This window comes from Peromyscus eremicus, chromosome X, assembly GCF_949786415.1.
Source record: "Peromyscus eremicus chromosome X, PerEre_H2_v1, whole genome shotgun sequence".
Classification (NCBI taxonomy): domain Eukaryota; kingdom Metazoa; phylum Chordata; class Mammalia; order Rodentia; family Cricetidae; genus Peromyscus; species Peromyscus eremicus.
Genome location: NC_081439.1, coordinates 112613517 through 112738075, shown reverse-complemented (window position 1 = coordinate 112738075; position 124559 = coordinate 112613517). Strand labels below are relative to the sequence as shown.

The 124559-nt window shown below is 42.1% G+C and overlaps 1 protein-coding gene across 1 annotated transcript; it reads left to right on the top strand.

Annotated features, from left to right (window-relative positions):
* Positions 1-3093: 3093 nt before the first annotated feature.
* On the top strand, positions 3094-116695 carry Gpc4 (glypican 4). Its single transcript, XM_059250672.1, has 9 exons — positions 3094-3804; positions 77376-77534; positions 92664-93055; positions 105419-105584; positions 111073-111203; positions 111296-111442; positions 113288-113424; positions 113985-114160; positions 114255-116695. The coding sequence occupies exons 1-9, from the start codon at positions 3645-3647 to the stop codon at positions 114455-114457; spliced, it is 1671 nt and encodes a 556-aa protein (XP_059106655.1). The 5' UTR covers positions 3094-3644; the 3' UTR covers positions 114458-116695.
* Positions 116696-124559: the final 7864 nt, after the last annotated feature.

Here is a 124559-nt window from a genome sequence, read left to right as displayed (position 1 = left end):
TCCCCATCTTTGTATTTGACGGTGTGGGGAGCTGACCAGTTGGTCAAAAGGACCTGATTCAACTTATTCTCTTGGCTTGGAGAATGTGTTCTTCATTTCCTATGCAGGAGATGAGAGACCCCTCACCTGGGAAAACTGTGGTGTGCTATAGGTGCATTCTGTCTAAGATGTCCCCTAGAGACAGGAAGCAGATTTGGTGGCTTTTAGGGGCCAGAGTGGGAAACTGGAGGACTCATGAATATGTGGCTTGCTTTCTGGCTGATGAAAATGTTCTGGAACTAGCTATGGTACATTGTGACTGAGCTGTGTACTTTATTTGTGTGTACATGTGCAGCTGTATGTGTTTGTATGTGTGCAGACGCATATGGAGGTCAGAGGTCAACCTTGGGTGTTAATCCTCAGGAGCCAATCACCTTGCTTTGTGAGACAGGGTCTCTCATTGGGACATAGAGCTCAGAGCACACTGATTTGGCTAACCTGGCTGGCCAATCCTGTTTCACCCTCCCTAGCACTGGGGTTACAAGTGTGTGACTACACTGGGCTTTCGTACACCGCTTCTGGATATTGAACTCTGTTTCTCATACTTGCATGCCAAACGCTTTACCAACTAAGCTAGTTCTCCAGCTCTCAGCTGTATATATTCAAATGGTTAAAATGGTAAATTTCATGTGGTCTTAACCATAACAATATTAAAAAAAAAAGAGTAGAAACCAAATCAAATCGAAGTCGTGTGAAGTCTTCAATTGTACATACAGCCTCCAACACCCTGGTGGCAGAAGACCTACCCATCCCCCCCCACCTCCCACCTCCTGGGGTAGGTGCATCTCCTGCCTGTTGGAAGCTGAGGTGGGGGAGGGGAGAGCAGCAGGCACTAGGGCCATCTGAAAAGCTTCCTTCTGGGTGATACTTGTTTCATAGATTACCAGTTGTTCACCCTGTTTCTGTTTCAATGAAAGGCGGCTTTGAAGTGGGAGCCGCCTCAGAGCAAGGCTTGGGGTTCCTGCCTTCTCTGGTGAAGTTCAGACTTGTCCAGATCTGCCTGGAGCCAGAGGTTACTGTTTCTGGTAGAAAAGGCTAAAGTTTTGGTTAATAACATGCTAAGAGGAAGAGCATCAGTGGCTTGAGGGGACAAAAATGAATTTCTCTTGCTGTGAGAGACAGTGTTCCAACTGCTCCCCTTTATAATGTAGGAGAATCCTTTCTTCTCTTATGGTCACTGAATTTCATTTCATTTCATTTTGAAAGAGGGTCTGGTGTAGCCCAGGCTAGCCTCAAACTCCTTATGTCCCTGAGGCTGTTCTTGAATTCTTGATCTTCCAGCCTACACCTTCTGGGGTTATAGGTGTGTGCACCATATACCCAGTTCAGAGTTTCATTTTACTATTAATGTTGGTTGCATCTTGGATCATATTTCCCTTAGTGAAGAATACCTTTCAGTATTCAAAAGATCATTGAAAATGACAGGAAATTCAATGCAGCTGAGTTTGCACCATTTACATGTGTTGCCAGACCTCAGAAATTGAAAGTCCCAACTGGGTATGTGCTGTATGCCTCTAATCCCAGCACTCAGGAGGCAGAGGCAGGCGGATCTCTGAGTTCCAGGACAGCCAGGGCGGCATGTCTCAAATAAATAAACAAACGAAAGAAATCGAAAGTCGCAGTTACAGACAGGTCACAGTGCGTCTGTTCATGCTACTGGTCCATAAGAGTTAATATAACGAAGAGGAGTCGGCTCCACTGGTTTCTGTGGCTCCTCACGGCCAACCATGTCAACGAGGTTTACAAACAACAGAGCAGGAAGTCTCAACAAACCCTCTGAGGGCGATAATTGTAATGATGGTTCATATCTTCACCCTGTGTAATTTTATGGGAATTGAGAGTCTAGCCAAATAATAAGCTCCAGCCCTTTTCATCTACCCAGTTCCCAGCACACTCCCGAGGTGTCTGAGGCACTTCTCACCCTAACCTCTTAAAGCAGATTGTAACAATAACAACAGTAATGACAAGTTCACAATCTGCACAGTTCCCTTCATTAAAGGAGCCCTGGGAGCTTCAAAAACACTCATTAATGGAATCTGACAAAGCTTGGAAGGTGGGAAGACTCACGCATTCCCAGTTTTTTTTGTGGCTAAATGTAGACTGGGAAGGATTGGAGATCCTGGGCTAACATTCCCAGTGACCAACAGGGCCCCCTATTCAAGAGTCCGGGTTTTGGACCCATTGCCTTTAGGTGAGTGCTAATGACTAGCGTTTCCTTTCTCCCTGCAGTGCCTCAGTTCTAATACCTACACAGGGCAGTGTGGGGCCAAAAGGTCTCCCCAGCAACCTTGAATGAGCTTCATCTCCTCAAGATTCAAATATTTTTCTGGCCAGTTTCCGAGTTTGTTTATATTTATTGCAAAACCTAGGGCATGCGTGGGAATGGAACATTGTGTGGGGATGAGAAAATGATTGCCAGAGTTAGGCACAAGCCTGTGTTAATGGGTGAACACTGTGTGATGGGAAGCTAGTCCAGGGAGGCCAGGTGAGCCTCTCAGGCCAAGTCTCTCCCCTCTTTGGAGCAGAACAACGCCAGCAACGTGAGTGGGTGCCTTCCTTGCCCAGGCGCTGGTTAGGAGAGGCTCTGGATGCCCGGTGGCAGGAGTGAGGCGGGTATTGGGGCTGAAGGGCTGTGTGCTGCTTTGGCCCGCAGGGACAGCCTGTCAGGTGGCTGTGGAGAAAGGCTTGTGGCTCAGACAGGGGCTGAAGGCTCCAAGACCCAGGCCACCAGGATCCCTGGGACTTGGGCCCTCAAGCGGGAAGAAGCTGGCCTTTCCTCTCCTAGCGGGGGGCGGGGGGCAGGTTCCCCGCCTCTTGAGGAGGAGGGTAGGAGGGAGGAGTTCAGCAGGGCGTGTCGCAAGTAGGAGTGCCGGGCGCCCCGTGCGGGGGCCCCCTAGGAAGTGGATTTAGCCCGCTCCGGATCCAACCCAGCTTCCAGGTTTTCTCCCGGCCCGGCCCTGCGTGCTCCCGCCTGTCTCGGGCTCCCCCCCACCCCAGTGCCCGCCCCCTCCCTCCCTAGGGCCGCCCCGCTTGGCCAAGTTTGCGGAGCCTCGCTGCGCGAGCCGGGCCAGTCAATCAGCCGCCGAGCTGAGAAGGGCACAACCGTGCGGCCGAGGGCAGTGAGCTGAGCCGAGCTGGGTGAGCGGAGCAGCGCCGGGTAGCCGGAGCCCCGCGCCAGCGATCACCCGCCGACGCCGCCCACACTCTGCTCTCCTGCGACGCCTGCCACCTTCCCTTCCTACCCTGAGCCCCTCCGCCCCTAGCCAGCTGACCCGGGATCTCTAGCCTTTGGAGCCCCGAGGTCATCGGTCCTCGTCCTAGTTCTCTTGGGTCCCGTGCCCAATCCACGCCTTTTTCCTTGTACCCCACCCTGGCTGGGCGCCTGGCACGGGGGACCGTTGCCTGACGCGAGGCCCAGCTCCACTTTTCGCCCGCTTCTCCTCCTCTTGCCCTCCTCCTCCTTTGCTACCAACTCCAACTCCTCGTTTCTCGCTCCACTCGTGAGTCCTTGACTCCGCGCCTCTCCGCCCGCTCCGCAGCACCGCTTCCCATCCGGTCTCATTCTGTCCCCCAAAGGTGGGAGCGCGTCCGCCCGGGTCCGTACCATGGCACGGTTAGGCTTACTCGCGCTTCTCTGCACCCTGGCCGCGCTCAGTGCCTCGCTGCTGGCTGCGGAGCTCAAGTCGAAAAGTTGCTCGGAAGTGCGACGTCTCTACGTGTCCAAAGGCTTCAACAAGAATGATGCCCCGCTCTATGAGATCAACGGTAGGTGGGAATTCTCCCCCCATTACCGAGCGGTGGGCACCCCGGGAAAGGGACGGCCTCCCACGCCGCACCAGGTAGCCGAGAAGGAGAAACCGGCAGGCGGGAGCCAGCTCCGGCGCGGAGCGGGCACCGCCAGTGGAGGGGCGCCGCCGGTTTGTCCAGTGCCACTCCGGTGCTCTGCTGCTCTCCCCGTCCCTCCCCACCCTACCTCCCCAAGTCTTCTCGGTCCCGGGAAGACACTAAGGACTCTGGCCCTCAAAGTGCGTGGCATGGGCTCTCTTGCCTTTTCCGGGTTGAATTCCTTACTGGGCTCCCCGCTTTGTTGTGTGGGTGACTACGAGGCCGAGTGGGGGCGGGGTGGGGGAACCTCCTGGAGTTTGCAGATTCCTTGGGGCGCAAAACGTGCGACTTGAGAATAAGTGGTTCATTGACGTTCTCCTAAAACCCCTCTCCCCGCCTCTCTTCCACGGCTGACACAGTGCTGCAAGGCTTTAGAAGTCACCTTTAAAAAGCGAACGACCCCCTTTACTCTCCACTCTTCCAAATCCTGACTTGGGAAGTCTCCAGCTTTCCGGAAGGTGTTGGATAAGAAGGGTATTTCCCTCCCTTTTTTCTTTTCTCACCTCATTTTAAGGGTTAATTGCACTTTCAGTTACAGACCTTTGAAAGGACTGATTACAGGAAACCTGAATCTCAGTTTGGAGATGGTTATGCAAATGAAGATGGCTTTGCCTCTGAAAAAGTTCACCGGATTTCAGCGCTGGGGGTGCGTGGGGTATTTGTGGAAGCCCTCCTGGAGCTCTGGGGAGGCAGTACCACGGGTACACCCTCCTCTCCTGGTCGCGAGGTCCGAGGCCCGCCGGTGGCAGTGCCTGGGCGAGCCCTCCTTCCCTGTTGTACTAGATTTTCGCAGCTGCCAACTGTTGCGCACAGCCCTGCGGGTTGGCGCCCGAAGTGGTACAGGTTGCTTGTTCACCCCAGGGGCTCAGAAAGAACCACGAATCTAACGGGCTGTTGGCCAGCTTAACCTAACGGAGGAGTTAGAGATTCAAGCCCCAAAGGCCAAACCTCCATTCCGAACCTTTCATGGAAGTGTGCAGAGTGCGTCTTTGCCTCGCCGCCGCCGTACTGGTTGCCCGGGTGGGGCAGGCAGGGGGCCAGCAGCCAGTAAAGGAAATACTGTAATTTTAACCAGGCGCTTCCAAAGGCTTAGGAAGACTTGGGGGTCATCTTTTGGAAGAGCTATTAATAACCTTGGAGATTAAGTGCAGTCATCAATTACATATAAATTACAAAAGTAATTGAGGGAAGTTGCTGGGCACTTTGAGAGTGTAACCGGCCTCGGTCTAGAAATAGAACTGAAGAAATTGTTGGTAGTAGCCCAGGCGTCCACTGCACCTTGGCAGTTGTCAAGTAACTCACACGCTACTGATGAAAGGCCGTTTGCCCTTCAGCAGCCTGTCTTTTTGGGAGCTCAAGTATGTCGTCCCAGCCTCATGATTTTATTGGTTGTAGCGCTCTGAAAAGCCCCCTTTCTTTTCCCTCTTCCTCCTGCCCTGCCAGTAAAAGAGAACTGAACCAGCAGTCTCCAAAGCTTGGGGGCTCTGCAGGTCAGACCTGGGGTCTTTGTGCCCTGCACAGTTTGGGCCTGGGTGCTTCAGAGATGATTGCCGTGAAGGTTACAGTTGTCATTCCCACGTTCTGAAGGGAGGCATGCAGCTATGCACTTAATGGGAAAGTGACAGGTTTCCATCTGCTCCTGCAGACAATATGTGCCTTTGAGATGGACTAGAGGCATTTCAGGAGTGGGCTAAGAAATCACCCCCCCCCCCCCAGTTTCTTCAGGTTTGTGGTGTGCAGTCTCTAGAGATGTCAGGGCATCTTCCTCAGCCAGCATCTAATGGAAAAGGAAGTTGGAAAGGTGTTCAGGGACACTAGGTGTTCCCTTGGATTGTCTTCAGCTCTGGAAAACACCTGAGGTACATTTTTGCATAAATGTCTATCTGGACCCCCACCCCCCACAAAAAAAGATAGGGGAGTTATTAGTGACCAGCAGCAGGAAATGGAAGCTAATGTGCTCACACCCAAAACATTTTATTCTTTTTGTCTTGTCCTTCATCTCCCTCCCAGGGCTGCTGCTTTTATTTCCCCTTTTGAATGACCTACTGGACCGCATTCTCCTGAGGAACAAAGGAAGTGCCTTTTTAGCTGGAATCCTTGGAAGACCACCAAGGACTTTAGCTCATGCAGTGCAATTTCGCACCACTTTCAACAATAACAAAAATGCATGACTGAATGGCTCAAAAATGTGGAGTGTTAGAGGCATTCATTTGAGTCTAGGACACTGTCACAACACAGACAGACCCAAGCAAATACCTTTAGACGGCCCCCGGTAGAGAATTAGGGTAATCTTTATCATCGCCCTGGCCTCTCCAGAGCACATTAGCCTCATCTTGTGTGGACTATCCTCAGATAATTTTGACCACTTGGGGAGGCAGTTGTGGGGAAGTCAATTTAACGACTTGGGTTCAGCCTAGGTCCAAATGAATTAGATGTCAAGCACTTTATTTGGGAGAACTAGCTATTTTCTTCAAAGCCAGAGATGATTTTATAGGCAAAGTGTTGCAGTGTCTAGGTGACTAGTTCATTGACCGTTGGGCTAATCCAAGTGTAAAGTTTCATTTGGAAAGAATGGTGAGGATTGAATCCAGGGTTTTGTATGTGCTAGGCAAGTGCTCTACCACTGAGATATCATATCCCCCTTCTTGAAATTTTATTCTTGATAGCCTTGCACTTGGCCTTCTAGAGGTCTTGGACAGACTTGGAGAAGAAGAGATGTCCTGAAGGACTCTGAGTTCTAGATCGTAGTTGGGATGATGTGATCTTGATGTGTTCTCAAGGATGTTAGAGAACGAAAGTACAAACCTACCAGGGTTTTCAAGCGAAGTCCTGCATTGCCCATGCTCTTGACTTCCATTCTTTCCATTTAATGGCCAGTCCAGATGCTGTGATCAAAAGCATCTGTAGCAGCTTTCATTGGCCATATCTTTTTGGAGTGCCTGCTATGTGAAGTATTCTGTGCTCAGCATCACAGAGGCAACAAGAAGGGCAGGAGATTCACCCCCCCAAAAAAAACCCCACCTTCCTGGTAGTAAGGAGATAAGCCATTCACACATACTTCAAATGCACTAAGAAGTGTGATAAGTGCCATGTGAGTAAGATGAGAAATGTGAACTTGGGAGTATCTCAGTGGTAAAGCATGTGCTTAGCATGTGCCAGGCCCTATGTTCAACCCCAGCACTAAAATAGAAAAAAACAACAACAAAAAAACAAAACAAACAAACAAAAAACAAGGAGAAGGGGTTGGGACTAGAGTATCAAATAGTTAATGATAGTTTGTTAGTATAAAATAATACGTTATCTAAAATTCTAACTATTTTATTATGATATGCAACAACTAGCATTAATAGCCTGCTGGAATTGTCTTAAAGATTGTGGCATTTGGTTAGAAAGAGTATTGACGTGTAAAAGGTCCTTTTTCACAGTAACATCAATGATACCAAGGAGAACTTTGTGCTGGTCACTGTGATCTTGGAGTCTTTGTTTCCTGCTCCATTTATCTTCATGAGCATGTATCTGGGAGCATGTACCTACACTTGAAAATGCTTGCATGTGTATCTCAAAGGATTCTGGGAATTACTTATGTTATGTTGGGACAGAGTGGGGAAGGGAAGGAGAGAGATACTGAGATTTTACTGTAAATGAGACAAGATTTGTGTTGTCCTCTTTCTGCTGAGTTGGACTTTTGTTGTTTTATTTTGAAACAGGGTCTCATGATGTAGCCCTGGCTGTTCTGGAACTCACTCTGTAGACCAGGCTAGTCTTGAACACACAGAGATCTGCCTGCCTCTGCCTCCCAAGTGCTGGGGTTAAAGGTGTGTGTCACCACTGCCTGGCGTGGGTTGGATTTTGTTACTGAATTTGTGATCTCTTAACCTATCGGCATCATCAGTTTGACTCTGTGTGTTTCATCTGAGAGGGTCTTATTGAGCCCCAGGGCCTGTGTCTTAAGTATTAAAGCAACTATCATCTGGGTGTGCTCAAAAAAGAACTTAGTAGCAGTTCTGGCTTCTGCAGTTGAATCTCTTTTAGAATGTATAAATATAAAATATTTGATTCAGCGTAATTACTATTTTCCTTTTTTATTTGATTCACATCAGGTTGCATGCAATTTCAGGATTAGCTGGAGACTAGATTGAGGAAAGAAAAAGGGAGTTTTCTGTTTTTTGAACATCAATGTTAATCTGAGTTAGTTCAAAGTATCTTTCTCTGGCTCCCCAGTAACATTAGCTGTTTTATGTAGCACAAGGGTTGTTCCTATATATGCTCACTGCATTTTGACCTTATAATAGCTATTGTGTACTTTCTCTTGGCTCAGCCTCCTTCTAAGGACTTAGTCTCATTTAAAGGCCACAACTGTCATATGCTGCCAAAATTATCACCTCTAATTTACTCATAGAAAATGAGATCGGAAGAGCTTAAGAAATACATTCATGGGGCTGGAGAGATGGACAGCTCAGTAGTTAAGAGCATTGGTTGCTCCTGCAGAGGACCTGGGTTCCATTCCAAGCACCCACATAGGGCCTTATTATCATCTGCAACTCTAGTCCCAGGGGATCGGACGCCCTCTTCTGGCCTCTGAGGCACCATGCATGCACATAGTACACAGACATGCAGGCAAAACACATAAAAGTCAGTAAGTAAAAAAGTGATTAAAATAAAAACAAATTTCGGAGTTCTGCAGATAGTGAGTGGCAGAGGTAGGATTTGAACCCAGGTCATCTTTGACCCAGCTTAATATATGCACTATGTTGTGTAGATGATTAGACAGAAAGGTACATTCTCTAGTCCCCTGGGGGTTTTAGATATGTAAGATAGGCAGCATTGCCCGCACACTGCAGTGGAGAGGATCCAGTTACATCTTCAACAGGCAAAGTGTCAAACCCAGACAGAGACAGTATAGAGTGCATAGAAGAAGGGATGAACATTGTTTTCTGGACCATGGGGAGCAGTGAGGGGTCCTAGGGAGGGAAGTGGCATGTCTTAAGTTGTTTTAGAAAGATAATTAATGACACTTTGGAGTTAAGGGTTGGTGAAGCAAGAGATAAAGGTGGGAAGATCTATTAGGAGGCTATTTAAATAGTTAACTGGTCTAGCTTCCACTAGTCATCCCTTTCTGGGCTGACTGTTGTCAGCTGCTTTGAATGGAGTCATGACTCTGCATTGAGAGCGTCAATGGCTCCAGGTATCTTAAATCCCCCTGTTTTGATTGAGTCACTGCTGAACTCTCCAGGGTTCTGTGCCCTCTTCCTCCTAATCCCCCGCTGGAACCAGAACTTTGTGCAGAACTGCTTTGTGCTCTGGTAAACTGCTTGTACAGACACGTATGCATCATCTTTCCTCAACCAGAAGCTGCTCACAGGCAGATACCTCAACTCCACCTGGCATCCTCTGCCCAACAATAATGAGTATGGTACAGAATTAAACAAGTGAGGGGCTCATGCATATGGGTCTATGGCAACAGTGATGTAATGGCATTATACTTCCATAGTATAGAACAGTCCCATTGGTCTGCTGTACTCCCAGGAATCTTGGACCTAAACACTTTGGAAGTGGGAAAACCAGTAAATTCCATGATATGTTGATGGAAACTGGAGAGCATTTTTATGCTTTGAAGGAATAATGCCATTATTAAACAAGCAAGCATTTATAGGCACTTAAAGTTTTTCACATTTGTTTACTTATTTGTGTATGTATGGCAGTAGAAGGGAGTAGGGTTTGGGGTGCCTGTCAGATGTGCCCGTGAGTGTCAGGACCCCTTGGGAGTGTTGGTTCTCTTCTACCTCCATTCAGGTCACAGGATTGAACGCAAATGGTCAGACAGGCACCTATATCTGGTGAGCCATCTCATCGGGGCCCCATTATAGAAAATTTTAGGAACTATTCAGAATTGTGTTTTTCTTCATGCCTTGAGATAATAACTCTTTAAGGAACAGAAAATGGAGGTGGTTATGATTCTACACTCTTAAGAGTACATTACAGTGTACATGAGTTACGTTTTTACCAAAAACTAAACAGAAACCCCTTAAGTTTTGTCTTTACCAAGTATAATAACACAGGCATAAGAGGATCGGACTATTTTATACAAATAAGCAGATACATTAAAATGTGCACAGGTAAGAGCCAGCATCTCCAATTGCACTTGGTGAAACATCTGCTGCTTCCTCGAGAGAACATGAAAGTGCAGAAAATTCATGAAGCGATTCCATCCTGGAGGGAATTTGAAATATTATATTTAAGTTCTGATGCATTTAATTTAGCAATCTGGTGGGAGAGAGAAAAAAATCAAAGAGATCCATCAGCCAGGTATTCGACTTTTGAAAAAGAAACTCTAACAAATGTTCGAAATTAGGGGAAAAATTGAATGGAAGAGTTAAAAACGTCAATAACCTCCAGGAAGCCTGGAAACTATGTAAAAACATCTTATTGGAAGCCCAGATAAATGTGTGCCAGACATCAAAAAGACCAGCTGCTTGGGGGAAGAAAAGAGAGAGAGGGAGAGAGAGAACCCGGCATGACTAACTGGCAGAGTAAAAGAAACTGCTTCAGAGAAAACCGTCTCACAAAATAATCTCGGTCAGAAGTCTACAGGTATGGCGAGGCAGGTACAAACTGGAAATGAAGTGGGACAAAAGGTCATTGAAGGCAAATCTTATGAGGTAGATTGAAAAATTCCTCCATGTTACTATGATGGTGAAAAGAGTAGGTGTAGTTCAACTTTTCAGAGGAAAAGCAGTATGGTTTCTTTAAAGGGATATCATGTCTGATTAATCACCCAGAGTTCCTTGCCAGGAAAAAAATCATGTGAGGGCTGCCTGTGTAGTTCAGCGTCAGAACACATGCTTAGCATGCACGGAGCTCTGGGTTCCATCTTCAGTATTAATCAGTCAAGCAGTTAATCCATCAGTCAATAAAAGCATGTGGACACAGGGAAACACACGTACATAATTTAGGTTTTAAAAAAGTTATGCAATGGGATACTGGGGCCGAGAATACTTAGAAAGTCTATTTACTTTGGGATAGGTAGGGATGGTGGTTTATTAAAGATGGGAAATTAATTGAGGGAGAAAAAGCAAGTCTAGTGCCCTAGGAGAAGTACTTGGAGAGGACCTGCTTTCTTAGAATGAGTAGTTATAGCCTAATTCTGTGACAAATTTGTTCTCTGATACTTTTGATGACGTTTTTCATTCTTTGAAAAGGTGGGCTAGTATTAGAATGTAAAATTTGAATTCAGAATTAGATTAATGGTTGTCAGTTTTCATTGTACTGTAGCATCATTTGGGGGGTGGTTAAAGCATACTGATGCCTGGGTACTACTCAACAACATAATCTTCCATAGTGCAGCTAGGTCATGGCTGGCTGGCTGACTTACCCTCTTTTTCTCTCTCTTTCTCTAGTGTGCTAGGCTGGGTACTCTACTCCTGATGATATCCCCAGCCTTCTTTTTACTTTTTGTTTTGAGACAGGGTCTCACCAAGTTGCCCTGGCTGGTCTTGAACTCACTCTGTAGCTGAAGCAGGCCTTGAACTTTGAGTTCTCCTGCCTCATCAGTAGTAGCAGGAATTTCAGATTTGTGCCAACAGGCCTGGTTGATAGCCTGTGTGTGTGTGTGTGTGTGTGTGTGTGTGTGTGTGTGTGTGTGTGTGGGTGGGTATGTGTGTGGATGGGGCGGAGGGGGGGGAGAATGTGAGTGTGAAGACAGGGTTTCTCTGTGTAGCCCTGCCTGTCCTGGATCTCACTCTGTAGACCAGTCTGACTTCAAACTCACAGAGATGCGCCTGCCTCTGCCTTCTGAGTGCTGGGATGAAAGGCATATACCACTTCGAGGCAACATTTTCTTAATGATTATCTCCAGTTGAAAACCACTGCCATTGATGATGTCTAAGGTCTTTCGCATCTCTGAATTTCTATGATTTTGAGATTCTGGACTTTCTAATGAAATTGGCTCAGATAAAAGCTTTCATTGCAACACTATGCATACTTGCTTTAATTTGGACTAATCTGGGGTTAAGTCAATGCCTATTAAACTTGGGGAAAGATATTTTAAATTCAAGGTACGAGCACAAATCACAACCATTGACTCTTTGCAAGTAGAGGCATAGGGACATTGAAAGGACTTTGGAGAGAATTAGGGTGAATCCAGCCTTCTTTCATATATTGATTAAATGTCAGTATGCTGGTGATATTTCTTCTCTTTCTCTTTATTGGTAAAAGAACCCCAAATCTCTTTATTCCCAACTTTAATGTCCTCTTTGCCATGTGTTTATTCTCTTCATGGATCTTATCAAGGAAGAGAAGTACAGCAAATCCCTGGCCTTCTCCCCGGCACGACCATCCAGACCACAGCTGAGAATGTGGGGAAGAGGTGCACAAAGCAAATGATGGCGAGTGACAGCTGCCGGAAAGCCTATGCATTCTGCCTGGAGAAAAGGCCTTCGGAACTTTTCTCATTAGTGCTCACTGAGCAGAGCACTATGCTAGGTTCTGGGGATTACAAGAGCTGTAAAACTGGAATCAAGCTTTTGAGGTATGTCTGTTAGGTAGACAGATTAGGTAGATAGCATTACAGAGGAGAAGATAAAGGACTTGATTATCTGCTTCCCTATCCTCTAGCTGATGAGTTGTTGCAAGTGTGCTGGCTGGGAAGTAGAGGGTGTCACAGAAAGGGATTTTTGAGAAACCTAAAACTCGACATCTGATTGAAGTGCAGTGATTAGTGTGAAACTGGGTGAGTGGCCAAAAGCTGAACACGGTATACACACAACTGATCTGGGCCCTTTGATGCCTTTTCGGATGGGGTGAATGCCTAGACTGGAAGCACCTTTGTTTGTTTTTAAGATTTATTTTTATTGTTTTAAATTGTGTGTATGTGTGTTCCTGTGAACACTGTGTAGGTTCTTGCTGAGGCCAGAGGTGATGGTTCCCGTGTGGAGCTGGAGTCACAGGTGGCTGTGAGCCACCTGACATGGATGTTGGGAAACAAATTCCTGTCCTTCAAGAGCAGTATGCACTCTTAGCTGCTCAGCTTAACTACTGAGCTGTCTTTTCAGGGACCCCACCACCACCACCACCACACACATCCTTTCCACCTTTGTGGGAGCTAGTGTATTTCAGGACAGGAGCCTTTGTGTCTGTTATGTTCTGAGATGGAAGTTCAGAAAGTACACTTGAGAGCGTTGTGAATGAAAACTCTCAAGGCAGTGGCATGGGAGGGGGAGTTCAGTTCATTAATACTTTTGCCTGTTTAGAATACCCAGTATCGCAGCAGTGCTGAATCAGTGAGGGAACCAACGTGCTCCTTTGTGTCCCTCCCTTCCCCATCTCCCTCTTTCTCTCGCCCCACTTTCCTTCTCCCTTTCTCTCTCAAGCAGGCCTTTTTTATTATAGTTCGGGATGACCTGAACTTGCCATCCTCCTGTCTCAGCTTCCACAGTGCTCCAATTCCAGGTGTGCACACCACCTTGTCTGCTTTAGTGTTTGTATTTTCAAAAGAAAATAGGTGAAAAGAGCAGCTGATAGAGCCCAGGGCAGAGCGCTTGGCCAGCACGTGGAAGGCCCTGGCTTTCATCGCCAGCACCCCACCCCTCAATCGACTTAGAGACTGTGTATTATTAATTTAGTGACTTGCTCACTTGAGAGCTCTTGGCTTATGATTTTCTTCCTCTCCAACTTCTCTTCGAAGCCCTCTAGAACACTCACCTTATATGAATTGCCTGCTGGGCCCAGTTTGGGAAACAGATTCTGACCTAAAGTCACGAGAGGCAAGAAAACCGCTGACTCCCAGTTAGGGATGACAGGTTTAAATATTTGAAGATTGGTTTCTCTCTTAAACATTTACCAAACTTAAGTAAATGGATAATAATAAGAAATGTTGCAAGTTAAGGATACTAGTTTCTTATCCCTGTAGTTATTTGAACCTTTAAAATAGAAAGTCCCCTTTGCCTTGTTAGGCCTGATTCGAGAGACCAGACCCGTGGGCTTGTCATACCAGGTGGCCCAGTGGTAGGTCCTTGAGGAATATTTTGTGGCTTAGAAATTATTAAAATTTTATACTTCTTTTAGGAATACATTTTTTTTGGTGGTCCTGAGGGTGGTACCCCAAGGCCATGTGCATAACTACAAGGCAAAGGCTTTGTATCACTGAGCTCAGCTCTCACTCCGGGAGCTGACATTTCTATTCAACCTGTACCATTGTTTGGAGGGTTTTGTCTTCCCCCAAGTTCATAGGTTGCTATCCTAACACTCCACATGCTCATGGTATCAGAAGGTAGGGCTTTTGGGAGGGAGTTGAGCCTTTTTGAATGGGGTTAGTGTCCCTTTTAAAAGAGGCCTCGGAGAAGTCCCTTGGGCATGTGTTACATGAAATTAATAGTGAGAAACCTGCCATGTGTGAACTAGAAAGTGGACCGTCACGAGACACCAAACATGCCAGCACCTTCATCTTGGATTTCTTAACCTCCTAGTGGTGCGAAATCCTTTTTTTTTTTTTTTTTTTTTTTTTTTTTTTTTTTTTTTTTTTGCTGTTTATAAGCCACCCAGTCTACTTTATTACAGCTACCTAGACCTTGGTGTCTAAACGAAACAGGGCAAAGCCAAGTGTCTTTTTATTCCTCCCCACCTCGAATGTGGTGCTGTTCTTTGGTTTGCTCTGGGGCGAGACAGCACAGCATTGCACGTGGTTTGCTTTAATCCCGGGAGACTTCTCACAGTGTCTGCTCCAGAGCGAGCAGGAACTCCCTGGGCTTGCAGAGGGGCTTTTAGATGCTCCTGTCTTTGCTCCTGCCCACCAGGGCCTCATTGCCCTTCTCCTCCTCAGGCTCACATCTCTCCTTCATCTCAGTCCTGCTCCCCGCTCCTTCTGTCAATTTCGTCTTGTTGCAAGCCTCTTAGAGCCTGCCTTCATTCTGAAGCGCCCAACTTGTGTCTCCAGGAGTGGCTGGAAGTGGTTGCTTTGCACTATAGAGCATCCCTTTGGTCCCCCAAGCCCTTGATGTTGGTCGGCATCCCAGCAAGCATGGACCCCTAGCGTAGTTTTTTTTTCTCCTTTACTTATTGTTTCTCTTCTCTCACCCATTTGTCTCTATTGAGTGTTCAGTCTGGTGTTCAGTTCAGAGACAAAAACAAAGCACTCTGTCCTTGCAAACAGCAGTGTAGAGCATGTGGTTGGTAGCTACCACTTGCAATGGTCCAGTCTGCGTGGGCGTGTCATTTTTCTTGGCAGTCACTTCACAGAAGTCCTTTTTTATTTTTATTTATTTTTTGGTCTGTGCCAGAATAGGCAGTCATTACATTCTTTACAATTTATGGTGGGATTATTATCTACTATTGTCAAATTGCATTAATTATAGACTCTTTCCCTGTGCTAAGACTTTTAAAAAAACAAAACAAGACCCCTTCTCACGAGTGTATCTTTACAAATTGTCCTTCACAGTTGCCCCTTCTTCAGGGAAGTTGGGTTCATGGAAGATGTCTCTTTCGTTGAGGGAGAGGGAGGGATTGAAATGAGTTCATTTTAAACGGAACTTGAGTGAAATGCCCCCCACCCCCAGCTTGCCACATGGTTAATGTTTGGCCTTGTTTACCCTCAGTTTGGTACCAACTGTCTTTGCTCTCTTTGCTGCCTCAGGTCCACTGGGCCTGGATGCCCTTGGGAGAGACTGTTCCCATGGGAGGGAGGTAATTGATCATTAAGCCGTCTGGCACTCTGAGGCCACATTCTCATATTCAGGTGCAGAGGCAAAAGAAAGAAGGAACTTTCCTATGTAAATGTCTGCCTCCGTTTTCTTACGGTCTGAACAGAGATTTCAGTGACTGGCCGGGATGTTTCTCGTGTAGATGGTTCTCTTGTGGTATTTACCATTGGGCCCTGTATTCTAGATGTGTCTTGAACCTACCTTCTTGGAATCTCACGCACTACCACGCTGATCCTGGTGCCTATCACCTCTTGCTTGAATTCATTAGTGGCTTATCACCAATGCCCTCGCTTTCAACACAGAGCCAGTGGGATCCTATTTTTTTACACCTAACCCAGGTCACATGACCTCTCTCTCAAAAGGCTCCAGTGGGAGACAGTGAGATAGCTTGCAGGTAACAGCACTTTTTTTTTTTTTTTTAAACCAAGCCTGATGACTTGAGCCCCATCCCTGGGACCGTATGGTGGAAGGAGAGTAGCAATTCTTGGATGTAGTCCTCTGGCTTCCACGCGTGCACCATGGCATGCACACCAGCATCAAGTACATACCCCAAACAAAATCAAGTCGAGATAAAGGTTCTAGCGGCTCTCCACGCTTTCCACTCATAGGAAAAATCAGAGCTTCAGGAGCCTTATAGGGGCTTCCCATCAGAATTCTCTTGGTTGCCTCTTCTTGCATGTTTCCCTTTCTTCTGTGATGCCCCTGGCTCTACTCTGGTCACACTGTCTTCTCTCTCTCAAGTCCCCAGGCAGAGTTGGGCCTTTGCGTGTCCTACCCTAAGCCCCCACACATGCTAGGTAAGTAATGTACCATAGGTTCCACCCCCAGACTTTGTACTTCTTATTCTCAGTGCCTAGAATAGCCTGTAGCCAGAATACAGCTCACCCCCTCACAAGTTTGAGGGCTTTGATCACTTATTGCTTCGCTAGAGAAGCTTTTCTTGATTTGTATATAAAATAGGAAAGCACCCCCTCTCCTCCCACACACCACAAGCACACATTTTGTCACGCTCCCTCTCTGCTTTCTTCTTTGCGCTATCACCATCGAACCTTGGGGTAGGGAACTTGGCCTCTTTGTTCACTGCCTAGCACTCAGTGTCTTTAATACATTGCCTGGCACTCAGTGTCTGTTGAATGAAGGCATAAATGAGCATTCTTTGCAAATGAACTGCCCAGGAGAAAGCTTGTGGTGGGTATGAGACCATATACAGATCTTAACCTTTTTTTTTTTTTCCTAGAAAGGGTTACTCAGGCTGAGGATTCCATCACTACTGAGTTATCTGTCCACTGGCAGGCACTGAGATTAAAGTAGTGACAAAGAGAGAATTTAGCATGATACCTCACACTCTTGCAGCTCAGAGAAAACACTTGACTTGACTATTTCAGACCCTTGAGTCTCTTCTTATTTTCTAGGAGTCGTGCTTTTACATCATCACAGGCCGCCTGCCACCTCCTCCCGTGTACACAGCCTTTTGTGTTTCTGACAGTGAGTCCTGAGGCCAGTTGTAGAATACTTATCAGAGCAGTGCAGAGTTACAGACCTGTTATCAAGACTCAGAAGGGACACTTTTTTTTCTAGCAATACACTATGGACCTCTTATTAGATGCTTGTTGGATTTGCATGGGTACTAGAAAAGAAAAGTTAACTCTTGGGTCACTTTTCCAATGTGCTCTGGAGAGTAACCAGGGTATAAACACCTCAGCCTTCAAGTGTTTGGGAAAAGGCAGTGTCCACTCTCACACCATGGTAATGAGCGGCTCAGAAGGATGTCCTTTAGTCCAGTAATAATTGTTAGAGTACAGTCCTGGCTCAGCAAAATATGGATGGAATCTTCCTGTCAATTAGTAACTTTCCTCTTTAAGCCTTTTATTAGTGGTGACCTCCTGTGCAGGATGCCTCCCAAGAGGAGAGGAGGCCCCTGGCCCCTGGCCTGGAGAGCAAGTGCAGAGGCTGGTCCCAGAGATTAGGATGGAAACAAACGCAACCCAAGTGATAAGTGTAGCACTTGCCATGACACAATGGGAAGCCTCATGGCCTTGCTCAGACTGGGCTTTTTCTCCATTTCAAGAGGTTTTATTTTTTAATTTTATTTTGTTTTATTTCATTTCTCCTTTTTTTCTATTTCTTCTATTAAGATTAAAGGGCTTCAAGTATGCAAAATAGCTACAACTCCTGCTACATTTTTTCCCAGAAATTTTCGATGAATATTGTGCATAAAAATCCATCCTTAGTTGCCGATTTCTTCAGAAATTCCAAGTCCTAAGGAAATGGTACCATGTATAGAGATACCAGCTTGTGGGCAATTTTCCTTAGAGTCACTCACAGCATTTCCTGGTTACAAGCAAATGTTTTGGGCTAGCTGCTCTTTCCCGACTCTCCTGTTCCCAAGAGCTGACCACAGGGAAATGACAAAGGCTGAGGTCCCAAGCTCTCCAAATGATGCAGAACCCTGCCAGCGTAGTCATAGATTGGATATACCAGTTTGTATTCAGAGGGACAAGTTGTTGCTTCATGATGACAGCTAGAGTATACCCTGATTTCAATACAAATTCAAATGTGATCATTATGGTCTGTGCCCTATTTAAAATACTGCTATTATTTTCAAGATAATTTGTCCAAATCAAAACAGAAGTGTTTTGCTTTTTACAATTGAGTCTTTGAGATGGTTCTTGGGTTATGAAGTAGGGTAAGCTGTGGGAGTTCATGATAGCGCAAAGCAAACCTTATCTAACTTGAGCTAAGGGTAAGGGATTCATTGTGTTTCTTTTGGTTTAGATTTGAAACAGAGTCTCATTATATATCCCTGGCTGGCCTGGAATTCACTATGTACTTGGCTGGCCTCAAACTCAGAGATCCACCTGCTCTGATCCCAAGCACAGGCACTAAAGGTGTGTGCCAGCACACCAGACTTATTTTATTTATTTTTTTTGGATGTTTATGTGTTTGTTCTGAAAAAGAAAACCATTTATGTATTTATTTTTTGGTTTTCAAGACAGGGTTTCTTTGTGTAGCCTCAGCTGTCCTGGACTCACTCTGTAGACCAAGCTGGCCTTGAACTCACAGAGATCCACCTGCCTCTGCCTCCCGAGTGCTGGGATTAAAGGCGTGCACCACCACCGCCCAGCAAAAACCATTTATTTTTAAAGCACACAGCATTTACCACTTTCACCCGTGAACTCTTAGTGTCTGTCATGGAGCCCTGATCATTTTCTTGGTTGCTTCTGAGCTTCAGAGTTGAAAGAAATACAATGGGATTGGAGGGGGAGAACATTTACTATCCCTGTTGCATATGTAACAAGAAGGGTTTGCTAATCAAATGGATGATGTAAATATGATATTAGAGGGTGTTTAATGTCCACAAGGGAGACTTGTTACAAAACACTTCAGAAACCATTGTGCTAATTTCAACAAGTTCTCTGTTTATTTTCCCTTATTTTGTGGTGTGTGTGTGTGTGTGTGTGTGTGTGTGTGTGAGAGAGAGAGAGAGAGAGAGAGAGAGAGACAGACAGACAGACAGACAGACAGACAGACACGTGGAGGCCACAGGATGGTGAGGAATGTGATGCTCCATCACTCTGTCGTAGTCCCTTGAAACAGAGTTTCTCATATCCTGAAACTTTCCGGTTTCAGCTCTGTTGGCTTGCCAGGGAACTGCTTGTTTCTGTTCTCCTCCCCCCAGTGCTCGGCTTATAGGCATGCATAGTGATGCTGCCTTTTTTCTTTTACACTTAGGATTCAAACTCAGGTCCTTACGCTTGCAGAGCAAGTACATTTTCCCACTGAGCCATCTCCCCAACCTCGGTATCTTTGTTTGTAAAAGTAGATCTCTAGTTTACTTGCCATACTTTCTGGAGTCACTGTGTGTGGGAAAGTGGTAAATCTTCATTTCCCTAAAAATACTGTATGGTTCATCCCATATTCATTCCAATTACTCAAATTTATGGCAGGAATTTCTGTAATTGACCATATTAATATGAGAGACTAGTGGTAACTCTGCTGCTAGGACAGGATATTTGTTTTCTTTCTCGAAGTCTCGGCAGCTGTTGCACAGAGGAAAGCAGCAGGGAAAATTGAGACGTGTTTTTAATATGAGGGGACTGTAGTTGATCACTCAGGATAAAAGGAAATGATTGCTTTGGGCACAGTTATTAATTTCAGAAATGTCTTTGAATGCATGCTATATGCTTGAATATTATGCCAATGCTTTGTGGCTTCCTAGGGTGACATTTAAGAAATAGAGATTTAGATCCTGTGTTTTGCCAAATATGAGTTGCCTCAGGTTTTGGAGTATTTTTCTTAATTGATTATAGAGAAGTTTTCATCATTTTCAACAGTTATTAGAAGTATGGTCATTAAGTTATGTCAGCGCTTGTATTTTTATAGTTATATACTTGGTCATGTTAAAGAAAGTATTGCCTAAACTCCAGAAGAGGTACCCAAGGGATCATTAATTTGTCATGATTTTTGTATTTCAAGTATGATAGTCATTTCATGAAATAAAGCATACTTTAAAATTATTTTTATTAGCCGGGCGGTGGTGGCGCACACCTTTAATCCCAGCACTCGGGAGGCAGAGCCAGGCGGATCTCTGTGAGTTCGAGGCCAGCCTGGTCTACAAAGTGAGTTCCAGGAAAGGCGCAAAGCTACACAGAGAAACCCTGTCTCGAAAAACCAAAAAAAAAAAAATTATTTTTATTTATTTTTGTTTGTTGAGACAGGGTTTCTCCGTAGTATAGGCTTGCCTGGAGCTCGATATGTAGCCCAGGCTGGCCTCCAACTTGAATTAGCCTTTCCTTACACAATTTCTCCTTAGTGTGGAGGATACAGTATGAGCCACCATGCCTGGCATACCATTAATTGAATGAAGACAAAGGAGTGGGATATTTAAATTGTAATAAGTGTGCATTGTTGGAGATTTTTCTCCCACACCACCAATCCCTGGGCTAGATTCAGGCCTCTAAGACAGGTGGCTTTGTGCTCAGGGCGCTTTCCAAACTGCTGTAACCTCGACCCGGTGCTTCTCATCTCCGACACCTTGCTTCTCTTCCTTCCTTTCCTAATACTTGTTTTCTTTTAATCAGTCAATATTGAATTTTTTTTCCATTTAAAGAAAAACAAGAAGAGACTAAAATGATTTCATCAGTCTTCTAATTGCTCTGCTAATGGAAATCTGTTAGTTCTTCAAACATCACGGGTGTAGTTTTAAAAGGAGCTGGTTACTGATCCTTGAACCATATGTATTTAATTAAAAAAATTCTTGCAGGACATGAAACTTTAAAAAAAAAAATCACATCTTTACCCTGAGATTTAAAATAATCAATGAAAACCCCACCTGCTTAAAATTATTTTAGTCATATTCAATAGGATTCTTACAATCATAATGAAAATTGTTATTTACGACAATTATTTTGAGTAACAATAGATGGCATTCAATGAGCATTCATTTTAGATCTAATTTGAATACATTATGTGGATTGGATTAATCCATTTAATGCAAATAGAAAATACAAAGAGGGAGAATGGAGGAGAGAATTTCAGATGGAATAGAGAATTTAAAAACCACAGCTATTACAGTAAATGAACCCTGAGTTCCCAGTTAGCTGAGGCAAAATAGGACACCCAACTGCTTATGCTTCCCCCCCCCCTTATCTGATAAAAGGAAACATAACAGTTCTTCACGCAAGATACTTTCTTAGTGTCGCAAATCTAGAAAGAATTTATTATGGTAGGTTCTTTTGTAAAGACATTAGACGGGGTAATAATCAGTGTTGTCAACGTGATTTCACGTGGCCATTTCTTTCACTGATCGCCCATAAAACCCAAAGAAACAACAATCAACTCAACCAGGCTGTCAGGTCTGTGCTGTCGTCATGGATCTTTAGACTAAACAGGCTCTTCCTATCTTTAGTGGTAACTGTGTCCTTTGTGTCTGTGGGTTCATATCTTGTAGTCTAGGAGCCAGAATTTTCCTTCTGAGTAGCTACCGACACTATAAGAAACATAACAGCAACCCTGTGTGATTCCTAGAAACCTGAAAATACTTTGTTTTCTTCTAAATTTTCATCATGAAAATTCAAGAAGCTGTGTGCCATTCATTTATTGCTTTCTTTACAAACAATTTTTTGAGACACAGTTTCTTTGTGTAACAGCTCTGCCTGTCCTGGAACTCTCTCTGTAGACCAGGCTGACCTCGAACTCACAGAGATCCGCCTATCTCTGCCTCTGGAGTGCTGTGCACCACCACCACCGGGCTCAAGAATGTTTTAAATTACTTATACTTAGAGTTTCCTGTATGTTTGTGTGTCTGTGCAATATTCATGTGTGGAAGTCAGAAGACAACTTGGAGGAATTACTTCTTCTACCATATGGGTCCCAGGGACCAGACTCGGGTCATCAGGCTTAGTGTCATGTGCCTTTACCTGCTGAGTCACAATGTCAGTCCTTTCTCTCTTTCTGATTAAAAAGAATCCTTTTAAGGTTAACTCATTAAAAAAAGATTTATTTACTCTTCTCTTATGTGCATAGGTGTTTCATCTGCTTGTGTTTCTGTGCACCACTTGAGTGCCAGATGTTGACAGAGTTACAGACAGATATGTGCCACCATGTGGAAGCTGGAAATCGTACCCCAGTCCTCTGGAAGTGCTCTTAACCACTGAGCCATCTCTCCAGCCCCTAAAACCATTTTTTTTTGCAGTTTTGAAAATGGAACCCAGGGCCTCACGTATGCAGGCCCCTGCTCTGCCACTGCCCCATGAGAGCTAGAAAGTGGAATGAATGTGGGGGAGTCAGACGGCACCTTCCTTTCTTCAGATCTTTGTTTCTTGCCAGTCCTGATTAATAATTATGCTCTCGGGACTTTGTACCTGGCTGCAAATGTTGTCACAGTGCCATTTGGCCTCTCCAGATTATGGTTTATGGCAAGTCACATGTCAGAGGTTTTGCAGTTGGAGATATGCTAGAGGAGCGAGAGCGAGGAGGAGTCACTTTTGTGCCTGTGTCTTTTTGCTATCACAGTCTGGCCCTGTTCACATGCATATGTTTCTCTATGGTTTGAACTGCAGGACAGAACAATCTGGTACATCAGTGTTTTGTTTCGCTTCCCCTTGTGCTAGCAGTTGAACCTTAGGGCCTCACGTGCTAGCCAAGTCCTGTACTACCGGCTACATTTTCAGCTCACTTCTGCTATTTCCAAAGTGAAATTATAAACATGTTTCTTTGGCTACATCCAGGCAAAACTTCCAAATGGCTGAATAATACTCCCTTTTTTTTTTGTGTGTGTGTGTGTGTGTGTCTTGTGAGGGTGCTGGAGGTAGAACCTGGAGCCTTACACATTCTAGGCAAGTGTTCTCCTTCAACTCCACCAAGCTTTTTGCTTTGAAGCTGGGACAGAGCGATAATCACCTTTATTCCTAACTTAAGATTTATGGTCAAGTTCCTTACTTTCAGAAGATGTTAAAGAAGAAAACTTGCCCTGGGCAGAAAGCCTGGTCTACAGAATCCTCTAAGTTCTTCAGAGTGCAGGGAAAGCAAACGGAAGGAAATTTGAGTGTTCACCCAGGGAATGAGTTTCTGAGTTCAGGTGCCCCTCCCCCAGCATTTCCCAGATTGACCTTCCGTCAAACTCTTGCCAGGAACCTGCATCTCCTTTGGTTTCTAAAAAACCAAGTTTAGCAATATTCCCAGAAACAGCTAAGGCATTTACTGCTGGAAAGGCGGCTTAAACCGGCAGGTGGGTATCCCCAGTTGAAGGGGTAGTGCCTTTTCTCTTGATTTTTATCCTTTGATCAGAGAAAGGTTTCCCATATGTCTGAGTGCCTCACTTAAAGACGAAGACTGTGAACAAACAATCAAAACCCTTTCTGCTTACATTTGTCATCTGAACAGAGCTTCTAGAAAATACTGACTGCTAGTGTTTCTTAAAAGAGGGGCTCATCTTAACCTTCTACCTCCCCTCCTACTTCATTACAATGAAGTGATTCTTTGACTATTAGTTGTGAAATGGATTAATTCAGCTTCGTATTCTTTATTGAAAATAAGTCTGCCCAGCCTAGTGTCTGTGTCTGGTCAAAGGGCGTTTCCTGTGTCATGGGCTTCCATGGTCTGTCTGCTTCAAGCTTTGTGATCGAGAGGGTACAGTCTCGCCTTTTAAATCGTCTGCTTCATCTTTCATCTTTCAACAGGTCCCGGGAAGAAGCCATCTAACAGCCTCTTGGCAGCATCAGTTTTTTGAAAGATCCGAGGAGGCTTGTTTTATTTTGACAGGTGGCCAGTGAAAGAGGTGCTTACAGGGTGGGGTAAAGGGAGGAGGGGCAGAGAAATGGAAGGAGAGAGAGCGCAAAGGTTAGCTGCTTCCTTGGGGGCAGACTGATATATGGGGAACGAGTTTTATATTCTGCTTTTCCTTAGAAAAAGACCGACTGTGCCCATTGTCAAGGGTATCTGGGCCTTTGCCCTGTAGGCGGGGACATGCCGAATGGAAACTGATTCAGGACATATACAAGATACACCTGTGTAGATTAGTTTTCGTGAGGAACAGGGGTGATGAATCATTCGAAAGGTAAGTGTGTGTATCAGGGGGAGTGGATAAGCTGCACAGCCTGGGACGGGCTGTCAGGTAGTCTCAACCCTGGTGTTCAGAAATCACCTCCCTAGAGCATGGTTTCCCTCAGGCTTGCTTGCTTTTGTCCATCCACCTGCACAGGTAGAAGAATGACTCTTGGCTGCCTGCTGAAGCAGTGATGCATTTCATTGGAGCTGGATGTAAGCTCCCATCTCTTTGAACCTTTGGTGCTTGATATCACGCCTAGATTAGCACTAGTAGGGCTAAGGGGCCTTTGTGAGAATTAGAACCATGGATATATTCCTGTACATGTTATTCTCAGTACCATGCCATCCTCCTGTGTTAGGCTGTTTTTTGTCCCTCAAGTCTCCGTAACTTCTGCTGAGCCTTTGTTCACTTTCTGTCTTAACTGCCTAGAATTATGCAGTGCTGTTCCAGGGGACTTACAGAGAGAGTTTTCATTTCTCTTCTTTATCGTTTCTTTTCTTTTTTTCTTTCTGTTTTTTCGAGGCAGAGTCTCTTTTCTTTTTTCTTTCTGTTTTTTTTTTTTTTTTTTTTTTTTTTTTTTTTTTTTTTTTTTTTTTGAGACAGGTTTTCTCTGTGGAGCCCTGGCTGTCCTGGAACTCACTCTGTAGACCATCAGGCTGGCCTTGAACTCGCAGAGATCTGCCTGCCTCTGTCTCCCAAGTACTGGGATTAAAGACATGTGCCACCACTGCCCTGCTAGAGTTTGCTTGTCTATTCCCATGCCTCCTCTTTGTTCAGGAAGCATTTTTTTTTCATTGTTGACTACATTACATTTAATGGATTATAGCCTGTTAATTAAGAACAATATGTAAGGTTCAACTCCATTTGAAGAATTAACCAGCAGAAACCAAAGAAGCTACAGCAGTATGTAACTAAAGGATGTAGGATCCAGGCAATTTTTAAAGCAAAGCCTCTTTTCTTGTTCTGTCCTAGTCCTGACCTTTCTAAGGATAGAAACAAGGAGCTGAGAGCCATCCACATGGCCTTTTGTAGGAAAACTGTTGTAACAAAGACCTTGAAAAGACAGCCATCTGCTGAGGCAGAGAGAGCAGCACTGTGTGTGAAGGGAGGTTTTTGTGTGTGCCATTTTTCAGAATTCACTGTAATGTATACAGCACTCATTAGGAAAGGTGTTTTAAGATGCAAAGTGAAGACACATGTCAACAATAATCATAAGAAGAATCGATCAGATTAGAGATGAGTTTCTAGAAACTTGACAGTGTATATAGCATTTAATCCTTGCTATTGAAAAAATGTGGAAGTTTCTTTTTTGTGTGAATGTGTGTTTTGCCCCACTTGTGTGTCTCTGTACTCCAAGGAGTGCAGTGCCCGGAGAGGCCAGAAGAGGGCATTAGATCAGGAATTACTGACATTTTTGAGCCACTATAGTGGGTGTTGGAAATCAAACCTGGGTCCTCTGGAAGAGCAGCTAGTGCTGAGCCATCTCCTCAGCCCCAACTAGGACAATTTTTAAAAAATTATGTTTTATTTTGTATGAGGGAGTATATGTATATGTATATGTATAGGTGCACATATGCCATGGAGCATGTGGAGATCAGAGGAGAACGTTCAGGAGTCAGTTTTCTTTTTCCACCATGTGTGTCTGGGGGATTGAAGTCAAGTCTTCAGGCTTGTTGGCGAACATCTTTCCCGGCTGAGCTGTCTCACCTGTCCCTTTTCTGTGCTCTGGGCCCAACTTCATACTGCTTTTCGTGAACCTTCTGTGAAATGGCCTCTTCTGACATATGTATACTACCTGTCAGCACCCTCCCTAGTCTATAAGTACTTTCTTGCCTCTTCTCACCCCCACTTGTCTTTATAACTTATCGTAGCAGTTACAACGTATACTGTAACAGACACACATCAGGATATCACAATACAGGAGGAAGAGTCTTGGCCTGGGAATTGAAGATGAAGTGCTTGCCCCCTGGCCACTAACCAGCTGGAGGAAGGACATGCAGCATGTCTTCCTACCAGACCTTGTTCCTGGTGTTCGTGAAATGCGGGCATTGGGCTCAGGTATTAGGAATATCCTGTCCAGTTCTACTGTTCTTTGTCTCACCGACAAGTGTGCTGAGAGCTGATGAGATGATCTGGAGAGAGAGGGGGACTAGGAGGAAAACCCCTTCCTCATTGCATATGTATTCTTGAATACAATCAAACCTTGAAATGAGCAGTTCTGGCTAACTGGGCTTTCTGAATGGTTTTTGTCTCCTTCCCTGCTGTCAGCTGTCATTCTGGGCTGGCTTTTAGCAATTTCTGTCCCCCCTCCTCCTTGGCTGCATCCCTTGTGGTCTTTGGAACCATAACGTTAAGCTTATCAAAACTCTGTGTCATGTATGCGCATATACATTGTGCGGTGAGGGCTGCTTCTGTTTCTCCAGCCCATGGATTTTGGCTGATTGGAGCCTTTGGGGACTCGTTTTTAGTTTCAGATAGGTAGTGTGCTATAGGTTAGCCATTAGTATTGTTAATACAGTAATTGAATAAAATCAGAGGGGAATTCATAAAGACAAGTGGGGTGTGAGAAGCAGCACTTAGACTAGGGAGAGGCTGATGGGTAGTATACGTATGTCAGGAGAGGCCTTCTTTCATGAAAGATCAAAAAGGCAGTAGGAAGAACTGGGCTCAGAGCTTTTGGAGACAGCTGGAGTCCATTCTGTAGTTTGGATTCTAATAAGCAGACTGGCTGGGCTGTGCCTCTCTGCTCAAAGTTGCTCTCAGCCGGTGTGCTCGTCTGGCTGAGCCCTGGGATGTTGGATAAGAACTTCCGAATGGCCATGGAGATCCTGCTCTTTCTTTATTTAGTACCTCACCTCAGGGTGAATTTGAACTTGTCTACTCTTTAAAATGGTTGAATGTTAAGGCGTTAACATCCAGAAAGGCTCTTCCTATACAAAATTGAATGCCAGTCACAGTCATTATTTCCAGAACAGTCTTTCAGATCAAAAATCCAATAGGTGTATGTACGCCTAATCTGTGGACCTGGCCACATATGTCTTCTGTGGCCATAATAGTGAGTTTGTGTAGAGATCATGGGCTACTTTTCCCACCATGCTCCCGTTACTATCCTCTTTCCACGCCAGAACAATGGGGACTGTTCCCCTTTTCCTTGGGTCTTTGCACACTAGTTTCACCTTCTGCTGAAGTTTGTCCCTCCCTCCTGTCTTTGTCCCTCTCTTCCTGTCTCTTGTGGCCCTCAGGAGGGAATCCAGGGAGTTGGACATGGCTAGGTAAGGGCTCTACTACTGAGTCCTGTCCCTAGCACTGCCCCTTGCTGCTTGTGTTGGTGAGAAATTCTACTCATCAGCCATGAACCTTTGCATATGTTAGCTCAGATACTCATGCTTAAAAAACTCTTTATGCCCTGAAGCCGGGTGGTGGTGGCGCACGCCTTTAATCCCAGTACTCGGGAGGCAGAGGCAGGCGGATCTCTGTGAGTTCGAGGCCAGCCTGGTTTACAGAGTGAGATCCAGGAAAGGCACAAAGCTACACAGAGAAACCCTGTCTCGAAAAACCAAAAAAACCAAAAAAACCAAAAACAAAAAACTCTTTATGCCCTGTATCTTTTTTTCTATGGAAGAATAAATGATTTGATTACTGAATTGCTCATCCATTTCCCATATAAACATGCATTAAACATCTTCTACAGGCCCAGCCTACTAAGTGCCAATTACTAGGATTTCAAGATGAGTAAGGTAGACACAGTCCTAGTCCTTAAGGCAATAAATATTATCATATTTAAAATTGGCTGTTGTGTCAGGCGTGGTGTCTCAAACCCATGTTCCCAACACTGAGGAGGATGAGTAGGAAGGTCAGGAGTTCAAGGTGATCCTTCACTACAAAGTGAGTTCTAAACTAGCCTGGGCTACAAGAGATTCCTGGTTCAAAAAGGTGTGTGTGTGTGTGTGTGTGTGTGTGTGTGTGTGTGTGTGTGTGAAGACTGTTGTTATTTTTTAATTGCTTCTGTAGGAGCCCCTTGAAGTCAGGCATCATGTCTTACTCAGTTTTACAGTCCCCTATCATGCCTTGCATATAAAATCAGGGATTAAATAAATCTTCATTATCTTGATTTGAAAACTCATTTTTTTGTGCCCCCCATCCTAAAAATTCATTTTCTTTCCCATTAGGAAAAAATATATAAAAGGAGTACGTCTGTATGACCAAAGCATCATCTTGACTTTTGTGCTTTGATCTTAGAACAACAGGGCCATTAGGCTTTGAAGCGTGTCTTTCTCTCGACATCAAATGGACTAAAACCACAGAGGCCAAAGACCTATCACTGGTGGGTAAAGAAAAGGTCTTTTCCCTGTGAAGTCTCCAAAGTAGGGACTTCTGGGGCCATTTGTGCTCCCTGGTTAAGTGCACATTGTAGTTCTTCACCTACCTTCTGGTGGCTAGCATTGCTTCTACAATAAGCTTGCATGTTGACTGGAAACATTCAGTGTTGTTGCTGTCACAGAGGAGCCCAGCAGAAAGACGACTTGTCTGAAGAAGAATCACGCTGTCGAGAGCACCCGTAACTGTTGAGGAAAATGGCTACTGATCATCTGGTTTTCAAGTTTCCATCTAGCATGAAAACAGTTTAGCTAGGAGTGGACGTGGATGCTCTACATCACGGCTTGGAGAGGTGACCACAGAGCTCGGTTCAAGTCTTGGAGGCTTTGTGCATGACAGTGCTGACCTAGAATTAGGAGCTCAAGAACCTGCAGCTTTATAGGTGGGATGTTCTATGTGATTAATAATCAGCAAACATGTAGAAGTCTGATTATAAAATTAAATCCTGTTCTTGTTTACAGGAATTCCTGCTTCTAGTACAAATTCTAGACATATCAGGCTTATCTGGCAATGCCTGTCTGTTAGTGCTATGTAATCATTCCTACAGCTTTCAGGAAATAATATTTAATATTTTAATCCTCAAAGATAGAATTCACTAACAAGGTGGAAGTCTCATTTAGATCTCTCTGTGTGTCTCTATCATTTTTTTTGAGACTGGGTTTTTCATGTATTCCAAACTGGCCTGAAACTCCTTATGTAGCTGAGAATGACCTTGAATTCCTGATCCTTCTACGTAAGCCTTCCCAGGGCTGGGCTTATAGGTGCACACCGTGACTGGAGAGATGGCTCAGGAGCTAAAAGCATCTACTGCTCTTACATAGGACAGGAGTGCATTTTCAGCATCCAATTTGGGCAGCTCACAACCGCATGTAGTAGCTCCAGATACAGGGGATCTGATTCCCTCTTCTGGCCTCTGAGGGCATGTGTACACATGTGTACAAAGTCCCCCATAATTAAATATAAAAACATCTTTAAAAAAATGAATATTTGCTTACCAGAACCACTTGTACTTCTGTACAATTTCTATCCGGACAGACAATTGGAAATGAGAAGGAATGAATAGGGCTAGAGATACAGCCCAGCACAAAGCCCTGTGTTTCATTCCTAGCACCTTCTAAGGCAGTTGCACTGGCCCAGTGCCTAAATTTCAATCCCCAGGAGGTGGAGACAGGAGGCCCAGAAGTTCAAGATCATCCTTAGCTACATAAGGAGTTATAGTCTAGCCTAGGCTATATGGAATTCTATCTCGGGGGGGGGGGGAGAAGGGGGAGAAAAAGAAAACACAAGAAATGAATGTCCTCATGAGGACTGTCAGTGCACGTAATTGAAAGCCACTTCTGTTTTCACCCAACATCACTGTGGTGAAAGGACATACTGGGAGAGCATCAGCCTAGCCCGAGGATAAGTGCCAGGCTTGAGCCATAGCCAGCCTTGTCCATACAATCACTTTGTGCTTATGAATCAAGGCTAATGTCCTATGGCCAAGTAAGATTTAGTGGCCATATGTGAAAGCAGAATCCTGTCAGTACACAGCAGATCCTAAGTCAGGGCCGACTCCAGCACCTGCTCGTGAGTAGTGCAGCCATCCCCCCTTCAGTAGAGATTCCAGCCTCTGCCTGCACCAGCATGTCAGATGGCATGGAATTCCCTGATCTCACCCTCAGAGAGAGGGACTCAGTGCCTGGCTGCGGCCTTTTTCAACTATGACAGACAGAATCTGGTCTCTGATGGCTGCAAGAATTAGCTCGAAGTCCAAAAACACCAGGTGGATTAACATGTGGACTTTTTTTTTTTCCTCCCTAAAATCTAATTCTGTATAAAATTGGCCGTTGTCTCAAAAAGCATAAACTTAACAGACTAGAAACCGGGGGTGGAATGGGACTCCTTTGTCCTGGGAGAATAGGTACTTTTACTTCAAGTGTATCAGAGCAAATTAGAACTATTATTAGTGCTTGAACAGCACTGCTAGTGATTGAGCAGGCTCTTAAAACAAGGGAGGCCAGGGCTTCTGAATAGACAGATCTCTGACTTAATAGCCATCTCTCAGGTTGTTCTTTAGTCTCTGAGAATATGCACCTGCCTCTCATATCCATTAATGTCATTAGGGACTGCGTGTCACATGCTACACAGGATCATCAGGGTCTTTATTCCTATTCTTTGAAAGGGAATAAAATCACATCCCTTTCATTCTCCCGGAGACATGTGTTAAAATGAAGAGCCCATGTGCTGTGCCCACTTACTTTCCAGATAAAGTTTCCTGAGAGTGTGGCAAGCCTAGTTTTAATTGAAACAAGCAAATCCATGTCCTTTGTTTAAACATTTTCCTATTTCATTTGGGTCCCTGGTAGAATCATCTTAAAAGACAGCTTAGAGTTTGGAAGTAAAAAAGAGGTAAATGGACTCCAGTGATGTGGCTGCTGTTGAAGAAGCTCCTCCTAGTTGAGCCTCCACATTGGACAGCTACTCCACAAGGACGTTAATGGCTGGACCAAATCACAGTCCTAGTTCCTGCCAAAGTACTGTTTTGGAAAAGTCCTTTCATTTTTGCATTAGCCTAATAATATATACACATTTAGTATGGTCATGTGGTAAGCTGCATTTTAAGTAGTATCAGGATGTATGGAGATCAGGCCTGGAAACCTGAAGGTTATGATTTAAAAGAAATTATGTATTTACTTTGTGTGATGATTGTGCATGCACACCCAGTCAGAAGACAACTTCCAGTAGTCTGTTCTTTACCTTCACCCTGCAGGACCTGGGATTAAAATTAAGTTGTTGGACTTGGCAACAAGTGATGTAACCCATAGAACCATTTCACTGGCCTTAAACTCTTGATTTTGATGAGTCCTCTACACAGTTTTCATAAAGTGGCATGGAGAGAGTCTGTCTGTCTGTCGTCCCTCCTTACCTCTTTCCCTCTCATCCCCTCATTTCTTTCTTTGAGGATAGAAAGTAGGATGGATATTCACATGCAAGACATTCTATATTACTGAGCTCTATAATTTCCTGGTGGGTAGTGGGGGCCTCTACCAAGTAGTGCTTCAGGTATGGTTAAACACTATGCAAAGAGGGCCTCAGTTTCCAGCAGTGTCCAACATGACCGTTAATACAGATATTATTCTTGTTTATTGTGGGAGATTGTGGCAGGTCAGAAAGGGGGCTCTTGGTTAGTAAGATAGTCATTAGGAGCATGTAGGGGCGAGTAATGCTTTAGATCCAGAATTGGTTTGCAGCTCCTTAGGGTGTCTGTTTACTCTTGGAGTCTTTGATGGCAGTCTTTAGAAGTGATGCATGACCTTTCACGATTCCTTGGTTGTACCTGCAGTTCTATTGCCCATGGCCTTGAAGCCTTCCATGAAGCACGGTCAGTGCTTAGCGTCTGCTTTTGGCTGGGACTTTCACTCCTACTCAGGTAATTGTGCATCCTTGCGTAACCTTTCAAACTGAAGATGGAGACATTTATAGCAGCTCTAAAGTTTCTCTCATCTGTCTCTTTCCTCTTTTAAAGTTTGAACTTTGAGATCCTTGGGGTGTGTGTGTGTGGGGAGAAAACACTTAAAAAAAAGAAATGACTTTAATTTACTGCAGGTTTTAACAACAGGGTATATGGCCTCTCTCCTGTCTGCAACTGAAGGATATGGCCTTGTTCGACAGAGATCCTTGAGACTTATTAACTTCTGAAAATTCAATAGCACCATTCTTTCCAGAAAACAAGAAAAAGAGCATATAAAAAAGGAGTCAGAATTGTCAGAATTAGCTAGGCCTTTTACATTTTTATCTTGTGCATAATTGTTCATTGAAACACATTAAAGTGCATTATCTCTTCATTTTCAGTCCTCTGATGAAAATTCTCATGTTACATTATTACAATAATAAGCATGAATTATTATTAAAGGCCTTTGAATTTTAAGATTTATCTCCCCTCTCATATAGTATACACACACACACACACACTCACACAAACATGTGGGTGTTTTGCCTGCATGTATGTCTTGCACTTGTGCGTGCAGTCCCTGTGGAGGTCAGAAGAGGGTGGCAGATCCCCTGTAACTGGAGTTACAGATGGCTGTAAGTCACCATATTGGTGCTGGGAATCTGAACCCTGGTCCTCTGCCAGAGCAGCAAGTGCTTGTCATCACTGAGCCGTCTTACTAACCCCACCCGTAATATTTTAAAATACTATGTTTTTAGAGCTGTTACAGGATCAAAGCAAAATTGAACAGAAAACACAGAGTTCTCATATCCCTTCCTTGCTATATGTACACAGCCTCCTCCCCTATCATCATCTTGCCCAGACTGGTAATAATTACAGTTATTGGATCTCTACTGACATAGCATTATTGCCCAGAGCCTATGGTATACGTTAAGAGTTTCCTTTTGGTGGCATACATTCTGTGGCTTGGGGCAAATATTTGACATGCACGGACCGTTATGGTATGTTACTATATCATATGGTAGTCTGATAGCATATAGTAATACGATAATATCCTGTAGCAATATGATGATACCATGTAGTAATAACGATGATACCCTGTAGTCTACAACCTTTTCACAGGGGTTTCTTTCCTCTTCGAAATAAACATTTATGGTCCCTTAATGTCTTGCCATGGTTCAATAGCTCACTTCTTTTAGTACTGAGTAATACTCTGGTGTCTGGATATACCACAGTTTATATTTTTTCCTTTTAGCACCTGAGTGACATTTTTGTAGCTTTCACACTTTTTATTTATGATTAAAGCTGCTGTTAACATTCATATGTGAGTTTTTGCATGGCCATGGATTTTCAGCTTCTTTGGGTAAGTGCCAAGGGGTGCGATCTCTGGGTTATATGGTAAGAGTGTGTTTAGTTTTTCAAGAAATAGCCAAAGTGTGTTCCCAGGTGGCTGTGCCATTTTTCATTCATGCAAATGAGCATTCCTATTGCTTTGTAACCTCATCAGTACTTAGTGATGTCCGGACTTAGATTTTGGCTGTTTTAATGCTTATGGAGTGGTATTTTTTTTAAATTGACATTTCTATAAAATTGGAGTTAGGACACAATACTAAAAGACTGTGCTATTGACATATTTATAAAGAGACTGGCAAGAAACACACCCAAGTGCACTTTTCTACATGCTGAGTGGTTAAGAGGCACATAGCTGCTACAATAACTGTGGTCCTTAACCCTAAAAACACCTAGGGTTTGCTTGGGACGTGGGTGGAAGGGTTGTGGTGGCAGTGTAAATGTGAAGTGGTAGAAGGAGGCTTGTCTGAACTTGGATGACAATATCACTGACTGCACATGGAGGTGGCTCATGCTACACAGCAAACAGGGGCCTGGTGAGTGTTCGCTGTGTACAGTTTGTGACTTCTGACATAACTCAGGACAGCTGGTTGCATTTTTCTGCATTCACCTCATGTTTCTTGTTGACAAAATTGTGTGTATAAGTAAACGTGAAATCCCCATTATGCTCAAATTATGCCCTAATATATCAATTGCCTTGAAACAAATTCACATTTTCAAAATGAATGTTACAGCATAATGAGCTCTAATTAAAATTCCATATGTTTGTATCATCCTGATAGGACCTGTTAGTATAACCTCATTTGTGAGTTCTACTCCCAAGTGCTAGTGTTTAGGGTGCACTAGTGAGGTATTCTTTCCTCAACAATAGATTGCCACACCCTGACCCTCCTGTGCTGCTCAGGAGGGCAGTTAGCATGTGAGGCGGGAGTGCATGTCTGGTTTTATATTGAGGAAGGAGTGCTGGCTTGTTAAAAGCTATTGCTTCCTCAAAATTGCTCGTGTGGACAGAGCATTGGCTACCGCTGAGCCTGTCTAACTAGGGCTGGCTCCATAGTTGAACCCTCAAATGGACTGTCTTCCTCAAGTAATGAAGAATATACTGCAAGCAGGTCTTCTTTCTGGGCTCTGGGATGGGGCTGTGTTAGCAGGGCTAGATCCAGCTGTCTCTATCCCTTTTTTGGTGTGTTTTCCACTTTCCAAGGGAAAACACTACCTTAGAGAATAACTGATTTTCAAAAATAGATGCAAAATTCACATCATGTACAAATAGTATAGACAAGTCCTCTGTCAGCAACAGAATGCAGGGAACTCCACAGCACTCTCTCTGTCTCTGTGGCAGTTTCTCCTTCCTTCCCCCTCTCCCTCCCTCCCCTCTTGTATGTACGTGTGTTGTGTATTGTCTCTCTGTGTGTGAGTGTTATGTGTGTGTGTGCTCCTGTAGAGACCAGAGGTCCATCTCGGATGTCATTCCTCAGGAGCCATTGACTTTGTTTTTAGCGACAGGGTTTTCCATAGAGCCTGTAGAGCACCATTTAGGCTAGACGCCCTGGCCAGAGAGCCCCAGGAATCTGCCTGCCTATGTCTCTTACATGCTGGGGGTATAAGCACATACCACCCAACTTTTTCATGTGGGTTTTGGGGATTGGATTTAGGCCTTCAAGGACTTAACCAGCTGAGCTAGCTCCCCAGCCCTTTATGTTAAATTTTAAGTTTTTACATGAATACTTTCATTTTGAAGTGTTTTTTTTTTCTTGACATAAATGATCTGATATATACATGTAGCTCCCTATCCCCTACTATAAAGATGCTTTGTATCCAGAGTGGGTCTCCTATTCTTTGAAAGGTTTTGTTCCCTCTTGAGAGTCAATGGGATATAGATCCTTAATCTTATGTGCTAGTTTTCTGTTGCAGGGACATAATACCTGAGAAAACCAACTCAAAGGAAGAAGAAAATAATTTTGGCTCATACGTTCAAAGGCTTCAAGTTAAGTCATTGGGCCCCATTCCTGTGGACTTTTGTTGAGGCCACATGGAAGAGCAAACCCACTCCCCTTAGGGCAGCCAAGAAGCAGGACAGAAGCAATCATGGGCAAGGTTCAAGGGCATGACCTTATTGGCTGACTTCCTTCAATTTGGCTGACCACCTAGTTTCCACCACCTCCCAATAATGCCATCAAATTATGAATTCATTGTTGTTGATTAGGGCAGAGCTTTCATGATCCAATCACTTTCCCAAAGCTCCACCTCTGGATAATGCATTTGTAACTGAGGCCTAAACACTTACTTTTTTTGGGGGGTGGAGTATTGATTTCATATCCACATCAGACCTTACAGCATCTTGCCATGGATAAGTTGCATGAGATTTATGGGCCTGAGAGGATGATTCTGATAGAATCCTGGATTTAGAATCTGTTACTTTGAAAAACTTTTAGAACAGCTGGGCTGGAGAGGTAGCTTAATGATTAAAGATTTTGCTATGCAAGCATGAGAACCAGGTTCAGATGTCCAGAACATATATAAATACAGAGTAGGTATGGCAGCCTGCCTGTAATTCCAGCCTTGGAAAGGAGATACAGACTCCCCAGCGCAAGCTGACTGGTGAGACTAGCTATAATTGAAAGCCCTGAGTTTCATTTGTTTTATTTTTTCAAACTGGGTCTCACTATGTAACTGACTGGTCTGGAACTCACTATGTAGATCAAATTGGCCTGAAACCTAGAAATTCACCTGTCTCAGTCTCTCAAATACTGGGATTAAAGGTGTGTGCCATTTTGCCTGGTGAGCTCTGGATTTGGTTGACTCTGTCTCCAGCCATAATGTGAATGACAGAAGATGTTTCTTAACATCAACCTCAGGTCTCCACATGCACACACATGTGAAACATGTAGACACGGGGTGGAGGGGTAAAAATAAAATTTAATACACCTAAAATCTGCTTCCAAGCAGTCTAGGTTTCATAGATTTCTTGGTTATTGAGTCATTTAGTACCACTGATGTTCATGGAAACATTACTGTGTCTAATGGCTATAAGATAGTCCATTTTAGGGCTCAGTGGTTAAGAGCACTGGCTACCTCTTCCAGAGGTCCAAGGTGTGAGTCCCAGCACCCACATGATGGGTCACAACTGTCTATAAGCCAGTCCCAGGGAATTTGATGCCCTCTTCTGGCTTCCATGGGTGTCAGGTACACATATGGTACATAGATAATATACAAGCAAAACATCCAAACATAAAAAACAAAATTTAAGAATAATTTTAAGATAGCCAGTCATCCTGCTTAAATAGCCAGGGTAGTGGTTTTCATTCTTGATTCAGTGATTTCTTTTTTTCCCCTTTTTTGATCTTTCTTTTCCACTTCTTCTGTGCTAACGCTCTGACTTTTATGGGTCCTTGCCTAACTCACAAAACCTTGTAAAATGACTCACTGTCTACCCCTCTTCCCCTGCCACTTTATTCTCCCCATAAGGGAGTGGAGACTAGCTTTCATCACTTTCACAAGGTGAATCAATATGTGATTTGAATCCAGGGCTTTAAACTATTATTTTTTCAATTGAAGTTAGCTTGGTATCCAGCCTAAAGTGAAGAATTCAGTGTCAGGTAGTAATCATAGCGGATTCAGTGTATTCATAGAGTTGTTTAACAACCCTGTCAGGTCAAGTATCCATTAGATACTTCAGTCCTTTCAGTTCCTGGCAATAATTTTTTTTGTCTCTGAATTTCCCTATTTTGATTATTTGACGCAAATGTATGACTGTTGTGTTTGAAGGCTCATCCTCATCATTTCATCTTTTAGTCTTTCTCCTTTTCATAGCTGATTTATATTCCATTGTATGGACATAATACAATTTGATCATCCATTTGGTGGATATTTAGGTTGTCTTTACCTTCCCATGCCTGTGATTAATGCTTCTAATATTTGTTTACATGTTCTGTGATCTATTTTCAATTTCTAGGTTATAGTTCTAGGAGAAGAATGAATGAGTATGTAGCAGTTTGACACTTAACCTTTTGAGGAAATGCCAGAGTTTTTTCCATGATGACTACACAATTTTGCATTCCCAGTCTGTGAGGTGAAACCAGGTCTTTGTGACTCCAGAGACCATGCTCATTTTCTCAGGCCAGACCATATATCCTAAGAACTCCCTAAAGGCTCCTGCAACCCCCTGCCAAGCCTCACCTTCAGCCAAAAAAAAAAAAAAAAGTCATGTCCCACATGTATCTCACATTGCAAGGGGAAGTTGTTGGTAATAGGACTCTTGGCTTGGGGAAGGAACAGGTGTTAGAGATGTGTCAATATTGGACAAGCTCCTCTTCCCATGTGACAGGTTCAGAGAGGAAGTTCATGAACTGAATTTTGTAGGACTCCAATTCTAATTCCATGAAACATCCATGGTGAGCAAAACCATGGAGATAGAAATTAGAATCACAGAGGCTGTCTAGGATGTCAGGAGTGATGGTGAAGGTGTAGAATTTGGATTGGTGTAATGAAAATGTTACAATATTGCTTTTGGTGGTAACTGGGTGTCTCTGAGTACACCGGACGCCATCTCATAGTATACTGAACATGGACAAATGTGTATGGTTAGTGAATAGCCCTCTAACAGCTCACTCTGAATATGGACGTGTTTCCAAGTGACTCCACTCCAGTATTTACGTGTCCAGTAGTGGTGGGGGAGGGGGATTGGTTCTGCCTACCTCACAGAGCCACGACGCTGAATGGAGCGAAGATAGAAAACATAGCACTTGGCGTGACGCCTGGCCCATTACAAGCACTCATTGCTGGCTACTAAATATTAACATTAGCATCATAACATATTTTTGAAGTTCCAGTTGATAGATGGTATTTATGATAGGGCAATGAAGACAGGAAATAGCTAGAATTATTCTTAAAATTGAACTTCTTCATCCAACCATGCTGCCAAGGGGGAAATGAGCAATACAGTACATGGTAATGAGGCCATAATTTGAGTGGTAGCAGGAGATGAAATCATATGGGAAGAGGTGCTGGGTACTTGTAAGGGCTAGGAAAAGAATATTGGTGCTGAGGCAGGAGATAAAATTGTATTTAAAAGGCTGCTTAGCCCTTACAGCAGATATTGGCAAGTCCTAGGCTCTGAGCTCAAGGGTCTCTGACCACCTTGAAATTCTCTCTGGTTCTTCCAGAGGTTATCCCACAGATGTTGAGACCCTGGCACAGATCAGCTCCTTGAGTGTGTCGTCTTCTTTCTTTCTTTGATGCCTCCCATCTCCGGTGGCTGTAGGGGTAGGTAGGTGTTTACGATAATACAGAAAGCAGAGGGAAAAGCTCAGATGGGAGGGACCGCTTAGAGAGACATGGTATGAAAGAATAACAAGACATAGCAGCCATTCCCCCCTTGGCCCATGCTCTCAGATGAGAGGCCTCTTGGAAAAGCAGCCCCAGGGTTATCTGTGCCTTTATGTACAGGCTCCTGGCTGTGAGTAACTGCCTGGTGCCTCCCAGTCTTCCATAGGAAGGGGAGAGCAAAGCAGGATATCAAGGTTCTTGAGGAGACAGAATTCAAAGGAAACACTGGAAGGGGCCAAAGGCTTCTTCTGTAGAGCAAGCTTGCAGGCACAACTGGATGGTGGTAGACTGTGCAAAGCGTTCAGGCACTCTGGTTCACTGTGTCTTTTCAGAATGCTTTGCTGTCATCTCCATAACTCCTTTCAGTAATCTGGCGCAGTGCTCCGTGCACAGACCAATTGTGTTTTACAGCTCGGAGAACCCTGAGCTTCCCACATACCGTCATCTGCCACCAAGAGCATCTCTCTACATGAATGTCTGCTTCTGCGAGGGTGTTAGTGCTGGATTCCATCATGGAGGTAGGAATGCTTATGTCAGCTGAAGGAAGCCACACGTGCACACATGAGCACACACATGCCCAGACAGTCATGTCACATAGACTAATTAGAAAACGTCTGGGGGTGTGAAATGCCATGGACTAGGAGACGGCCATCCTGTAACTCAGAAGAGGGGCTTTTCTGCACATGTGCTATTCACCTCCTCCCCACCCTGCTTCTTGGCTCACTGTCTGTCCTTCAGCTATGCTACGCAAGGCCACTGGCCTGAGCGCTTGGACTCTTCTTGGCTTTGAGCCAGTGGCAAGCTAGGAGCCTGTGACTTTGAGACTCAGCCCTTTTCAGTTCTCTTTGTTCAGAAGAAAGTTTTATCCCGGCTCTCCTCAGTGGCCGCTGAGGATTAGGAGAAACCCGGGGAGACTTGGCTATGGGACAGCTCACAAAGCTGAGCTGGGCAATTTGAAGAGGGCCAGGGCCGCCTTCTCTCGGACTGATTTCAAGTTACATTCTTCCTCCCTTCCAAAATGAGTTTGTACTGCTGCGGACACTGCGGTGTGATCTCCTAGTATACTTTTGTGATTCCACTGCTACCTCGGGAATCACACAGGTATCTAGACCAATAAGATCTTTGAAAATATATGAAAGACGATTGACAGCAGATGTTGTGAAAGAAGGCCCGCATCTCTGATACTTGCTTTTAGTGGTGATCAACAGACTCAGACACTACTTGCTTCTCTGGGCTAGTGTTTCTCACTCTTCAAACAGGGAAGGAAAGAAAGAAAGAAAACAGAAAACAGGTTTGCTTTTCAGTGGCTGGAAAGAGGGAAGCATGGCTCTTCGGAGAGGAGCAGACCCTGAGAATTGGTTCACTAAATAGCCAAAGGCTGTGGTATTCCTATGTGTATGTACTGTGCTGTTTTTTTGTTTGTTTGTTTTTGGCAAATGTGTGACTGTGTGAAGCTTTTCTATTTTGACATTATTAACAAGTGAAAATTGCCACAATTGAGTTGTAAGTTTTCTTTTTTGGGAGAGTGTGTATGTGAGGCACCTAGGGGTGGTGTTGCTTGACCAGTGTATGCCCTGGGTTCAATTCCTCACCCCTCAAAAAATTCTGTTCCTATAAGTAGGTTTTTTTCCCCTTTAAATAGGCATTCCATGCTTATGAGTAGATTGCTTTTGAAAACCTGTTTCCATCACAATAAAATTTTACGTTTTCCATAAATTGTGGTTTTTTTTGGTGTAAATTTACAAAAATACCTTTCTCCATCTTGTTACTGTGTTTCTCTTGCTACTTGGAGAGAATTAAGTTGTGCACTGCTTTAATTTCTAATTCCATTAGAATTATTTCCCTGAGGACATATTAACAAATCAAAAAGCGTAGACTCCTGTGATACACATACCAGGGATGCTCAGTTCAATTCCTGCAATCCCTTAATACACAAATGTTGGCTGAGTTCCAGTGATTGTACTAGTCCTATGCCATACTCTGTTGTGTGTGATAGATGACATTTACAAATTGAGGACTGAAATGATGAGAAACTTCAAGAGTGCTGTGTTCGTTAGGCACCGTGCACACATGGAAGTGTTTATGCTGTTTGTTGTCATCTACATTGACCAAGCAGGAAGCAAAACCTGCCTAACCTTACACCACACTGCACTGATGTCAGTGCCCACCAGAAAGGTCATCCAGCGTTTGGCCAGGGTCTCAGAGCCCTCTGGATATTTGGAGAGTTTGCAAGTTGTGTGTGAAAGACTAGTCAGTCCAATGACATGATCAGTGACATGCAAGCTCAGTGCCTTTTTTCATGGATCTTTGAGTTGGGAATCGAAATGGAATTTGATAGATCTGCTTCAAGGAGCTTCTGTTTCTTGGAGAGGGCTACATACTTGATTAATCAGAGAGGATTTGAGCATCATACTGTGTTTGATGACTGGGAAGTGGAGAGCCCAGGCAGGGTCTGTGAACTTTTATCAAGGTCATGGAGTGTGTTTGGCTCAACCGAGGTCCCATTTCCTTCCAGCATGTGTGACTATAGGCTCTGCCCTGCTCCCAGCTGAACACTTCGAAGCCTTTAAAGATTTCCACAATGACACAAGTTCTTGGTTCACCCTGCTTCAACTCTTTCATAACTTAACACGGTTTCCTTTTCTTCCACCTCCTACTTTCCATCTTTAGTCTGCTGGGATTCTCTAGTCCTTTTATTTTTGTTGCCCTTTTCTAGAACTTTCCTTCATAGTGCCCGTGAGTTTCACAGTAGGGTGTGTACCTATGTGTACATTTACATAAAGAATAGGGCTTGCTTTATTCCTTTGGTGACTGCCAAGAGAGTTTTATCTTGGTTCTAAAACTCCTTCCCATGATGCTGAGTAGTTGAAGCTATGGAAGTATTACAATGTGAGATTTACTCTCCAGCTTGATTGAGGTACAGCTCATGTACTGTAATTCCCTCTTGTTAAAGGCTATGATTTTAGTATATTCAGAACTGCACAACTATCACCATAATAATCTGTTTCAGAACATTTTTGTCACTCTCCCCAATAAACACATACTCTTGAGCAGTTACTCATGCTCCCTCTCATCCTGATTCTGATCATTTGAGACAATGCTCACAGTATAGTGCAGGCTGGCCTGAAACTCTCCAGGTACTATTGGCTGGCCTCAAATTCACAACAGTGCTTCTGTGTCAGCTTCCTGGGTACTGGTGTTAGTGTGCCACACCCATCTGCTTTTTCTTTGCACATGGATGTGCGAAGGCCTACTCCCCACTCAGTTTCCATCAATAGGAGTGAGTAGTCATGACCTACTCTCTTGCTCCCTTGATAGCTTTCCTTCAATTGTGCCCATTTCCTCCATTAGCTGCATTTAGCTGTTTCCTCCATAGGTCCACTGACTAGAGGCCTAAAGTTGGTGATGGATTTATTCTGCACATTCATTCCTATTCTGGAGACCCCAGAATGGGACTGTGGACAACCTATAAATGAATGCCATTCTGAAGTCTGTTTTTGTTTTTTCCAACCCCATTTTTTACCAGGTGCGTGCCTACCCTTTCCCTGTAGGCCCTGAGGGACAAAAGTGTAGCCTATTCACTGTCTCAGGGGAGAGCTTTTGGAGTTCACCCCACCATTGAGTGCAGTACTCACCTGTCCTCTAGACCTGTAATAGTCATCGAATAAGTGACCTTATGCATTAATTAGTGAAAATTTCTTCAGCCTCCCTTGGTACACTCCAGTCACTGGGAACTAAACTAGTGAACTAGTGAACAGTCTGTGCATCTGTTCGTGTGTGTGTGTGTGTGTGTGTGTGTGTGTGTGTGTGTGTGAGTGAATGATTGAACTGTGGGATTGATTGTTTTAAAATAGATAAGATCCAGGTGTGGTGCCACCGTCTGTAATCTTAACACTTTGAAGGCTGGGAGAAGAGTGACAGTTTGAGTCTACATAGTGACTTGCAGTCCAGCCAGGGTTATATAGGAAGACTCTGCTCATCCCACCTCCGTCCTTGCAAAGAAAAGAAAAACAACAGATAATATCAGAGTGAATTCCTGGCATATCTCATTTTGTATTCTTAGCCAATGGGTGCTTTTATTGCCTGCCATTTATTTCTGGTCAAAAGAATTCATAAAGTGCACGTCCTATGCAGAAGAAAGCAACATGATGTTTTAAGTTTCAAAAGTGTATGTGGCAGGGAGTAGAATGCTCAAGGAACATTACTTCTTTTTAGATTTGTTTTGATTTTAAGTGTGTGCTTGTTTTGCTTGTGTCTGTGGATCTGTGTCACATGCATGTCTGGTGCCTGAGTCAGGAGAGAGCATCAGGTCTCCTGAAACTGGATTGTGGATCATTGTGAGCTGCCATGTGGGTGCTGGGAATCAAACCCAGGTCCTTTGGAAGAGCAGCTGGTGTTGCTAATTCTTTCCTGCTAATGCCATAGAAATCAGTACTCTGAATCAAGCACAGCAGTCTATGCCTAGCACTTGCCTATAACTCCAGCACTAGAAGGACCAGGAGGTCAAAATCATTTTCTCCTTGGCGGTAAGTTTGAGAACTGCCTGACTACATGTTTACAAAAAAAAAAAAAAAAAAAAAGTGGTGAGGGGAAGAGAACTCAGAGAGGTTGTTTATGGTTTTCCTGCTCTTTAATTTCCTTCTTTGTGTGGTATGCATGCTAAGCATGTGCTTTACCGCTGAGTTATACCTTTAGTCTTAGTTCTTAAGTTCTTTAGTTAAGGATGAACATTCGATAAGGAATCCCTTTACTTGTAATGCAGTGTACACCTCTGATGCAGTCAGGAAATCCATGCAAAGTCCTAACTTGTAGCTGATGTAGACGGTTCAGGAGTGTCAGTAAGTGGTAAAGGAGATACTCAAGGAGTTCAGGACATTTTGATGTCTAGCACATGTTCACATCACTCTGGTATCAGCCAAAATTCAAAAGTGCAACCTGTAGGGTGATTCAGCTCTAATGTTTTCCAACAGTTCAATATTAAAAGCCACACAGTAAGGAAGAGAATTTTGAAAATTGCTTTGAACTTTCAAAGCTTGCTATCTAGAATATCCCTGGGACTTTCAAGACGTGATAAGCAGGAAGGGCAGAGGTTCATAAGCCATGTTGCTTGCTTTTAAGCAAGGCCTAAAATGCTCCTAATTTGTACCAGAGACTTTATCAAAGGGCTTTTGCAAAACTTCCAGTTTGGCAATTAGGAGCGTTCGTTTAGCTTAACCTCCGAGTCCCAGGGTAGGTAGTGGAGACTTCTCATTTGATTGTCAGCCATCAAAGCAGGTGAAGCCTTTCATGAGCAGATGGGGGGTGATCGAAAGAGGGATGGAGTTTGAACAGGCACCTCCATTTGGAGTTTGCTGACGGCCCTGCCAAGAGCACGTGACTGTGGAGGTGAGCTCTCAAGTGCAGTAAACACATTAGCCCCATCTGTGAACTGCTCCATTTAGCTCCTGTGAGGCAAGTCTTCTCTTTAAAAAAGGAAAAAAAGGGAAATTTTGCACTGTTAATGTGTTTATTTACTTTTAAATATTATTCGTGTCTGTGAGAGTGTGTATACATATTTGTGTGCACACATCCATGTGGGGGTATGTGTTCCTGTGTGTGTGTGTGTTTATGTGCTTGCAGAAGCCGGAGATAATTGCTTTCCACTTGAATTTTTGAGACAGAGTCTCTCGCTGAATCTGGAGATCACTGAATAAGCTAGACTGGTTGGTCAGCAAGCCACGGGGTTTTTTTCTGCCTCCACCTCTCTAGAGCTGAGGCTACAGGCCCAGTTGCACCTGGCTTTTTATGTGGGTTTTAGGGATCTGAATACAGGTCCTCATGCTTGTGTGGCAAGCACTTTACTGACTGAATCGTTTCCCCAGCTCTTCATCATTAATTTTTATCAAAGATTTTTTTTGGGGGTACATTCTAAGGATGGACCTGAGGGCCATGCACATGTTAAGCATGCAGTGTTGGTAAGCCCCTCCTTACTAGTGATTTTTCATGATACAAAAAGGAAACTGATTTTTTAGGAATAAATGAATGTGTGAGAGCTTTTAATAAAAATCCTTTTTCATAGAAATAAGATCTATGTTTCTCAAAGAGAAGCTTTTAAGTAGAATGTTACAGACACAAGAAGCACATGCCTTTGGAAACACTGTCTCCAATCAGCACCTCGAAACCATGCAAGCTTCCTCACCAAAGGTAAGGAAATCACCTGCTTTCTTCATCAGTAAATGGGAGGACATAGCTGCTTTCTCCAAATCAGGATAAGGGAGTATCTTGGACTGTATTTTGGCATTTTGGAAAAAAAAAAACCTATGAAAGGGAGTAGGGTGGGGAGGGAAGGGAGAACATCCCTCTTAATGCCAGGGTCTCAGTTGATCCATAATTGTTTTCAGAAAATGTAAGACCCTGTAAGAACAAGTAAGATCTCAGCGAATCAAGAGACTGCAGAGTAGTGGTTACAGGGGGTAACCTTGAAGTTGGTTGGCTCAGGAGTTCTTGGTCCTAAGGGGATGTAGATGAGTCTAGAGAGAGTGCCTAGTGGTGAGCTTAAAGGTTTGCTCAGGAGATTGAGGTTTTGAGAAGACAAACAGTAGCACATTATGGTTACAAGTTGTTTATATCCTTGGGGACTCTTTACAAAAGAAAAAATGATTGTGTGTGTGTGTGTGTGTGTGTGTGTGTGTGTGTGTGTGTGTGTGTGTGTGTTTGTGGTTATTTTCAGACATGTGTTGTGTAGCTCATACTGGCCTTCAAATTGGTGTGTAACCAAGACTTGCCTTCAACCTTTGCTTATCTGGACTTTTCCTCATGAGTGTTGTGATTTCACGTGTGAACTACCTGAATATGGTATTTGAAAACGAAATGAATATTTTCATTTTTTCCTGCCTGCTTGCTTGCCTTCTTCCTTCCTTCCTTCCTTCCTTTCTTCCTTCCTTCCTCCCTCCCTCCCTCCCTCCCTCCCTCCCTCCCTCCCTCCCTCCCTTCCTTCCTTCTTTCCTTCCTTTATGTCTGTCTGTCTGTCTTTCTTTGATACAGGGTCTCACTATATAGCTCTTGACTGTCCGGGATCTCACTGTGTAGACCAAGCTGGCCTCCAACTCAAAAGGTCCTCCTGCTTCTGCCTCCCAAGTGCTGGGATTAAAGGTATGCACCACTATGCCCATCTTATCTCAGATTTTTGAAAATTATATTAAAAAATTGATGTTATGTAATCTTGAGGCTGCTGACTCAGGGCCAGAGTAGAATCACGTGGTATTTAGGTTAGGTGTTGAAGGAGTGAAGGCACTCTTTTAAGATTGCACCAGCACTCGTTTTTATGCCATCACCTTCAGCCCTGGGATAGGTTATAATGTGTCATTAGAATGTTCTAGAAAGTAAATTGCTTCTCTTGGGGTGCCACTTTCTGTTGAGCAAGTTTATTGCTTTTCCTTATGAGAAATAAAGAAACTGGTATAATAACCCAAGGTTAAGGTTTATTATATTTACTAATCTATATTTTTTAGTTACATTTATTTGAGTGTGTATGCTTGCGTGTGTGCATGTGTATGTGTATGTGTGTTCAAGTGAACGCATGCATGTGTGTGCTATGGCACTGGTGTGACAAGTCAGAGGACAATTTGTGTGTGGCGGAGTAGGCTCATTTTACCATATGATTCCTGGGGATGAAACTCCAATCATCAGGCTTGGAAGCATGTGCCTTAACCCTGTTGCTAGAGTTTTTCTCTCCAGCTCCCACCACCAAGTCCCGCCAGTCTCAGAGCCCACTTATAAAATAAACACACAGACTCTTACATTATTTAAACTGCTTGGCCATTAGCTCAGGCCTGTTATTGTCTAGCTCTTACTCTTATATTTAGCCCATTTCTATTAATCTTTACTTTGCCACATGGCTCATGGCTTACTGGTACCTTACATCTTCCTTGTCCTGATGGCGGCTGGCAGTGTCTCTCTCTCAGCCTTCCACTTCCCAGAATTCTTTTCCTTGTCCCGCCTATACTTCCTGCCTAGCCAATGGCCAATCAGTGATTTATTTACTGACCAATCAGCAACACACTTGACATACAGACCATCCCACAGCATAACCCACTGAACACTGTTGCTGGCCCTCTTAACTAGTTGTTAAAAGAGTTCATTCAATTGAAGCACTTTGTTTTTCTGTTAAAGAAATGGTATACCTGTTAAAGATAAATGTTATGTATAAAGAGGGCTTTCATTATATTAAGCTTTTATTTGATGTGTGTTCCAATTCCAGAACCCAATCCCTGAAAAGCAACTTTGACTTAAGCAAAGTTAAAAGACTTCATACTTACAGATGTATATGTGACTTTTTACGTTCTGAAAACAGAAAGTAATTTAAAATAATGAACATCAGGATTCAAAGGATTGTATATTTGCCTTAGTACAAAGAAGCTAATCTCAGCACTCAGCAGGCAGAGGCAGGTGTATCTCTGTCATCAGGACAGCCTGGTCTACATAATGAGTTCCAGGACAGTCAGGACTACATAGAGAGATGCTGCCTAACCCCCCCCCCCCACCAAAAAATAACAATAAAAAGAAAGAAGGAATGCAGATGAGAACAAATTGCTTCTTTGTAATATGTAGTTGTCCCCCAACTCAAAATTGTATTTATTCCACTGCTCATGATAAACTCCAAGAGAACTAGCAAGGCAAGTGATCCTAGAAGTCAGAATTAATTAAGCAACAGATTTAAACTTTGCTCTGGTTTCAGATGATGTTTATATTTGAACAAGAAGGACTTTTTTGCTCATGTAACACACTGAATGGGAATTTGTTCAGAGACAAATTTTACATGTGCTGATACCACACACATGCAGAGCCACACCCACGCAGAGCCACTGAAGAAATGAATGGGGGAAGCCACAGTCTGATGCATTTTTCAAATATTTTAGCAAAGGTTCCAGAGCACTCCTGAAACAAAGCATTAAATATTGCTTGTCATAGCTAATAAAGTTTGCTTGGATCTCACATAATTATTCTGCTTCACTTCACAAAGTAATTGAAACTTCCTTTTTGCTTGGAGCTCAAACACCTCCATCCCAAGAGCTACATTCTTAAAAGAACATCTCTTTTGGTTAGCATGCCTGTGAATTTTTTTGTACCCCCAAATATAGAACTAGTAGGAAAATAGTTATTCAGCTAGTGTTCATTCAGACCTTGGAAGGGAAGTCAGCTCAATCTGCAAGTGGCTTCTGAAGACTGAAGAATATCCAAAGAGAAAAAAAAAAAAAACCAAGAAAGATACGAAGAGAAAAGGCTCATTACAACCGGAACATTTCAAGCATCGCTGTAGAAGCCCAGAAATGGGATTCAGGTTGAAAAGTCCAGATGATGGAACGGTCCCGCTGGGACCATGATGGTATGAAAAAGCAAGATTCAATCTCCAACACATACAAACACCCTGCCCTCCAGGAGCTGTCAGTCTCCTTAGCTGAAACGGAACTTGTTTTCAGTGCTCGTGGTCCTGTCATTTTGCTTGTTTCTCTAGAAAATTGCTTTTCCCTGTCGAATAAAATACCCACTCCCAAAATAACCGTAAACTGCTTCTTGCAAAAGAGCACCCACCTCCTTCACGTCCAGCCAGGTTCTGGAACAGCGAAAGACAAAACAGATTGTTGACTGTATCAGAAATTTGGGGGACAGACTTTGCCGTTGTTGCTTCTGACGTTGAACAAAACCTCAGATTGCATATCTTCTATTTTCAGGACAAAAAACAAAACAAAAAAAGAAAAAAGAAAACCCAAAAAACGAAACTCTTATTTTTGGAGCACTGTGGGTGGGTTTTAAGGAGTTCTTCTGTTTTTGTTTTAAAACATTTGGTAAGAAGACGCTTGACTTTGAAATTTTATTTTCCTGTGTACCATCTTGAGAGAGCTGACCTCCCGCCTCCATTCACTCTACCTTGTCAACTTCCATTTTTAACTAAGTAATCAACTAGTTGACATAACTTTCTTATTTTAAAAGCAATCATATGGGAGTAATTTAGCCTTCTCTCTCTCTTTCTTTCTTTCTTTCTTTTTTTTTTTATCAGGTTGAGTGTTAATTATTTTGATCTGCCTCTTGAATGGTGGCTCCATAATAGTAATATTAGTCACAGCTGCTCTGTGGGTGCTCAACTCCAGATTCCTTGGTTCAGTGTTTCGTAGGTCTCGAAGCATTTTTCTGAGTAAAATGATTTATTTAAATTCTAATTTTTGAACTATTACGTCCTCCAATCCCTTAGGATAATTAAATCCTCAGTACTATACCCTTAACTAGTGACATGCTGTTCAAGAATTGTCATCTAAACAATTGTGTTGTGTGCAGAAATAATTACTTATTCTGCAAAGCAGGCTGTGCAGATTCTGCAGCCTTTAATGTAGTGAAATTCATTTTGAAGAGAACAGTGCCGTGAGTTGAATGGTTGTGTTATAATTCACTGTGCAAAGAAGTATTTGAAAACTATTTTGACATCCTTGACTAGGTTTTCATGTCATTCTTCATCAAATGCATCACGATACTATGGAGGCCTTTCTGCTTAGCTCCCATTGTCTAGTAGGAAAAAGTACAGCATCATTTAAGACAGGTTCTCGTTAGCTCATTAAAGTGACAGTGGTTCTGTGAGAACCGTAACTTAACAGAAATATAAGAAAAACAGGACCCAGGGTCAAAAGGCCCACAGGGTATAGAAAGGTCCTCACCTCTCGTAGAGAAGCAAATGTAACTGACACTGGTTTTTAGGGGCATTTGATTGCGTGAAGGAATGCAGCAACAGGGTTTCAAGCAAGCGTACAGCACTAACAAGGAAGGATTCAGTTTTGTGCCTCACTGTGAGGAGATTCAAGGAATGGCTTTACACGGCATTATTTTAGGAAGAATGAAATTAATTTCTGAGTTTTGTCGAATGGCGAGGACTATGATTTGTGGCGCCTGCTATGATTACTATGTTCAAGGTGCTATCTACACTTAGAGATGTGAGCAAGGTTAAGAAGCCAGGACAGAATATGAAAATGTTAGGTACCCAGTATATTGAAATACTTCATCTGTATTTTCCTAGACAGTAAAATTATCTATCATGCTTTTAAAAATCCTAAGAGTGAAAATGAACCAACCAAAGCTTTTAGCTGTGGAGACAAGGTCAGTTTGATTCCTGCCTATTGGAGCAGTGCTAGAGATGGAGCCAGGACCTGGGTTGTGCTTGGCACATGTTCTACAACTGGGCCACATTCCCGGCCCAACAAGGATTTCACAAGTTGAATACAGGACTTTAGATCTGAATGTAGAAGATAAGAACGACTTACATAGAGTGTGGACACTTGGGACAGTGAGAGCCACTCTATGGAGCTATAGCTTCAGGGTTTCTTGATCAGGGAGGCTATTACCCTTCGTGAAGGGCCTTGATTGTGCTATTCAAATAATCAAGATTGAGTTGTTTTTGTATGCTGCCAGGAAAAAGAAATCCGACTAATTTCCAATACCCTTTCTAGATGATTCATTTGAAGAGAAGATAGTGTGGAATTTAATAGGCTTTATCCTTTTATTCCATAGAATCTCAGGTAATCCAGGCTGGCCTCAGACTCACTATGTAGCTAAGGATGACCTTGAACTTTTCTGATTCTCTGATATTAAAAGTGTAAGCTGTGCCACATCTTGTCTATTTGGTGCAGAGGATGGATCCCAGGACTTAATGCATGGCGGATATAGCCACGGCCTCCAACATCACTCTTGCTAGTACCTTCTTGCAGTGTGTCCTGGCTTGAACTGTACTTTATGGTCATATTAAGACTATAAATGAAATGGTCAAAAATATTTTTCTTAAGTGCTTAGGGGAAAAGATTATACGAACTTTATATTATATAACATAGCCTATTTGAAGAAGGAGATATCATTAATTTGGTTGATTCCCTGACTCAACAGGGTGTATACATTGTAGGAGAGCAGGGGCAAAGAAGTTATACAGGTTGAGCATCCCTAGTCTGAAATTTTCAAAGCTTCCAAAGTCTGAAACTTTTTGAGCACTGGCATGATGCCACAAGTGGAAAACACCACACCTGGTCTCATATGACAGCTGGGTCACAGTCAGAATGCAAGCCGACTAAAATTACTATATAAAAACCACTTCCAGGATTGTGTATAGTAAGGTGTACACAAAATAAACGGGCTTGTGTTTAGACTTGGGTCTCATCCTCAAGATGTCTGACATGTATGCAAATATACCAAAATCTGAAAATCTCCAAAATCTGAAGGACTGTTAGTCCAGATAAGACATACTCAGCTTGTGCTGCATAACAAGATGGATGGGTAGATGGAAGGATGGATATAGACAGATAATTGATGATAGGTAGGTAGGTAGGTAGATAGATAAACCACACAAGATGGATAGGTAGGTAGGTAGGTAGGTAGGGAGGGAGGGAGGGAGGGAGGGAGGGAGGGAGGGAGAGAGAGAGAGAGAGAGAGAGAGAGAGAGAGAGAGAGAGAGAGAGAGAGAGAGAGAGAGATATTAACCACACAGAATAGAATGGTGTCTGTCTGGTTCTGATGACATGTTATCAGCATGAGCATCTCTTAGTCCTGTCCTGGCTACACATGTAGATGAAGTAAAACAGAGGATCTGTACTCCAGAAGGAATTTGGTGGATGAAGTCCCAAAGACCTGCCTCCCTCCATACTTTGCTTCTGCATGGAAATTCAACATAGAATATGCAGCTGCATCCCTCCAAGACCTGTCAGTATTTCTGCATTTGATATAACAGATAAAGTGAATATTTTCTTTGTGAGTCTCTTGCCAGGGAGCCACAAAGCTGCAAAGAAGCACTCTGTTTCATTGGTGCTTTTTGTTTGTTTTTTTAAAAAACTGGATGAAGTACTGTAGGCTAAACTATGAATTATGGTTTTGAGTGCAATGATCGAAGATTGCCTAGGGATCACCACAATACCCAGCTGTACAGAAATGTCCAAACTCTGTAAAATAGGTATCCTGGAATCAGATTTATGTGTTTACAATTACAGCATGTGGCTCAGTGGACTAGGAGCTGTAAGACTAATTCCTGGACTGTGCTGGATAACCTTGAATCAATCCTTTAATTTGTCTGTGTCCCCACGTCCCTTTTCAACTTTCTGAGGCTTACCGAGGCTCAGAGTTTGGGTTAAGAAAGTCAGTTGTTTCCTTTCTGGAGATGCAATCACTTGCCTTCCTTTGTGTGTTACTAGATAAAGCAGAGAGGCCATGACGGCTTTAAAGTGCGTGAAGTTCCACCTTTGCCTGGAGCATGAGACTCTGGATGAAGAGTGAGTTCTTTGGCAAGAGTGTACAACCTAAGGCTACCCCGGGTTAAGAAGACATGTTTTTGCTGCCTGAACCTGGCTAGACTGCAGGCCTGCAAGGGTTATTTTTAGTTCCAGGGCACTAGGGTGGGTCAGCTTCTTTCCCAGGGCAGTGTTGTAAACTGGAGCCTTGAGTGGCAGGGCCCTCTGGGCAAGCTTTGAGTCAGGGCAGGATGAGGTCTCGGGCCAGCCCTGGCTGAGTGTAGGGAAACTTAGATATTTGGGTACCAGCAGCTAGGAAAGTTAAAATTGCTTACTTATCACTAGGATAGAATTGTCCAGATAGCTAGCTGCATTAGGGAGTAGCAGTTTGTAACTACACATTGAGCAGCCTGGTTTTGGGTGACACTGATATGTGCAATGCAAGGAGCAAGAATGGATCTGATCATAGATTTCAGTTAGAAAATACCTGAGCTTATAAAGTCCCGATTTGGGAGCTGGAATTTTCTGGGCCACTGAAGAATGTCCCTGTATTTAAGGATGTGGAGCCCCAACTGGAGATTTGGACAGTAATGGGAACAGATTCTGTTAATCTTTCTGACTTCCCTGCCATTGGTTATCTGAACATTCAGTAGAATTGCATTTCCTTCATCAATTACAACTGGTTTCTTCAGAACTAGAGTCTTTTAAAAGGAAAATGTTGGTGTGCCTTTTAGCTGGAAATCAGGAAAGGTGGCATACCGTGTGTGGAGTTCCAGTTACTCAGGAAACTCTGAGGCAGGAGGATTCCCTTCAGATTGGAAATACGTTAGCCTGAACAACATAGTGAGATCCATAACTTTTTATAAAAGTACAATAGAGCGTAAAGTAGTCCATAGGACATCTGGTTTGATGGGGAAACAGCCCCCCATCTTAAGAGATAAGAGATTTAGTTATAATTTGTGGAGTTGGTCCTGCCTGTGGACCCACTTGTTGAGCCTGTGTTCACTATTATTTTGGAAATAGCTCTACCATCCATAGGCTGGTAACCATGGACCTGAACCATTAAAAACATATGTCTATGCTTTCCTAAAACAACACTTGGAATTTGGTCTGGACCTTGACTGTGATCTAGAATGGTTTCCTGCTTTGTCCTCATCCCAGTACGTACCTTGCTTGTGCTGTCACTGTACTCTCTTGACCTCTGAGACCTGCGGAGCTAGCTGATAAGGGCTTGAGATAGCCATCTCGGTAGTGTGCACACACTTGGAGGGCAGATGACTGTCCTGCTGCCCTCAGGTCCTTTCTCTTCCACCCCTGAGGGCTTGCTTATTAAGTTCACTGTCCAGTCATTTGTCAATTCGGAACCCATTGCCCTCTAACCTGTCAACTGCTGTGGGTTATTGCTCCATCTTTCTGTGGAGAAATGCAAGCGAGACAGCTGCAGCCGTTTAGGAAAGATGAGTAATATGGAAAATAGTACATATTCGCAAGTTTTAACAGGCTTGTTTCCTTGGATGTGGTCTCTCCCCCTCCCCCCATCAGTCGGTAGGTTTTGAAGGTTTTTTTTTTTTTTGAAAATAGAGTAATTGTAGCTTTGGCTTATGTAAGGGAGGTGGAGATTCCTAAGACATTAGTGTTCCCGAGACTTTTCCCTGTCACTGCATGTATCCAGCATCTAAGTAAAATCAAACCAAGTTGAGTATGGTGGGGATGTTAGAGGGCCTTCCCCGGGGCAGGGACAGTCAAACTAGCCAGATTTCAAACCTGGCTGCTCCTGGGGCAGGTCATCTCAACTCCAGCTTCAGCTTGGGAAGGTATTGCCAAGACAGGGGTGGAGCTAGCCGGGGGTGGGTTTGCACAAAGAGCCACACTAGACTCAGCTTCTCAAGAGCAGAGCATGGGCATTTTTCTCTTTGGCGTTTAACACCGTGCCTCACTTAATTTAAACAAATGCTTGTTGACTGACTAGAGACGGAGAGAGGGAAACATGGAAAGATGGGAAAACAAGCATGATCGTGGTGGGAGATGGAAGCTGTGATAAAAAGTTGAAGTTTTAACAGTTACGTTCAAACCATGGGATAGCCACCAAAACTACAGCTGAAAGACAAGAAAATACTAAGGAAAAGAGAAATGCTGGAAGTTAAAAAAAAATCCTTTCTTGGTGATGGGGCTGAAATTCCACAGCTATAATCAGGGGAAATACTCTGCCCAGCAGCTGGAGTAATGAATAAAACTAATTTTCAGGGTGAAAAGAAATCAACAAGTTCTATGACTTTCTTCAGAAAGGCCAATTACTGCCTCCCACCATCTTTTGAAAGGACATGCAACCCACCCATGCCAGTCTCCTAAAATAGCCTGATCATGTTTGCACTCACTGTACTACCAGAGTGTCTTGATACAGCCTGAGACTGTCTTGAATTGCTTAGTGACTTAAGAAGCCCATTTTTTAGTGTGTTCGGAACACTGGGTATTCTTAGATTTTTCAGCTGCATTCATGTCTAGATATCTTGGGGATAATTTGTTGTGTTCTGATCCCGAGCGTTGATTATGTGTTCCTTTTACCATTTTTGAAAGATGTAATTCACATGAAAGTTGCCAAGGGGGAGGGTCTGCTTCTTACTGTTTCATTCTACTTTTACAATGATGTGTGTGTGTGTGTGGTGAAAACAGGAAGTAGTGACTAAATTTAAGGATGTTTTCTTACTTGAGAGATTAAAACCCTTGTTTTGGAGTGCTTTGTGTTTTGGTCCTCATTCCCAATTTAAATGGCGTTGTTGTTTCTGGTCCCCTGAGTAGTAGGAATGTCAGCTTGTGGAGATCAGTGTCAAGTTTCTGTCATTTGCCCATGTCTGTGGATAGCAGTTTCTTAGAGAGGATCGATGGTTCATACAACCCTGCCACCTACTCGCAGATAGATGCCTGAGAAGACTGGAACCCTGTCATAGCAGTGAGGTACTTGTCATAGCTTTGGAGACTCTTATGGTTTCAGTGTTTTAAAGAAGTTACTAACATTTTATCCTACATCAGAATAAAAATAAAATAATACATAACATAAACATGTTTGAAAGAAAGGGAAGGCTTTTTTAAGGGGACACATGTTCATAGCCACCTTAGGCCCACGCAAATATGAGCTACTTGGCTATCAACCAATGAATGTCTTAACAAAACGATATACTCATGCAACAGAATATTAGATAGCCACAAAAAAAGGAATACAGTACTGATACATGGTATGACTTGGATGAACATTTAAAATAGTATGCTTTGTGGGGGGAAAGGTCAGTTCAGGATGACTGCAGTGTGTATGATTCCTTTTAATGAGCTATATAGAGAAAGGATAGGCAAACCCATAGCGGCAGAAAATTGGCAAGTACTTGTTTAAGGCAAGTGTAGATAGATAGGTGTGTGGAGGGCAAGATGGCTGCTAATAGTACGGTGCTTCTGTTGCTGGTGATAGAAATGGTTTGAGCCTGGTGATAGACGGCCTTGTGAGTAAACTCAAAGTCACAGAACTGTACACTGACAATGAACAAATTGTGAGTTACATTTTAATTTGAAAACTGTCAGATGTGGCAAGCAAGCAGCATACCCATAACACATTAATTACTCTTATCCTTTTGATTGGCAGTACTCCAATGTCCAGTATCAGCTAATGTGAGCCAATAAAAAGTTACATGAAGTGCCTCAGTGGTTAAGAGCACTGGCTAGTACCCACGTGGCAGACCACAGCTGTCTGTAACTCCGGTTCCAGGGGAATCCCACCCCTTCTTTTGCTGGTCACAGGTTGGAGGACAGGAGACCAGGGTGCTCATCCTGGCTGAATATGCTAACATTGTCAACTTTGGATAAGTTTACTTCCACTTGCCTTTACACCTTTGTAAGGAAGTTCATTTTAAGGTCTTCAGCTCCATCTGCGTCTCAGTGGTCTGAACCCCAGAGAGCAGTCATTCACATAAGGCAGTTTCCCTGTTGGCATCTCCAGAGCATAGAGGGAGAGGTAAGAAGTGAGGGAAAAGGGAAAGATGTCCTTTTTCATTGAACAAAGGTTGAATATTTAGGGGAGAGAGAGAGAGAGAGAGAATGGAAATATGTCCTTCAAAACAAAAATCAAAGCTGCCCCTCAGTGTAGTGTAGTTCAAACGGGCAGCATTTCCAGCTCCCACCACCGTTGGTCTCCTCCTCTGCCGCTCGGCTGCCTCTTGTGTCTGACTCACCTATTTTCTGTGGTAGGAGCAGCTGTAGAGTGGTGGGAGCTTGAGAGGAGGCAGGAAGCCTTGAGGACCACAGCAGCGCTCATTCTTCCCTCGTAGAGGAAACAAGGAGTTTCCAAGCATTCACTGAAAAGTCAGCATTGTGCGACTTCTCATGAAATAAATACTGTGTGCCATCCCAGAAGGCTGTTTTCAGGACAGCCTTCACAGAGGATGTTTGTTCCTTCCAGAAATGCTGGCAGGCTTGTAAGCTTTTCATCCCTCCTGTAGCGAGGCATTACTCTGGAGCTTTTAGTGTCTGACCCTGCTAAGAAGTAGGAAATGTTAAGGGGGCATTGTTCTCAAGAAGTGATCTCCAAATATCAGCACTGAGTGCTATATATGACCACACACATACATCCATTTATGAAATGCCTTCTGAGATTGGGAGTGGTGATGGGTTAAGCCCAAGTTTGGTCTTATGTTAAGGCCATTTAAAACTAGTCATAACTCACTCATTCTCATATAGAACATTTGTATCGTGTCTGTGTTTTATATAGGTTCCAGATAGGGCATGGGACAATTAGTATATTGGCATTTTTAGATTGTAAAAGAGTGACTCACTGTTTTCTTTCCATCCCTTCCCTTGCCAATCCACATTCTTGAAGGTCTTTGCTTCTATCATATGGAATTTAGAATCCCCAGTGTTTAACATCACCTTTTTTCCTTGACCTTGGGGGCTTTCCCATGTGCAAGAATGTGATTAATTAATATAATTTATACAGCTTCTTTTTATTTGAGGAACTGTTATTTAGGCCTTAATGTCACCTGGGCACTGTTTATTTCATTCCCTGGAGCACTTGGTCCATTTCCCAATGACCCAGGGCTGTGCTGTCCTGCTGTGGGCATGTAGTTTAGGAGCTGGCTCAGTCTTCTCAAGCACTATTCTCTTGTTCTGTTCCTCATGTTTAGGTTCTCCATCCACCATGGCCAAGTTGCCTCAAGAGAAATGCATTTAGCAGATGTGAGTGTGTTCAGCAGATTTTTCTCTACCCACTTGGGAAATTTTGTGTTTGAAGAGATAATTTGGACCTATCCAGAGAAATAAACTTTATTTTCATGTTCACTTAACTCCTTGTCTAACTCTCTGAGGATTAATATTTGTTTTTGTCAGTATGAACAGGAAAGCCATTTGATGTACCTAGGAGGGAGTAACAATCTTGCTCTACCAGTCAGTCCTCAAGTGTTGTGTCTCTGGCAAGGATAAAATGTATGTAGCTATACATTTTATACCTATTCCTGAGTAGGTGGAAGGATCATGAATGTCCCTCCTTGGAACAGTTCATAGATTACAAATGTACAAGCAAACCAGTTTTCCTTACAAAATCCTCCCATATAGTTTTCTCCAAACATATTTAGAACTTTCGTGCAACTCTTAGAAGTCACAGCCTGTATCATGTGTTGATCTTAGGCTTGCAGCTTTAAATTATGTCTTGGGGGCAGGGTTGCTCAGTGGTTAAAGTCCTTTACCACCAAGCCCGATGACCTGAATTTGATTCCTAGGACCCACATGGTGGAAGCAGAGAACTTGCCCCTTCAAGTTTTCCTCTGACCTCCAAGGGCATTTGTGTCCACACAGAGTAAATAAATATAATTATACTGAATAAACAAAGCGTTGCCTTATGGGGATGAAAAGATGGTTCAGTCAATAAGGGCGCTTGCTGCCAGGCCTGACCATGTGAGTTCAGTCCTGGGAACCTGTATGTTGGAAAGAGAGAACCAGTTCCAGCAAGATGTTCTCTGACTCACATGTACATGTACACTGGGGCATGCATGCACGTGAACGTGAATGTGCACACACATAAAAGAAACAAATACATTGAAAAGAGTGGTGTCTTAGCAGCATAGAGATGTTTTCCTGTGATGCTGGTACTTGGGAGGTGGGTCCAGGACGGGTCAGGATCAGGTGAGACCCTGTCTCACCTTCTTTTTAAAAACAAGCCGGACAGTGGTGGCACAGTCCTTTAATCACAGCCCTCGGGAGGCAGAGGCAGTTGGAGCTCTGTGAGTTTGAGACCAACTTGGTTGACAGAAGCTCCAGGACAGCCAGGGTGGTTACACAGAGAAACCCTGTCTCGAAAAATCAAAAACAAACAAACAAACAAAAACAACAATAAAACACACCAAAAAAACAGCCCCAAACCAGAAACTCTCTTTGCACCTTTCCTGGGGATATCGGGATATAGGCTCAGTGCAGAGCACCAAGAAAGCTGTGTCAAGCCCTGAGTTTATCTCCAGTGCTATTAAAATAAAGTAAAATTTTAAATTCTTTTTCTTTCTCTGAAAAAAAAAATGCTTTGTGTAAGCTTTTTTTAATTTGAGAAAATTACCCTTTATGTATCAAATTATCTTTCAAAAGGTCTTAAACATTTTCCATTAAAATGTTTCTAAAGTATTTGTTCTCCCACCTTATTAAAAACATAGAAAGCACAATCTATTAAAGAAGACTTGAGGTCATCATTAGGAAAATCAGCTAACAAATGCTGTTGTAATGCGGTAATGGCCTTAGGGCTCTTTGAAGTATGAGGAACTATGTGCCCCTAAGTTAAGTGGCCCAGACTGTTCTGCTGCTGTCCCTTCTGCCTTCCTTTTCAGCTGTCACTTCTGCTGTCATTGATTTGGGTTCACTCTTTGTCCCTTTTAAACCCAGGGCAGAACTGAATGTCTAGAAATCAGATGGCAGAGTTGGTTAAATATGCAACTGGAGTATTTGTGTGCAAAATAAAAAGCTGTGTCCCGGAGGGTGGCTTCAGTCTTCTACAGTAAATTTCACAGGCGGGCTGAATGTTTCTTTGGCCCCTTTTCCTCTGGGGAGGGGTGGGTTTTTTTTGGGGGGGGGTGAGACCAAGGCTTGCTTTGTGTGTTGGTTTGATGCTAAGTGGGTCATTGATATAGTTCCTGGGTTGTTTTTGAAGTATCTTTAACATTGCAGGAGAGGAGGTGAAGAACACCTTACTTAATCAAGAGTTCATATTATTATTTTCCCATAGTGAGCCTTAGTTTCTCACTGTGTGCCCTTTTGAGCTTCTTTAAAGGAAATCAGCACTGGCCTGGTCTTGTTCTTGAACCTCTGAATTTTCCTTATCTTGTTTTTATTGCATGCTTTAAGGAAGACAATACACAGCAACCTGTGCCAGCGCCTTCTATTGGGTGTTTAGCATTCTTCATCAACTGTCCTTAATCTGTATACTCTCTCTGCTCCCCCCCCCCGTTCCAATAGCTCAGGGTTACTAAGTGAGCATGAGTTGTCACTTTGCTAAAATACTGAATTCCCTAAGCTTTCGTTTTGCAAGTGTGCAGTGGTTACAACTTTCTTGTAAAGTTCACCAGCCTGCTTGATATGGAAATGAGTCTTACTGGTTTCTACTTCCCAGGATCCCTCCTGGAACCCTTCTTATGAATAGGAATCACATTGACAAGCACCAGTCTCTTGGGCACAGTAGCAGTTTGTAAAGACAGCCTACACATGTTGGCCAAAACAATTTCACTCTTGAGTTACCTCAAAACTGGCTGGTGGATACCATCTGGTCCTGGTGATTTATCAACTCCTGGTTGGGTAACTCGATGCAGAGCATCGTGTTTACCACTGTTTGATCCAGTACCTCTGACCTGCTCAGTTCAGTGTTCTGGTTGGAGATTTTGAATCCCCTTACAAGACAAAGAAGTCATTCAGTCTCTTGACCATCTCCTTTCTAGACTCATGACTGTGATGAAGTGGTTCCTCTAAATGGCTTCCTCCCTTTGATGAGGGAGGGGTGGCAGAGACAGAGAGACACACAGAGAGACATCAGATGCATACACTCTTATATTGGCTTTGGAATCTCTGTAGAAGTTGCTCCTGTCTAGTTTTGATTTTGTGTTTGACCTGCTAGGCCTTCTGAGGATTTTTTCTATTCCTAATCTGAAGTGGCTTTTTATTTAAAAATACCATAACTGCTTCTGTCTTTTTCTAGAAAAGAATTTTAACATTTATTTAGTGTGTGTGTGTGTGTGTGTGTGTGTGTGTGTGTGTGTGTGTACACATACATGTTGAGGTCAAAGGATAGTTTGCTGGCATAGGTTCTCTTTCTACCATGTGGGGCTCAGACAGTTAACTCAAGTTGTCAGGCTTGGCAGCAAATACCTTTATCTGAGCCACATCTTTGGCCTGTCTTCTTCTTTTTAAACACATTGAAAGTCCTTTTCTCTTTGCAGCTTATTCCCTCAAAACCTATATACTTGAGAACCTTTAAATTCAAGGCCTTGCGTGTGCATCCACACTCCATTATTCTTTTTTGAAGACTTATTTTTATTATTTTTAAATTACGTGTAAATGTGTGTAGAGTGGGTTGTGTGCACATGGGAATCCCGAAGAGGGTGTAGATTCCCCTGGGGATTATACTTTGCTCCTGTTATATTATTGAATTTAACAATGCTGTAATCATCATTATACACTTGTTTATCCAGTTTCTTGGTGCCCTAAATCCTATAAACTGAGATCAAGGCCAGGGTATTTCTGAGGCCACCTGCCCTTGTATACACCTATAAATGGGAGAGGGTAATGGAAGGGAAATCTATAGTACCAGTCTAAAACTAGAAGAAAACCTACTGGACAGAGATATTTAAGACGAAAAGAGACTATAAGGAAGTGATCAGGCGATAAGCTGACAGATGCTCTGAGGTCCATAAACTCTCATCAGCAACATCAAAACAACAACAACAACAACAACCAAAGGCGGCTGAACAAAAGTGCTTAAATGCTTCCCAATTGTGCAGAGAGCTGCCATTTCTCTCTTTGTTCTGCCTTCCTTTGATGTGATGAGGAACAAACTCCCTTCATCTCAGGGGGGTTATTTATTTATAGTTTTAGTTTTTATCTGACATACATTTATCCTTAATAGACAGTCTGAATTTCTGAATGACCTGCTTTTTTGCTTCATAGAACAGAGTGTTCTTTCAACAAAATGATTGCTATTAGGAGGAAACTGATCATTTGTCAGGACAGAGCAAGAGAAACATTTTTTTGCATGCAAATTTTAAAAGGTCATGTGCATATTTAAATAAAATAAGAGGAGTATCCTTTTTCATTCTCTTTAATTTTATTTATGAGTAAGAATATGCTAGGATGCAAATGAAAAGTATGTAGATATACTTGGATATTGACACAAAGTTTATTCCCTAATATATTAGGTCAGACTATGAAATTGCCAATATGAGTTGACTTTTTTGTTTGTTTTTTCAAGTCAGGATTTCTCTATGTAACTGCCCTAGCTGTCTTGAAACTCGCTTTGTAGACTAGGCTGTCCTCGAACTCACAGAGACCCACCTGCCTCTTCCTCCTGAGTGTTGGGATTAAAGGCCACCACCCAGCATGAGTTGACTTTTAATACTTTCTCATTTAATCTTAAACTATATAACAGTCTGTTTTAAAACTAAAGATTCTATAGCATGTATTCCCAAAACAGTATTACAGGGACAGTTTTGTTTTTGGATAGAGTAAAATTATTGGTCAGGCTGTCATTATTAAAAATAATGGACTGGAGAGGTAGCTCAGTGGTTAAAAGTGTATATTGCTCTTGCGGAGGACCCATATTCAATTCCTAGCACCCACATCAGGCAGCTCATAACTGCCTGTAACTCTAGCTCCAGGGGTATTTGACATCTCTGGCCTCTGGGAAATACACACACTCTTACAATTAAAAGTAGTAAAAACAGAGCCGGGCGGTGGTGGCGCACGCCTTTAATCCCAGCACTCGGGAGGCAGAGCCAGGCGGATCTCTGTGAGTTCGAGGCCAGCCTGGGCTACCAAGTGAGTTCCAGGAAAGGTGCAAAGCTACACAGAGAAACCCTGTCTCGAAAAACCAAAAAAAAAAAAAAAAAAAAAAAAGTAGTAAAAACAAGGCCAGGCGGCGGTGGCGCACATCTTTAATCCCAGCACTCAGGAGACAGAGGCAGGCAGATCTCTGTGAGTTTGAGGCCAGCCTGGTCTACAGAGTGAGTTCCGGGAAAGGCGCAAAGCTACACAGAGGAACCCTGTCTCAAAAAACCAAAAAAAAAAAAAGTAGTAAAAACAAATGTTTAAAAATAAATGCTTTTAAGGCTACTTAAAATGCAAACACACTTTCATCAATAAAATTAAGAACCCAGAAGCATAAAAGCAGAAGCCTACAGTATCTTTTAATATTGCTGTTCATAATAATAACTATTGTTTTCTTAGAGTAGTAAAGGGTAGTAGCAGGGTTTTGTGCCTGCTAGGTAGTTCTTCTGTCCTGGGGCTACAGCAGCCCATAGATACTGTTGACTGAGACACTGTAAACCTTCAGTGCTCCAACAACTCTCCATAAGTAGGCTGGTCTTCTCCCAGAGTCATAAGCAACAGAACAAAGTTTACTCTCAAGTCTTTATGCTTCTCATAAAACATGGTGTCTTCTGGCTTAAAGAATATAATCACAGAATTGGCTATTTTTTTTTTTTTACTTCATTCTAACATGTGTACTGTATGTAGTTAGTTACCTTAAAGTTGCTCTTCCTGGACTACTGATAATGTTAATGTTGGTTGGTGAGATAGCTGGGAAAGGTGAGTAAGAGTCTTGAGTTCAATCTCCAGAATCCACAGGGTGGAAGGAGAGAACCAACACCCTCAAGTTGTTCTCTGACCACTGAAGGTGTGCTTTGGCATACTCACATCCATATACATATGCACACAGCCATTAAATAAATAAATAATAAATGTAAAAAAGTTAGCATATGCGTTAGAAGACTTTCAATAGTAAGCAAAAATGCATTCTGTTTCACTTCTGGGGATAGAACTCCGGGCCTCACATATGCTAAGCATGTATTCTGTTCCTGCTTTGCCTTGCTCTGGGCTCATTATAAAGACTTTTTTTTTTACCTTTTTTTTTTTTTTTTTAGACAGGGTCTCTATGTAGTCTTGGCTGTCTTGGAACTCTTTGTAGACCCGTATGGCCTCGAACTCACAGAGATCCACTTGCCTCTTCCTGGGATCAAAGGCATGCACCACTGCACTTTTTTGTTGTTGTTACTTTCCTCACTGTTGTGGCAAAAATACTTACCAACCCTCTTAAGGAAGGGATTATTTTGGCCAACAGTTTGGCAGTAGCCATCATGGAGGAGAAGGCATTATGGCAGGAACATGAAGGTAGCTGGTCACATTGCATCCGCAGTGAGGAAGCAGAGAAGGAAAATGAGATGAGTGCTAGCCCTCAGCTTGCATTCTCATTTGTATTCAGTCTGAAACCGCAGCCCCTGGGATGGTGCCACCTGTATTTCCTTCTTCTTTAACCTTTCTGGAAATTCTCATGAACACACCCACAAGTATGTTTCCATGGTGATTATAAACTTAGTCAAGCTGACAATGAAGATTAGGCATCATAGATGTGAAATAATTTGTTATATTTGTAGCCAAAAAATATGGAGTCGGGCTGGAGAGATGGCTCAGAGGTTAAGAGCAGTGACTGCTCTTCCAGAGATCCTGAGTTCAATTCCCAGCACCCACATGGTGGCTCACAACCATGTAATGAGATCAGGCGCCCTTTTTTGTATACAAAATAAATAAATAAATCTTAAAAAAAACAACAAAACTATGGAGTCACCAAGATTCATAGCATAATAATGAAACAATGAAATCTTACAAGACTCTACCCTTTATCTTACTGACAGACAGGTCATTCAGCTAAGTGGAAACTTAGACTTTGTGCTACCAAGCTGTAGCTAGAGTTTTCCTGCCTGGCCCACAGTCAGGACAAATCTCTCTCACCTGCCAGTCCCACAGCCACTCAGACCTAACCAAGTAAACACAGAGAGTTATATTGCTTACAAACTGTATGGCCGTGGCAGGCTTCTTGCTAACTGTTCTTACAGCTTAAATTAATCCATTTCCATAAATCTGTACCTTACCACGTGGCTCATGGCTTACCGGCATCTTCACATGCTATTTCTCATCGTGGTGGCTGGCAGTGTCTCTCTCAGCCTTCCACTTCCCAGCTTTATTCTCCTCCTTGTCCTGCCTATACTTCCTGCCTGGCCACTGACCAATCAGTGATTTATTTATTGACCAGTCAGCAACACACTTGACATACAGACCATCCCACAGCACCAAGAAGCTTTCCTGGTCTCTATATGCATATACATCAAGATTGAACTACAGTTAATTTCTTTGTGTGTGTACCTGTTGCTGTTTACACGTGTGTGGAGACCAGAGGTCAATGTCATGTATCTTCTTCCTTTATTATGTTCTACCTTATAATTTTCTTTGAAACAAGGGGCTCTCATTGAACCTGGAACTCAATAATTCAGCAAAACTAGCTGGCCAGAAAGCCCTAGGCATCTTACTGTCTCCACCCTTTTAGCCCCAGGGTTATAAATACACAGAGGCTAGGGATACTTGTGCAGCAAGCACTTGAGAGACTGACCTAACTCCCTGGGCATCCAAGTAATGGTTCATTTCTAAGCTCATCTGTTTACATGGCTGTACTATTAAGCCAGTAGAATATTTGTCAAAAACCACCTGCTCACCAATTTTCATTGTTATAATGAAATCTCTGAGGCAGACTAGCTTGATAAAGCAAAGAAGGTTCTGGAGATTGATGGCATGGTGCTGATCTCAGCTTGCCTCTGCCCAAGACCTCTGCAGATGGTGTCACGGAGTGAGGAGCTTGTGCAGGAGGAAGAACTTGTTTCACACACAGGAAGTTGGAGAGTCTGGGCTTCCACTAGGCTCCTCTTCTTACAGGTCCACCTCAACTGTGCCACAGTAGCAAGCAAGTGTCTAACATCTGAGCCCTGTGAGACAACCTCAAACCATTTTCAGACCATAACAGCTAATTGCTGTTTGTAGTGGGTTACGTTCATTGTCATATATTTAGAACCAAAAGCATAAACATATTTTCTACATAGTGTAGTTGAACTCATTCTGTTTATTGCAGTCAATTTGCAAAAATTAAGGCTTATAATACTGGACATAGATAGTTTGGTCTTAGCTTTTGAAATGGTCTTCACTGTCCTACATTGAAACTGAGTAAATTGGATATAGTAAATCTATATGATACTGCAGCACTGCTTATAATTTAGGACTGTGCTATTTGACTCACTATTTGAACACAAGGTCAGATGGATTCAAATGTGACATGGGCTAGTTTATCCTGTTCTTTTATATTTCTAGTTAGTGTTTCTTTTAAAACTCTGCTGCAGTGTTTGCACATTCAAGCAGATAATTACAGCATTGACAAATGTTAGCATTAAGACAAGGCCAGTGTTTAGTTCAGTTGTTATTTATTCTCATCCTTGAAGGCAGATTCTAAAAATTATTCCTCCTTGGTTACCATGGGATCAGAGGAACTACACAGAGGAGGTCACTTTATTTTTGATTTTCCTTTGAAGTACTTTTAAGTATACTCTTAAAATATATCTTGAATGACACACCATTATTCATTTCCACATAGTATAAAACATATTCAAGGAGAGGAAGCAAAAACAAGTATATTAAATGACTTACTCTTTTCTGGCAGAAGGTCCTGGTACAAAAGTCGGTCCTTGAATTTTCCGAATGAGGCTGTATTTATTGCCCTTCTTCTCTAAGAAGGGTCATTTTAATAATTTTTGCTATCACATCAAAGACTCTTCATGATAATTATATTCAATAATTGCAGTAGTTATGCTGTGTGCCATCTGCAGGCTCTGTGTAATGGAAACTAGGGAGAAAAACAGATCTCTGTGCTTAGTGGGATGTTTGAGTTACCATGGAACCCAAGGCTTTGGTACCAGGTCATCATTTACATCAGTTTGAGGGGACTTACCTATTACTGGGTAGTGCTGGGTCATGTACTTTCCTTTTCTTTTTCTCTCCTTTGGTACATTTCAGCCATTTCTTTCTCTCTCACTCTTGTCTCTTAGTTGCTATAGTACTGAATCACCCACCCTCTGTGATCACGGCCCATCCTAAATTGACAAAAGGCCAGCCACACTCTGGGAGTGGTAGGTAATTGGAATGTTTTTTGGGTCCAAATGATGATGACAATAGTTGCTTTATGGATTAATAGTTGGCACATGACCTTCAATTTATGGCAGCCTCGTCAGTAGCTTTGAGTATTGCTACCATCACACACTCAACCAGTTGTTCCAAGCCAAAGAAAATGGACTGATAGTCTGAATATGTGAGCAGCAGGTTTCAAGTTTGTCTATTGGTCAGATTTCTCAAATGCCTTTGTCTCCACTAGATCCTATTCTACAGCAACTCCAGTTTCAGCTTTTCTCTCTTCATCCCTGCCCAAAGCAGAAATGGAAGCATGTAGTCCTTCATTCTTGGTTATCTGACAGTTCTATAGTAAAGAGAACAAGGCCAATCCAATGTACTGTCTATATATCTGCACTGGTTCCATGGTGTTGTAGTGACTGAGCAGCCCCAGTCTGGTATGTGTGTATCCGAAGATTGCCAGAAACTGAACAGATCTGTAGAGACTTGAATGTATAGTAAATGAGTGTTTGTCTTTCTTCTCTATAATTTCTGTTTTGTTAGAAAATTATTATTATTTTTATTATTATTAATATTGTGCTAGGTGTGGAACCCAAGGCCATACACACACACACACACACACACACACACACACACACACACACACACACCACACACACACACGGAAAGTGCCCTAACACTAAACTACATCCCTAGCTGATGTGAATTCAGTTTTCCATGTCATGAGTAAGTAAACACATTAAGACCTTTTCCTTTTCTTGAGACAGGATCTCACTATGCAGCCCTGGCTGGCCTGGAACTCACTATGTAGACCAAACTGGCCTAAAATTCAACCGTGATAGGCCTGCCTCTGCCTCTCAAGTGCTAGAATTAAAGGCATGCACCATGTCTATCTATTTTTGTTTGCATGGGACTTAGGAAACTGAGAGAAATGGTAGGTGGTGGCCATTATCTCCTTGCAGACGAATTGGATAATACATACCTTGCATTTGTCTTAAAATATCCTTTTATTGGAGTGTTAAAGATCTTAGGAAAAAACAAAAACAAAAACAAAAAAACAAGGATCATTCCTGGTAGGTTAGAGAGGGTATTGTAAGCAAGTTATATTACAAACAGAAGGTGGACATATTCGTGTCTTTTCTGCAGTGTCAACATTGATTGAATAATAAGTGCACAAACTGTATCAATTTCATTGGCTTTACTCCACTCAATAGTCTTAGTTTCCAAATTTCATTTGCTACTCATGGATATAGACAATCTTAATAAATCAGATTACATATTGCACATCACACAATTATGTATGTAAATAATATATCCACATACATGTTACAGAAAAGGTGAAAGTGACAACAGGTTTCAAGGGACAGGGTGGCTGTACTGAAGGTAGAGGCAGAGAGCTGATACACATGTAAAGTAAGGTCTCTGGAGTGTACAGAGCTAGCAGATGCAGATCCAAGGGTCAGGCAGTTTCAACTGTTAGTTTACTTTGTTCTGACTTGGTTTTAGTTATTGTTGGAGACAAGGTCCCATGTAGCCAGTCTAGCTGCTAACTCTGTGTAGTTGAAACTGGCCTAAATTCTTGGTCATCTGTCTTCTGGACACTGGTATTATTTATAGGTGTATACTAGCACATCTGGATTTCAAGTTTCAGTTCTGAGTGGGTTTTATGTCATGGAGAAAGAAACTGTACTTGAGTTACATGTAACCTGAGAACAGAAATGGAGGTGCTTCTGTGCCAATTTTCCTAGGGTAGGTTCATGACAAATGATCAGGCAATGGGTCACTGTGCCCAGGTCTCAGTAGCTCAGGCCATAGTCTTGGAGTGCTCCTACTTGTATAGTCCTAGGTCAGGGGTCTAGTACATCATATATCTGGTGTGATTGACAAGCCCATGTCTCTGATGTTTCTGATAAAATTATTTAATATTCACAGATTTATTCATTGCGTCAGTAAATTACATAATGTTTCATGGTACCCTGACAAGTGATGGTTCTTAACTTACATCAGCAAGATGTAGAGCCATTTTACCTTGGCCATTATACTTTAAGTGGAGTAACTGGGGTCAAGGCTGTTGGTTTACAAAATGTAGTAACTCAAGGCTAGGCATAGGCTGAAAGCTGTTGCTCTGGACAACATGGAGTAACCTAGAACACAGTATCCTGCCTCCCTCAGAGAGAATGGATGGCAGTCAGCCTTCTTTGGGGAGGGAAGGCCTATCTGCTGTGTTTTGCTTTCACTGAGGTCATATATAATTGCACAGGAGATCCATATGGGTGCCAAGAAAGACCAAGTCAGTAACGACCAGACTTCCCTGATGTGAATCTCCTTGACACTTTCAGGCTAGTCCTATCACCTGTCAGAAATGGACCTACCGAGACCGTAGTCTAGTATGATTGATAAGCCCATGTCTCTGGTGTTTCTGCAGCCATGACTCATGGCTTGGAGATGACAGTTGAGATACACTATTGAGCAACAAAGAAAAAAAGTCCTAGCCAAGGGTGTTTCCTCTTTGGGCCTCTTTGTGTTTATAGTTGAGGCTATAAGAGATGTGAGTCAGTGTTTGTGTTGTCTTTCACTCATCCTCTATGCAAGAATATCTTGGAGATTGGGATGGAGGGCGAAGAAGAAAAAATTTGTAAGAAAAACAAGATTTGGAGAAAGTAGTGAGAAGCTTGATTTCATAGGCACTTGTAACAAGCATCCTTAGATAGAACCTTTGTATGTATACTTCTTAAAGGATTTCAAGATCACATGAAGCTCTTTCAGAACATTATATGGTCCTAAAATTCATCTAAAATCCATAGATGAATTTGGAATTGTATTTCCCCAGACGTTCTGTTCAATGAATATAGTAAAAGTCATCAATTGGGATTTGAGTGAGCTTCTCAGTCAGTGCCAACAAAGTATGTGTACCTGTTTCCGAGAATCAGTGTCAGAAAAGGCCTTTCTTTACTTGCCCCTAGTTATCCCTCTGGACCTCCAACATGTTTCCTTGATCTATTTAGTAACATTGTTGAGGCCCTATCTATTGGGGTCTGAGAATTATTGGGGAGCTATGGTGAAATTCTAGTGTTGTTCCTCCTGGGTGTTGATTATTGTTTCTAGCATTGAATCCTAGAGGTAGTGGTTGGAAATGTGCAAAATAGGTGGGGTTGACTCAACTGGGAATAAAGTATTTGACATGCAAGAAATGCAAGAATCTGAAGCTGATGTAGTAGTATACTTCTGTTATTGCAGAGCCTCTGAGATGAGAGCTGAAGTGGACACAAAAGAATTCCAGCAAACAATAAACATCAGACACACACACACACACACACACACACACACACACACACACACACTAAAAACTGCATGAGGGTGGTCTAGATGCTCAGGTAACACAATGCCAGCAAAATACCCCAAATAGGTCAATGAGTGTGCATTGCATTCACTCTGGTTTGGCGTAGGTCACTTTGTAAATCCTTGGTGCTGTTCAAATGGGGATCTAAGATCCTTAGATAATATCTTAAGTTCATAATGAACTTGTCATTTAAGAAGTAATAAGCAGCTTGTTTGGTTTCTATCTGGAATAAAATTTAAAGCTGTTGTAAACTCACCAAAATGGAGGGTGGACTTTTTAAGTAACAGCACTGTCTCTCCCAGCTATGCACATATAAAAGTTATTCTTAGTGAAATATAATAAAGCTGATTGTAGAAATGTGTGTGTTTCTCATTGGCCTTCTCTCTTGTACCTTGCAGGATTAGTAGACCTAAAGATAATTGGCAGTCTTAAGCCTTCCAGAGCTGTATTTTGGCAAGGTTTTTGCAAAATGCTAACTAGCTGTGTTTCTCCTACTGATTGGTAGGTGATCTGAAATCATACATCTGCGTAATGACTGTAATTTATGTGCTTTATTATTGAGGTTTAGGTCAAATGACTTGAGGCTTTCGATGTGCATAGCACATTCTATGCAGTAATTTCACTCCTTTTTGGAAGCAGGGAGGATGGATTAATGTATACGTTCCCCCACCTCCTGGAATTATTAAAAACCTGTGAGATTTGCTTTCTTTGTTTCCATGAAGCAGACCATTGTGTGTTCCTCCCGGGGTTCTTAGGTGGCCTGGAAGGACTGAAGTTGTAGAGCAACCTGTATTTTAGCTTTGTAGCCACATGAGTTCCCATCTAGGGAGTGAACTGAAACTATTTTGGTAATGCCGTAGACCAACAGCAAGGAATTGTTTTATGTTCACAACAAATAAAAATTAGAAAAAGGGTAAGGTAGCAATTGAAAGATTAGGAAAATTACCCCAGCAAATAATAGCTTAATGTAGCTTCCTAATATTAGAATTACATCAAGTGTTGGTTTTTTTTTAAGCATTTTGAAAGTCATCATCATGGTGCCTCTTGCTCCCCCTCTGCTACATGTATTAATCTTTTGTCCTTTTAAAGCCAGCATTTACTTCTTTGAATTTAACTTTTCATTTTAGCAGATAGCACAGAGATTTTTAGATATCCTATTTCCATGTCTCTATTATTAATACCTGTCCTTGGTGTAGTACATTTGTCCCAACTCCTGGGCCGGTATTGATGCATTACTGTCGATTCCGACCTAGACTTCACATGTGTAGTGTCCAGTGCCTTTTAATATGTTGGCAGTTGTACCCCTTTCACCGGAATCAGTTGTAATCACTCTAGAAAGAAACTACACACCTTTTAACCATCAATCCTACTTTCCACTCACCCCCAGCTCTCTTCTTAAATAACTGCTAATGTACTTTCTGTCTCTAGATCTGCTGATGTTAAACATTTCTTACAAATGGAATCATACAGCATAGACTTTTTGACAGACTTCTTTTACTTAGCAGTGTTTTAAGCCTCAGCCAGATTGTAATATATATCCAAATTTTACTTATTCTTATGATTGGATAGCATTCTGTTATACAGATATACCATATTGTGTTGATTCATTCCTCTGTTCATGAAAATTTGGTTATTACCAGTGGTGCTGCTTTGAATATCCACATACAATTTGTGATTTTTCTTAGATTTTTTTCTAGTGTCAGTACAGAATCCCATCTAGGACATTACATTGTTATTGTATGGTGTTTCCTTAGGCTCTTTTTTTGCTATAAATGGGATCTATAGCTCATAGGTGTTCTATACTGGGCTATATATCCAGCCCAAGACTTTGCTTTATTGCTTAAGAGTAAAAAACTTAAAACCTTTTTACGTTGCTGTAAAAATCAATGAATTTCATCATAATGTCTTCACACCTGTAGACCATGTGCTTTCCTTCTATCCATCACCACCAAATTCTCTTAACTCCCCTCCCATTAGTCTGTTTGTCCCTGGTAGTCCTCATTGCAGAACCTAGGTATCTTTAAAACATCTGGATTGTGCATGTAAGGGATTGGCTCTGGCTTAGTTCATTTAACATGATGATCTCCATGTCTGTTCATTTTTCTGAAAATCACATAATTTGTTCTTTGTGGCTGAAGAAAAACTCCATAGTGTCTATTAATCATACTTTCTTCATCCATTTATCTGTGGATGGACACCTAGGTTGGTGCCCTGTCTTGGCTTTTCTTTTGATGGCCTTTAAATGATTGTATTTTATTGCCATCTTTATAGTCATATATATATACACTATTCAACTACTGGGTATGGTTTTTCCTCCACATGTCCACCTCCTGTCAAAAATCACTCCTTTTTCACCTAGTACAAGCTTTCAAAAATATGACTGTCTAGATCTTTGGCTGATTGGGTTTTGCTGGTACATATCTGTAATCTTAGTACTTGAGAGATGGAAACACAAGGATCAGAAGGTCAAGGTCATCCTTGGTGTCACAGTGAAGTAGAGGCCCACTTGGGCTGTATAAGAGCCCTTTCAACACCCGACCCCAACAGCAACAAAACAGGTATTTTTCATTTCCTTTGTGAAGAACCCACTTCATATCTCATGTGAAACAGTCAATGTTTCTTTGAGAAACCACTGCAAACTCATTGCCTCTTAACATTTACAATTAACATTGTCGACAAAGTTCTTCTCAATGGACCCCTCACACATTCCTTTCCCTTAGCATTCAGTTAGTGTCTCTTCTTTCCCAAGTGTGTTTGGGCAAGCCCTTTGCCTAGGTATAGAGAAGTTGTGCCTTCCCAATCACATGGTGTGGGCCAGTCTGGATTCTCCTCCATTTAAGCCCTTTGCCTAGGTATAGAGGAAGTTGTGCCTTCCCAATCACATGGTGTGGGCCAGTCTGGATTCTCCTCCATTTAAGCCCTTTGCCTAGGTATAGAGAAGTTGTGCCTTCCCAGTCACATGGTGTGGGCCAGTCTGGATTCTCCTCCATTTAAGAACCCAGCTACCATTTGCACCATGCTCTATGAGACGTTGAGTTACGAGCATCTGAGAATAAATGAACATTAGCTGCACTCATTTGTGCATTGGAGCCAGTCTTTGGTAAGAAGTCGATGACGGAGAAGCAAGAAAACATACCTCTACAGACTGTTTGCCTCCGAGTGCTGCTACAGGTTGGGAGAGGCTGCTAATGTTCAATGCCTTCTTTTTAAATCACCAATTTCAACTGAAAAACAAAAAAAGGACCAGTAAACACTCGGCAAGATTTCATAGTAACTTATTGTGATTGTCTTTGAAAACTACTGCATTGATATTAAGACCAAAGAGGAATTACATAGAGCTGGTATGATTGAACAAGTTTGGTTCTTTTGAGTGATTTTTTTTAAATGCCATAGAGTTAAGCTTTAAAAGCATGGTTCATTGAATCTCATTCAAGCCTCCTAGGACAGGGCTGGGGGACTTTTTCCCCCCTCTACTGAGGGCCACTGGCCCACAAAAGAAAAAAAGTAATCAAGAGCCATGTACAAAAAGCAGCTTAATTTAGGTGCTTCCTTAGAAAATCATAAAGTATTCAGTTCACCTGTTTTTTAACTGAAGAACAAAGAACTCTGAACAAGTGCTCCAAATAAAAAATCAGCTGCTCTGTTTCCTAAAACATGCAGTTAAATAAGTGGGGTGTGCTGAAGAAAGAACAGTTGGCACCGTGAAGGCGGGTGGAAAGCAGACAGCATAGTAAAGTGATGTATGTACAGATGTATATGCATCTGGAATTGGGGAAGCAGGAGACTGAGTTGGAGAAATGGGAGCCTGTGGGACAAATGACAGCTGGAGCTCCTACCTCCTGTTTCTTGTTGGAGAACTGCCTGAATCCAGAAGCCTGACCATCTATCATTCCTCCTTTTTGGGGGTGGGGGTGGGGTTGGGGGAGCAAAAAGATGCCTTAGTAAGCTTCCTCATAGTTGTTTTGGGAATATATATCCAATGATGATTCTTTTAGAAACTGTAATATTAGATTTATTTCCATTTATATATATTAGTGTTTTGCCTGCATGTATGACTGTGTGCCATGTACATGCCTTAGTACCTGCGGAGGTCAGAAGAGGGTGTCAGATACCTTGGAAGTGGAGTTACAGGCAGTTGTGAATCACCATGTGGGTGCTGGGAAACTGGAATTTGGTCTTCTGCAGGAACAGCAAAAGCTCTTAACCACTGAGCCATCTCTCCAGTCCCCAGTGATGGTTCTTTCTGCAAGGTGTGTAGGAGAATTGCCTGGGATCCTTGTCTATCCAGTGCTATCTCACATTGACTGCTGCCTGTCCCAAATCAGTTCTGTTGTCCCTGTGCTCAGCTCTAGTAGCCTAAAGGAGTATGACACCTTTTTTAACTGAGAGATGTATAGGATGACCAGGTTTAAAAGGGAGTTCTCCAAAAAGAAAAGGCATTTCTCATTGGATAGAGCAAACATGTAGTCAGACTACAATTCAAGCAATATACATGCTCTGCCTTCAAGATAAGGCATTTTGCTGATTAAAGCAGAATTAGTCAGAATTCATTCTCTCTCTCCTTTTTGGTCTTTTTTAAAATTTTCTTCTTTGTGGTGTAGGGAATTGTTCTCAGAGCCTTACACATACCAGGTAAATACTCTACCACTGAGCCAAATCCCTGGCCACAAAATCCTCAAGTTTAGGGGCTAAAACAGTGCCTGATTAGGGGAAGGGATACAGTGAGGGGCACACTGAGAAGAACAAACTGGATACATTTCTTACCTGTAAATGTTAGGCAGGGAATCTGCACTGGCCATTCCAGAGAAACTGACTGCTTCGGAGTTAGGAAGAGAGTTCTTCACAAAGGAAATGAAGATCACCTATTTTGTTGCTGTTTGGGGGAAGGGGTTGAAAGAGGTCTCATACAGCCCAAGCTGGCCTCTAATTCGCTGTGTCACCTCTTCCAGAGGACCTGGTGTGCAATGCCTAACACCTACATGGCAGCTCACAACTGTCTGCAACTCCAGTTCTATGGGATCTAATGCCTTTTTCTCCTCTGCAGGCACCTGTCACACACATGGTACATAGGCATATGTGTAGGCAAACAACTTATACACATTAAAAAGTTCAAAAAGAAGAAGTAACTCAATTTTATAAGCCACGTAAGGGTCTATAAGAAGGTCTAGTGAGTAAAGGTCCTACCAAGTCTCTCCCATTCTAAGACACTAAAGAAATAAAGGTAAAAATTCTTTTGAAAGGAATCTTGTTGCTCAAGTGAGTTCTCAGAGGTTCTTATTGCAGCACAGCTATAATTCAAATGCATGAAACCGTTGCCTTTTTCTTCCTTGCACTTCCCAGCAGCATTAACTGCTCATGTCCACAGTAGCATCAGTATGATTGGAGTTTAATTTACAAGTGTGTATTAGATTATATATTTCTCTTGGCCAAAATGTGAAATCAACTTTTCAAGGGAGTGCTTTGTATAAATGGAGACAGAGTAAGTAGTGTGCTGAAGGCTATACAGCCCAGAGGAGTAGTACTGTTAAGAGTGAGAACTCTCAGGAAGATGGCTTTGGCGATCAACACATTAGCCACATTTCTCTCATTGTGGCTCATGTCTTTCTGGAAAGATCTAACACGAAGGTGTACTAATCGTCTTTATGAAACATTGCCCAGCCTAGGGTTCTATGCATCTCTTTGTAAACTTTCAGTAGAGTTAGCAGTAAAGCTTGAAGGGTGTATCCTCCAGTGTAAAAAGTCCTGTACACAAGTTTGAATTTCTCAACATCTAGCACCTTGTTCAGTGGAGATGATCCAGTCTCAATTTTTCACTGTGTTCTGGCTTCAAGGTTTTTTTTTTTTGTGTGTGTGTGTGTGTGTGCACACACACGCGCGTGCGCGCGCAAACCCTTAGACATGCACACCGTTGAAAAAAGGGGTCTTTTATTTTGGTCTGTTTAGATAGCATTCAGTAAATCAGTAGATTATCCATTTTACTTGTGTGAACCTGTAAAGATTGTATAGACAACTGGACATGAAAAGTGCCTTTAACCCCCAAACTTGGGAGGCAGAGATAAGTGGATTTCTGTGAGTTTGAGACCAGAATGGTCTATATAACATGATGTCATCCAGAGCCACACAGTGACCCTGTCTTGGATTGGATAGATATGGATGTTTTTTCCAAACTACTGAGATTTTTTTTTTGCCTTGAAGATTTGATACATGCACAATGGAATATTTGTAAGGAGTTGAGAAAGCTCTGTAGACCAGGCTGGCTAAGCTAAGCAGTAGGAAGATACGTTTGTCATCCCATGGCCCTCTTTTCAACACACCATTGTCAAGTTCCCATGTCTCCAGCGGACTCATTCTTGAGATTGCATTTTGAGATGAGATCTCATCATGTTACCCCTCTAATAGCTGGAACAATAGGTACATGCTTTAGTATTAGACCCAGATTCATGAGATCTTGATTCTTTTCAGATCGTGCTTTGTCTTATATACATGGACACCAGTAGCAGAGCATTGGAAGCAAATATTGGTGAATGTGTATACAGTTTTAGCAAACCAACAAATATTGGAGTGACTCAAGTCATCATAGTACCTGATGTGATTTAATTTTGAGCTTCACTGCACCTCTTTGGTCATTGTGAGGGATGAGGCATTGTTCTCTTCAAATCACAGTTTTCATTCTGTGACTGAGGAAGAACAAAGAGGAGGAGTCATAGAAGAACCCATCTACACCCTTACCTCTGAACTCTGGACAGGTTGTAGTTCTAAGAGCATAGATACTTTGTGGGCTAGCTTGCTATGCAATGAGCCGTCTGACAGTTTTCTTAACTCACTACATAAAGATCACATTTATTGGAAACCATTGGTCTCTGGGAATATGAGGACTAAGTAAGGACATCACATAGAAGGTGGATATAATTAGGTGGCAAAATACAATCTTAACATAGAGGATTGCCTGGGATCACTTCTTTATGACTTAGCATAGGTTCAGATTATCCAGTCTGAACCCCCATAATTTTTCTTTGTGCTGCCAACCCCTTGAAATGAGTGGATCTCTTTGCTTTTCCTCAGTACAATTCATGCTTATAAATTTATATGTTACTTTCCTACACTATAACATGGACTTACATATTTACTGAGTTTTGGGTTGTTATCATACTTTATAAACCTTTCTCTCTCTCGAAATATAAACTCCCAAATCTTTAAAAAATAAACCTCTTATTTCCATGACTTACACACAGTGTGTCACACAGAATCATAAGGAATTTATGAGAGAGGTTTGTGTTCCTACCAATCGATGCTGTTCTTATTGCCCCACACTGACTTCTGTGGTTAAACCATCTTCTTAATAACAAAGTTCTTCTGTTTTTTTGGGGGTGGTGGTGGTTTTAGCTTTATTATTTTATTTTATTTTAATGTGGTTGATAAGTGGATTAAATATATTAGACACTAAAAGTGAAAATTTTAATATGACGTATCACAGCTTCCATTTTGAATGCCAATTTTAACTGTATATAGGTTCATTAAGTTGTGTAGAGGTTAAGCCTGGTTAATTTTGGTGTGCGATGTTTTATTTATTTGCAAGCTTTTTTTGTTTTTGTTTTTTGAGACAGGGTTTCTTTGTGTAGCCCTGGCTGTCCTGGAACTCCCTTTGTAGACCAGGCTGTCCTCGAACTCACAGAGTGCTGGGATTAAAGATATATGTTGCACACCTGGCTGCAAGCTTTTTTTAAATAATAAAGTTCTATTTCAAAACAACAACAAAACCGACACATGAGAATAGAGTTTCATGTGCCATGAAACCTTTTAGATCTGTGCAATGTTTGAGCTGCTCCAAAGATCCCCCCTTGCTAAAATGAAGAGGAATGTGCATCTGAAATCAAGCCCTTCTCACTTGGATCTGATGGATACTGGTGATACAGATTGTCTTTTTACCTTCCAGGTGACCATCTGAAGATCTGTCCCCAGGGCTATACCTGCTGTTCTCAAGAGATGGAAGAGAAGTACAGCCTGCAAAGTAAAGACGATTTCAAAAGTGTGGTCAGTGAACAGTGTAATCATTTGCAAGCCGTCTTTGCATCCCGTTACAAGAAGTTTGATGGTATGTGATCTAAATTGCATGTAAGAGGTGACAGCTGTTTTGTATGATCGATTCTCAGATGTCTTCTGTTCTCTTAGTACTTCAGTTTTCTCCCAAGATGTGGTGGTTGGTATGGTTGAAGTAGGCTTCCAGGGGCAAGTTAAGCAGCTTGCACTGGCATCTGTATACTAGGCATTACAGAAATACGGTCAAAGGGAGTTAAAAATAGATGAGGTTAATTTAAATGCTTTCCTTTTCTTTCTTTGGGTGAATGCTGCATAGTGTTGTTGACGCAAGTTACTGAAAAAAAAAAAGACTTCCTAATAAAAAGCAGGCATCTCAAAACTGTCTTAATACCCCCCCCCATTTCAGTAGAGAGATTCTACAGATGCTGGACTTCATATTAAATTTCACAGTGGATTGCCAACTAGTATTCTTAGAAACCCCATAGCACATAGACAGGATTGGTGCTCAGCTCTTGAGCATCCATGCAGCCAATAACTTAGAAGTGTTCGCTAGTCTATGGTCTTCACTAAGCTCGGCTGCCTCTCCAGGCTCAGTATTAGCTTAGGTCTGGTATAGTCTTCCCATGGAAAATCACAACAGAACTCTAAACCCTCTCACATGGATAGTTTCATTTAATAGAGAGGAAATAGGCAGATGAGAGGCACTTCAATCCCTAACTGAAGCCACACTACAGATAACAGATGCAAAACTAGGATATGAAGTCCCAAACAGCCCAGCATTCCTTTCTGTGATGTTGCTCACTCACTATTGTTGTGAAGTAGACTTGATTTAATCAGAACAATTTCCTTTGTGCCTGTTTTAAAGGCCATTCTAATTACATAGTACCTTTGAAGCAAGCTTTTCTTGACATTATGCATGGTGAAGTAGTACAAGGCAAATTTTCTAGATGTGAAATGTCTTTGAGTATTCCCGCAAAGGGCTTGTTACCATGGTGAGAAGTTAGACTAAATTAGATTTGATGGAGCTGATAAGACAGTCCTCAGCTATAGAACAGGTTGTATTTCAGGCGTTTATTTTGAGAGTCATTATTTGAAACTTTTTTTGTAACCAATTTAATAAGTATTAGTAAGCTGTCCAGGCTAGACTATGACACATTTAATTTGTAATGTAGTTGAACTTAAATACTGTCTGGATATTTTAGTATATGCCGTTGATCCTATTCATTGTTTCAAGTACACTGCGTGCAAAACGTATTTGGTCTTGTTATTGCATGCTGAGACTGGGGAAGGAACCCAGGACATCACACATGCATGCTACACGTGTATTCAACCACTGACCTACACCTCCAATCTGTTTGGTCTTAATTCTGTCTCCTTTCCCTGGATAGGTGAGAATAAATACGTGTATCTTTACATCCTCCTGATTAACCCAACCCTGGCATATCTAGCTCTTTCTGTTACAGAGCACATGCTAATACTTTGTGAAAATAGATTTTATTGGCAAGTACAGTGTTAGACCCGTTCTTGTCTCTAGATCACTGCTATTTTTACTTTTAAAAGCAGTGACTCATTCATATTCTCATTACCCACTCCCTCCAAGTCCAGCTAATTTTGTTTGAGAGGCTGTGATTTGTGATCTTGCTATAACTTCCCTAGTGCTGGGATTACGGGTGTGCACTACATGCCCAGAAACAGTGAACGTCTCTTGAGTCTAGCATATCAGAGAGGCGAATGCTCTAAAAATCAGCACATGGGACTTTCATAGCAGAATTAGAAAGGAAACGTAAGTCCTGCTTCTGTTGAGAGTGTGGTGCAGTGGAGATCAGCATGTTTTCAAGTCCCCAGCCCACCTTCTCTAAGATACCTCATTTCTACTTTCTTTTTTAGATGAAGTACACTTGGAGGGCTAAGATAATGCTTTAATATAAGCTTAAGCTTGAGGGTTGAGAGAGAGAGAGAGAGAGATGCTCAGAAAAAAGTAAAGACACATGCAAAAGCATAGATGTGGGTTTCTCAAAGAGAAAGTTAGAGAATATAAAGAATACCCAACTCTGGGTACAGACTTCTCCAAAGAAAACTGTCCTATTTCTGGTTACACACATCTTTCTCTGGAAGAGAGCCCACAGTCATTGCCCATGAGTCTGCTGGTTTAGTGTTCTCTCCCCCTTCTCTTTCCCCATGGTTTTATAGCAGCATAGTACATAGTATGATTACAATGTGCAAGCTTTCTTTTAAAGAAAGCTATGTAGAGAGCCGTTATCAGTAAGTGTTAACATATGCTTGGATTTTTTTAAAATACAGAAACAATTGTTCTTGTTCTTCACATTGAATAAATACATTAAAACTGTACCTTTATCAGTTCCAAAACACACTAAAAATGATTATAAAACTCCCATGTATTTCTTCTGACTCTAATTTAAAATATGGCAAAGACAGTAAAGTTAATGAGCACCAATTAAAATTTGTTGAAATCTGTTTGGTCTGGAGATCAGAACAGAGCTGGAATACTTCGCACATTTTCTTTAAGTTTTCTGAAATAATTTTCCATGGCAAAACATCAGTTGTCTGGTGCCCAACAATCCTTGAGTAGGTAGGTGCTGAATCAGTTGTTTGATTGATAGATACATTTTTAAAAGACCCAGGGATGTTGAGTAAAGTGCTTTAGGGTTATTTCAATTCTCTGAAGTCCAAAGGTAAGGCTGTTTTGATCAGAGAACTGTCCGAGCTGTGATAAAAAGCACAAACCTGTGTCTTTGATGTAAATAGAAGAGAGGAAATTTGGCAAAGAATGGCTGGGGAATGAAGAAGGACAGCAAAGTTACACACAACCTCCCTGGAGATGCATAGTGAGGAAATAGCAAAAGGATACAGGGAAACAGGAGTAGGCCCATTGATTTCCAAAGAGGTCTGGCCATGTACAAGCTCAGAATGCATACTCAATGATTTTGGGCCCTGGCAACTTGCTGTGTTATCAGAGTGTATGTATATGCATCAAGCCAGAGATGGCCTTACTGACCCTGGTTTTGGTTACTCTGCCTCCACTGTAAGTGAGGGGTATATTACCTGCTCTGCCATTTTCGGACTCATCAAATGTGAAGGACAAATCCTTTTCCCCATTCTTTTGTCTCTAAGGATTTTGGGGGGAGGTGTTTGCTTGCTTTGTTTCTGTACTTTCCATTTTCTACTGTTTGTGTATCTCAAGTGAATATATAGTTTATATATTTTATATATATATAGTTTATAACTTGATTTGTACATTTTAAGCCATGTGTGTATGTTTTCAGACCTGGATAAATATGAGAAAAGACCTCATTTGGCAGTATCTCCATGTAGCATTACAACCAGTTTCTGGTGTTTATTTTTAAAATATTAAAATTGTATTACTACTACTATTGCTACTGCTACTGCTACTACTACTACTACTACTTATTATTATTATTATTATTATTATTATTATTATTATTATTATTATTGTGTGGGTGTATACGTGGTGTGTCCATGCCACGGGATGTGTGTCAGAGTCAGGCAACAAGTTTCAGAAATGAGCTCTGTTTCCACTGTGGGTTTGGGGGAACAGACTCAGCTTATACCCACTGGGCCATGTTGCCAGGCCCCCTATGCTTTAAATGTGTGTCTCTAGGTGTGAGGACTGGCTTCTGTATTTTTCTGTCCTGCAAGCTTTTTTTGTCAACCCTTTATCTTAAAATGGTCCTAGAGCCAGGGCATTAGAGTAGCATGGCTAGCTGCTCCCCCTCTTGGCCAGTCTTGGGAATTTTTTAGTAGTAAACCGGCTAATTAGCTGAAGCAGTTGTCTCATGAATATGCTAATAAGTCAGTTCAGTGGGTGTTGGGAAGAATTGCTTGCCAAAGGGAATAGAAATAGTAGAAGTGAGGCATAATCCATGTTTGGGGACTCCAACATAAAGGCCTGTCCCCCAAATGTCTGGCACTTTGTGAGGCTCATTGTTTTGAAAAGAAACATAGGTTATTGAGGTGATCAAAGCTGCTGCGTTAAGTACATTTCAGGATTACATAATACAAATGATGCAATAACCATGAGGAAACACTGCTGCCAAGCAACTCCGAAATCAAACTGTTCACTAGAAATCGTGTGGAACCAAAGATGGTACCTGATACTAATTTATTGGGAACACTCTTTTAATTTGTCATTTTAGGAGGAAATTAAGCCACTTTGGTTGGGAGACAGAACACAACAAATTGTCAGCCTGATTCTTCAGCAGGACCCTCTGTGACCTGGGGTAATTAACTGGGTCTCAGTTTTCCCGTCCATAAAATGAGGGGTTGAGCTAGATGCTCCCTCAAAACCCTTTCAATTCTAAAAATTCTGTGAATCTTTTAAACATGTGACCGGCCCAGCTGCTTTAGTGAAAGGTCTTACAAGTTGTTAATTAGCCATCTGTATGGTAGCCTCTATTTCCCCGTCATTTCTTAACCCCCAGCTACTTTCACCAGGTCTTTGAAAACCCTCCCATGAGCCTGCAGCTTGTTAACTTGAATAATAGTAGAAATTTTCTGAATTAGCTTAAAATGCACATAAAAGACCTAATTGTCTGTCTCCTCTATCTGCCCGGGCTGTGTAAGCTAGAGTGGCTCTCGTTCACAGCCTCACTGTCGCCCCCCAACCCTGTTCCTATCATCTCAGTGAGTTTGTTGCTCACCCATATTCGTAAAGACCTCCTTTTTAGGTTGGAAAAAACCTAAAACACATATTTTGAATATTATGGACATGTATATAGTAATACAAATACAGACTTTGTTTTTCCGTTTTGGAGACAGGATCTCAGGTGGATCAGGATGGTCTTGAAGTAACAGAGATCCACCTGTGATTAAAGGAGTATATGACCAGTGCTTGTCTTAGTTTGGGTTTTTAAAGATTGCTTTTGATTGTGTTTAATTAGGTATAGATGTATGTGTTCATGTGTGAGTTTATGTACAGGAGTGCAGGTGCCTGGGGAGGCTAGATGGGGGCCTCAGATGGCCTGGAGGTAGAGTTTAGGCTGTTGTAAGCCACTTCATGTGGGTGCTGGCAAGAACAGTGTATACTCCGAATAGCTGAGCCATTTCTTCAGCCCCTAGATTGATTTTTTAGTCTTTACTTTATATTTCAGCCATTAGGACTTTAAAACACTTGTTGCTGTTTGGAACCTCATTACAGTGTGGTGGGCAACAATTCACAGGCAGAGTAGCCACAAAGTACAAAGAAAGGTGTGAAGCCATCTGGCCTATTTAAAAATGCATTGTCCTAGATCCCACTAACTGCCTTTGATTTTGCTGGAAAGCACTGTTATTTTTTGTGTTTTCTTTCACATCCATGTGACAGACTAAAAAACCTGTGTGGCTTCGGTAACCCCTTTAAACAAGATACACTTGTTTATTTTCATTTTGTGTGTTTATATGATGTCTGCATGCATATTATGTGCATTGTATGCATGCCTGGTGCCCACGAAGGTAAAAAGAGGTCGTTATAATGAGCCACCATGTGGATACTGGGAACTGAACCTTGATCCTCTGTAAGACCTACAAGTGCTCTTAACTGCTGAGCCATCTCTCTAGGCTCTAACTCCTTTTTAATGTATCTATGAAACTTGATGAGAATGGTTATTAGCAGTTTTTTTTTCAGCCCTCTGAATTGTTTTCTGAAATGTAAGCATTTGCTGTGGCATTAGCTATCTCATTGGAGTTGAAAGTGCATGCGCAGTTTCTGCTGAATCCAGAGCAATATTAGTTTGAGCCTTTGCAGTTAGCTTCAACTTCTTTTGAAGACATAGCATCAGGAAGAAGTTGCTGATCTAGTTGGAGGCAAGTACAAACTTTTGACTTTATTATTTTGGTGTGTACTGAGCCTGGGAATTTGAAATGGTATCATTCATTCCAGCCCTCATTTATGTGTCTGCCTGTCCAGGTAAGGCTCCAACTGCTTGACTGAGAGAATTCCCAGGCCAGTCATGATTTAGCCCATTCTTGTCCATTGGTCCCGCCCATCTTAATCATCCTCTCTCTTGGGAGCACTGGGAACTTAGAAATAAGTATGACTCAAATATCAAGTGTTATCCATTGGCACACCTTTGAGGTAATTGATTTGACAGTGTGTTAGAAGTTTTAAATATGTTCATATTGTACTACTAGGTATGTATCCTAAGGAAAAGTAGATGTACATAAAGATTAATGTAGGATGTTAATAGGATGCACATCACAGTATTAATTAGAATAATAAAATTTGAAATAAGCCAAAATGTTCCATGTGAGGGAAATAGTCTTCCCCAAGGAAGAGCACACCAATTGGTTATCTAATAAATGATCAACCTTGAAAATACACATACAAGTAACATTATTCAGATTGAGCAGCTTATATTTAGGAATATATTCATGTAACAGCAATTAATGAAAAAAGAGATCATGAGTTTGAAAGAGAGCAAAGGGAGTATATGAGAGGGCTTGGAGGGAGGACAAAGAAGGGGGAAATGATGTTAATTGTACTATAACCTCAAAAAATAATTAAAAATAAGATCCACCTTATTAAAAATGATGCTTCTGAAGAACCTTTAATCATATAGGAAATGTTAAGTATGTAATGTTACATGACAGTAGTGTAGAAGCACTAGTCTGTCGATCATGTGACCATATACTTTCATGTGAAAAAAAGACAAGAAATTCAGTAAGCATTTGGAGCTTTCTTTCAAGTTGTAGAGTTACAGGTAATTGGAATCTTCTACATACCTATCCTAATTTTCAAATTGCTATGGTGAGAAACATTCTGTTCAGCAAAAGAAGTACTTTTCTTGATGAAGAAAATGAATGTTGGTATTTTTAAAATGATGTTTTTCTTTGTCACTGTTCACTATGGATAATTGGGGGAAAAGAAAAAACAAGTGCATTGAGGTCTCCACTCATGAAACAGAGTAAAAGAAAGTAATTTTCCTTTTGTAGACAGGAAATAATACCTTTTTTTTTCCTGATTATAAATTACTCTTGAGGATAAAGGAGAAAGAACCCCTGTACACTGTTGTACGGATTGTAAGATTATCATAGCGACTGTGGAATGGAGGAGACCTATTGATTCTAAGACTAGCCTGGTGACTATAAAATGGACTAGTAGATCTGCCTTGTTCCACTGCTGGACGTAGAACCAAAAGAAATGAAATCAGTCCGTCAAAGTCACAGCTGCCCACACTGCTCACAGTGACCAGGGTGTGGCATCAGTCTATCAACTGATTAATGAGATAAGAAAATTTGGTGTTCACACATACTATTCCACCGTAAAAATGAAATCCTAACATTTGTGACAATGTGCAAGTACTACATGAGTCTTAAAAAAATCTCTCAAGGAAGTTGAGAGTAGATCCATGGACTGGTGAGGAGTGGTAGGGAGGAGAAATGGGAAGAGGTTGGCCATTGGTTAAGTATTAGAGTTCTTAGGAAGAGTAAGCTCTGGTGTGCTGTTGCCAAGTAGGTTGACCATAGTGTATATCTCAAAATAGAAGAGAGTAATTCGAATACACTTGCCCAAAAGAATTAACAAACGTTTAAGGTGACAGATATGTTAATTCCCCAAGTTGATCATTGCCTAGTACATTTGTGAACCAAAATATCAATCTTACCTCATGAATATGTGGAAATGTTATATGTCAATCAAAAACTTTAAATGCCATTAAAAAATTTGAGGAAACAAAAAAATCGAAAAACATGTTGAAAACAGTCATCTTTGATCATTAACATTCCACCATCGCCACTGTATTTACTTCATCTTTTTTTGTGTGTGTCAACATATAACACATATGCAGACTGCAATTAGAATCACTAATTAAATGATTTGGTGCCATGATTTTTCTTGATATGAGTTCATGAACATATATAATATATTATATAGTTTGTGAGGCCATATGATACCTTATTGAGTGATACACACAAAATGTAGCATTGGAGTGGATGCTGCGGCTACTCTAGCTTCCTGGCTTCCTTATGTGCCATTGGATGCAAAGTAATATGAGAGTGCTAAGTCCAAGTAGCTAGCTAGGGAACACTGAATGATTCTAGCAAAAGTACTAAGTACATGGTACTGAGTCTGAATCCCTGGCAACTTAGCTAAAATCAAGGTCCATGAGAGAATAAACACTCTATTTTCTCCCTAGGAGAAGTCATTAATAAAATTAACCTTGGAAAGAAAAGACTGATACTTTGGCAGGATCCCCTAGCACTCTTTGATTTGCTAACATCCCCAAATGAGGACTGCAGCTGGCAATTGACTTGCCAACTCAGGGGCAGCCTATTAATTTACTATCCGCTGCTAAACATGAGTTGAGTATGTGACCTTTTAGTACCCCCACACTCTTTCAGGTGCTCTCCAGGAGTGACATGCCATGGCAGAGGCAAGTGCCTGCTATATAGACTTTCGGGCTACTGTAAAGGCAAGATACTGGAGTAGACAGTTACAAGCCAACAGTTCCATTGTCAGGAAAATGCTTTCTGTTTCTCCTCTTGCCTCCATTGGTAGATGCCCCTTGTAGCTGTTCTTCATTACATACTTGCTTGCAGCGAGAGGATGGATGGAGTATGACTCCTTCGGTTTGCCTAACAGTTAGAAAAGGATGAACTGTAGCACTTAGAAAGAGGCTTCTCAGGAATTTTGTTGCTGTGCTAACTTAGTGTTGGCATGCCCCACTAAGGCTGTGAGATGCAGCATTTATAGTGAAGGAGAAATTAATGCTTATATATACAAGACAGCTTCCTCATAATGTAAACGCGAGGGGTTGATTTATAATACCAAACAAATGGATTGACTAGAAAGAGCTTCCAGTCTCTCAAGGTCGTGGGTTCATTCTAGAATACATTCTAGCTCATTCATCAATAGCCAGTTGATTGTTTATATAGAAGTAACTAATGGTATTTAATAGCACAACCAGAGCTCCTTTGACCCTCTTCAAGAATTTTGCATGTTTATTTGATGCAAGACAAGTGGCTGGCGATAGAAATTCCAGGAGCACATGATGTTCTTTTTAAAAGGCAGGATATTTACATAGAACCCTTTGATAGGAAAAGTTTGGCTTTTCACTCGTTTTTTCCCATGTTAAATGAGTACTTTCTACACTAGGAATAATTGAATTTTAGAGCTGAGAAGTGTTTACAGGCCCCCAAGCTCAGTTCTTCCACCTAGTAGGCCTCTGGTAAAGTCAATAGTATGCAAATGAAGTGCATGGGAGGAAAGCGGTAAGAAGCCTTGATTTCTAAGTTTTAGATGTGTGTGATGCTATGGCATTCCACCTTCCAGGTAGTGTAAACTCTCTTACCACGGCTGATGATGATCCGTTCCTTAGTTTCCACCCAGTAGTTGCTTCCAGTCTCATGGGTGTCTGGGACATTTCACAACCTTGGAAGGTAGAGCCATTAAGCATTTCCCTTTGGATAAACAGCTCTGAGTTTTATAAGGCCTTAGGTCTTCTCAGCAGACCTCCAACAGCTTTAGCTTCATTTATGTTCCCCCAGATGGATTATGTTCGACACCACTAGGTAAGACATAAACCAGTCTTTTAAAAGATGTTTTAAATGGCTGTTGACATAAAGATATTCTAGGAGTGACAATAGCATCACTCCAGGCATTATTAGTAGTGTCTATGTATATTGAGCATTACTTTGTGCCAGCGTTAGCCATGTGGGTTGAGAGAGAATAGCCTGTTTTGTAAATGGGTTATCAGAGGCTCTTTCCTAACCATGGCAGGTAGCCTCTAAGTAGGAGTCTCATGCTTTCCCCACCATTCACACTGCTTTAGGCTCATAGCATATTATGGTGCTGATTTCCACTCCGAGTTGTGGCCAATTGGGAGCTGAAGGAGTATCGGCTACTTGATCCTTATAGCCCGTACGCTTAAGCTTCCAAATGGAAACTTACAGAAATAAACCTGTTCACAAATGCCCAGTTACTGCTTCCTCTCTGACTTTCAGACTCCAGTAGCTTCACTGCAGACAGACTGCTTGAGCAGTATTTCTACACAAGTACAAGCAGTTGCTGGATAGGAGCTCTAACTTCCAATTAACTCAGCCTCTGATCAGTGGGAACTCTGGTTTAAACTACCCTTGGCTGGTTCTCTTAGCCAACTCTTGTATTATAATTGGTTTCATTAACGATTATGGAGGATGATTGCTATGTGTCTTGGCCTAGGCAGGTCTTCTTCAGCAGTTAGGATCTGACCCTGATCCTGAGGAACAAGAATAATGTCAAGGATGGGCGGGGCCCAGATGGAGATGAGAATTGTAGCACTTAACAAAGTTGCTACAAATGATGGCTGTGATCCTGTACCCGAATGTCTAACCTGTGCTCTGTTCCTTTTTCTAGAGAAAATGCCATAGAAAGACAAGTAGGGAGCAGTGGAGAGATGAAAGAGTTACACACAACCATAGGATAATTGCTAGTTTACTAGAAGAAATACAAACTTAAAAAAAAAATAGAAAATTGTTATGCTTTGGTTGATACTGTGTCTAATTGGTCTAGATTTTAGAATTTACATGACAACTGCCATCCTTTTAAGGCAAAAACAAAAGCCAGGTGGAATAGTCTCTTTAACAAAATGAGTCTAAGGAGAAATGAGTTTGGGTCTCCTGCATTATTTCATATTTGTTTGGTTGACTCAAGGGTGAAATGATGAATATTGAGGAACTCATTAGATGAAATAAAGGATTGAGAATTGTATCGATCAGAGAGACCAAGCTCCGAGCTTGAAATAAAGGTTCTTTGCTTTTACAAAAAAAAAAAAAAAAGGAATTGTATAGATGTTTAAAGTCTCTAGTGCATTTATAAAACCACAGGGTAAAGTGGCTGTATAGTTAAGGTAAATTGGACAGGGGAAATTTGTCTTTCTAGAAATTTTTGTTGCAGTCTGATTGGACAGAAGAAAGCTTAAGATACATGGTAAAGCTGAGCCCATAATAGGCACTCAGTACATACTTGTCGAATTGCATATCCATTTGGAGAGATTAAGCTGCAAGGTTTTAACTTGTTATATTAGTTTTATAGAATTTCTCAAGCATTTATTAACCACATACTCATTCAAATATTCTTTATATCTGCAACTTAAATGGCCACATAAAAGAGTCTTTTAATGTGTGAAGGCAAGAAGATCAATTTTCTGGGTAATGAGATACATTAGGATTTAGTGTATATGTGACATCACACTAATCTCCTAAAGCACATGCTGCCATAAACATGTACATTCGCATGTGCACAGAGGCTTACATTTTGCAAGAGTCATGGGAGCCAATGTAAAGTCCTGTGGTAATGCTGGACGGAGGGATATGTCACTATCAAATCTATTTCCTTCTCATTAAGCCATTTTCCTTAGGCTTTAAGTGACTGTATTCCAAACAGCTGCATCCACTGGCCAGTTTCCGACCAGAGTGACTGAACTTACTGAACAGGGCCGTGCATGTTTTAATCTCAGCCCCAGAGAGGGAGAGGCAGGCAGGTCCCTGTGAGTTTGAGCCCAGCCTGGCCTACAGAGTGAGACTGTCTCAAAAACAAACAAAAACCAGAATGATGAACTTTCCCCTAGAATCTCTTTGATATACAGCACTATGAGGCCCTAAAGGATCAGTCTTGACAGTTTTAAGCTCAGTGGACTACTATGTGTCCTCTACCCCTTAAAACTGTAACTGTGGGTGCTATTGATTAAAAAATGCAACTGGACTTTCAGAGTAGTTTATTAAATGAATACAAAAGTACAAGTCAAATAATTCTTAACACTCAGTTTTTTCTGGTGTATACCAATGTTATGAACAATGATAAAAATGTAATATAGGGAAGGACCTATGGTGGTTTCGGTTTTTGTTGTTGTTGTTGTTTTGCTTTGTTTTAACTAGCACTTGTTGGCAGAAGGTTTGGATACCGTTCTCAGCGACCAGGATTTCTTTTCCCAATATTCACGTGTAGCATACTGGACATGTACTATCTGTTTATACATTTTATGCCCTTGATCAACAAGCACCATTTACTAAGGATGCAGGTAATAAGGCATGGTAAAGGACATAGACCAGATGACATTTGAGATTCCTTAGCATCCTTAGGCTCCCCAACTTGGAATTATGGGAAAATGCTGCATGCATCAATCATCTATGTTAACACATAGTTGAAAGAGCTCTATATAAGAAAATTTATCCCTAAGAAACCACAAAACATCATTTCTAGGAAGATAATAGTATTTTTTAGCAGTAATTCTTTGGAAAGAAACCCACATTCCCTGCTTTTAAAACTCTACTGCTCCCCTTGAATGCTTTACACTCAGCCCAGCCCCAGGGCTGCTAGTGCTTACTAGTGAGCAGTGAAATGGAGACATTTTTCATCAGTTAGAGGAGTTGTTCTCTAACTTGAGGGCACAACAGTCATGCATGGCTAGATCCACACCTAGAGTTTCTGGTTCAGTGAGTCTGGGGTGGGGCCAAGAGCTTGATTTCTGGCAAGTTCTTAGGTGATATTGATGTGCTGTTGATCCTTGGCGTACACTTAGAGAACTTTTCAGGCAAGTGTTGTAGACAATAAAAGGCCTCCCCACTTGGATTCCTTCTAGAGTTCTTCTCACGTGTCCCTATGAGCCTTGCTTGGGTTGTTGAATAGGGCCCCAGAGATATGTGGTAAAGCATCCATCTGGGTGTGTCTCTGGAGGCAGGTGGGCCGGTGGACTGAGTAGAGGAAGACCTGCCCTTGGTGCAGACAGCACCATCCAATAGGCTGCTGGTCCTGATGGAGTAATGACACAGTAGAAGCGGGAAACCTAAGTCTTGCTGATGAGCTTTTTCAAGGCAGTTTTCTCCTGCAGGTGCTTATGCGTGTCAGATTTTCCTTGGCATCAGTAGCTCTTCGGCAGGCTTTTTGGCCTTGGACTGGGCCTATATCACAGGCCTCTCTCATCAGCTTCAGCTTCAGCTTCTTAGATTTAGTACCTACTGGTCTCCCTGGTTCTCCAGTGGGTTGGTAACCATCATGGGACTTTGTAGTCTCTGTGGTTGTGGGAGCCAGTCTAATAAATCCCTCAGTAATTACTGATTTTCTTGGTTCTGTTCTTCTGGAGAACCCTAGTACAGGTCTCTTAGTTCTTTATACACTCTGCTCTTTCACTCTAAGGGACAGAGCATTGGTAAACATGCCAGAGAGGATGCATGGGCTTCTTTGTTTGGTTCTTGTGCAGAAGGAACTCTGGAGAAAACACTGGAGACAAACCACCAGAAAAGTAGTAGAAAGAAAAGGGTGGAAATCCACCACTAGGAGCAGGAGTGAAGAAACAAAATTAAGAGGCAAAGTCTAAAAATCTGGAAGCAGAAAAAACTCTGGACTTTAGCCCTAAACCTCAAAGAAGCATGTATTGATGAGTTAGGGGCTCAAGAGGCATTGGTATGGGCTCTCTTGGCTTGTATGGAAACCCACATGCCTCTCTCCTTCCAAAAGGCTGTACTCAGTCCAAGAGTTTTGAAAACCTATTCGAAATGAGCTGTCAGCCTCTGGTTTGTCCTCCAAGCCTGGGAAGAGAACACGTTTGTAGTACTGTTGCATTTTGAGAAGTTCACCAGTGTTCTGCCTTTGAAGTGGCATCACATTTTCTTCTGATCATGTTCACTTAGACACAGTTTCTCATTTGATCAAGTCCTTATATTTTGCTCTGGTATTCATTATATTTCCTGCTTATAAACTTAATATCATGGGGTGTTTATTTTTGTACCAAGCAAGAAATTCTTTTAGAATGATTAATGTTAGCTTCTCATTCTTTTTAAAAAAAATCCTTGTACATACGCTCTTGTGTGAGTACAAGTACTCGTGGCAGTACAGGTCAGAGGACAACCTGGGCTATCGGTCCTCACCTTCCATCTTGTTTGTTACAGGATCGGGAAGTTCAGTACTGTGTATGTGAGGCTAGCTGTAACTCTCCTGTGTTTCTCTTTAAACTTCAAGATAAAATTAATTTACCACTTTTACTGAAAAAATAAAATCTTTAGCATTTGGACTTTGTATGATGGTCCAGATATTGTCATTTGCATTTTTCAGTTATTTTTCCATGTCATTTTACAAATATACCAGAGTTGTAATGGCATCTATTATAAATTCATCTCTGCAACCTTGAAAAGAATATCATGATGTCACTGTATGAATCCTTTAGGAACCTAAAGTCAAATTGAATACCACTGTTACACAAGTATCACAGAGAAAACATGCAAATTATTTTCAGAAGTGTGTGCTTGATTCTAGGGCTGTCTTAGTATGTTCTGTGCCCCTAAGTGTGTCGCTTAGATAAGAAAAGAGATGAAAACAACAATATTTGAAACACCTGTCCTAATCTTAGGTCAGAATTAGATGATTTACTTTGAGTTAGAGAAGTGTAGGTCATGACCCATTTGTGTGTGGGGGCAGGGGCGGGCGTGTTTAAACAATCCTCTGCAGGGGTCACATCAGATATCCTGCGTATCAGATATTTAAGTTACAATTAATAACAGTATCAAAATTACAGTTATGAAGTAGCAATGAAAATAATTCTATGGTTGGGGGTCACACAACATGAGGACCTGTATTAAAGGATCGCAGCATTGGGAAGGTTGAGAAGCACTGCTGTAGGGTCTTACAGAAACAGTGGTTTGGGGAAACCTCATCTTTCAGAGATACTGTGTTCATTTCTGTCCAGTGTTTGCTTGTTGTTTGTTGTTGTTACTGTTGCTGCTGCTGCTGCTGCTGCTCTCTTCTGGCTTGCTTGTTTGTTCATTTGCTTGTTTTAAGACAGTCTTGTGTCCAACTTTACTGAGTAGCTGAGACTGGCCTTGAACTCCTGATCCTCCTGCCTCCCAAGTGCTGGCATTACAGGCCGGCATCACCATGTCCAGCCTGCTGTTGTTTGTTGAGGGATTTCAGAATGTTGTACTGATTCCTGAGAAGCTGCTAATTGAAATTTTCCTTCTCCTTCTCTTGGATGTGGGTATCAATGAAAGAGTAACTGTGTGACATAGACTTCTTTTCATTGACAGAGGATTTGAGATGCAAATTCCTCAGAAGAAGTATACTTTATATATGAACATACTTTCCAGTTGAATGTCACAATTGTTTTCATTTTTTTTCAAATTTATCTCATTCAGTTATTTAATTACTAGAAAACAGCCTTTCTCATTTTTTTCTCCCTCCCTGTTTGGGTTTTCTTTTTAGAATTCTTCAAAGAACTACTTGAAAATGCAGAGAAATCCCTGAATGATATGTTTGTGAAGACATATGGCCACTTATACATGCAGAATTCAGAGCTATTTAAAGATCTCTTCGTAGAGTTGAAGCGCTACTACGTGGCGGGAAACGTGAACTTGGAAGAAATGCTAAATGACTTCTGGGCTCGCCTTCTGGAGCGCATGTTTCGCCTGGTGAACTCTCAGTACCATTTTACAGATGAGTACCTGGAATGTGTGAGCAAATACACAGAGCAGCTGAAGCCCTTTGGAGATGTCCCTCGGAAGCTGAAGCTCCAAGTTACACGTGCCTTTGTTGCAGCCCGGACTTTTGCTCAAGGGTTGGCAGTTGCAAGGGATGTCGTGGGCAAAGTCTCTGTGGTAAGTTCTTTGTGCATATTCTGTGTTTTGAACTTTGGTTGGTTTGGTTTCAAAAGGAGGTTGGAGAAAGGTTCAAAAACAAGTCATTACGGTTCCATTGGCTCAATCACAACCTTTTCTTGGTCTCTCACCTCCCACACTTTGTCCATATGCATGTACTGTTTAGTGTTACCAGTGCTAAGGTAAGCTTTAGTTTGGTTTTGTTTTGGTTTTGTTTTGTTTTGTTTTGTATTTCAAGATAAAGTTTCTCTGTGTAGTCCTGGCTGTCCTGGAACTCACTCTGTAGAACAGGTTGGCCTCGAACTCAGAGATCTGCCTCTGCCTCCTGAGTGCTGGGATTAAAGACATGCACTACTACCACCTGGCTAGGATGAACATCTTTATATATCATTACTATTTTCTGTAGTTTCCTTGGTAGCCATTCTTAAGTGGGATATACATTGACTCCAAAATCTTAATTTTAAAAAATGATTTGAACAAATCCACCTCCATCTGTTTTTAGTTCTTTCTCTTCTTGCAAAAGAATCTCCCTGTCCCCCCCCCCCCTCGGGCACCACACTTAATTCTTTTGAATGACCATGTTTGAGCCCACTAGTTGCAGACTAGGAAATCATCAGTATCCACGAGCATTTGTTTCCTTACTCTAAAGTGTGTTCAGAGCTTCCATGGCAATTACTGTGCACTATTCCAGTCTTGACCATGACTTTGGTTATAGGATTACCAGTACAGAAAACACCATTGCAATATGTGGTAAAATGAATCTCTTGTAAACGAAATGAGTTGGATTAGACCAGTATTTTTAAGACTGGTCCATGGAGCTACCTTAGAAGGGACTTCATGAGTCTCTTTTGTATTGGTGTCTGTAAGACTGAATATCTGTGCTTTAACTGCCATAGAGAAGCTTTGCTCTCCTAGATTTCCTGCAGTAGTATTTTGAGCAAGATTTCAAAGTGGAAATGGTTCACCCTTCAGTGAGATTTGCAAGCTTTTAGTTTCTGTAGCACTGGGAACAGAACCCCAGGGCATTGCAGATGTATAATCAGTACTCTACCACTGAGCTGTAACCTTTAAGCCCCTGAACACGTTTGAAGGACCTTGGACTGTTACACTCATATGAAGCATTTTGGAGTTTAGGATTGCAGAAGGTGTTGAGTGTTCAGAGCTTTATTTATGACTGATGTGGGAGGGCCCAGCTCACTGTGGATGCTGCTGCTACCCTTGGGCAGGTGGTCCTGATTGGTATAAGAAAGCAGATTGAGCAAGCTATGAGAGCAAGCCTATAGGCAGTACTCCTCCATGGCTTCCCCAGTGTGGACTGTGACCCAGGGTATGTAAGACAAATTTTCCCAGGTTGCTTTTAGTCATATCTATCACAGCAATAGAAACCTAACTTAAGACATCTTTCATGACTTAATACTAGGGAAGAAGTGTATATACTGGGGCAAAGTTATCTTTGTCAGACTGCTCTTAGGGCCCTTATTCTTGGGCTCCCAGGTGAGCAGCCAATTTGTAAGCCACTGTTTAAAGCCCTGTATGCACAGGCAGTGGCCTTTGCTTTTGTCATTTAGTTGTTTTCATGATTAGACTGAAGGTCAACGTGAAAACTGAACAGTACTACAGATACCAAAATACCTACCAGATTAACTATCACAGAATTCATCTACAGTTAGGACGACCATGTAATTTATTATCCAGACCAAAGCACTTACTGTCTAAACCAACAGATGCTTATTAACAAACATAACCAGGCAACAGGGACCACTAACTGTTAATGAGCAACTAAGTGCACAGAATGTACTGTCACCTTAGTTAGAGAGGAAGCTGGTGTTTACCAGAGGGAAGCAAATGAGTCTAAAGACTAGAATGTTATAGAAAATAGATGTTGATAATTTGGAATTAAGAAATAATACATATCCACTTACTGATTCTCTCATCACCAGGCTGTAAATTATTAGGAATTTCTTTGCAGTATATTTTTTGTACACCCTCTCCTTTTCCTTCTGATACCTTCATTGTCTGTGGCAAATATTTGATGGGTCATATGAATCTAAGGTAGTCAGAAAAACAATCTCAGTTCTGTACTTCTGTCAACCCTAGCAATCATTTTTAATCTTGGAGATGCTTAGGTTCCAGTCCAAAATTCTTTGGGGCCCGTGTCATGGCCATGGAAGTTCACCCGACATATTTGCCCACTTTCAGCAATTCCTCCTGTTCATCTTAAGATGAATGGGCAGGAAGGAGCCAATGTGTGGTGGAAATGCCCATATATATGTGTGTACCTGTGTGCTATGTGTACATTATGCAGAGAAAAATAGTATGCAACACTAAGCAAATGTTTGAAAAACACTTCCTTTACATTAATCAAATGTAGGTTATACTGTTAGTTGGGAAAGAAGAAAAGCTACTTTTAACATAGCTTCTTAAGGTTTTTGTTTGTTTCAGAATTTAGCTCTCTTCTGTATTTATTTTATACTTATGACTTCCTAAAAGATAGTTCATAGTTTTATGGGAATACAGTGAATACAAGCTAAATTACACAGGGCAAAGGTTATTTGCCAATTACATGGCTGAAAAATAACAGCAACAGGCAATGTTAAATACCATGTTTGTAACTGGAAAATAATCAATAATAAATAAACAAACAAAAATAAATAAATGGACTGTTTTGGCTTCACTATTGAATAACTTCCATACTTAAGGACTGATTTAAAACCAAAACCTTCAACTAAGTTGGTTTATATTATTTGAATAACAATAGTAAAACACATAGACGCCAAAATAAGAGTTGCATTAAATCTATCTGATATGGGATGTCTCTGTGTAGCAGTATTCAAGGCGTTGTTACAGACTTGGGAAAATATTTGTTGTATTAATTTTTGGAGTGTAGCTCTCAGTTAAGCAGAATTTAAACTTTAGCTATATAGGGAATGTAGAAAATGACCTGTCAAAAATGTATTTCAAATCGTGTAAGCAGAAAATCCATATGATTAGCTTATAATTGTCCAGCAGTTTATATATTGAGTAGTTTGGTTTTTTTTTTTTCATGCCTACGGGTTCCTTCACCTGCTAACCTTTACCCAGTTGTTCTCCATGGAAGGAAAACAATTTAACATATGTAGTTTTTTGGTGCCTAATAAAATTAATGGCCTCCAACCTGAAAAAGGCCTTTCAGAGTAGGGAATGTATTTGCTGACTTGAGAAGACCTGAACCACTTGGCTATAAAGAGATCTTTAAAGGCAAGCTGCAGAAGCTTGGCCTTGTGGCTGCTCACTGAATGCTTAACTCAGAGATGGCCTCACTTTTTCTTGGGTGGACACCTTGTTTTTCCAGCTCTTTTGCTCTTCCAAGGTGAACAATGATTTGATCACCACAAAGCCTCTGAAAGGGCCGTTAGCACCAGCAAGCTTTCCTCCCTTCCAGAGAAGGGCACTGCTTGGATGAAGTACTGTTGCTTTGCTTCATATTTGCTGGACCCAGCGGTGTCAGCACACCCCTTGGACCCTTAGGATTCCAAGTGCAGAGATACAGTTAGTATCCTCTTAATTGGTAACAGATGCTTCAAGACTACCCTGCTGCTGCACATCTTTGTATTACTTACTCTGTCGTTATCTGCCATGGTTCGTGATGCATTTCTTACTTAGTTGCTTGTAGCAGCAGTTTTACCTAGAAGGGTGGAGTCTATTGTGGTGCTTAAGAAATGCACAAGTGGTTACATGCACCAGGAAAATTAATAGCTCTTCTGCCAAAGAGATACATTCTCATGGTTTCAATTAACATTGGCATAATGGGACTGTGTCTATACCCGCACCCCAAACTACAGGGGCTATAATTAGACAATAGTGCCTTACCACCGAGATACGTGAATGACTCTCCTGCCTTAAACCATTTCTGTGGATCCTTCTTTACTTCCCTCTATTCTCCAATGATTTTGGGTTCTAGACATTTTGTTATTTTCTCCACATCATTATAAATTTAAATAAGCTTTTAAGAAACCAAGTATAAACTTTTATTCTCCCATTAGTAGTATTTTTCACTTGGACACAAAGGCTAGAATTGGAGAGGGCATGGTATGAGATATGGTGGAGACAGGCATAAGTACGTGTGCCGAGAGGATGAGTAAGTAAAGATCACAAACACCCTCCATCACACTAAGCGAATTAAACCAATCTCAGAAAGGCAAATGCTGGGTATTTGCTTTGTGGTTTCTAGATTTTATATAGATACTCCGACATAAAAGCACAAGAAGAGAAACTGTCTAGGGGGACAGAAGGAGACTAATGAGAGGGAAAAGAGTGAGAAAGGGGAGGTTAGTCGGATATGTGAAGTAATGCTCAATGGACTTGTATGAAAATTATCTTTAGGTAAGAGTACCACACACAATGAATATATATAATGAAAAATATAAAAAGAAGTACTGCGAAGTAGAAAAAGAACAAAAAATGTAGAGTCTTCAAGGGAGTTGATATAATCTTATTTTCATTTATGGAGCATAACAGTTGCGTGATTTCAGACAAAAAATAAGACACAATTTCAGGTATTTGTACAGCTTCTATTCTATCTACAGTGTGCCAACAAATATTCTTGAGTGAATTTGAGTTGATTCTGTACATTCTGCTTTCAAAATTCCCTTATCAGATCAACAGGGTGAGAGTCTCAGCATTCCTTCTTTGTGTGTGCACTGCATTGGAAATGACTTAGGAAACTGCTGAATAAACTCATCGCATTCCACGGCAAGTGTGGGCTCCCTATCTCTTTCTCTTACCATCATTTGGTGAAATGTTTCCTGGTGTTTTTATTGGGTGCTTATGTTACCAGGCAACAGATGAAAATCTAGACCTTTTCTGTTTGTTTGGTGTGAGTGGCTGTGCAGGAAAAAAAAAAAAAAAAAAAAAAAAAAAAAAACCAGAGGAGCAGGGGGAGCAGGGCAGCAGCGCACAGCAACAAAAACATACTCGGAGCTGGAATAAACTACAAGGCAATGTGTTTGTGAGTAGAGTGCAGCATGCTGCCTGCCTGCCATTGCTATGTAATGTGGCTTAAGGCTCGTGCTGAATCTCTGAAATGAAATCCAGGCCATGGGAAGAGCTCTGTACTAGCATTTTTCTTGTTGCAGACTGCTCGCTGGAGTTTTTAATGTGGTGCTAAGAAAATGCAGGTTATTTGGTAGAAAGGGACAATCTATGCTTTTGTAAAAAAGAGGTTTTCCAAGGAGACTTTTCTATAAAGGCTTTTTATAGCAGACATGGCATACAGATGTCATGGTCCATGTATATACTCAGGAAGGCTAAGAGGAGGGCGTTGCTGCTCTTCCTCCCCTCCCCTTCCTCCTCCTCTTTTTCCTTTTCTTCTTCTGTCTCTTTCCCCTCCTCTTTCTCCATTTTTTTCAGCTCTAAAGATGGAACCCAGGACCTCCCCACCCCCAAGCTACATATCCAGCTCACAATGGATACCTTTTTCCTTTCTTTTTATTTATTCTTTGTGTCTTTTACATCATGCCTTCTGATCTCACCCGCCCCCCCCCCCCCCCGACACATAATAAAACAAAATAAAATTTAAGAGGAAAAAGAGAAAAAAAATCTCATCATGGAAGCTGCAGTGTGACACATTGAGTCACGCAGTAAACCCCTTTATCCATACATTTTTGTTTCGTTTTTGAGACAGGGTTTGTCTGTCTAGTTTTGGTGCCTGTCCTGGATCTCTAGCTGTAGACCAGGCTGGCCTTGAATTCACAGAGATCCGCCTGGCTCTGCCTCCTGAGTCCTGGGATTAAAGGCGTGTGCCACCACTGCCTGGCATGTCCATACATTTTTACATGCAGGCATTCATTGCAAAGAATCATTGGTCTGGTTCAAGGACCCTGGTCTGTGCTATACCATTGACGCTGGGCCCTCATTGGGACTCTTCCTGAACATCCTGTTGGTGCTCTGTAGATCCTGTAGCCTTGGATCTGCAGGACCAACACCCCTCTCTCCTCCCCCTCCCCATGGTTCAGCAGATCACTGTTGGGGTTAGTCAGCCCTCCCCTCTCCCCTGTCTTCATCATCACCACAGTGAGCTCTCCAGCATTGCCCTGCTTAGTTCACCCCTTAGGGGTGGGGCCAGTTCTCCAGCTTTGCTGTCCTCAGGATTGGTTCTCCCACACTTAACACCTTCAGGGCCAGCAAGGTGTAGGGGACAGTCTCCCAAGTGCTGCAGCCGATGAGGAGCAGGGGCATCTCTCCTGCTCTTCTGACCTCAGGGCCAGCTCTTGCACCTGCCTCAGTTGTCGATGGGGTGGGGCATCTCCCACCCATGCCACCCCATGACAGATGAGTAATGAGGACAGCTCTGCCATGCTCACAATATCAGGGCTGGCTCACCCACACTTCTGCCAAGAAGGTTGGCTCTATTGTGCTGCCCGTGCAGGGTGCAGGGCCTGCCCTCCACAATGGGTACTTTTTAAAGAAGTTAAAAAGTAAGTGGATGTCTTCCCCAGTGACCCTTGCTGTGGTACATTCTGAGGTGCTTCCTACAGTTGCCTTAATACTGAGAAAAACATTGGTCAGTTGTAAAGGGTTTTAAGAGTCTTAGAACTTGGATATTTATGTATTGGGATTATGGGCCGATCACTCAAATTGATTTGGGTGTTTGAGTTAATACAGAAGTATCCAGTCCAGAAGCAAAAGTGGACGCATGTTCTCACCCTTCCATAAATAATGTCAGCTCCTTCTCCCTTCTCCAAGCCTTGTCCTTTCATTTTTCTGGGAATTCATTTTCTCTGCTACATTTAGCTGCAGTTCTTTCAAAGTCTTAGAGCTTGGGTAAAATATGAGTTATTTTCCAGTTTGTTTTGTCAAAGGGGGACTTTCTGTGGTACTAGGGATGAAACCCAGGGCCTTGTGCTTGCTAGGCAAGTGTTCTACCACTCAGCTGCAACGTCCCCTCCCCCTACAGCCAAGGGAACATTTCTCTACCATGTCCACCGGTGTTTTCTTGAGCCTTTGAACTCTTTGTGAGCAGGGCTGGTGAGTAATACACTGTAATTATATCTCTTTTCTCACCCCTATAGCAGCTTGAACAGTTCTAAGGCATGGTGCTGGCACTCAGTAAGTCATTATTATTTTATTAAACAATATGTCCTCTCCTCCAAGTATCTACTATGCATTGCTCCATATAGTCATGTCCTAAATTGCCCTCCTATATAAAACCTGATTCATTTTGCCAGTAAACATGAAAAACTACACCTTATCATTAGAAAGCATTCAGCCCTGTGGTTGAGTGTTCGCCGAGCGTGCAGATAGTGTGTGAGGTCTGGGAGCCCCTGTGCTGCCCTCATACTTCCTGTAGTCTGATTCCAAAGAAGCTTTCTAGATATCCACTTGGGGCATAGCACTTTGCTGGCACGTGTGAGACCTAGATTTGATCCTCATCACTGAAAAGAACATTAGACATCAAGGAAGTTAAGTACATGTCCTTTAGAACCAGTCTACCTGGGTCCAAAGCTCAGTCTTCAGCTTTGCCATTTACCTAAAGACCTTGTGTGAATGAATCCCTAAACATCTCTGGGCTTCCTTATACTTCAGCTCTGAAATCAGATGTTAATGCTTGTCTCACACAATTGTTTTGAGGGTTAAACGAGTTAATACATGTTACAAGGTCCTTAAATAAGAACCTAGTACATCCTAAATATTCCATAAATGAATCATAAGTATCAATAAAACCCAGCAAAAGCCATGTGTGGTAACTTGGTCATGAAACAAAATATTTTTTCTTCAATCTGGATTTCATGACCCTCTTCAGCTAGAGAGAGAAATCATTTAGTAAGTGCTTGTCCTAGTCTTACAAGCACAATGACCTGGGTTTGATAAACGGAGTCCACATAAAAAAAAAAAGCAGGATATCACAATATATGCTTATAATCTCGGCACTGGGGATATGGAGACATGCATCCCTGGAGATTGATGGCCTGCCAGCCTCGCCTAATTTGTGAGCTGCAGGCCAATAGAACCCCCTATCTTAACAACAACATCAAAAAACAAGGTGGATAGCTCCTGAAGAGTTCAGGGTTGTTTCTGGCCTCTACTTGCATGATTGCATGTACGTACATACATACATACATTCTCATTCTCTCTCTCTCTCTCTCCCTCCCTCCCTCCCTCCCTCTCCCCTCCCCCCCCCCTCTCTCTCACACACACCATTCCTTCAATGCCTCTTCTTCAACCATTTGTTGCTACTCAGACTCATTGCTCAGACGCAGACAAGTGCCCCCTCCCTCCTCCCTCCTCCCTCCCTCTCCCTCTCCCTCTCCCTCCCTCTCTCTCTCTCATGAAACTGTAAAAGCTAAACAAGTTTGTTCTCCCTGAGTGCTTTCAATCATTCTTTTTGTTCAAAGGTGGAAGGGAGGTATATATAGTTTTTCTGTTTTATCTTCATAAGCTTTAGAGAAATAACTACATCCCTAAGAGAAGTCTAAAAATTGTGACATTTTGAAATATAATCATAAAGCTCCACCCATGTTCTTATCTCAGCACTAAAGATTTTGGGAGTGACTAACATCTGGATTCAGCAGACCCTACTGAATGAAAGAAAAACATAACAGCTATTAGTTAAGAGATGTGCCCCAAAGTAAGATTCAGATTGAACATTTTAAATGTCATGCTGTGCTATGGAGGATAAATACATAACTGAGGATTAGAGGAAGACCTTGGAATATACTGTTCTTTTAATTATCCCCTGTGTGCCATGAGCTGCTCCTTAGCTTTGGAACTTCTAAAGTAAATTTACTTTAGTACATTTTAGAGAGATTGAAAGCAGCAATTGACCCTGATGGTCACCAGGGAATACAATGTTAAATGGACTTGATTTTTATCTTTTAAAAGGTCCCAGAGCCGGCTGTGGTGGCACACAGTTTTAATCCGAGTGGAGGCAGGTGGATCTCTTCAGTTCAAGGCCATTCTGGTCCCAAAACAAAATATGACTTTATGCACTGTGTGTTTGCTTAGGGGTGAGAAAGATCCAACCCATCATTCCTACCCAGGAGTATAGAAATACTATTGGGAACTTGTGGAGGAGCATTCTACAGTGCATGGCCTGTTACCATGTGACAGGCAGCAAGAACCATCACTGGATCAACAGAGCATTGATCTTTTGCCAGAGACTCCAGAAGAGAATTTCAAATGCACCATGATACGCTATGATTTGAGATTTTCTTCCCTGTGTTGATTGGCATTCCTTCAATTCTTTACCAGACTATTTTGCCTTGTGTTAAGAAGTCCTGTATGGTTCCAAAAGAGATAGCCATTGGCTTTAGCCCCAGCAGGTGGAGATGTTACAGAGTCAGAGTGAGGAGCCTGTTCTTCTTACACTGATCTACCATCCAGGCTTGGCCAGTTTGGGAAAGTTGAGGCCCAAGGCCTGGAATGCTAGTGTATTGAAGTGTCTTCTAGAAGGGGGATGTACTGTGGGGGATTACTACTTCTTTAGATCTCCTGGCTATTTGAAAAACTCTTCTCTTTATATAAATAAGGGTCTTATCCCACAAATGGGATTTGCTTCCTAGGTCCTGAATTCCCTTCATGTGCACTATTGCATGGTGGTCTGATTTATGACTCTGAAAAGAAAGAGAATTTTTTTTCTCTAGCTTTAGTATTTAACACATTATTTTGTCCCAGTTTTCTTATAATTTCTCCATTTCTCTTTACAGTTGTGGTATAATTTAGTGTTCCCATAGCATCTTATAGCCAAGTGCCTTGTGATCGCTTTTAGTAGTTATATAACAAATCACATGCAGAGCATGAGCCAGTCTTAGCCAAAAAATGAAATGGAAAAACGTTGCCATAGCCAGCTCCATAATCTTTCTTTAACGAAGCTCCACTGTGTCATACCATTTCATCTGGTCTCTGATTTTAGACTGGAGACTACATCAGACTCATTTAGGGGAGGGCATCACAAGGTCTATCACATTAATGATTTGCCTTGTAGTTAAACTTGGGATGTAACACGTTGTTTCCTAGGGTTATCTCCTCCATTCCATGAAAATAAATAATAGAACAAGTGCTTTGGAAAATGGCTCATTGAATCTACTGATCTTCACTCGAACATTTTTGTTCACTTCCTAAAGGTCTGTTCTGTGGAACAGGTGTCATATTCTAATACAGAAATTCTCACTTAGTTTGGTATCTAACAGCATAATCCCAGACACATATTAAATGCTCAGTATCTACTTGTTGGCCCTTTAGCTTTCTACATTTATTCCATCAGGACTTTGCTAGCTCTTAAGAATAATATTCAACCTACCCAGTGCTTCTCCTTTTCTTCCCCTCTAGCCTCCTCTTCTTCCTCTGTTGCTTTCTTTTCACCGTCTTCTCTTACTATTTTTAAAGCAGGGCATCACTCTTCAGTCCAGGCTAACTTTTACTTGCTGACCTTCTGCCTCAGCCCCCCAAGACTGGGATTCAAAGCATCCCCTAACACATCCAGTTGCATTGTAGGGTTTTTATAAGTCATTTACGTAACCTGTACATCTTTTAAGATGCAGCCGTTTAGCAGTCTCTCTAATGTGGAACTAAAAGAAGAAAATAAGCACTGTCTAAGAGTAGAATTTCCTGTCTTCTGTTAGGGATGGCAGGACACGTGACCCATCCGGGAAATCTTTGTGTCACAGTGTTCGATAAGGTGAGGTACTGGAATCAAACGGGGCAGGGTGGCTGTCAGCAGGTTGTTGAATCTTGTTGGCTGCAGTTTGCTTATCTCTACAATGTGAGAGCAGCCTCACTGGTGTTAGGCTAGGCCCCTTCCAATGAAGACTTCTGTGACACTATGACTTGGGCACCCTTCCGGAATCCTTGAGGCCTGTTTGTTCATCTGTAAAACGAGAGGTGAATGAGTATCAAAGTCCTAACAATGTGTGACTCCAAAGGAATGAACTTTTAGCTACCCTGAAAATCTGGTTATCCAGAGAGGCCATTCCTCAAGGATAGTGGTTAGCCAGAATTTTACTGTACATTAATACACAGTTAAAGGGACTAATTTAATGCTTAGGAAAACATTTGGGACTGGTTAAAACTGTAGAAAAATCCTAACTCTTTGTAGAGAATGTTGACTTTAGTGTATACAATTACCACCTTGTTGTTGCATGCTTTCCCCCCTTTACACTGCAGTGCTGTTGGGAATAAACCAGAGAAGTGTGTGTGTGTGTGTGTGTGTGTGTGTGTGTGTGTGTGTGTGAGTGCACGCGTGTGCATGTCACACACACATACAACAGATAGCCTGATAGTACCATTTCCTGTTCCTGTTCCTAAGGGCACTATTGCTAAGTGATATCCAAAGTGACACACCAGAGCAGGTGACATGCATTACCAGCCACCCCGCATCCCAGTATTTGCTCCCTTCCATAGTATCTGCTTCTAAAAGTCTGTGCTTGAACTAGTTGCTGATGATAGTGAAGAATGCACTAATCCTCTGATAAAGGCTCTAAAAGAGGGCAGAGAGAATTAGTCAGGAACTTTCAGGTAGCTGCCAGCATGGGATACCTAGCTGGGATCCTTTCTAACTATTGATGGAACTGAATGATGGGACGGAATTGGCTCTTTAATGACCCCAGACAGTTTTATCCTCCAGAACTAGAAAGATGACAGTAAATGCCATTGCTCTGTAGAGGGTGGCTAGCCCAGTCCGACTTCAGTAGTGATTTTTAACTTTGCTGTTTGACTCCTTGACTGACTTTCATCTATAGGGTCTCTCCTCTACCTTATTTGAAAGAAAAACAACAAAGCTGTGCTGTGCACGTTTGTTCATTCCATTGATGCCCGTGGGATGATCCATTTACTTCTCCACTTAACTTCAGTAGCTTCTTCAAAATTTAGCAGAAGCCTCATCTCTTTCCTTATATGATACAAAACCACTCCATATTTGACTATCCACAAACCCTGCAATGTTCAAAGTTACTCATATCTTGCCCTATAGAACGTATTATCTTCACCTTTTGCATAGCTTTGGACATAGAACAAAGTATACACAGGTACCCTTGGGAAACATAGTTGGGGGTTAACATGCAAGGGCAGTCTTGTAAATCAGTATTTGAGAAGTTGTACCTATGTTTCAGTCTGGTACTGAAAAGCAGGGATTGCAGCAGAGTCTAAGTTCCATCTGCAGTAGCACTAAACAAATGAGTAAAAAACAAAACTTACTCGCCCCATCTCTAACTCCAGCTTTCCAGCACCTGTCTTCCACTTGTCTGATTCTCACTCCAGTTCACTTCCACTGGAGTCAAGCCTAATTGAGAACACTGTTGACTTCTCCTTGAGTTCATGGTTGAGCCTCCAATGCCCGTTGTGTCGACTTCAACCCAACTATGGCTTTCTTTCTGTCTTGTCACACATTAGGTGAACCCCACAGCCCAGTGCACGCAAGCACTGCTGAAGATGATCTACTGTTCCCACTGCCGGGGCCTGGTGACTGTGAAGCCCTGCTACAACTACTGCTCAAACATCATGAGAGGCTGTTTGGCCAACCAGGGAGACCTCGATTTCGAGTGGAACAATTTCATAGGTAAGCCAGTGATTGATTATTTGTTTTCCTAGAGGTGGCTCCACTTCTTGCCACCAGGACTGTTGTCGCTGCCAGCTGTGAAATTTTCTGTTCATTTGAATGTGAGATGTTTGCCAGAGTCCTTCCTGTGCTGCACTCAGTACTTCGAAAGTTAGTAAAATCAGCATTATAAGTCAGTGTCCTCTTGAACTAATGGTGGCATTTCAGAAGACAGTTAGATACACCGACTTTGAATGCAGCAGGAGGCATCTTTTTGATATTTTCTGTGAAACGCTCAGTTTTAGTACTCATCCTAGATCTGTGTTCATGTTCACTCTGATACACAGTCTTCACAGAGCTGTGAAAGTAGCTTTGAAGATTCTCTCTTGGGCTGGGCAGATGGCTCCATTGGTAAAGGGCTTGTTTTGCTAGAACAAGGGCCTCTGTTTGATCTCTACAATCAGAGAAAAGCTAGGTGTGGTGGTACTCTGGTAATCCTAGGGCTTGGGAGGCAATCAGCCTAGCATAAGTGCAATGCTCCAGGCCAGGGAGAGACCCTGTCTTGAAAAAGTTAAGGTTACAGGAGCATTCTCAGGGATCTTGAAGTTATCCATCCTCTGGCACAAATACCCCCCCCACACACACACACACGCACCTCTCTCTCCCCCACACACTATTCTTTCTTTTATATTTTAACCAAATATTTGGCAAACTGACCAGATACCCATTTGATAGTTGGATCTGGTGAACTATGATGTGGAAAATTACAGGATTTGTTTTGTAGGGGATTTAGCTATGGTAGAGTGCTGTGATGTGAGTGGACAGATTCTTTCTCTGATTATTTAGGAAGCAGCACTGTTGAGTATTTCTGCCACTTAGGAAACCATTACTAGAAATCAGACAGTACTGGAAGCAAACTATCTGGGTTCTGAGAAGGGCGGTTATGATTTCAGGGAAAACATAAGCCTGATGGAAACATCCAGCAGTCATCTACTTTAGCGCCCAGCATGTACATCAGTCCTCAAACCTCCCTGGCCGGTATTGGGGTTCACAAAGCCTAGCATTGGTAGAACACACACACAGGCTTAGAGTGTACCAATTCATTCTTCCATCTCCCAGTCACATTTACAGAATTGCAAGATTGAAATGTCTTTATAGGAACCAAGTTTTTGCTAAATCTTTCACATCATGGGAGCATGCATGTAATTTGCTGGCTTGGTTTTGCTTTATTTTGTTTCATTTTTTTTATTGAAGGTTTAAATTTTTTTTGTAGTAGAGGGAATTAGAGTAAGAAAATACATTTTAGACAGAGTGAGAGTGAATTGCCATATTAAGTCTGTTTGAAAGTGCATCAGTAAATTGGCTCCCACCAATTCTTAAACACAGAAACTGGAAGAAAAAGGCATAAATATTAAGCACTTAAGCATAATTGTGGCCTATAGCTCAAGGCTGGAAACCCTGGAAAACCATCTTTTACATAGAGAAAAATAGAATCTCATGAAAGAGGAAACATAAAACCATAAGGACACACAAACACAAATGGTGTGGCATGCCCAGGATGAAACCAGGGGAGAAATCAAAAATTTCCTATGGAAATAAAAACTATGGTATTTCCCTATCTAAGGTCATCCCCTTACCCTCCCCACCCCCATCATACCCTCCCCATAGCCAATTGTGGAATTTGTGATTCACTTACTTTTTCTTCCTAAATTACAGTTTTGGTTTGGCTGTTGTTTTGCTTTCTTGCCATGTAGCCCAGGCTGGCCTCCAACCCACCTTCCTCCAGCCCCTGCATCCAAATGTCTAGGATTACAGGTGTACTGTACCACAGCTGGCTCAACTTAGTTCTAAAAGAAAGACGGTGGGGCTTTTATTGAACTTTTGAACATAGTAGGCTTTTCTCTGGGACAAGGGAATAGTCTGGCATGTGGTGACGGTGATCTTTTCTTCCTTTCCTACCCAGACACCCTGAGGGCCGTGCAGGGGTGATTCCACCTTACGTTCTGTTATTTCAGCCTGTCCAGTAGCAACTACTGCCAAGGCCCTCTCACATCCTTGTATTAAACTACAAATTCCTTGCCATCTCTTCTAAGAACTTACAGATCCACACCATATCAAAACCATACTCTAAATGGCTTAATTAATGTTTTCAGCTTTAAGTTGTTGCTGCTGTTCTGGTAGTGTATTTTTAAAATTACATGTGCTATCTGTGAAGAGACAAAATTAAACCCGACTGAAAATGGATAGGATTTTGGAGTTGATTTTTTTCTGCTGCTATTTTAAATGATACTTTTTGGAGTGATATAGTATGCAATTGTATGTAAACTTCATTTTTAATGGATACATTACTCTTCATTTCTAATAAGCTGATATAAAAGGCCAGACATAATAGAAATGTTAATCTTCTGTTCTTTTTCATGGATTTTTCACAAGGATTTAATTAATCTCCTCCATGGTTGTAGAATTCATTCCCAATTACATGCCTGTGCTGTAAATATTCATATTCTCTCCCTCTCTGAGGAGTTTTTCTTTGCTGTTTAAATGACTGCACAGTTACTGAATAGTCAAGGATTTGTTTTATCCCTTTTAAAATCACATCTTGGGGTTAAGTTGGGAAGCTGCCTTCAGCTCTTCAGTCAGGTTGGAAGGCTAGAGATGGGGGTTTCTGATTGTTTATTGGAGACACAATGAAAAAGTAATCACTTTTCCTAGTGAGAAGGGAATACTTCTTTTTCAACATTGTTTTTTATGAGCATATATTAATTATACATAATAATGGGTTTCATATGATATTTTCATACATGCATATAATGTATTTGATTGTACTCATCCCCATTAGCCTCACTTGTCTCCTCCAACTCCAAGTCAGCCTTGCTGCTGGGTTCTCCCTGTTTCTGCAACTGCATCTGCCTATCTCAAGTTCTAAGTGCTCAAGTGTTATCAGCCTTCATCAGGATGGGTCCAAATTTGGGCCCAAATATGGGAAACACCTTTAGAAAGTCACCTTTATAAAATGTCTGCCCTTCCATTACCACCAAAAGAAGCTGGTTTTCAGAGAATCATAAATTATTCTTAGGTTCAACTTATCTGTCACATACTGTGCCTCTGTTAACATTCATTTGACTCAGAGCCAACCCTATTAATGTCACATGTTGCTGCCAATGGGAATTTCGTATTGGAATTGCTGACAGAGACACCAGCCAGTTTCTGGCGGGAGGCAGGAGCAAGTATGATATCCTATGTATATGAGAATTGTGGCTTCTGTCAACCCCCAAAAAAGTAAAACGCCGAACCAGCCATCTTTGGATTTTTCCTGATATTTCTTTGGGAGACTGGTGGCGGCTGAAGAAGGGCCAATGGATAGCCAGTCATGCCTTCCTGCAGGGTTACAAGCAGCTTTGGCTTTGGGCTGTGAGCCGCAGGCAGAATGCATCCCCAGTGGCATTCTTCAGCTGTGCAGTACGCAACGCCATGGCACCGGCCCCAACAAAGGCCTGGTTTCCCTCTCCATTCCCAGGCCCTTGTGTATGGCCAGTGGCTCTAGTTTACAAAGACGCCAAACAGCCAGAAGAATTGGGGTTTATGTTTCCTTTCAGTCTTTCACAAACACATTAGCGATCAATTTGGCCTGCTTTTCCTCGCCACTAGGGGAATAAGTAGGTACGACCCCCACCACCGCCGTTTAAACCTCTAAAGTTTGGTTGTTTGTTATCTCTTCATAATATTTTTATTTGAAGTCAGTGATTTCTTGGCTTGTGAAGGAATGTGCTTTCTGTACGTGGTGGTCCTGATGCTTTGACAGTGACAAACACATTTACGTTGTGCTCCACTTGTTTGCAAAAGTCGCCTTTCGCTAGCACATCAAAAGCATCTGTTTCTCTCTCTTCTAGTACAATAGCATATTCATGCTTTCAGCATTTACTTAAAGGTTAGAGGCATCATTTTATCGGGGCTTACCACAATACAGTCTGAAACTTCATTTGCTATTACTTTAAAACGTCACACTTATCAGAAATCTGTTCATTATTGGGGGCATTGGATTGTAGTTTAGAGAAATGGCCTCACACTTTAAAATATTGTGTAGCATTTGTTCTAGGTTGAAGGTAAAAGGTTGATGACCAACTTTGATTTCATTTTTATGTTGATAGTCAAAGCCTTTTCCCACTAGAAAGTTTAGGTAGCAGCTCAGCTGGGGTAGCATCTGAGAGGGACACCCAGCCTTCTGAAAAGGAATACTCTTTTCTAGTTCTTGACATTGGAATATCTATAGGAGTAGACAATGAGAATCTAACTCCTTTGCTTGTCATTCATTAGCACTGGAGTATAAAGGATAAAACCCCACTTAGAAGTTAACTACTGAAGCTCAGCTGTTAAGAGCGCTTATCGCGCTCTTCCAGAGGACCCAAAGTGATTCCTATCACCCAGGTCATGTACCTCACAATCACCTGTAACTCTAACTCCAGGGGATCAGACAACTGTGGCTTCACAGGCACCCACTCTCATTTGCACATGTCCACATACACACACACACACACACACACACACACACCAAAAAAAATTTTTTTTTCAAAAGTTTACTGCATGTAAGTAATTATTCATCCTTTTTTTCCTTGGGGGATTTCATTTTCAAGAATTCTTGTAATTTTGTACAAGTTATCAGGCAAAAAATACCAACTTATAATCCCCAAAAGCACATATGGCAAGAAAAGAAAGAACAGCTTGTTTTCTTTAAGGAATCCAGCACTTGCTAGGAAATGACAGGTTCCTCCAAAGTCTAAAAGTGACTTGCAGGTATCAGTGAAGCTACATAGCACAATTGGACAATTTTTGTATACTGTGTGTTGTCTTATGCTTTCACTGGAATCCAAAAAAGCATACACATTGCTACTAAATCAGCTGAGACCCTCACATTTGAAAATGAGTTATCTTAACCTCAAAACGGCACAACTCATAGTTTCCTTATTTGAAGTCATTAGGATTCCCAGAACGCTTTCATTTCTATTATCCAACTGTGCACTCAAGGATCTGAAATGTCTCATTAAAAGAAATGAAAGAAATGAATTGGTATGCCAGGATTGTAACTGATTTATGTTTTCAACTCTCGTAAATAGAACCTGAAAGGAAAAGATCCCAGGGAAGTGTCTGAGAGAACAGGCATGTTACTCTGCCCCCAGCCACATTGTCAGCTGGGTGCTGGCTGACATGTGAAGGAGTGAATAATCCAAATGATGGAAGATTCCTGATTGAATTTCCTTGCCACAGAACGAAGCATTAATCTGGCCCCTTCATACTTTAGCGAGCTAGTGATACACAATGTGTAGATACAATTTGAAATCATGGAAATGGCTAGAAAATATGTATAAATTGGAAAAAAATCTGTGTATTCTCTCCTTCCCCCTCCTTCTGAAAAAAAAAAAAAGGAAAGGTAGTAAAATAATCAGACTGATAGTAAAATCTGAACTAATGGTTTACACTCTGTGCTGTATTGTCTTTCTCCAACCCTTGTTAGATGCTATGCTGATGGTGGCTGAGAGGCTGGAGGGCCCTTTCAACATTGAGTCGGTTATGGATCCCATCGATGTGAAGATTTCTGATGCTATTATGAACATGCAGGATAATAGTGTGCAAGTGTCTCAGAAGGTATCAAATGCAGGCTGCTGGGCAGGGCAGCTAGACACGCCCTCTGTCTTGTCATGTGACATCCCTAATAAACTCACTCACTTACACTGTAGGTTTTCCAAGGCTGTGGGCCTCCAAAGCCCCTCCCACCTGGACGGATTTCTCGTTCCATCTCTGAAAGTGCCTTCAGTGCTCGATTCAGACCTTATCATCCAGAGCAACGCCCAACCACAGCAGCTGGCACTAGTTTGGACCGACTGGTGAGCACTTGAGCAGGAATGGGTGTGTTTAATGGCAAAGAACTGCAAACATTTGCTCAAAAATGTGCTTTTAGTTGGAAGGCATACATGTGCATGTCGTTTAGGTGTTTAACTTTTTAATCTAGTTGGATATGGAAGGCGGTAAATGTGCCTCATTTTCTGTTTCAGAAAGTTCCTATACAGTCAAGGAAATGGGTTGTAACAAGTTTCATCTCCAGACTTCCCTTCAGTGTCAGTGTGTGTTTATTGAGCATCTATTGGGGTACCTGCCACTAGGTTATGCACAAGGGGAAGCTCAGGGCCGTAAGACAGGGCCTTGGTCTCAAAAGACCCCTCAACAAAGGGAGAGAAGCAGCAATCTCACTTGTTCAATAAGAGCCAAAATAGTCTCACAACTAAATGGTTTAAAATCCTGAATTGATGTCACATGGTAGCATTTAACTTGTTAAGGTCATGTATGGATTTACTTTTTTGACCAATAAGATAAATAATGCAAATTTAAAACATCCTCAAATTATTTGCACCATGTACAAAATGTCCAGATGTGATCACTATCCACCTTGTATATAAGCAAATGAACAAGTACCTCTGTAAGTCCTTACTTAGGTAGAAAAGACATCTTTACCAGGGGCTACTCTTTTCTAATCATTTCTTCAGAGTAAATGTCTTCATGTAATAAAACAACCTTGATTCAGTTTGTCTTTAGTGTATTTTAAATATTTAAAAAACTTCCATTTTAGTATATAGCATTTTAAAGTTGAGTGGGTTGAGGGCAGAGTGGCATATGGTTTAGGCTCCTGTAAGGTGAAAGGTGATAATGGTAGAATAGAAGAAGTATAAAATAGAGACAGATTATACATGGCAGTATGCACTGGCAGTCTGGGAGTACTAGTACCATAGTAGGAGCGAACCTAAAGCAGGAAGCCTGATAGGATACTGATGTGAAAGGAGAAAGAATAATGCCAGTGAGCTTTTCCTATGTGGTATGGATGTTTGATTCAGACTATAAAAGCCTGGGTAAAAAGACTGTGTTTGCAGGTACAGAGCTTGGTGTACCTCAGATGGCAGTTACATGAGGAAGTAGACAGTGGATCCAGGCAGCTTCTTTAGAATTGGCACTTGAACTATTAATTTCTCTGAGAGATCATTTATTTCTGAGTATAAAACCTGCATATTTTCTTCAGCTTTCCCTTGAAACAATGAGTTGCATATAATTCTAGAGATATTGGGAAATGATCAAAAGGCACATCCATGAATTGTTTGAGTTTGGCTTAGTTTTTTACAATGGGTTTGTGTCAACAACATTTTTGGCTTGTTTGTGTTTTTTATTGTTTTATTTCATGTGTTTGGGCATTTGCTTGCATGTATGCGGGTGTACCACTTGGATACCTGGTAAGTGTAGAGGTCACAGATGCCCTGAAACTGAAGTTATAGCTAGTTGTGAGCTATCACGTGGGTACTAAGAATAAACTCATGTCCTCTGCAAGAGGAGCAAATACTCTTAACCACTGAGCCACCTCTCCAGCCCAGTTGTTTGTTTTAAACGTATATATAATATGTCTTGATCATCTTTATCCCCATTACCTTTTTTCAGCTTCTTCCAAACTAGTCCCCCTTCTACTTGTATGGTGCGTGCGTGCGTGCGTACGTGCATGGGTGCGTGCGTACATGCATGGGTGCAAGTGAGCAAGAGACAGACAGACAGACAGACACACCCAGTGAGTTTGGTTAGGGTTGCTTACAGAAGCAAGAGTGAGGGGTTATTTACAGCCTGCTGAGTGCTGGGATCACACATGGTAGTTTTGCATTTGTACATAGACAGACCATTTTCCTTTTCTTTCTTAGGTTACTGATGTCAAGGAGAAACTGAAACAAGCTAAGAAGTTCTGGTCCTCTCTCCCAAGCACTGTTTGCAATGATGAGAGGATGGCGGCGGGGAATGGCAATGAGGATGACTGCTGGAATGGCAAGGGCAAAAGCAGGTCAGCCTCCACCGAGGAAAGTAGCAGCCTCTGCCTTCTTGGCTTCCTGGCTGGCCTTCCAAGATGGTGCTCTCGGGTGTTAGAGATGACACAGAAGGTTTCTAGCTGTCCTTAGGCATGGGCTTCGGCATTTCAGTGTTCAAAGAGGCCCCCAGATATTTAGAAACCACTAGGCTTGCCAGTAGTTCTACTGCAGTGCCAAGGGCTGTTCAAAACATTCAGTGCCTGTGGCCCTTGGCTCAGGGTCCTGGCCTTCTAAAGCACCACTTCTCAAAAGGTCACATTCTCTTTCTTGATGATTCGGTGTGTCCCACCCTGGCACACTCTGTGACTGAGATAAGCACCCGTTCAGAGGGTGTTTTTCTTTCACAGAACAATCGCCACAAAAAAGGTCACGGTCAGATCACAGAAACTGCGCATTCCCAGGGTAAGGAGCAATTAGAGTTGATTATAAATGGAAGGACTTCTGCTCCACCATGCTCAGCGGAGATCCTAAAATTCAGGGAAGTCTCTTACACATACCTACTGATCATTTCAGTGGGGTCATTTCTTCCTTTCAGGTACCTGTTTGCAGTGACAGGAAATGGATTAGCCAACCAGGGCAACAACCCAGAAGTCCAGGTTGACACCAGCAAACCAGATATACTGATCCTTCGTCAAATCATGGCCCTTCGGGTTATGACCAGTAAAATGAAGAATGCTTACAATGGAAATGATGTGGACTTCTTTGATATCAGTAAGTCTTTGGCATTTTGAAGCACATGTTTGTTCTTACCCGACTTGATGAGAGTATGTGCAATGAGATCTCTGTTCTCTTCTTCTCAATGTAGGTGATGAAAGCAGCGGAGAAGGAAGTGGAAGTGGATGTGAATATCAGCAGTGCCCTTCGGAGTTTGAGTACAATGCCACTGACCATTCTGGGAAGAGTGCCAATGAGCAAGCCGACAGTGCCGGTGCCCATGCAGAGGCAAAGCCCTACCTCCTCACTGTCCTCTGCCTCTTGTTCTTCGTTGTGCAGAGAGAGTGGAGATAATTGTCAAACTCTCAGTAAAAGTGTTCACCATCAGAAAGTGAAAAGGCACCCGTTCTCACTTTTTTACCATCCTAGTGACTTTGCTTTTTAAATGAATGGACAACAATGTACAGTTTTTACTATGTGGCCACTGGTTTTAAGCGATGTTGACTTTGTTTTTCTCATTCAGTTTGAGGGGACAGCAGGGATTCCTGCGTTTAAGTTTGTTCCTGCTCCTTCAGAATCGTGTTAAATGTGGCTAACAGTGTAGGTACAGAACTGTAGTTAGTTGTGCATTGTGATCTTACCACGCTTGTTTTGTTTTGTTTTGTTTTTTCTCTCTCTCATTTTATTTGTGGGGTTTTTCCTTTCGAATTATGATCTCACCTTGTTTCTTACAAGAAAACCAGGGTCCTTTCTTGGCATGTAACATGTACGTATTTCTGAAATATTAAATAGATGTACAGAAGCAGGTTTATTTATCATGTTATCTTATTAAAAGAAAAAGCCCAACAAGCCGTAAAATTTCCATTTATCCCTGTTATTTGAGCTGCCTTATCTGGAGAGGAGTGGAGGCGACTGGGTTTTCTTTCTTTCTTTTGTTTGTTTGTACTCAATTAGGACAGAATGTGAAGGCACAAGCAGGCTTCCAAGCCACTTGCCAGATTGTATTCAAACACCAGTGCAAGAAGAGAGTTAGACTTCACTCATAGTTGGGCGCAGGGAGAGACTGCAGACCACCCATTTTGATTGAGTGAACTCACATAGACTTCAATCTCTTGAACCCACCATACTTAAAGTGTACCGCATTCAGGAAAATAAAGATTCTTGAGGTAGTTGCCCTTGAAAGATGAAAGGTACTCAGGATGCTCCACTTATCCCGTGTACACACTTGGACTTGGGTGTGTAGTAAAAACCAGGCAAGTTAGGAAGCCGCAATGTACCAGTTTCTGTATCCATGCTGATACTCTAGTATTTATCCCAATGGCAGTAGCAGGTGACCAACAATCTCATTTGTTCCCTTGTGTTGGAGTGATCCAGATTTCTGACCCACTGACCACTCTGGGAAGAGTGCCATAAAAGGGAGCTGTCTGGCAGCTAGCCAGAACTGGGGGACAACCTGGGCTCAGGGAATAGCTGTCACCACTCGCTCAAGCAGAGTTTTTGTCTGTGTGCATATATTTGCATTTTTTTAGACTTCAGTTTTTAAAAGAGAGTGTAAGGTTATCTCATTTGATTGATTTTACTTGCCACTCACTTTTGATCAGTTAAATGAAGGACCCAGACTGGTTTGTAGCCATTTGCTATCCATCCTACCCAAGGAGCCCATAAGAGGAGAGCTGGGTATCTAGATTTTTGTATTTTATTTTTTGTGGGAAGAATGGGAGTAGATAGAGCTGAGAAGACCACATCTCCTTGGTGACTGCTAGCCACATGAGTGAACTGGCAAAGCCCTAACTTGTCCCAGGCCAAAGACTTGTCCATTGCCTTGGTCCCTTGGAAGCCCTTTTCTTGTGTCCAAATGACCAGTCAGAAAATCTGGAGAATGTAGCAGATCATTTCAAAATTTCAAAGATCTTGAGAAAGACTACCACCGTGCAAGTTTCTTCCTGCTCTAAAAGTCAGTAAGATCTCTGAATTCTACAGAACCAGAAGCCCACAGAAAAGTTGTTCCATGTTACTGTTCAATCTTCAGTTGTAAGAGGAAAGCTCTATTTTTATATTGAAACACAATTACTTGATAGCTCAGGGTCTACATTTCACTTAACTTTTTACACCAAATTCTGCAGAATGGTCAAAATGGAATATTGGGGGCTGTTGTAAACAGAGGCTTAATTTTATTAGAAGTAGCCAGTTATTTATTAAAGCACGATGTTAATAAAATAGGCATATTCTGGCTGGTGTGTATAAGTGGTTTTTTTTTTTTTTAAGCAAATCACAGGAAACATAGCTCCATTTATATACAAGGAAAAAGAGATTGTAAATAGCTGGGCTGCCTTGTGAGAACTTGGAAAATGTGCTGATAGTTAGTAAGTACCTCAGTTGTGAGGAATTTCCTTTTTAGCTTAGACTGCTATTACTTTTACTTGGTAGAAATGAATCTGGTCTCCAAAATATGGCTCAAAGATTTATCCCTGTAGACCTTGTTAGATTGTTTTTAATTTAAAACCTTGAACTCTGCCCAGCTGTTTTCTTTCAGTCAAGTCCTCCAAACCAATAACATTTTCCAAATTAAATATTCTTGAAGGTTTTTCTGGACGCTTACTGATTTGTTTTCTTTCTTTACATTTTTCCTCTGTTACCCTTTTATTATTTAAATTGTCTCTTGCTTTTGAACTTGAACTATGAAATAAACAAATCATAGATTTTTCCATTCAGGTCTGACTGGACAACTTTGGCTTTTCACCAGCTGGCAGGCTTACCCTCACCACCACCCCTCCCCCCCAAAAGAGAATAAAAGCAAGTTGAGTATTTGAAAAACCCTTGGAGTTTGAAGTATGAGTCAGAATAAAAGCCTTAGGAGCAGACCTGACTTCTCCAAAGTTAGCAGCATGTGAAGGAGCTGAATTTTACCAAGTTATTTATAAAGTAATTTTCTTTCAAACACTTCACTGACTCTGCATTTAAGAAAAAAATATGGAAGAGATTGTCAGAAAGGGGATTGCAAGGCAAAATAGGCAAAAATTTCATAAGTTAGATTGTGTATTATTTTTAAAAGGGCGAGCACCTATTATTTGGATAAAAGTAAAAACTGCGAAGAATTGATTTGCACCTTTAAACTTGAATTAGACATTTAGAAACCTAAAAGTTTACATGAAATATAAAGTGTAACTTGTGAAAATAGAACCAATAATAAAGTAAGTTTAGATGATGCCACATACAATTCTACTTTCCATTTTGTGTTGAAAGAATGTTTATTTACATAGTGAAAGAATAAGTTAATAACAGTATCTACTAGAGGAATGGCTGTGTGTGTGTAGGAGGGAGGGAGGGGGAGAGAGATCTCATTGTTTGGCAAATACAAAAATCCATCTTGCTGGGCAGTGGTGGCATGCCTTTAATCCCAGCACTCGGGAGGCAGAGGAAGGCAGATCTCTGTGAGTTCACGGAAAAGTGAGTTCTAGGAAAGTCTCCAAAGCTACACAGAGAAACCCTGTCTCAAAAAAAACACACAAAAAATACATCTTGCCCTCTTGGAAACAACAGAAAAACACTCAGAAAATATGACTCAAACTTAACTGGGGAAAATGTAACTGCAGTGTATCGATAACATCATAATTGAGTTTCTATATTTTTAACTTAATTTTTCTAAAACCCCCTTTGTACTTATGAAACTACTTGAAGGGGCCTGAGGCTACATCTCAGTTGATAGAATGCTTGCCTAGCATGTGCGAGGCAGCCCCATGTTCCATCTCCAGCAGTCCGTAAACTGAATATGGGGACAAGAACATCAGAGTGTCACATTGCATTCTCCTAATTATGTTAGCTGAAATGTATTGATAGTGGATGATCCTAATGATAATGGATCTATCCGTAGGTTTAGGACTCCTACACTAGGGATGTGACCTCATTGGTGCCATACTTCGATTTTTAATGCATATGGTCCAGAGTCGTCTCAGTAGGTTTTCAAGAAGCAAATATTGAATAGAAAGATGAGCCATCTGGGATTATGGGGCTATGACTCAAGTGTACTCCATTTGTGGTAAGATTCAGTCTTGTTATTACCATTTGAGACAACACTGACCAAAACTATTGGGAAAACTGGCTTAGAATGTAGATAGCACTACTTGTAAAATGCTTGGTAGTGAATCAAAGGAGCTTTTGTACTTGTGATTTCCTAGCATAAAGTACTTTCTTAATGCTTTCTCAAGCTTCTGAGGCTTTCACCATTGTCAGCCACCACACAGGCTAGGGATGAGAGTATTGGGAAAATGTTGAAATGGATTCTGGTTGTTGCATGAAGTTAACCTACTCAATGAGGCTAAGGAATTACACGAATTGGGCTTTTGTGTAAAATTGAACGTTTATGGAACAGTATTTGAAGAGACTTTGGAGTTCAGCATTTATCAGTAAAACCCTCAGAAATCTATTTTTCAGCACAAATGTCCATGTGTGGAGTTAAAATATACAGTGCAATGTACTTTTGACATTTCCTCTTCTTAAGATGGGATCTTGCTATTTTGTTCAGGCCTCAGCTCCTGGGGTCAGGTGATCCTCCTGCCTCAGCCTCCTCACATGTAGCTGAGACCACAGATGCCTATCACTGTACCTGATTACTAGTGTCTTTCTCATCTACCCTCCTTCCTCCTTTCTTCTGGTGCTGGGGAGGGAGTCAAGAGCTTTGCATATGTTAAGAAAGAGTTCTGCAGCAGATTTACATACCTAGCCCTATTTTTGTCATTTCTTGAAAACTAATAGAAAATTTGAAGAAAAATCACAAGAGCAATAGAATGAATAAGGTCTTCCTATATCAGTCGTAGCAGATAAAAGCTGATAATAGATGACCCCAAAGGGGGTGTATGCATCTTGACTCGAGGAATTATATGACCTTGTCCTCAGATCTCTGGAAAAGCCTTTGGCAGGAAGCCTTTCGTGTTCTCCTTAATTCTCGTTTCTTGTGTGATGTTGCTAGAAGAGCACGTTTGTGTGTTCACATTGATGAGCGCACAGCCCCATCCATATACTCTATGATTGATAGTATATTTCCAAGCGCTTCATCCCAGGTAGACCTTCCTTACCCTGTTGCTTGAGGACTGCCTTCCTCTGGCTGTCAGTGGCATATGCTTGGGAAATGCAGACTGATTTTAATAATAGCCTAAAGGGAACATAATTAGAAAGGTAAGTCTCCTGCCAAGAAAGAATTGCATATAAAATGCATTCCAGTGCCCAAATAGAATTTCCTAGATTTACCACTGCCTGGGATTTTTTTTTCCTTACCACAGATAACCAAAAGTGGACTATAGCTGTTGTTTATTGAGACTCACTGTACAGTGTATTTTGGTATGTGATTGGCCATAATCACAGTCAGTGGGTGATTTTTCTGAACATGTAGATCTCAACCCTCTTTCAGTGAAATGTGTCTTCAGAGTGCCTTTCACACCTATTTTCTAAACGCTCTTTTCAAATAGAGTCAATTTTTTTAGCTCTGCTGTTTCATTCTAAATCATTTGCCACCAACTTTAGAAGCAGCAAAGAACGGTCATTTAGGCACATTTTGCTGTGGGGAGGACAAACAAACTGTTTGCTGTTTAGTTACCTGTAATGTCATGGGAAGTAAGGTGGTGTCTTATTGTTCTATTGCTGTGAAGAGAGAGCATGATGACGGCAGTTCTTATGAAGAAAAGCATTTAATTGGGGCTGGTTTACAGTTCAGAGGTTTAGTCCATCATCATGGTGGAATTATGGTGGCACACAGGCAGGCATGGTGCTGGAGAAGTAGCTAAGAGTTTTGTTTTGTTTTGTTTTGTTTTGTTTTAGGTTTTTTGAGACAGGGTTTCTCTATGTAACAGCCCTGGCTGTCCTGGAACTCACTTTGTAGACCAGGCTGACCTCAAACTCAGAGATCTGCCTGCCTCTGCCTCCTGAGTGCTGGGAGTAGCTAAGAGTTCTATATCCGGATCCACAGGCAGCAGAAAAAGAGAGACACTGGGCCTGCCTTAGGCTTCTGAAAACCTCAAAGTCCAACCCCCCTCCCCAGTGACACACTTTCTCCAACAAGGCCACATCTCCCAATCCTTCTCAAATAGTGTCACTCCCTGGGACCAGGCATGCAAATCTTTGAGCCTATGGGAGCCATTCTTAGTCAGACCAGCACAGGTGGGAAGAACAACATGCTTGGCACTAGGAGCAGGCCACATTGATTGTAGAGTTCACACCATCACCCAGAAGAGTGAAGGTCTGGAAGGAGGTAGGTAACTTGTCCAATGGTGACATGCAAATAAGGGCAAGAAGCAGATTGGGAACATAGCCAGGCCTCCCATCAGAGCTTGTTCGTCTCAAATGCTGCTTACCTTGTGATCTCTTACTCCATGATCGCTGAATCATTAGGAAGGAATGCAGCTGGTCAAGCTGGCCACCTATAGAGCTAGCCTAGCCCTGAGGAAGTGTCAGGTGAAGGCTGTGGAAGGTACTGGGTGACTTGGCTGACCCAAGTGTTGGTAAAGGAAGTCCAAGGCCACCTGGAGATAATTTATAATCTCATGTGGTGAGTCTTTGCTCCATGGACTTCAGAGCTAAAAGAGCTCCCGTGATCTTGCATGGTGCATACGGAACATGAATAGGCCTGTTCTTAAAGAATCAGTATTAAATGATCCTGTGTACCCTTTCTAGGACAGCCTCCAATGATCATGTGTGAAAAGGTCCTGCGGGTACTCTGGCACCTGCAGTACTGGGAAGGCTCAACTGGCTGAACACTAGCACAGTCTGATGAGGCAAAAAATACCACGATTTCTGTAGGGAAAATTCATACCTGCTTTATCAGCTGGGGTTCTCAGCAGGTAAATCACCTTCAGAGAAGTGAGGCCCAGTGGGCATAATTGGGGCTTCTTAATATTCCATCTTAAAAATTACACCTGAATCAGAGATTGGACACAAGGAATAAAGACCAACAGGCACTGTTCTAGATGGTGTGTGTGTTGTGTGTGTGTGTGTGTATGTGTGTGTGTGTGTGCATGCGTGCGCATGTATGCGCGCGCCTGCGCAAGCACGAGAGCACACTCACCCACGAGAGTGAGTGTGAAGAAGCCAGAAGTTGACATCAGGTATCTTCCTGTATTGCTTATATTTGGGATAAGGTCTTTCAGTGAACTTGGATCTCAATGTTTCAGCCCTCAGGATCACCCATCTCCTAACCCCTGTGCTGGAGTGACAGGAATGGGCTTCTGTGCCCAGTTTTATACATAGGTGCTGAGGATTTGAACTCAGACTTGGGTCATGCTTGCACATCACGTATTTAGGCCACTGAGCCAGTCCCTAAATAGAGTGTTAATAAGAAGAGATTTCTCCTGCTGGGGTTAGAGCACACTAAAGAAAAACACAAAACAATTCAAAGACAGAATCCATGACTTAAGACGTTTCCGGTTCAAGACATGATCTCTCGTCCAGACTGGCCTTGAAGTTGCTAAGCAGCCAAGGCAAACTTTGATGCAGCTGAGGCTGACCTTGAACTTCAAATCTTCCTGTGTCCTCCCAAGTTGTGAGGTTACAGGTGTGCACTAACACACCCCCACTGAAATTTTGACTTGCCATTTTCCACCTAGGGAAGGAACCCAAGGCTTTTGCTATGAACCTGTGTCCCAGCATCCCCGTTTGGCAGTGAGCAGAATGGAGGAGGTCCTGATCTGGGTGAACTCTACCTTCCACTCGCCTACAGGGTACAGAGACACCAAGATGATGGGGAGTTTGGGCCACACCTCCAAGTAAAGAGCAAGCAGTGCATGAATTGTCAGTGTACCCTAGATCTGTAGAACTGGGGACCTTTGCGAACTCAAAGAGCTGAAGACCACTGCTTCTTTAGAATGATTCATTGTGAACAAAAAAAAAAAAAGAGTTCAGCCATACTCAATGATCTCAAGACACTGGTGGCTGGCAGTGACCAGCCAATAGGAAACATAATCCTTGGGTTCCAAAGGAAATTCCCAGTAGAATGACAGAAGGGCATGCCATTTGAAGTGGTTGTCAGAGATAAGTATTCCATATTCATTATTTTGCTTCACCCTGTTCCTTAGGTTATCAGTCTACATGTATATCTGGCCTTCTGGGTAGACCCATATATGGCCCACATTACATACTGTTTCCTAGTTTCTTCTTGGGGGACTTAAACTTACATCCATGAAAAGAACATGAAAATCCTTGTACTGAGAAACAGACTAGAGAGATAAAGTACCCACAGAATGGCCAGTCATTGGATAGCAGCAATCTGGCTCTGGGTGTGTGGGCCTTCAAAACCACACAGAATTTGAGGCAAGACTATAATTTATGACATATCCTTTCCTGGTCTCCACGTGGGAGGGCAAAAGGGAAAATGTGAAGTGAGGTCTCTGCCTCAAGGAAGCCCATAGTCCCACTGGAGAGACAAAGCTGGCCAGGAAACACGCCAGTGAGTACATAAACTCTCAGCTGGCTGGCAGGGCCCTGGACAGCTGTGTACCCCGATGGAGGAGGAAGGGATAAAGCCGCCTCAATGGGAAGGTAGAATTTCAATAAACAAGCAGAAGAGGGAATTAACTTCAGAGCTCCTGTGGGAAGGACTCCTGGTGGGTTCTTCCCATTGTGGGAGTGCTACCAGTTGCCTAGACAGCACCACAGCACTGGCTGCTGTGCAGTCGCAGGAGAAAAGGCAGGGAGGTGAGGCTATACTTTTAAAAAACAAAGCAGAGGGCATGGACAGACAGATCAGGGGGTAAGGACACTGGCTATTCTTCCAAAGGACCTGGGTTCAATCCTTAGCATCCACATGGCAGCTTACAAGCATCTGTAACTACAGTTCCAGGAGATCCAAAGCCCTCTCTGGCCTCTGTAGGCACCAGACATGCACATTGTACACAGATATACATGCAGATAAACAAAACACGCGTATACATAAACTAAATAATAAGAAAAAAAGCAGAGTTTGTGATAGGTATGTGGCTCAGTTTTGCCCACCATGTATGAATCCATCACCAGTACTACAATAAACAAGCATCAGAAGGGAATGGGCTCCCTAGTATAGAACTGGTGAAAGATGGTCAGAGTGATACCCTCAAAAAGTCAGGCAAAAGCCAGGTGGTGGTGGCGCATGCCTTTAATCCCACCACTCGCAAGGCAGAGCCAGGCGAATCTCTGTGAGTTCAAGGCCAGCCTGGTCTACAGAACGAGATCCAGGACAGGACAGGCACCAAAACTATACAGAGAAACCCTGTCTGGAAAAACAAACAAAAAAGCCATTTAGAATTCAAGTAGACAGGTTCACATGTAAATTCTTGAGCAGGACATGTCAAGATGATAGGTAGGAGTATGTGACACAGATCATTTGCAATTGTTCCATGGCTCAACAATGTGTTGAGTACAGTTCTTTGCAGTCTAAGGGGGTTCAGCTCCCTTTAGAGCCCTTGTTTTCTAGTCTCCCCTAGACAGTCTTGATTGAATTCAACACAAAGGGAATTCGTTGACTTTCACTTTTGTTTCCTTACTTTTTGGAGACAAGGTCTCATATAACCCAGGCTGGCCTCAAGTCCGCTGTGTAGCTGAAGTTGACATTGAAAAGTTGATCCTCCTGCCTCTACCTCCAGAGTGCTGGGCTTATAGGCATATGCCACCATACCCAGTTAATTTGGTGCTGAAGATTGAATCCAGGGCTCTGTGCATGCTAGGCAAGTACTCCGCCAACTGAGCCACATTCCTAGCGAGGATGTCTATTTTCAGTAAAGCATGTTAGAAGTGATCTGTCCATGAGAATAAAAAAGGTACTATGATAGGGAGGGAGAAGCCTAAAGGAAGGGAGGAAGAAAAGCGGGTGGCAGGTAACAGTAGATGTCAGGAAAGCAGAAAGGAAACTGTTGGGGCGAGGAAGGGAATCATCCGGAGGGGGAGAAAGGTGGAGCAGGATCCTGGAGGAGTGAATAAGAACACAGTTGCAAACGTGTGTGTGTGTGTGTGTGTGTGTGTGTGTGTGTGTGTGAGAGAGAGAGAGAGAGAGAGAGAGAGACAGAGACAGAGACAGAGACAGACAGAGGGTTAAAGTGAAACTCATTTCTTTGTATGCTAACAAAAACAAACCAACAACAAATATATCCAAGAATGGTGGTGCACACATGTAATTCCAGAATTGGAAAGGGGGAGGATCAGGAGTTCAAGACCAGTCTCAGCCACATAGGGAGTTTGAGGCCAGGCTAGGCTACATGAAGTCCTGTCTCAAAAACACCTAGGAAAACAAAGCAAAACAACAACAAAAAAATGCTTTGTAATGAAAAGTACCCTAGACATAAGTAAACACATATTGGCAATATAAAGACGTGGTCCTCCCAATCGCCATCGCCATCACACCTTTAAATCCCACTAAGTGTGTAAACACACCTTTCCCAAATCTCCAAGCATGGCTTCTAGCTGCCCTTAGGGCTCTGCTTCCAGAAGCATTCCAGAGATC

Coding starts and splice junctions, on each gene's coding strand:
- Gpc4 (XM_059250672.1), top strand. CDS start 3,645: ATGGCACGGTTAGGCTTACTCGCGCTTCTCTGCACCCTGGCCGCGCTC. Junction 93,056..105,418: donor TCGTGGGCAAAGTCTCTGTG/GTAAGTTCTTTG, acceptor GTCACACATTAG/GTGAACCCCACAGCCCAGTG. Junction 111,204..111,295: donor GTGTGCAAGTGTCTCAGAAG/GTATCAAATGCA, acceptor CTTACACTGTAG/GTTTTCCAAGGCTGTGGGCC.